This window comes from Castor canadensis, chromosome 16, assembly GCF_047511655.1.
Source record: "Castor canadensis chromosome 16, mCasCan1.hap1v2, whole genome shotgun sequence".
NCBI classification, from domain to species: domain Eukaryota; kingdom Metazoa; phylum Chordata; class Mammalia; order Rodentia; family Castoridae; genus Castor; species Castor canadensis.
In genome coordinates, this window is record NC_133401.1 from 50,804,292 (window position 1) to 50,948,470 (window position 144,179).

At 39.3% G+C, this 144,179-nt stretch overlaps 1 protein-coding gene, 1 non-coding gene and 1 pseudogene across 4 annotated transcripts; 2 read left to right on the forward strand and 1 right to left on the reverse strand.

The window, feature by feature from the left end:
- Positions 1-20,943: 20,943 nt before the first annotated feature.
- On the reverse strand, positions 20,944-109,886 carry Dtwd2 (DTW domain containing 2). 3 transcript variants are annotated; one of them, XM_074057010.1, is made up of 7 exons: positions 109,537-109,886; positions 84,966-85,056; positions 81,717-81,811; positions 81,204-81,396; positions 35,789-35,917; positions 24,089-24,258; positions 22,232-22,364 (listed from the first exon to the last, which is right to left on the reverse strand). In XM_074057010.1, the coding sequence occupies exons 1-6, from the start codon at positions 109,746-109,748 to the stop codon at positions 24,127-24,129; spliced, it is 852 nt and encodes a 283-aa protein (XP_073913111.1). In that variant the 5' UTR covers positions 109,749-109,886; the 3' UTR covers positions 22,232-22,364; positions 24,089-24,126. The 3 variants fall into 3 exon arrangements, with proteins under 3 accessions (XP_073913110.1, XP_073913112.1, XP_073913111.1); XM_074057009.1 differs by lacking the exon at positions 24,089-24,258 and having other exon boundaries at positions 20,944-22,364; positions 109,537-109,881; XM_074057011.1 differs by lacking the exon at positions 24,089-24,258 and having other exon boundaries at positions 20,944-22,364; positions 84,880-85,056; positions 109,537-109,675.
- Positions 71,600-71,731, forward strand: LOC141418366 (small nucleolar RNA SNORA51). The gene has a single exon (XR_012443021.1). It is a non-coding gene; the product is annotated as a small nucleolar RNA SNORA51 (small nucleolar RNA).
- Positions 109,887-124,713: 14,827 nt separating the features above from the next.
- LOC141418402 (small nucleolar RNA SNORD5) lies at positions 124,714-124,778 on the forward strand (annotated as a pseudogene).
- The last annotated feature ends 19,401 nt before the right edge of the window (positions 124,779-144,179 follow it).

Genomic DNA, 144,179 nt, shown 5'->3' on the forward strand with positions numbered 1-144,179 from the left:
AAAGGAAATGCAAATCAAAATTACTTCGAGATTCCACCTCATCCAGTCAGAACGCCTATCATCAATAATACAAACAACAACAAATGCTGGAGAGGATGTGGGGGGAAAGGAACACTTCTACAATATTGGTGGGAATGTAAATTGGTACAGCCACTATGGAAAGCAATATGGAGGTCCCTCAACAAAATAAAAAAAGAACTATCATATGATCCAGTGATGTATTCCAGGATATGATAGAGCCACTTGAACACCATGTTTACTGCAGCACCATCTACAACAGCCAAGCTTTGGAAGCAGCGCAGATGTCCCACAACTGAAAAATGGATTAAGAAAACGTGATATATATATGTATACGTATATATATATACATATGTCTACGTATACATATATACGTATATATATACATATGTATACGTATACATATATACGTATATATATATACATGTATACGTATACCTATATATACATATACACATATATACATATGTATGTATATATACACATATAGACATATATGTATGTATATATACAATGGAGTTTTGTTCAGCCATAAAGGAGAATGGAATTATATTGTTTGCAGGTAAATGGATGGAACTGGGGAACATCATGTTATGCAAAGTAAGCCAAGCTCAAAATATCCTCAGATCTATAAGTTAAATGTATATATAGAAACATATATATGTGTATATATGTATATGTATACACATACACACACACATAGTGACAGACAGAACAAAATTGTATTAATGAGTCTGTCTGAGGGGGCTACAGAAGGCAGGAGAGGGAAAAAATGTTAGAGAATAAAAAATATTAAAACAACTCATCTATACATGAATATAATGTGCACTATACAGTAAGCTGTGAAATATTAGGGGAGCATGATGATAGAGAAAGAGTAAGTAATGGAGGAGAGGGAGTTATTTTGATAAAAACACAATATATACAGACCTGAAATACCAAGGCGAAACCCCTTTGGACTATCAATATACACTTAATTTTTAAAAATGAAGGGGGATGAGGGAAAAATAAATCTTTTCTGGAGATTGGTACCAGTGAGAGGAAGTGGGCACAAGGAAAGGGAGAATAAGGATGTATATGGTGGATGTGTTTTGTATCCATATATGAAAATAGAAGAATGAAACCTGTTGAAATTGTTCTAAGAAGGGGAGGAGGGGGAAGGAGGAAGAATGATGAAGGAGGTAAATCTAACTAATATATATTTTAAACATATATGTAAATATCACAATGTACAACTATTATATGCTAATAAAATCATATATAAAAAATAAGGAGTTTACGCCCTTCTGTTTAAAACTCAATGACTTCATAACTTGCATCAAATGGAATATAGTAGGAATTTTGCTGTGTGAATTCTAGGACCTAGTCTATAAGAAGCCTAGAAGCTTCAGCTTTCACTGTCTTGGTGGCCTGAGACACCATGTTAAATAGTCTGGCCACGCTACTGGAATGGCCATATGGAAAGAGGTCCAGAGACCCTAATTCAGCCATTATGGCTGGAGCAAAAGACATGCCACCTTGGTCCACCGAGCTCTAGTCACATCTCCAAATGACTACAGCTGCATGTGAAATCCCAGGAGACTACCAGAGGAAGTGCCCACTTAAGGCCACTGGAGTTCAGTACAATACAGCTATCTAATCAATGACAAGTAAGTGTTGGCTACTGCAATTCACTAAGTTTGAGGTGGTTTGTTATGTACAGATGATAACTAAATGGGAAGCTCTATGTGACCCATGGGAATAATCACCAAGAGAAACTTCAGTAGAGAAGGGTCTTAGTAATCAGGTAGGCCAGATGACATAATCTGTGGATGTTAATTTTCTTGCCCCCTTCATCACCACTGTTCTTGCTCAACTGGCTCATAAACAATATGATCATGGAGATGAAGATGGAGGTTACATACAGGCTCAGCAACATAGATTTCCATTTTCCAAGACTGATATGACTACAATCACTGTTGAATGACGACAACATCAACTGGAGAAACCATCAGAGTCCAGCACAATGCAATGGCTGGCCCCACCAATACTGAGTGCCAGGTTGATTAGACTGGACTATTTCCCTCAGACAGAAAGTAGTGGTGAGTTCCCAGTGGAACAGACATTTATCATGGACATGGATTTGTCTTTCCTGCCCACAATGCTTCTGCCAAAACTATAATCTGTGGACTTAGATAGAAATCCTAGTTCACTGCCATGATATTCCACACGGCTTTGGTTTTGACCAAGAAATTCATTTCATAGCTAATGAAGTGTAGCAATGGGCTCCTACCAGGAATTCACTGATATTACCATACTTACCATCACCCTGAAACAGCTAGTCAGATAAAATGATGGAATAACCATTTGAAGATTCATTTCTGGCACATTGTGAAATAACTGTAAAGCTAGGGAGAGATTCCCTAGGAGACAGAACATGTTCTGATAAGCACTTAATAAATGGTGGCATTCCCCCAATAGTGAGGATTCACAGTTCCAAGAGTCAAGAAGCAGAAATGGGAATGATTCCTTCAAATGTGATCAACTAGTCTCACCAGTTCTAGAATCAGATAGTACAGATATCTTAGTTTTCAAGGCAGGAATGCTTCCACCAGGGGTACAACTGTGGTCCCCTTAAACTGAAAGCTAAGCCTTCTGCCTTAGCTATTGTGATTCCTCATGTCAGAAAATCAACAGACAAATAGAAGAGTACAGTAATAGATCAAGTAATTGATCCTGAGTACTTAGGGAAACTGGGTTGCTAAACACAAAATAAGGATGAGGAGAAGTATGTCTGGAATGAAGGCGATTTAGTTCTCATGTCCTGTGATAAAAGTCAGTGGAAGACTCAACAGTGGCTCAACAGAAGCCAGCCTGCTAGCCAGCCTTCAAAAATTAAAGTGAAGGTCATCCCATCACACAAGAAACCCTGACTAGGGAAAATTATGCTTGCTGAACAAAGAACAACATAAATAAAACAACATGGCCAATTACAGAAATGAGGGCTATAATATAGTGATAATGTTAGTTTGATATAAATGTGTGTGTAAATTCTCTAATAGAAGTTACCTTAATAGTGGTTAATTACATACTCTTCCATCTCCATATTCAAATTACAGAATATCAAAGGTGAGGTGAGACCCAGCTGGAAGAGAACCACCACCAAAAATAGAAAAAATGATGTGGTATTTTGTATATACTCCCCAGAAAGCAGTTAGCATGTTTTCAATTGTCTCAAAGACAACTACACTATGGTAGATGAAAGCATAATTTTGCTACTGTCCTGATTTGAACACTCAATACAATTAAAAGAGGTGTGCATGAATGCCCAGCAAGAAGTAGACTATGTGGTCACTGTACTGTCAATTTGATTAAAATGGAAGGCATATTTTCCAGAATTCTACTTCCTATTAGAGTCCAGGATAGAAGTAGCCTGAAGAGGAAGGTACTTGAGCTTTGGGAGGTGGAAATAAGGCAGCATCCATTACTCTGTGAAGGTCAGATCAAGTACCAGGCAAATGAAGAGTAGATAGGCAGCCTCTGGCTTGTCCTAACCCAACCTCTCTTCTTCCTGCCTGCTAGCTTGCCTAATCACTGTCCGACACCTGGATGAGAACCCACAGAAAGCAGCAGCTCAGAGGTAATACCCCTTACAACATGCCCATCAGATCCCCAAAGGGCTTATCTTTTCAAATGTTCCCTTCAAGGCCTCCCTTGCCCACGTGTGCTAGGAAAACTAGGTATTCCCCACCCCCAACCCTGATCCTTCTCTTTTTCAGTTGTACTCATAAGCATGTAAGGTTAAACCCCTTTTTATAACACTCATATTGGCTCTGCTTCCTAGGCTAAACCCTAATATAAGCTCAAAGCATAGATCATGTCTCACTCAGTTTCAGTTTTGTGTTGCTGTAACAGAATAGTACAGGCTGGGTATTTTAGAAAAAACATAAATTTATTTCCTTACATATCTGGAAACTAGGAAGTCCATGATCAATGGGCAGGCATCTAGCAAGGGCCTTCTTCCTGAATCATCATCCCATAGTGAAAAGTGGAAGGACAAGGCAGCAAGAAGTGGTTGAACTGGCCCATTTACAATGGAACCAATCCCACCTACCAGGATGGAGCCATTATGGCCCAATCACATAGCAAAGGTCTGAAATCTTAATTCTGCCACAATGGCAGTCGAACTTCAACATGCATCTTGGAGGATTCATTTGAACCATAGCAGGCCATTTCTTTCAAACCAATCTCCTTTTCTAAGGTAAAAATTTAAAGCCACAAGTTTCCTTCTAAAGTCTGCTATAACTGCACCTCACAGATTTTCATTATAACTTATTTCAACATATTTAGTAATTTTCCATGTAATTTTTTTGACCCAAAGTATATTTAGAAGTATTTGTTAATTGCCAACTACCAAGTTCAAATTAGAGTCCACCATGTCAGAAAACATATTCTGTGGGCTTTGAGTCCTCTGTAGTTTACTAAGACTTGTTTTAAGATCCAGAATATGGTCTATCTTGATTGCTTAGGTACACTTTCATCTCTATGTACTAAGCTGTGCAGCATAATGTGCCAAAAATGTCAATGACTGAAGATGAAGATGGTTGAAGAGTATTGTTCAAATCTTCTACACCCTTACTATTTGATTTACACCAAGTACTAAGGGAGAATTGTTTAAAAAAAAAAACACTCAAAAACTGCACCAATTGAGCATAGATTGTGTGTTTCTCCCAGGGTTCTGTCAAGTTTTGTTTCATATACTTAGAAATTGTGATATGAGGTGCATTTAGAATTGCATTAGAATTGCAGTATCTTGATCTGATGATGATGATCTTTGTGAGATTAGTACAGATACAACAGTTTTCTTTTGGCTTACATGGTGTATCTTTTCCATTCTTTTACTTTCAAGCTCATGTTATATATAAGAGTTGGGTGCTTGTTATAAACTGCACACAGTTGGTTCTCACTTTTTTATCCAGTCCAACAAATTCTGTCCTTCAACTGGAAGGTTTGGTCCACTTGTATTTCATGTAATTGCTGATATAGCCGGGTTTCAATCTACCATTTCACTTGTTTTCTAGTTTTCACCTCTGCTCTTTATTCTTTCTTTTACAGATTTCTCAGGGTTGATTACATATTTTTAGTGTTTCATTTTATTTCCTCTATTGACTTTTCACTTTTTCATATTTCTTTAAATTATTGGTTTTTAGTGGTTGCTCTAGGGAACTTATAAATAACAGAACTTCCTCTGGTGAAAAAAATATTATCTGTGTTGTCGAGTAGTGGCCACTAGCCACATATAATAGTGGAACAGGTGAAATACAGCCAGTGCAACCAAAATTATTGAATATTTTAAATTAATTAAAATAGGCACGTGTGGTTAATGCCACTGAGTTAACTCACTGTGATCAGTTAATATTATATCACTTTAAAAGCACAGCTACATTTACATTCTTTTGAATTGTTCATCCTATAATATTGTCATATATATTACTTCTATCTGTAAATCCCACAATACATTTTTACTGTTTTTGTTTTAAACAACTGCTTTGAAAGAATTTTTAAAGAAAGAAAAGTCTTTTAATATTAACCATACTAATATAATGGTATTATACTAGCATTTCCAGTGCTGTTTCTCTCTTTGGCAGTACTGGGGTTTGAACTCAGGGCTTCACGCTTGCTAGGCAGGCACTCTACCACTTAAGCCACTCCACCAGCCCAGTGCTGTTTCTCTATAGTAAAGTGTAATGCCATTCCTGATGTAGAGCAATCTTCTCTCCCTCTCTCTCTCTCTCTCCCTTTTCTTGTACTGGGCCACCCTCAGATCACAATTCTCTTATCCTTGCTTCCCACATACCTAGGATTACAGGTGTGCTGTGCCACCTCCACACCTGGCATCCTCCATTCCTAAAAATGCTCTTCAGAACTTGTGCAGGTCTACTGGACATGAATTCTCTCAGATTTGCCTCATTAAGAATGTCTTTACTTTTCAAAGATGTTTTGTTGGATAGACTCCCAGGCTGATAGCTGTTTTTTCTTTAAGCACTTTAAAATGCCTTCTATTTTCTCTGGCCTCTAATATTATTTATGAGGTTAAAATAATTTTATGGTTATTCCCTGTGTATAACTCATCTTTTGTGTTTGAATGCTTTATTTTTTCATCTCAGTTTGATAATTTTTGGCCATTGTTTCTTTAAATGATTTTTTAAGGAAAAAAATCACTTATAATTAAACATTAGTCACTTAATACTGTTATCTACCCACACTACAGTAAGAGCTGGGGAATGTCCTTAAGATAAAAGCCACTGAAAAGTGAATGCTATTCAAGGTGGGATCTTTTCTTCTAAGAGAAAAATCTTCTCAAGTTTTGGTGTTGATTTTGATCACTTTCCAGTGACTTCAAAGTTTTCATTTATTTGGTTGGTTTTGCTCAGAATTTATAATTGTTATATTTGTGGGAAGATTACTCTGATACGTTACTCTGCAAATCTAAAATTTTGCTATCTATATTTATGACTCACCACCACTCCTTCTGTCCCACAAGAGACTTCCACTATATCTTCCTATCTGCACACTTACCATCATCTGTTCTCCCCAGAACAGTGACTGTCCTAAAATCCATAACAGAGCAGTTGTTCTCCAACTCCTGTTCTTATGATTTGAGACCAGCCAGCTCAGACTGGTGTTTGCTACATCCCCTCAAACCTCCTAATTTGGACTACAATATGCCAAAATGCCTTCCATATACATATTAAAAGCACAACAGTGCAATTAAATAGGACAAGAGAATATAAGCACTTTGAAACATTTAATCCTCTGCTAATAAAACTATCAAAGCCTTTGAAGGTGATTAGAAATAAGATAGTTACATAATCAGACCTCATCCTCTCAAATGAAGACGATTTTTCAACATTCTTGGGACTCATTTGTGTCTGCAATGTGTAAAATCTTCATCAGTTTATACTCCAATGCTGCCCCTTCCCCTTCCTGCATTTTCTGACCTCAGGATGAATTCATATCCTTCACATCAAATAATCGCAACTGAACCAGACAGACAAGCCTCACAGATTAGTTATGTATGGACTCATCAAAGCCTTCGCTATACCCCCCATCTCCTCTTCTTGTCCTTTCAAATCCTTCTACTCTATCATCTAAAACTCCTGGCCAGTAATCAACATGGTGACTGCAGTACTGTTTGTCCCACTTACTTTACTGTTTTTCTAGTATCCAAGCCAACAGACCAGGGTTTCCTCATTTGAATAATAAATTGACCACGCTAATCATCAGTAAACTGCTCTCCCTCTGGATGTTTCCCTCAGACAAAAGAAACTCACACCCCCAGTAGTCCCTCTCATGTTCCGGTAGGTTTCCTCTCTGATGTCCAATGGCATTCCTGACACATGTTCTCTCTTCCACTCCATTAAAACTCTCCAGAATCTTTGAAATGTATTATCAGACTTTATTACTCCTCACCCTTCTTGTTGACATTGCTTGTTTTTTTTTCTTTTATTATTCATATGTGCATACAAGGCTTGGTTAATTTCTCCTCCCTGCCCCCACCCCCTCCCTTACCACCCACTCCACCCCCTCCCTCTCCTCCCCCACCCCCTCAATACCCAGCAGAAACTATTTTGCCCTTATTTCTAATTTTGTTGTAGAGAGAGTATAAGCAATAATAGGAAGGAACAAGGGTTTTTGCTGGTTGAGATAAGGATAGCTATACAGGGCATTGACTCACATTGATTTCCTGTGCGTATGTGTTACCTTCTATGTTAATTCTTTTTGATCTAACCTTTTCTCTAGTTCCTGGTCCCCTTTTCCTATTGGCCTCAGTTGCTTTTAAGGTATCTGCTTTAGTTTCTCTGCGTTAAGGGCAACAAATCCTAGCTAATTTTTTAGGTGTCTTACCTATCTTCACCCCTCCCTTGTGTGCTCTCGCTTTTATCATGTGCTCAAAGTCCAATACCATTGCTTGTTAATTGGTAGTCACCTACTTCACTCACTGAGAACTTGAAAACTACTTTCACCATTGTTGGTGTTATTCTTCAGAACATCCACATCCCCAAAGTGACTCCCTGGATCTAAGCATCTATTCCTCTATCAAACCTCAGCATTATTTCTATGTCCACACACTGGATACTGTCATCAGTAACAACAGTGTCAAGATTGAAATCTTTTTTCAAGCTTTGTGTTATGTGATCCCACTGTCCATCTTATTTACTCTAGAATACCATTCCAGTAATTTTCTAACTTCTTTACAACCTCCAATCAATGACCACACCAACTTTTCATTATCCACAGTCCAGCTGTCTGTCTTCTTTCTCTCCTACGCAACCTATGTTCTTTGGTCCAGCACTACAATACATGTGAACTCCAACCTTCTAGAATGTGGCACAGGCATATGTGTGTGCACATGAATTACAATCTGTTGGCCAGATCAACTTCAAATGCATAATGATATATCTGAAAGGAGCACACAATACCATGTAATGCTACTCCCTCTCCCAGTAAATCCACTCTTCAGATCCATCATCTCATACCTCCTTGTTACACTTAGCTGTAACTTTGTCACTTCACTGAGAAATATGTACTCAGATGAAAAGAACTGCATATTTTTCTTCAATCATCTCTACCAATATACTCACACTGCTGTTTTTAATATCATATACCTTCTTAAGAAAATTCTCTCCTTTGATCTCTGAACTATTACCTCTCTGAAAAGTCATCTTCTTCAGCAAGGCCTTTCCCAACTATTGCGACTAAAATCTCATCACACTCTCTATTATAGAATCCTTTTGTATCAGTTACCAAAATTTTAAATTACTTTATTATGGTTTGTTCTCAGCCACAACTTCAACTTCTTGGACACTGGAATTCTATCTTACAACTTTATTCTCTAATACTGGAAATATTACCTGACATATAGTAAATGCCAAATAAAAACACTGACTGTAAAAATGGTTCATAAGACTGATTACTGAGAAATGCTATGTAACCAATTTATCTAGTAGTATACACAAAAGACAGAATTTACAGAAACTGCTCATATATATACAGAAGCCTGATATTTTTATGGATATTCAAGTCTATTTCACTAGTAATATCATGTCGTCATCCAAAATAATAGTAGATACATGGGGAGATATATATTACTCAATAGACATTACTCTTTGATATTAAATACTAATTTCAGCCATAATTGATGTTTTGAACTAAATATTTAGATAGAGAATTAGCAATAAAATACAATAATGATTATATTTTAAGAAACAATTCCATGTGACACAGGTTACTCCAGAGGCACCTGCACACCCATGTTTATTGCAGCACTATTTACAATAGTCAAGTTACGGAAACAGCCAAGATGCCCCACTACTGACAAATGGATTAAGAAAATATGGTATCTATACACAATGGAATTGTACTCAGCCATGAAGAAGAATGAAATCATATCATTCACAAGTAAATGGATGGAACTGGAGAACTTCATTCTGAGCGAGGTTAGCCAGGATAACCAAAAATTATATGTTGCCCTCATATGCAGACTTCAGAGCTAGGGCAAATACAGCAATGTGGTTGGACTTGGGTCACATGATAAGGGAGAGCACATACAGGAGGTATGGGGATAGGTAAGTAACCCAAAACATTAAAGTGATGTCCCCATTGCAGAGGAACTAATACAGAAACCTTAAAGTGACAGAGGTCAATAAAGGAAGGGGATCAGGAACTAGTGAAAAGGTCAGTTTGAGATGAATCAACTCAGGTTGTAACACATTTGTACATGGAAGCAATGCTAGGAATCTCTCTGTATAGCTACCCTTATCTCAACTAGCAAAAACGCTTCGTCTTTCTTATTATTGCTTATGTTTTCTCTTCAACAAAATTAGAGATAAGGGCAGAACAGGTTCTGCCTGGAAGCGAGAGTAGTGGAGGGAAAGGAGGGGGTGGGGGGGAGGGAGGGGGTTGGGGGGAGAAATGGCCCAAACAATGTATGCACATGTGAATAAGTGAATAATAAAAAAGAAACAATTCAAGCATCTTTTGTTAACAACAAAAAATAATGTCATTATCCAACATAGTTCATGCACTGATTGGCCATTTGTACCTCTTCTTTTGAGGTCTGCCTATTCAATTCATTTGCCCTTCTATTGGATTATTCATTCTTTTTTACTTTAAGACAAAGAAAATTCTTATTCTGTACCAAGAAGCAATAAAAGTATTCAGATGGAAATCCACAAACTATAATTTGTAACTCAAGTCCTTTTTGTGGCACCCTATCAAGACAAATTACAAGTACATATAAAGAACAGTTAATTTTCCATTGATCTGAGATGGCCTCTGCTGGATGATCAGGTGACCTTTTTTGGCTGACAAGAAGAATCCATTTCCTTAATATTTGCGTGATCCAATCACGTTTGAATGTAAGAGCAAAGGGATCCCAAGTAATGAACAATTATGGCTATATTTAAGGAGTTCTATAATAAGAGAACCTGCATCAGGTGTGTGTTCTAGAAATCAGGTTAACTTCTTATGCTTCATCCTTGGAAACAATTATTTTCTACCACATCAGCAACTCAGAGAAAGTGATCATTTTGCTGCTTCTTTTCATTCCCTAGACTTTCCACGCCTGGTCAGTTCTGATTAACTTCTATGTGTTTTCCTCTGCTGTTCCTACTGGCACATCTGTACTTGGTCTGGGAGTTTTTGATGATCTTATTTTAGATCTGACACTTGCAGGTGGGTCTGTCCTCAGAATGCTGCACCAACGCTTTTTCCGTATCTGCTCAAATGCCCCCATTCCCTGAATAAAAAGTGGGCTTTCTCAGATCAGCCAACTTTAAACAGTTACCAGTGCCCACTCACTGCCTGAGACCAGCCAGAACTCAGGATTATTTATTCCTTTGGTGCTTAATTTTTTGAGATCTTTGAATATTCTGGATATTATCTGGGGGGGGCAGAGGGAGGGGGTGGAGTGGGTGGTAAGGGAGGGGGTGGGGGCAGGGGGGAGAAATGAACCAAGCCTTGTATGCACATATGAATAATAAAAGTTAAAAAAAAAAGAAGATGATAAGAAAAAGATGCAAGGAAAAGAAGTAGCTCCCCAAGCACAGTTTTAAAATTAAATATGCTCCATATTTAGTTTTTTCTCTCCCCTTCTATACATCTTGGTACAGGGGGACTGTTGCAACCCCATAAAAAAAATATTCTGGATATAAATCCCTTGTCAGATGAATAGCTGGCAATGATTTTCTCCCATTCTGCAGGATGTCTCCTCATTCTGGTAATTGTATCCTTGAATGTGCAGAGCCTTTTTATTCTGCTCCTGAGCTACTGGAGTCCTATTCAGACAGTCCTTGCCTGTCTCCATATCTGTTTGTACTGTTTTCCTCCAGTAGTTCCAAAGTTACAAGTTTTACACTGAGGTCTTTGACCCATCTTGAATTTTTTTGGTACAGAATGAGAGACAGGGATCTAGTTTTAGTCTTCTACATGTGGATTTCTAGTTTTCCCAACACCATCTGTTGTAGAGGCTTTCTTTTCTCCAGCATATGCTTTTGGTACCTTTGTCAGAATCTGATGACTGCCGTTACCTGAACTTATTTCTTGGTCCTCTGTTCTATTCCTTTGGTGCATGCAGCTGTTATTGTTAATATGACTCTGTAATATAATTTGAAACCAAATATCGTGATACCTATAGCATTGTTCTTTTTGCTTAGGACTTCTTTGGCTATTCTAAGTCTTTTGAAATTCCATATGAATCTTTGAAACTTTTTCTATTTATTTGAAGATTGTCATTAGAATTTTGCTGGGGATGACAGTGAATCTGTAGATCATGTTCAGTAAATATAGCCATTATCACAATACTAGTTCTGCCAATGCATGAACATGGTGGGGGTCTTACCACTTTCCAGGGTAGTTGGATATTGTTTTTTAGTTCAGTCAGCCAATCTGTGTCTTTTAACTGGAGAGTTAACTCCACTTCCATTTAGGGTTATTAACAAGAGGTGTTGGCTGATTTCTGCAATTTCACTGTTTTTTTTAAATTTTGGTTGATTCAAATAGTTTTTGTTCTTTTCCTTCGCCCTATTTCTCTTAGCTACTGGTTTTCTGTGTGAGAATGCTTGATGCTTCCCTTCTACTTGTTTATCTGTTCCTCTCTTGAAACTTACTCTTTTCTACCTTCTCATGTTAGTTGACTATCTTCTCATCTTTGTGAAGGACTCCTTAAGTATTTTCTGCAGTGCTGATTTAGTGGTCACAAACTTTTCTTTATGCTTGCTATCTTGGAAAATCTTTATCATTGATTTTAAAGGATAACCTCCCTGATATAGTTATATTGATTCAGTTATTTACTTGCAGAGTTTGAAATACATCATTCCACACTTTCCTAGCTTTTAGAGATTCTGCTGACAGGTGTGATTAGATGTGATTCTAATGGGTTTGCTTTGTAACCTGGCATTTTTCTCTGGCAGTGTTCAATGTTTTTGTTCTGTAGTGATGGCATTTTAATTATGATGTGATGTCGAGAGGTTCTTTTCTGTTCATGTCTATTTGAGGTTCTGAATGTCTCTTGCACTTTGATGTCCACATCTTTCCCTAGATTTAGAAGGTTGTCTGCTATAATTTCTGTGAAGTTTTTGTACACATTTAGCTCTTATTTCAGCTCCTTCTCCTACCCTATGGATTCTTATGTTGGATTTCTTGATCATGTCCCAGAGTTGTTGAAATTTGTGGTGAAGCTCCTTTCTTTATTTTTTCCTTTATTATTGTCTGAATGCAATATTTCCTCAATTTTATTTTCAGTCCCTGATATTCTTTCTTCTGCTTGGTCTATTGGTGATGGTTTCCCTGTACTTTTTGATTTACTGAGTTTCTGTTCTCAACATTTGTGCTTGCTTATTTCAGAACATCAATATTCTTGCTGACTTTTTCATCCACTCTGCTGACCTTCCATCCAGATCTTGAATTGACTTCCTTACTACGTTCAGCTGTTTGGATTATTATGAGCTCACTAGAAGGTTCCTTTCTTTGTGTACCTGGCGCTGAGCTGACAACAGCAAGCTTTTCCACCTGTGGACTTGGCAGTTTCCCTCTCACTACAGACCTTCCCCCAACTCAGATTGCACACCCAGGGGCAGCAAATGTCCTAGCCTACAGGAAACTAGCGATCTGCCCTGGAGAACTGAGGAAATAACACAGTGCCTGCCAGTCTCAGAGCCTTCTGTGCTCAAATAACACACACACCCTGACCCCCTGACAGTTCATCACCCTATGGGTGGGAGGAAGCTAAGCCTGGGATCAGAGCTCTTGGTCCTGCCCAGCGACATTCACATCCCCAGGGAGGAAGCTACAAGTGCTAAGGCATGGATCTCCTAGTCTGTGTGATAACATGAAGGTGACAGAGCTCTCACCCTGCCAAAGAGAGTGCAGCCACCAACCCCCTCACCCCTCATAGCTTGAGCTCTCCTTGCCCAGACCTCTCAGCAGGTCAGAATCTGATTCTCCCCTACCCCACAACCACCTTCTCCTGGCTGTGTCACACCCAAACACTGGGGTGGGGAGGAGTCCTCAGGGTCCAGGAATTACAATTATTCCTTTCCTTCAGGTCCCTAGAGTAGATCAGCCTCAGACAATAAACTCCATCTCAAGATAGCGCTATGAGATATGGAGAGTGGCAAAATGGCTTTCTTCCCCAATGCTAGCCTGTCATGCAGGAGGTTTCACTGTCAAATTTCTACACCAGCTTTAATATTTGAGAGAACCACCACCTTGTCCTATAGCAAGGACTGCCAGTATGATGCCAGGGATGCCTGCCTTACCTTGGGACTGTGGTATCAGCTTCACTCCTGCCTCTAAAGTAGGTGCTATGAGCTGTTTCCTACTCTTCTCCATCTACATCACCTTTCTGTTTCTCCAAGACTTTTCAGCTATCCACACTCCAGTTTCTCAGCTTCTGGTGCTCTTCTTCTCCTCATCTTTGTGGAACAGTCAGTCCTTTGTTACCTTGACTCTTCTCATAGAGTAAAACAGAGGAAGGTTCTATTCTGCCATCTTATGCTGAAAGTCTAATTCTTCCTATACTCTTTATACTCATGGGTAAAAATCTCCCAAAATAACATTTCTCAAATACACATGATTTTACGCCTACTATAAAAGGGCTAACTCAGAGCACAGTCACCTGTTTATGAGGAAATAATATTGTCTAAATCACATAGTTCAAATAACTCACACCACATTGAAGTACAATCAGAATCTCCAGATGAACCTGTCAACAGCTACAAATCCACAAAAGCTAAAGCAAGTCTAGGATGTGAAACAAATACTACGCACCTGACTTTAAAAGGTTTGGTGCCTGTCCTCCCTCACACCAGATTCTGCCTGATCAATGCAGGAGTCATGCAACTCCACCCCAGCAACCAACACAGGTTGATGAGAAAGGACATGGCACTGCACAGAGCTCAGAACAGAAGAGCCTGTGATGTCCCCTGCCCGGCTCATGGTATGTGTGGTGGGTAGGTTACAGGAGGTTTTGTTTAATTCATGAGATGTCAGTCTCTCAGGGAAAGACACTATGATCTCCAGTTTCGTAAAAAGTAACAATTTATAAAACTCAGATTAAATTTTTGGTCAAAATACAAAATACTACATACTTTGAGACCTTTTAGTAACTAAAAATACCAATAATAATAGTTTGTAAAAGTTACTTAAATTAATAAGTAATTAATTTTATTAAATTAATTAGTAATTAATTTAATAAATTTAATAAATTAATTTAATAAATTAATTAATTTAATAAATTAATTTAATAAATTAATTTTATTAAATTAATAAGTAATTAATTTTATAATTAATTAATAAGAGGGGACTAGAGAAGCACTATAAACCAGAGAGGATAAAATAGAATCAACTGTTTAATAGGTCAGTAAAACATAAGGAAAATAAAGGAGTCATAAAATAATTTAGAAAACCAGATATACAACTTATGTATTCATTTTAATGAGTGCATATTAACTGCACAAAGTAATGAATTTCAGTATGACATTTCCATACCATGCATATACTGTGCTTTGATCACATTCATCCCCTCTATGGCCCTTTCTTACCTTTTCCTCTCCTCTTTTCCCCCTACACATCCCTAAGAGCTCTCCTCCTTTCATTTCTTCCCCTCCCCTAGATTCCACATAAAAGAAGAAAAAAATATAATACTTGTCTTTGCAAGACTGGCTTATTTAACACGATGATGTCCAGTTCCATCCATTTTCCTGCAAATGACATAATTTCATTCCTCTTCATGGCTGAATAATCTTCCACTAGGTGTGTGCCACATTTTATTGTGGCAAAGCGTACAAAATATAAAATTTACCATCTTAAGTGCACATTTTAGTGGCATTAAGTACATTCATGTAGTACTTCACACCATCTATTTCCAGAACCTTTTTTCATCTTCCCAAACTGAAATTCTTTTTTATTAGCTGTAATGGGTCTCGTTATGACATTTTTATACTTGCACAGCATGTACTTCAATCACATTCACACCCTATCAACCTCTCTTGTCCCCTCCCCTTCCTTCCACTGCTTCCCCAATAGTGCCCCTTCCACTTTCACGTCTTTAGTCTTTTTTTTTTTGGTAAGTTTAGATTCTGTATATGAATGAAAATATGTAGTATTTGTCTGAGTCTGGCTTATCTCACTTAACATGATGATTTACAATTCTGTTCATTTTCCTCTCTTTCTTCTTTGTGGTGGAGTAATATTTCATTGTATCCATATGCCATGTTTTCTTTATTCATTTATCTGTTGATGGGCACCTAGGCTGATGCCATAACTTAGCTATTGTGAATAGTGCCGCAACAAACATTTCTGTGCAGGTATCTGTGGTATACTGACTTTGATTCCCTTGGGTATATGCGCAGGACATGTTGCAGAATCATATGGTAGTTCCACTTTCTTATTTCAGAGGAACCTCCATACTGACTTCCATAGTGGCTAGACTAATTCACATTCCCAGCAATACTGAATGAAGGTTCCTTTGCCCCAGAATTTATTTTTTATGATAGCCATGCTGATTGGGGGGAAGTGGAATCTCAATGTCATTTTGATTTGCATGTCCCTTATGGCTCAGGATTATAGGACATTTGTACTTCTTTTGAGACCTGTCTGTTCAATACATTTGGCCATTTATTGATTTGATTATTTGATCTTTTGGTGTTTAATTTTTTGAGTTCTTTGTATATTTTGGGTAGTTATATCCTGGCATATGAATATCAGTAAAGATTTTTCTCCTGTGTTCTGTGGGCTGTCTTTTCATTCTATTGATTTTTTTTCTGCTGTGCCAAAGAAAAAAATTCTGATGAAATCCCATTGTCAGTTCTTACTTTCATTTCCTGAGCTATTGGAGTCCCATTCAGAATGTCCTTGCTGGTGCTTCTACCTTGAAGTGTTAATCCTATGTTTTGCTCTAGTAGTTTCAAAGTCTGACATCTTACATTAAGGGGTGATACACTTTGAATTGATTTTTGTACAGGGTAAGAGGCAGGGATCTAGTTTCACTCCTCCACATGTGGCTTTCCAGTTTTCCCGGCACCAGTTTCTAATGAGTGTGTCTTTTATTCAATGCATGTTTTTGGCACATTTGTGAGGAATCTGACGGCTTATTTCTGTGTCTTCTAATCTATTTCATTGGTCCACCTGTCTGTTTTTTGTGCCAGTACTTAACGCTGATTTTGTAAAGTAGTTCTATAGTATACTTTAAAGTCAGGTGTTTGGGGCTTGGCTTATTCTTGCTTTTCTAAGACCTTGAGGTGAATTATTGTGTTGAAATCACTCTGATTTTCTAATGTAGGTGCTCAGAGTTATAAACTCCCCTCTTACAGCTGCCTTTGCAGCTGCAACCACAAGTTGTTGGAAATTGTTTTCACTTTCATTGGCATCTATGCAGTTTTAAATCTCCTGCCCAACTTCTTCAACGACCCACTGATCATTCAGTAATTTTCCAACTTCCATGTGTTCATTTGCTAGTTTTTCTTGTTGATTTCTACTTTTGTTTCATTATAAGATACAAGAAATTAATTATTTGTATTTATTATCACTTGCTTTATGACCTTGGACTGCTGAGAATAATATCTATTCCATGGCTTATGGACAGAATATTCTGTAGATGTCTATTGAGTCCATTTGATCAGATGTACAGCTTAACTCTGAAGTTTTGCTGTTCATTTTTCACTGGATGATCTTTCTGTTAATGACAGTGGGGAACTGAAGTCTCCCACTATTATTGTATCTGTACCTACTGTCCCTTTCTGTCCAGTCATGTTTGTTTTTGTGAAATGGGTATGTATTCATTAACAACCTTTGTCTCTTCTTAATGGATTATTCCCTTTATTAGTATGTAGCGACCTTCTTTGTGTCTTCTATTTTTGGCCTAATGTCTACTTTGTCAGATATAAGCATGGCTACTCCTGCTTGCTTTTGGTTTCCATTTGCTTGGTATATCATTTTCCATTACTTCACTTTTAATCTGTGTTTTTGCTAGTGACATGTTTCTTGCAGACAACACTAGGATGTGTTTTGAACCAAGCCAGTCTGCATCTTTTAATTGGATAGTTAATGCCATTTATATTTAGGGTTGTAATGGAGAGGTATGTGCCAATTTCTTGTAAAATTATTTTTTCCTGCTTGATCCAAATACCATTTGCTCTTTTTCTTTCTCCCTTATTTATCTTGGGGATCTGCTCATTCACTGAAATGAACATGTGTGATTCCTTCCTAATTCTCTGCTGCCGATTTATTTCTGTCATGATTTTGTCTTTGGTTCTCTCTCATGAAAATTACTATCTCACACATCTATGCAGGATTCTGATAAATTACCTACAGTGCTGGCTTAGGGATCATGAATTGCTTTACTTTGTGCTTATCTTGGAAGGTTCTTATGTCTCCATTGATTTTACAGGACAACTTTGCTAGGTATAGTAATCTTGACTGCCAGTCACTCATGGGAGAATGCAGTTTATCATCCTATGTTTTCCTGGCTTTCAGGGTGTGTGCAGAGATAAAGTAACTCTGTGAAGTCTACCTTTGTACGTAAATTAGCATTTCTACCACTTGAGCCACATCTGAGGCCCTTTTTTGCCTATTTTTGGATAGATCTCACACTTTTTGCCAAGGGTTGGCCTGCGGTCCTCCTACTTACCTCTCCCGTGCAGCTAGGATCACAAACATGCTGCACCATGCCTGGCTTGCTTGTTGAGATGGGGGGGTTCACATTAATTTTTTGCCCAGGATGGCCTCCAACTGCAATTTTCCCAGTCTCTGCCTCCTGAGTAGCTGGTATTACAGGCATGCATCACCATACCTGGCACTCAGCATTTTAACTAAAATGTAAACCAGAGTCCTTTTCTGGTCACATCCAGGTAGGTTTCTAAATTCCTCCTGTACTTTGATATACATACCTATCCCTATTTTCCATACTTTCAATTTATACCTTAGCAACTCCTTCTACCCTTGCATTTTTAGGTTTAGTCTTTTGATTATGTCCCAGAAATCTTAAAAGTTGTGGTCATGATTGTTTTTATTTTTTAATCAGTGTCTGATATAACTCCACAACCTTGTCTTCAACACCTGGTATTCTTTCTTCTGCTTAATCTAGTCTATTGGTGATCTTTCCCTCTGAGCTTTTGATTTGCTGAGCTTTTCATTTCTAATATTTCTGGGTTGTTGTCATTTTTTTTCAAAATCTCAATCTCTGCTGAGTTTCTCATCTAAGTCTTGAATTGACTTCCTCGTTTAATATTTAATTTTTAAAAATATTCTTTGAGGTCATGGATCATTTTAAAACTAGACTTACGAATTATTTGGCACTTGGATCATTTCAGTATCTTTGGATTCAGTTGTTGAGGAGTTATGAACTTGTGGAGGATCACATTGACTTGGTTTTTCATGTTTGTGATTCTGTATTGCAAGCTGTGCATTTGTTAGGATGGCTAACTCTTGCCGTTTTTCTTAGTGGGAAGCCTTCCCTTGTGGTGTGAATCCCCAGTGCAACTCACAGGAGAGAAAGCAGACAGCAGCAACAATTCAAAAACAAGCCAGATATTTATTTGTAGTAAAAACAAGAATTGGAAACATCAGCTGAACCCCCAATAAGGACAGAAATCAGAGCTACGATACCTATAAACTAGAAATTTTTAAATTATTAATGGTAAAAGTATTAATAAGTAAGTCATAAAAAGGAAAGAGATGGAGAGAAGAAAAAAGTGAGAAGCAAGTGGGGGGAAGGAGAGGAAATGGAATTGGGGAGAGAGGAAGGAAGGGGGAGATCAGTCAGTATTTCTCCCTTCCTAAAGATATAGAGGATGGAGAGGCTCAGGTTTTTTGTTTTGTTTTGTTTTGTTTTGTTCCCCAGGTTTGTCATTTTGCAGTTTACGTGGTGAGGGGGACAGGGAGGTATTGAGATGTTTTTCTCTCTGAAGTCTAAACAGGTTAGACCTGAAAGATCTATTTGCAGGACCAGTATGGCCCTGCCTTTCTGCTGCCTGGGTGTGCACTACTGTGGCAGCTACTGGGCTGAATTTCTGCCAGTGTTTTCAATATCTGGGCGAGGCAATGGGGGGAGTAAACTGAGCCTGAGGACCACCAAGTTGGATGACTGCTAGCACCAGATGGGATGCCATGTGCACATGGGCAAGGGAGATGCCCAAGGAGGCTGCATTCCCCCAAGTGTCTCTGGGGCTGAGTGTGCAGAAGTCTCTCAGACCAAGGCAATCTGTGCTGGTAGGGTGAGGCATGGGGCACTGAGTTACCCTGCATGCTGTGGCCACACACTGGTCTACACCTATCCCTCACACCCATATTCACACACAGCAGTCTCCTTCCCAAATGTAATCACCTCTGCACTTGCTGCACTTCCCACCAAGTAGACCTGTCTCCTTGAATCTGCAAAGTCACAACCAGCTTCCTATGCTCACACTGATCTCAGGTTGGCGGCTCACTTACTCAGTGGAGCAGGAAGGCCTTTGCAGCTTGGAGCTATCAAAACACAGGGACTTCTGCTCTCCCCAGCTGAAAGGTTTGACTGCAAGACCTCTCTCAAGACCATCTCCCAGCATGGCACCAGAGAAAGCGGAAAAGTGGAGAGCCCCCACTCCAGTGCCTGTTTGCTGTTGGATCACAGATCTCCTGCCTTGGACTGTATTCTTGCAGAGTACAGTTTGTGACCTGTGAAGCTTGCCTTCCTTTTTGCTTTTGCTTGAAACCTCACTGGGGGGAATTCTCCCCTTCCCTACCATTTTACCTAGCACTCCATGTTATAAGATCCATTGTTTCTTTTACAAACATAAAGCTCAGAATGTCTGGATTCCACCTGGCCGCCAACTGTCTGCTATTCACTGAAGCACTCCTGTGCCTTTTCCAGGCCACAATGATGCCTTGTTTCACATTCACAGAGATGCAGGGAAGTAATGGGTGTCTCTATCTGCCATCTTCTTTCTATCCAAATATACTGCTTAAAGAAAGGCTTATACATTTTTAAAAATAATGAATTTGAAGCATTTAAGTGTTCTAAAATGTATTTAAAGATAAACACAGAAGTTGTTCTAGGGCTGGAGATCTGGCTCAAGTATTAGAGTACTTGCCTAACAAGCATGCAGTTCTGAGAGTACTGCTAAAAATAAGGGAAAAGAAAGAAATTATTCTAAAAAGTCAACACAAACTGAAGTTTTGAAATATAAACAGTATCATATGTAGACTTTTTCTAAAAGAGGACATTAAAGTAAACTTGTAAGGTTTAATTTCAATGTAAAACATTTCTGTAAGACGATTTTAACCCATTGTTAAGAAACCATTATGCATTATGCCTTTCTTAATTATTACACAAAAAATAATTTGGTATTAGGTGTCTTAGATTATAAATGTGCTAACCTGTCTTCAAATGCAAAAATCAGTCAATAATTGAAGCGAGAAATCTAAATTTAATATTTTAAGGCAGGGGACACGGGGGAGAAATGACTCAAACAATGTATGCACATATAAATACATGAGTAAAGAAGCAAAAAACTATATGAAGGAAATTTTAAAATATTTTAAAATACCTGTTGCCTAGTTTCCTAAACACCTGTTTGCATTCTAATTCTAATTGTGATCAGCATCATAGTTCTTAATAAGGGAATGATTTAGGTCAACAATTTAAGACACTCTCTCTCTCTCTCTCTCTCTCTCTCTCTCTCTCTCTCTCACACACACACACACACACACACACACACACACACCAAGCTACCTTTAAATTGTTTAGTTTTTCCTAGCAATCACAAACAAAGACCGAAATGAAAAAATGAAGTCCTCTCTTCTTGGGACAATGTACACCTAACTGCAGTAAATTTAAATTGGATATAAACATTAATTTCTTTTATTCTTTACAAAATCTCAGTAAATATTTTCCCAATGGGGCTGGGGGAATTTGTTCTCTCATACTGAAAGATTCTGCCCATTAAAAAAAAGATTTAAATAAACCCACATACAGAAATGTGTTCTCAAAGTAACAGCTGTATTATACTCTAGTTCAGTTATTTCTATAGGGAAATTTACAGTCAATGAAGCTGTTTAGTGAATATTGAAAAGTCAAAACTTATCCAAAGTAATTAAAATGAAAATATATGCTATTTCAAAATTAGATGCACCCTTTAAGAATGTGGGGAATTAACAGAACATGTAAGTCATATCAGCTAAGCTTAGCCCCTAAGCAACACTTAGTTTCCTTATTCCTTCAAACTATTTTATGAAATAAATAGTTCCATCTAAACTATTGACTATCATTATTTTCTTTTGTACTCATTTCACACTATAAAGTTCATGTGTGCGGTTGCGAACTGACACAAGATATATTCTATTATTGATCCATATCTAGTTATCCATAAACATAGATGAAACAACACTGTTCCAATCAGGCACAATTTTCTTCATTTTATAAACAAGAACTAATCATATTTTTAAACTATGTATTTGAAAAAATGTACTAGAGGCACATTTTAATACAGTATCAGCTTTTGCTTTACACTGAGTCAGTGGCATTTCTGTTGTGTTTATGGCTGTTTGGTTTTCTTCCTCATTCTCAGAGTCCAAACCCCACAGGCCTAACCTGCGTGATAACGTCACCTGATGCTGTCCACTGAGGAGGATGACCCAGCACCAGAAAGGCGGCAGCACTAGATTTTAACGGTGTTCATCAGCAGCTCCATTTTCCTGAGCTTGCGTTTGCTCTGTGGCATTGGCTTAGGATACAGCCCGTTTCTCAGAAGGTGTTCCTTGCTGAGGCGAATTTGAGCACCATGCTGAAGCTGGAAAGAACACAAAGCTTGCAGAGGGCGGAGCAGAGTCTGTTAAGAAAAAAGAACTGCTAAGGACCCAATGAAGCCCACAAGAATAATTTAAAAGAAGACATACTACAGGTACTCAATGAGAATTTTATAGAGATGATACTGGATAGGGTCAACCAAAATGTACAGGAGACACTCAAGAAATTCCAAGACAACAAAAATAGAGAATTTGAAGAGTACCTGACAAATCATGATACACCTTCCACATCTTTCCTTCAAAAGGACAGAATTATGTTTCTTTCATCATTATTGACTTTCACTTGTGATAGCAACAGATTCTAAAAGTCATATAATTATTTATAAATTCACAGTTTTCATATCACTAAGGAACACTAGTAAGACACAAATACTGATTCTCCACATAAGCAGTAAAGTCTGAACTAAGTTTTATACTTTAACTTATTCAAACACTATGAAAATTTATTGCAATTATAGTAATTTAATCTGTTAACAAGCAGACTAAAGAAAACCTTTAGATACTAGGACATCTACAGAAAATTAGTTGATTCAGTTTCACTCACAAGTTGCTAAAAGCTTACTGACACTCGATAACAAACTCATAAACGGCTTAATATTTCTCTCACACTCATCCATGGACCTCATACAGTTAGAGACCCAGGTTCTGGTACATTTGAAGTCATTGTAACTTTATGTACCTATCTAGACTCAAATACCTATAGGGCCAAGATGGTGGCATAAACAAATAAGCTAGGTAGACCTGTAAGTTAAGGAGAATAGTAAAGTCTGTACTACAAGTGGAGTACACACTTACAGAAAGTCACTTAAATTCAAAACCAAAAACAGCCAGACATGGTGGTGCACACCTGTGATCCCAGCTCTCGGGAGGCTGAGGATGAGGATCGAGAGTTCCAGGCCAGATTGAACTTCACAAGGAGACCCTGTCTCAAAAAACCAAAATAATAATAATAATAATAATAATAATAATAAGGACAAAAACAAAAATTTATGCTTGTATGTTAGGACATCTTGCATCAGATTCTTTCCTTGAACTTGAGATTCTTGACATAAACCTTTTAAACAATGATAGCAAGAACTTTCGATGAATGCATCATTAAAGGAGCGTAAGAGAAAGAAAAAAAGTCGAAAGATTTAACTACAGAACTCTGTGTTCTATGTGACAGTTCACTCCCTGTACATACAGCACACATGGTAGAAAAGGCTTGGATTTACTATGAACTGACACAAGCTGTGGTAGCTGCTGGTGGCTGCTTCTCTAGATCCATTATTTTCTTCCTAATTAAAAAAAATCCAAATTTTACTCAGTGTGGCAATGTGTCTGGCTAATGGTATCACACTGACCTGATGAATGCCATGGTTGACCCACAGCCCACAGAGAGGCAAATGGGAGTCTGGCGGGGTGGGCTTCCAAACACTTCCAAGGGGTCATGGACCTTCTTCCTATGTGACTTTGGGAGTTGGGAAAACCGTCACGTGACATTTGTTAAGATTTTTTTCACAGATATAAGAACACTAAAATTCTCACGGACATGGGCCTCCAACTTTTCCTTCCTAAAGACAGGATTCCATCAACTACATGAGGTAATTAGGAGAGTGAATGTGGAGACCAAAACATGTGGATTCAATCCCCTCCACCTCTATGGCAGTCACTGGCTACTGACAACAGGCCAGTCAGTCCTGCTTGCTGAGTGACAGGAATATACCTGTTGTCCTCCTTCAGAGGTAGGTGTGGCCACGCAACTCACCTTGTTAATGAAATATGTGCTACTTTGGGGCAGATGCACTAAAGAGGTGCAGGATAGCTACCCCTCCTTGCCTCTTCCTTAAACTGAGTGCAATGACACACCCCGACAGTTTCTCCTTCACCTGGGTCCCTGAGTGATGGCAATGAGCACAGGCCCTCCAGGCAATCCCACTGCAGGAACAAGACAGAGGCATAAACCCTTGCCATGCTGTACTGTTTTGAGTTACTGCTGTCCCCATAGCCTACCTAAAATGAAGCTTTCACTTAGTAGGTATGTGCTTCAACTTCTCTTTTCCTCATTTTCTTCATCTACAAAATGAAAGCAATGGCCATCTCACAAGGCAGTCATCAAAACACAAAGTGAGATGATGAATTAAGTGTTGACCACAAGCCAGGCAGGGTAGCACCCACTTGTGATTCCAGCTATTTAGGAAGCAGAGACAGGAGGACAGCAAATTCAAGTCTAGCCCAGGCAAAGTGAGTAAGACGCCATCTCAAAAAAAGCAAAACAAAACAACAACAAAAAGAGGTGGCGGCATGGCTCAAGTAGTAGAGCACTTGCCTAGGAAGCACCGACAAAAAAAGCATTGAGCCCTGTATAGCTATCCTTACTCAACCAACAAAAACCCTTGTTCCTTCCTATTATTGCTTATACTCTCTCTACAACAAAATTAGAAATAAGGGCAAAATAGTTTCTGCTGGGTATTGGGAGGGGGAGAGGGAGGGGGCGGAGTGGGTGGTAAGGGAGGGGGTGGGGGCAGGGGGGAGAAATGACCCAAGCCTTGTATACACATATGAATAATAAAAGAAAAATGAAAAAAAAAAAGAATTTAATAAAAATAAAAAAATAAAGCATTGAGCACATTGAGTGATACACAGTAAGTGACAATGTTTCTACACACAGAAAGAACATCTATGTGAGAGAATGGCTTGGGAACAGAGGAAATCCTCTACTTATAAAGCAAGTTCATTTCTAAATCTTATCTGGGGAAAGGTGATGTTTTGAGAATCCTTTTGTCTGCATGTGCTTAGAGACAGTTTTCAACCCACCATCACTAACAACCACTGATGTCCCTGGAGCTAAGGAACTTACACATACATGGCTCAAACCTTTTCCCACAACTCTTTAAAAGTTCCTAAGATCAAACTTTCTAAGTAGAGGGAGACCCTAAATCAAAAAACAATCCACAAGTGCAAGGCTCTCAAGATATGAAAGATCCCGGTTAAGTATTACCGTATCTGAAGAAAGTCATCAAATTTAAGTTCAAAGCTTCCTGTCAATCTACAGGCAAGAATCAGGGGCAAGGTCAATGGCTTAGCTCCTTTTTAGTGCATTTGCAGATAACTGTGGCAATCAACAAACATTGTCTCAGTAAATTCTGGAGATACTATGAAGGAACTATTTTATATATATATAACATATAATATATATAATAACATATATATATATAACAAATTTTAAAAAACAAGGCCAGACTTGGATTCAGGTGCTTCTAAAACCAGCACTCAGGAGGCTGAGGTAGGAGGATCACAAGTTCAAGACCAGACTGGTCTACATGATGAAGTTCAAAGCCAGCCTGAGATACACAGCAAGCTCATCTCAAAACACCATGGGCTGGGGATGTAGTCCAGTGGTACAGCACTTGCCAAGCATGTTCAAGCCCTGTCCCCTCCCCGCAAAAGTGATTCTGTGAAATACCCACTGGACACAAGTGATAGTAATAAGTGATGAGGTCACCATTCAAACCTACCTCACTCTCTATCACACTCCTTCCAGGGAGCAAGGCTTTCACACCGTGCTATTTCCAGGTGCTTAAAAATTGCTCTAGAATGAATAAAGGATGTGGATGGATCAAAAGACTAACAAAGCTGCACTGTGCCAAGTTCTCTATTTTGATAAGCCCTCTGTCTTAGAATGAACCATGAAAATTTACTGCTCTTCTCCATCACCTTAAAGCTGCATAAAAGGTTACTGGGGAACAGGTACATCATAGTTTTCCTCCCCAGGAAGAGAAGAAAACACCTGTTGTTAAAGCAATTGTCTTCTATGGGGAAATACGTTAATTTTTATTATAATTATTTTAATAGGCTGGATGGCGGGTTCACCACTAAGAGCAGTTTTTAATATAAATTGGGGACCAATATTTGTAATCATAAGGGCATTGAGATTTTGAATACACTTTTCTTCTCTTTCTGCTGTCTCAACCCTCTCATCAGCACTTCCCACAACTCAGGTATGATCCTTGGACATTTCTCCACCATGGACACAACAGGCCAAAGCAAGCAGAATGCGGCATCTTGGCCCTCACTAACATTTGGGAGTTCATGTTCAATTTGATCCACAGACAGCAACAATGAAAACCAAAGAGATGATGGGTCCTATCACCATTCTGAGTCTTACACCCTGCTGGTTCTCAGGTCATTATACTCAGGACATAAGAGTTTTTGTGAGTCTCAGGTTGTCATGAGAAATCCTTTTGTTTTAACATATCATATCACAAAGCACATTCAGTCTAGCAAGAGTCAGTGTCAGCTTGAGCCTGTCATCAAGGAATGCTTTGATTACATCAAGCAGTAATAGCAGTGAACAGATTAAAATAATGTGTGCTAAAAGAGAAGAAACTTTAAACAGTATTTAGAAAGTTGTCCAAAATATATAATGCTATGTCATTTTTTAAGAGAACTTCCTTGTCAATTTGAGAAAAATTCATGAATACTTGTAGATATTTGTAAAATAGAACCTGAAATATTCTTGGCTAATGGATTTCCCGTTATGATGTCATATTAATTAATATCATATTATGCACACAAAACTGGGAAGGGAGAAGCAGCAGCATTCATAGTAAAACCCCCATGTGTAACCCTAACCCTATTACTCTACAACTATCACAGTAACCACCACCATTAGCAACACTGAAGCTTCTATTTAGGAATGCAGAAAAAATATAGTTCCTGTGGTGGGGACAGGAGAGGTAAACCCATACAGGTGCTTTCCAGACCCCAAAGTGGAAGAAAGCAAGTTGTTGCATCCACAGCCAAAGAATATTATATTTTTACCTCAAAATTTGAACTTTCAGTAAGTCCTTCATCTGATTCTGTCTTAGACTTTTACATCAACACAAAGAAAAAGAAAGTTTGAACAACAGCACTAGGTTTCATCTGTTAAGATATCTACACAGAGTATTTTTTTGCTGATGGATATAAGGAGATTATGATACATGAACAAAACAGAAAAACAAGCAGGGGGTACATACAGTCCTATCTTTATCAGGGTAGGTGATAAGGGTAAAGGAGAGGAGGGTCTGAGAATACTCTCTGGTCATTGAGGAACTAGGGTACCTGCTGGGTTTTTTTCTCAAAGAAGAGAGAAGAGGGAAAGTGAAATTGCCTAGACCTGAAACAGTCTACTCACACATGAACCCAAAAGAAACCTATGCCTACTTCTCTCAGAAGAGGAAAAGTCTTCCACTCTGATGTTCTCCACAGCTTAGGGCCAGTGAGAAAAGGAAGCAGTTCAATGCTCGCTTCTGGCACTCTTAAACATCCCTAGCTCTGGATGCTCTTGTTCTCTTAGGATTAACATCCTGGTAACTAATCAGTTACTCTGAGCTGAGCCTTTATCCACTGAAATTCCCTTTATGGCTGAGGCAGAGTCTTTTGATACCAACAAAGGGAGGAAGAGAGGAAGGGGCACTGTGTGTGTGTGTGTGTGTGTGTGTGTGTGTGTGTGTGTGTGTATCTGTGTTGTGGGGTACTGTGGGGGGGGTACGGTGTATCTGTGGGGTTTGGTTTGTCCGTTGGAGAGGGTATTGGGTATTATAAACTCAATTTAGCTATGTTTGTTACCTCTGTCTTTTCTTCTTGAGTTGTACTTAACAAAATATGTCAATTACTAAAAAAAACTAACAATTTAGGTTTTATTTAGCTAACTTTTCTTTTACAAAACATAAAAACTCTCTTACATGTTCCAAAAGATTTAGAACATTAGTAAGCTCATTAAAACATTATTTTGTGTTGATAATTATTAATTATATATGTAGTCATCACACTTTCATGAAATTAAATAGTATGATGATTGTAGATTAACCTTTTGATATTCTGTAGGTGTTTCTGTTCAAAAAGAAAAGTATCTATTTTACACTTTAAGCAAGTTTAATTAAGATAAAACAGGATGGGCATTCCAAGACGGTGGCTACAGGGAGGAAGCAGAAAGCGTGTCTCCTAAAGAAAAATCTTGGAGAGACGCTGGAGACACACCTTACAGGAAAAACCATCAAGAAGAGGCAAAACTTTGAATCCTCCACACCTCCAGCCTGCACAGAGCATCTCCACTTCATGTTAAACTGCACAGAGCATCTCCACTTCATGTTAAATGGAGAAACCAGAAAGGCTCCCGGACTGCCACCAGACAGCAGCGTCCAGACCGCTTGGGAAGACACAGACCACAAGGTGAGCTAAACGGCACACGGTACTACCACAGACAGCTCTGGGCCAGATCAGCATAGCCCCTGGACAGACCAACCCCCACCCAGAGAAAAAAGAAAAAGAAAAAAAAACTGAATGATAAGCAATAACAACAAAAAAGACACGTAGCAAAGAGGGTGGGGTGCCCAGAGTGCCGAAGAGGGGGAGGGAAAATCCCTCTCGGAACTGTAAATAAACAAGCCAGCCAGAGAAGGCAGGAGCAGTGACACACGCTCAGCAACCAGAAGCAGAAAAGCTTGTAAAAGTGGCAGTGGGAGGAAAACTCCACAGGACAGGGGGGAAGACCCACCTCCCACATGAGCTGTAAACAAACACGCAGGCCTGAGAAAACGGGTACAGTGTCACCTCTCCAAGTGTGCTTGGAAAGGGGAAAGCTTGTAGAAGCAGCTTGCAACCAGGAGAACTCTGAGTAAACAAAGCCTAAGGGGCCAGGTGAGTGTTAAGCTCACTCCTGAGATCTGCATAAATAACGCCTCCAGCAACAGCAGGCTGACAGCAGAGGGCAGGGGAGCCACAGCCTCAGATAGCCATTCACAGAACTGTCTTCAGACTCTTTTTTTCCTCCCTACCTCTGATGAGACAAGAATGGAACTACACCTGCATACTGAGAAACTTACTGAAACTGTATTGCATTTGAACTTGGGACACTTTGTGGTGTTTTGTTTTGTTTTGTTTCACTTTGTTTTGGTTTTTTGGGGTTTTTTTCCCCATGAGGAGACAAAGACAGAACTACTTTTGAGACACCATCTCCAGGATTGGAGGCTGAGGGACTAACACCAAAATTATTAAGACTAAAACTTTATTGCATTTAAACTTGGAGATTTTTTTATTTTTTATTTATTTTTTTTATTTCTTTTTATTTCATTTTTTTCTCAATCCTCTGTCTCTCTAATGCCTGTTCAGCTTAAAGTTGATTACTATACTATGTCTCCCTGTTAATATCTTTGAAATTTTTTTGTTTGTTTTTTTGTTTTAGTTTTTTTGTTTATTTGTTTTTCCCTCTTTCTTTAACGTCTTTGCTTTCCCTCTCCTCTCACCCTTCCATTCTAAATATCACCAGTGTTATAATTAAATGCTAGAAAAAATTTAATTGCACACAGTACAGAGATAATAACAACACCAAGGGCAATGATGGGTAGACAGAAAAAACAGGTAAATCAGTTTCCCCACAGCAAAAAATTAGTACAGGAACCAGAGGGAAATGAAGAAAACAGATACTCAGATCCAGACTCCAACAAAATGAAGATAAATTCTGCCAAGAACCCAATGAAGCCCACAAGAATAATCTAAAAAAAGAAATACTACAGGTATTCAACAAGAATTTTATAGATATGATACCGGATATGGTCAACCAAAATGTACAGGAGACACTCAAGAAATTCCAAGACAACAAAAATAGAGAATTTGAAAAAGCAAAAGAAGAAATGAAGGAAACCATAGAAGCCAAAGTGAAACAAGGAACACGATTAATAAAGAGATAAATGAACTCAGGACGAAAATACACAACATTAAAGAGGAAACGACCCAGGATATGGAAAACCTCAGAAAAAAGAACGAAACAGAATTGTAAAACAAAACGGAAGGCCAATCCAGAAGAACAGAACAAACAGAAGACAGAATCTCAGAACTCAAAGATGAAATGGTAATTAAAGGAAAAACCGAAGAACTATTAAACAACTCAAGATCTGTGAAAAGAAAATGCAAGAACTCACTGACTCCATCAAAAGACCAAACATGAGAATTGTGGGCATTGAAGAAGGAGAAGAGGTGTAAGCGAAGGGAATGCATAATATACTCAACAAATAATTACAGAAAATTTCCCAAATCTAGAGAAATCTATTCCCATACAGATGCAAGAGACCTCCAGAACACCAACAGACCAGATCAAAATAGAACTACCCCATGGAATATTATCATTAAAACAACAAGTATAGAAACTAGAGAAAGAATATTGAAGGCTGTAAGAGAGAAACAACAAATAACATACAAAGGTAAACCCATCAAAATCACAGCAGACTTCTCAACAGAAACATTAAAGCAAGAAGAGTGTGGGGTGAGATCTTCCAGGCAATGAATGAAAATAACTTCAATCCCAGGATATTATACCCAGCAAAACTATCATTCAAAATAGATGGAGCAATAAAAGTCTTCCATGATAAGCAGAAACTAAAACAGTATGTGACCACAAAGCCACCACTACAAATTCTGCACACAGAAAGTGAAACCTAACACAACCATGAAAGAAAGGGCAGACAGCACCAAACTACAGGAAAAGAAAAAGCAAGAAAGTAGAGAGCAACCTCAACTTAGGTACACACAATCAAACCTTCAAACAACTAAGACAACTAAATGACAGGAATCACCACATAACTATCAGTACTAACACTTAATGTTAATGGCCTACAAAAGGCACCGTTTGACAAACTGGATTAAAAAGGAAGATCCAACAATTTCTTCCTTACAGAGGACCCATCTCACCGACAGAAATAAGCATAGTCTTAGGATAAAAGGCTGGAAGAAGATTTACCAAGCCATTGGCCCCCGAAAACAGGCAGGAGTAGCAATACTCATCTCTGACAAAGTAGACTTCAAACCTACATTGATCAAACGAGATAAAGGACATTCCATACTAATAAAAGGGGAAATAGACCAAAAGGAAATAACAATTATCAACCTATATGCACCCAATGTCAACGCACACAATTTCATCAAATACACCATGAAGGACCTAAAAGCATATATTAACTCCAACACAGTGGTCGTGGGAGACTTTAACACCCCATTATCATCAAGAGATAGGTCATACAAACAAAAAAATCAATAAAGAAATCCTAGATCTAAAATATACCATAGATCAAATGGACCTAGCTGATGTCTAAAGAACATTTCATCCAACTTCTACACAATATACATTCTTCTCAGCAGCCCATAGAACCTTCTCCAAAATAGATCATATCCTAGGGCACAAAGAAAGCCTCAGCAAATATAAGAAAATAGAAATTATACCATGCATTCTATCTCATCACAATGCAATAAAACTAGAACTCAACAACAAAAGTAAAGAAAAAAAAACATGCAAACAGCTGGAAACTGAATAACTCATTGCTTAATGAACAATGGGTCACTGAAGAAATAAAAGATGAAATTACAAAGTTCCTGGAAGTCAATGAAAATGAAAACACAACCTACCAGAACCTATAGGACACAGGAAAGGCAGTCCTGAGAGGAAAGTCTATAGCCATGAGTGCATATATTAAAAAGACTGAAAGATCCCAAATCAATGACCTAATGATACATCTCAAACTCCTAGAAAAACAAGAACAAGCAAATCTCAAAACAAATAGAAGGAGAGAAATAATAAAAATAAGAGCTGAAATCAATGAAATAGAAACCAAAAAAACCATATAAAAAGTTAATGAAACAAAAAGCTGGTTCTTTGAAAAAATAAACAAGATCGACAGATCCCTGGCAAACCTGACTAAAATGCGGAAAGAAAAAACCCAAATTAGTAGAATCAGGAATGCAAAAGGGGAGATAACAACAAACACCATGGAAGTCCAGGAAATCATCAGAGACTACTTCGAGAACCTATATTCAAATAAATTTGAAAATCTTAAAGAAATGGACAGACTTCTAGATACATATGATCATCCAAAACTGAACCAAGAGGATATTAACCACCGGAATAGATCTGTAACACAAAATGAAATTGAAGCAGCAATCAAGAGTTTCCCAAAAAAGAAAAGTCCAGGACCTGATGGATTCTCTGCTGAATTCTATCAGACCTTTAAAGAAGAACTGATACCAACCCTCCTTAAACTGTTCCATGAAATAGAAAGGGAAGGAAAACTGCCTAACACATTTTATGAAGCCACTATTACACTTATCCCAAAACCAGGCAAAGACACCTCCAAAAAGGAGAGCTATAGGCCAATCTCCTTAATGAACATTGATGCAAAAATCCTCAACAAAATAATGGCAAACCAAATTCAACAACACATCAAAAAGATCATTCACCACGACCAACGTGGCTTCATCCCAGGAATGCAGGGGTGATTCAACATACAAAAATCAATAAACATAATAAACCACATTAACAGAAGCAAAGACAAAAACCACCTGATCATCTCAATAGACGCAGAAAAGGCCTTTGATAAGATCCAACACCATTTCATGATAAAAGCTCTAAGAAAACTAGGAATAGAAGGAAAGTAACTCAACATTATAAAAGCTATATATGACAAACCTACAGCCAGCATTATACTTAATGGAGAAAAACTGAAACCATTCCCTCTAAAATCAGGAACTAGACAAGGGTGCCCACTATCTCCACTCCTATTCAACTTCATACTGGATTTCCTATCCAGAGCAATTCGACAAGAAGAAGGAATAAAAGGAATACAAACAGGTAAAGAAACTGTCAAAATATCCCTATTTGCAGACAATATGATCCTATACCTTAAAGACCCAAAAAACTCTACTCAGAAGCTCCTAGACACCATCAATAGCTACAGCAAGGTAGCAGGATATAAAATCAACATAGAAAAATCATTGGCATTTCTATACACTAATAATGAACAAACTGAAAAAGAATATATGAAAACAATTCCATTTACAATAGCCTCAAAAAAAATCAAATACCTAGGTGCAAACCTAACAAAGGATGTGAAAGACCTCTACAAGGAAAACTATAAACTTCTGAAGAAAGAGATTAAGGAAGACTCTAGAAAGTGGAGAGATCTCCCATGCTCATGGATTGGTAGAATCAACATAGTAAAAATGTCTATACTCCCAAAAGTAATCTACGTGTTTAATGCAATTCCCATCAAGATTCCAATGACATTCATTAAAGAGATTGAAAAATCTACTGTGAAATTTATATGGAAACACAAGAGGCCACGAATAGCCAACGCAATACTCAGTCAAAAGAACAATGCAGGAGGTATCATGACCTGACTTCAAACTACATTACAAAGCAATAACAATAAAAACACATGGTACTGGCACAAAAACAGACATGAAGACCAGTGGAACAGAATAGAGGACCTAGATATGAAGTCACACAACTATAACCAACTTGTCTTTGACAAAGGTGCTAAAAATATACAATGGAGAAAAGATAGCCTCTTCAACAAAAACTGCTGGGAAAACTGGTTAGCAGTCTGCAAAAAACTGAAACTAGATCCATGTATATCACCCTATACCAAGATTAACTCAAAATAGATCAAGGATCTTAATATCAGACACCAAACTCTAAAGTTGGTATAGGAAAGAGTAGGAAATACTCTGGAATTAATAGGTATAGGCAAGAACTTTCTCAATGGAACCCCAGCAGCACAGCAACTAAGAGGTAGCATAGATAAATGGGACTTCATAAAACTAAAAAGCTTCTGCTCAACAAAAGAAATTGTCTCTAAACTGAAGAGAACACCCACAGAGTGGGAGAAAATATTTGCCAGCTACACATCAGACAAAGGACCAGAATATATAGGGAACTTAAAAAACTAAATTCTCCCAAAATTAATGAACCAATAAAGAAATGGGCAAGTGAACTAAACAGAACTTTCTCAAAAGATGAAATTCAAATGGCCAAAAAAACACATGAAAAAATGCTCACCATCTCTAGCAATAAAGGAAATGCAAATTAAAACTACATTAAGATTCCACCTCACCCCTGTTAGAATAGCCATCATTAGCAACACCACTAACAACAGGTGTTGGCAAGGATGCAGGAAAAAAGGAACCCTCTTACACTGCTGGTGGGAATGTACGCTAGTACAACCACTCTGGAAAAAAATTTGGAGGCTACTTAAAAAGCCAAACATTGATCTACCATATGATCCAGCAATTCTACTCTTGGGGATATTCCCAAATGAATGTGACACAGGTTACTCCAGAGGCACCTGCACACCCATGTTTATTGCAGCACTACTCACAATAGCCAAGTTATGGAAACAGCCAAGATGCCCCACTACTGACGAATGGATCAAGAAAATGTGGTATCTATACACAATGGAATTTTATGCAGCCATGAAGAAGAACGAAATGTTATCATTCGCTGGTTAATGGATGTAATTGGAGAACATCATTCTGAGTGAGGTTAGCCTGGCCCAAAAGACCAAAAATCGTATGTTCTCCCTCATGTGTGGACATTAGATCAAGGGCAAACACAACAAGGGGATTGGACTTTGAGCACATGATAAAGCGAGAGCACACAAGGGAGGTATGAGGATAGGTAAGACACCTAAAAAATTAGATAGCATTTGTTGCCCTCAACGCAGAGAAACTAAAGCAGACACTTTAAAGCAACTGAGGCCAATAGGAGAAGGGGACCAGGAACTAGAGAAAAGGTTAGATCAAGAAGAATTAACTTAGAAGGTAACACACAAGCACAGGAAATCATTGAGAGTCAACTCCCTGAATAGCTATCCTTATCTCAACCAGCAAAAACCCTTGTTCCTTCCTATTATTGCTTATACTCTCTCTTCAACAAAATTAGAGATAAGAGCAAAATAGTTTCTGCCGGGTAGTGAGGGGGTAGGGGAGAAGAGGGAGGGGGTGGAGGAAGGGGTGGGGGAAGGGGGGAGAAATGACCCAAACATTGTATGCACATATGAATAAAATAAAAATAAAAATAATTTTTAAAAATGATAAAACAGGATGTTAGCACTTCTCCTCAAATACAGGCGCCAATGCAAAACAATGTGCTGCTGTAGAATGTTCTTGTAATTAAACAGAAAAAGTTGAACATAGGAGAATAATACTTCTAAAAAGAAAAGGGAAATTCTGCCCAAACTTCATCTAATGCTGTGCTACTTACATGCGATTTAGCATAATACAAATGCTGTTTGTACAGCACAGTATGAATATTTAAATAATGCAATCTGGAACACTACATTAACACAGAAAAACACCAGAGGGGGAAAGAGGATTACAAAAGTACATAAATTTCTGTGACAGAAACATTGCACTTTTTGCATGATGTAAATTTTACAAGTTAAAGTTGTCTAAATTTTGTAAATGAAATCTAACTGAACTCCTGCCTGCAAAATCTGTGACCACACACGCACCTGCTGTATAACTGGCCTCTACTTCTAGAACCTGTGACCATGCACTACCTCTTGTATGACTGACTCCTACTTCTTGAGCCTGTGACCACACACATACCTCCTGTACGACTGGCGTCTACTTCTAGAATCTGTGATCATGCACGTACCTCTTGTATGCCACTGTTCTTCTCCAGGATGGAAAGAGCAACAGCTGCACACTCCAGGGTGGAGAGGCACCGGTTAGCGGGCTGCATCCGAATCACATACTGACTTGAAAGGCTGGTTTTTAACTGCACCTGAAACCAGAAACAAAATAAGAAATGTAATTTTTATAATTTTAAGCTTAAAGTTATAAGACCTGGGTTTTAGTTGGCTTTCCATTTGGTTTTGAGCGACCAGGTCTTGCTATGTAGCCCAGGCTGGCCTTGAACTTGTGATCCTCCTGTCTCAGCCTCCTGAGTGTAGGGATTACAGGAGTGCACCACCATGCCTGGCTGAAGTCTGCATTTTAAATACTAATCACTTTCTTTCTAAAATTATCAGTAACTTATACATATTAAATGTATCAATATCTTTTATACATGTCCTTTTGCTGTTACTGTTAAATGGAATCAAGAGGACAGTTACAATACATCTGATAAAGAGAATACATCCAGAAAACATCATACTCCTACGTATCCAAAACGAAGACTAGTCTCTCTTCCGGTGAGGAAAAGTGAACACACCCTTCCCAAAAACAGGTATAAGAATGGCCCACGAAAGACTTCAAGAGGGCTGGGGATGTAGCTCCATCGTAGAGTGTGGGCCTAGCGTGCTCGATGCTCTGGGTTCAATCCCCAGCACTGCAAAAGGAACGAAAAAGTGCTTGAATGATCTAATGCAAATTAAAAACACAATAGGATTACGTTTCACACTAGTTACAGTAGCTAAAACAACAAAAAGCTTAATACCACCAAATCTCCCGGACTTGGAAAACTGAACGACTTGTGCACTGCAGTGGAAAGTTAAAACGTCACAGTCATTTCAAATGCTATGGTTCTCCTTTCTTGTGTTCTTAACATGAACTGATACATGTATTTCTGAGTGGACGTGGGCACACACACATAGGTATTTATATTCTTGAATTAGATAAACAGTAGCATGCTACAAGTACTTTTCTCTATGAGATATCTTACCTGAGACCTGATGACAATGATGGTCAGATGTGAGATAGGTGATAGAAACCAAATGGCAACTATTTTGGCCTTTTGATTCTTGTTTTAATTAAATGAGACCCAGGCAATCTTACACTCATACAGTCACATCCCCAACCCACACTCTAATCAGAACCGCATTTACAGATATGCAAGAAGATGAGAATTTCAATTTTTTCTCATAAAAAATGAGAACATGGAGATTGGGGTGGGTGGTACCAACCCTAAAGCAGGGATGCCCTCCCCTGCCTCCCATGCATCCCTCCCCGATATGACGTGAGCTCTTCTGCTCTGCTTTTTGTTAGAGAATTCTTCTCCATAGCTGCATCCTTTATCTGCACTTCAACAGATAAAGGTAAAAGATAAAATGAGCTTCCAGCTCATCACATGTCACTGTGGGATCTTTCCAACAGGGTCCACGCATCCAAATTCTTCTGTAAGGTAAGAACTCTTCCAGGGTGCTGGCCTTGAGCTCTCCTGTGACACAATAGCTGCTCAGTGCCACTGTGGCACAGAAGGCTGCTCAACCATAACCCTTCCTTCCGCCTGTGTTTCCTCATCCCTGACTAGCTGGAATTCTTAGATAAATGAAAACTCTTCCTTATCAATTATTTGGAAATGCCAACATATGGTTTTTAAAGGAAGGGAAGGAGACAGGAAGGGAAAGGTCAGGTATTTACTGACTTCCAGAGTAGCAAGTTGATGACCTGACCAATGACAATAAAGACCAGAAGTGGGTTCCTCATTTGTCTTTTCAATATCACTGTGAATTTGAGGCATCTTTCATGTAATCAATCTTTTCTAAAAATTAGTATTTCAGTGCTCAGATTGCCTCATCTTCTGAGGCCCACATTCAGCTTCCTCAGTCCATTCCATAAGTCAAGAAACATTAGTTACGTGCTGAATGCTTCCTCTGAATCCTTTCTACTGTACTATTCCACTTCTACATTAACTGTGTGCCATCAGGCAGCATCTTAAAATGTCATATTTAACATGAAACCTTTATATTATTCTCAAACAAAACAAAAATATTCATTTTTTGCATATACTTCAGCAGCTGGGAAGTCAAAGGCAGTAGTAAGTAAGCAACAAACCTGCCTTGTAAAGGCTTGTGCAGGCAAGCAGGCAGACAAACCACAGGGAAGACACAGCTTTACTTTTTGCCTTTTGGTGGGGTCGGGTGGGGGGAGGCAGTGCTGCAGTTTGAACTCAGGGCCTCGAACTTGCTAGGCAGGCAGGTGTTCTACCACTTGAGCTATGCCCCCAGCCATTTTTGCTTTAGTTGTTTTTGCCTGGGCTGTCCTGGACCTCAACCCTCCTATTCATGCCTCCTCTATGCTCAAGTAACAGGTGTGGACCACCATTCCCAGATTGTTTTGTTGTGATGGGGTCTTACTATCTTTTTACTTGAGGTGGCCTTAAACTGCAATCTTCCATTTTCTACCTCCTGCATAGCTGGGATTATAGGTGAGCCACCCCACACCCTGCTACTTTTTAATTCTTTGTATTCTTTTCTCCTTACCACAGAGAAAGGTGACCTGCACTAGGATCTCATTTATACTGACAGAACAATTCTAAGATTTATGAAAAAGACATCAGGTACAGAGGTAAACTATGAACTGAGATAATAAATGGTAATTATGAGAAAAGTATAAAGTAACGCACTTTACAGAGTGCTTTTAATCATGAAACAACCCCTGGCTCCAAACACGCATCTGCATATGTTACAGGGTTACTGTAAAGAAAGGAATCTGGCCTCCCAACAACCATCTAGTAAATATCGCAATGCAAGTCCAAAAACGAGATGTATTTAAAACATTTTAGTGTAACAGCAAAACTAATTTCCAGTGAAGATGCTACTCCACAAGTGAAAGGAAGAACAGAGCTGCTTTCCTGACCGACACACCAGTCAACAACACGCTGAAGATTAAACGAGGAACATGGAGAGATTCCCTCATCCTTGAGTGCTGTCACTCCAGGAAATGATGATCTCACCTGAGAATGGCATGAGCCTCTCCCACTTCAGAAAAAAATAACAGGGACAGTTGGAATACCATTCAGACTACTGCCTGAATCTTCACCTTTAAGATTATCAAAATTGGTCTGTATGACATGATGGCCGCCTGGAGACACAATTGAAGAGCCACTCTCACATAGCTTTAAATAAGATTGAGCAGGGCATGGTGGCTTACACCTATAACCCTAGCTACCTGGAGAAGTGGACATGGGAGAATCATGCTTGAAGGACTATCAAGGCATAAGGTGAGACCTTATCTTAACAATAACCAATGCAAAGGAGCTGGGGTGGGGGGTGGCACCATTGGAAGAACACAAGCCTACCAAGTGCAAGGCTCTGAGTTCAAACACAGTAACACCAAAAACAAAAGCATGATACGAAATGATATCTGTGAAGGTGACAAGGAGAACGGAGCAGACCTGAAGAACCTTGGAAAGCAGTACTTTCACTGGATAACAGTAAGCACTAAAGACAAAAGAACTGCACATGTACTAGTACTCTAGCTGGAAAATCTGCTTCATGTGGGCCAGGAGTAAGACTTTTAAAGCTAATTGATATGTGTACTCAGGTTGGATAAATGAATAAACTGCAGACAATGAAAGTCTGGCTCCTCTTGCATAGAGGCAAGGGAGAAATCTGGATGAGGTCTGTGCTGCTGGGTTAGAGCTGAAGATATCATATGAGATCAGCACTAGTAAATATGAATTGAACAATTCATTAAATGTGTATATTAATGTTTACATTTGAAATTTTTTGTAATATGTGTGGACAAGCAGACAAAGAAATAATTACAGGTGTGCTTCTATCTGCATTAGTACACGCAGACGTATTTCTCAGAGCTGTCACCTAGGTGAGCCTAGAGGTCGTGACATCCTAAGTAGCAACAGCACACCTAGACCCATGTGTCCTTCCAAATACAATTCATCCATAAAGAGAAACTGTGTTCATTACAGGCATGGCTGGACTGGAGTTGAGACAGGAAAACACAGATGTCTGAAAGCACCTTGAGTAACGGAGTAAAGAAGCATGTTAGCAAGGTGGGAACGGACAGGAACCTCCTAGAGGTAAAACAAAAGACATATGGGTCTGGATGAACTCCAAGAGACGAGAATAACTGAGCAGTGGGGCAGCAGGAAGACTCCCACCACTATTCCCCCGCGATGGAGAGTCCCAAGTGCAGATTCGCCTCCTCCAGAAGATGCGATTCATTCCCCTCCCTGGAATGTGGTTGGACTGAGCACTTCACCATCAATGAATGGGGACGAGAAGTGCTGAGAACCTCAGAATGGAAAAACCAGCAGACAGCACCTAAACAAGTGACCCCCCAAGTCAGCACCAGGGACGAGTTGCAGGGATACTATGCCTTCTGACACCACATGACGGGACAAAATCCATTAACAACCCCGGCAACCTCACAAGAACACGTCACATAAACCCAAACTGCGCACAAAACAAGTGACCAGGACTCCTTATAAGTGTCAAGTTCATGAAAACAGTGAGTATGAAGCTGTCAAGACAGAGGAGATTAGAGAGACATAACTAAATAAAACATGGTTCACTGAGCCGTCCTAAACAGAAAAGGGATGCTGGTAGGAAAGTTGGTGACATCTGGATAAAGCCTGTAGCTTAGTTAATAACATTGTACAAGTTTTCATTGGTTTTAGGAAATGCATCATGGTTGTTTAAGTTGTTAACTAACACCAGAGAGCTGGGCACAAGGTACAGGAACTCCCTGTACTGTCTCTGCAAGTTGTCTGCAAAGTTATTTCAAAGTAAGTTTTTTATAATTTCATATAAAACAGTCAAAAGAAGATAAAGTCACAAAATTTAAAATAATATGTAATTACATACGTAACTACAAAAACTTTATGTCCAGATGGAAAATGAGCGATTTCAATGTCAAAACTTAAATCTATCCATTCATACTATTTTCTGAAGCCTAAGCATTATTTGCTTCCTATCTTCTCCCTTCAGGTTAATTTCATATTTGCTTTAATTTAATAATACCTTCCAGGGGTGTTTTGTGTGTAAAGTAAGGTCAGAGGCATGGTGTCCCTTTCGTCCTCATGTTTACTGAGTGGTGCATCACACAACCTCTGAAGCACTGGAGCACAGGCATCCCACTTACACTGTGGCCTCCAGACCCTTCCATGATTTTAATACCTGACCACTGCATTAAATGCATATAAGCATACATAAAATTAAAACCTTGCTCCTCTTTTACCTAGTTGAAAAATCCAAGAAAAGTGGAGATAAAAACATTATCTACTAATAAGCTATGTGTGTGCGTGTCTGTGTGCATGCATGTCTGCGTGTGCACGTCTGCATATGCACGTGTCTGTGTTCACATGTCTGTGTGTGTCTGCATGTGTGTGTGTGCGTGTGTCTGTGTGCACACAAGTGTCTGTGTGTGTACATGTCCACGTATACTGTTAATATGGTAAAGAAAACTTGGAAAACAGGAGTACACTGTAGTTCTTTGAAAGCTCACAGCAGCATGATGTAATGTGGAAAGTACTTAACTGAGTCTGGTTAGGCTTTTAAACAGGGTAAGAGTCTATTCATCCTAAGTACATTTTAACCATCCAGCCCTAGTTAGGAAGATTATAGGAAAATGCAAGAGACTGGGATTTTCCTTGATACAGTGGAGAGCCTCTCTTTGTGAGCACTGCACTTGAGGACCAGAATTCCATAAATAAGTTTCAAAAAGTAAAAAGCTACAGTTTCACATTTTCTACCAACAAGCATTTTTTATTTCTTATGTTTCCTGAGCAATCAATCCAAAATTCCAAGTTGACTGCTTGTGTTATTTAGTGCTGCCCACATTCAAAGAACAGTATATTACAAGAAACTTAAAATTATGTTGAAGAAAATGTAAACATGTAGGGAAAAGGACGTGAGCAGGTGTTGACTGGCACTGTATCCTCTGTGAGCACAAGAGGAAGCAGGAAGATGGGAGGAGTGCAGGGAACTTGTAGGATGTCAACAGTGGCAATAGAGGATCTGCTTTTAAAACCAGGGGAATACGTGTTTTTTATTCCTGATTCTGAAATTCTAGCAAGAGGGCTGTGCTTCCAGTGGTCATGATGCTTGCTTACAAAAACTTCCCTCTTAATTGCTGGGTTTCAAAAATGCGCTGCTTCCCTTGATATATTTCTCATAAACACTCAGGAGGAGCCTCCCTCGTGGATGCCAAGTCAGCTCCCTCTTGGCCTATAGAAATTATCACTACACAAGTCTGAAGTACCTATTATTCAGTGACAATCAATCAGTATGATGCCAATGCTGACAGTACATAAAACGTACGCCTTTCTACCCCCATGAGCAGCTCACAGCCTCACTGGACACTCACGTTCAATCACGCAGTTTATGAAGTAGCTGGATTTGCATTTGAGTCTGAGGGTAAACATTCCCTCACAGCCTTCCATCTGGGCTGATTTTCACTACTAGCAGTCACTCACAGTGAAGGTGACACTAAGACTCTCATACTGTGTGTGAGGAAGCAGGGGGCAGTCCTAAGAATCAGGAGTGTAAATGCATGCTCTCTACCTTTGCTTCCCCGTCAGCTTGTTTGTAAACACACCACATAGCAAAATGTTCTTTATGTGAATAAATATGAAACAAAACATCACATAATCATGCATGGATACATACACACTCAGAGAAAACGGGAAACTTAATTCTTCAGACTGATATGGCCACATTTTCTCAAGCTTCCTTTGAAAGTGAATGAAAAACTTTCTAAATAAGTGAACTTCTGTGTGTGTGCATGTGTGTGCAGCACACGTGCATGTTCTGGGACAGAGAACAACCAATGGACCCTAGCATCAAAATGTGCTAGTAAGTCCCACTTAGAACAGCCAAGTGAAAGTCATGAATCTAACAACTGCTCAATTCTGACTTGCCTTAAAAAAATTCCCTCACTTAAAATTAACTTGCTGTCTAACAACAGAAAAGCTGCTTAAATTTCCTGAAATTCAATCTTCTAATATGAAAATATGGGGCAGAACCCAGGTCCTTACATTCATAAAATTTTATGATTCTTTTTTAAAAGACCATCAACATCATCCAAAGTGATCACAGAATCAGAGACGCTCTCCTCCCCGTGAGAAAGCTACCGTCCGTTACACTCATGATAAAGTAGGCAGATTGACAAAGGCATGAGGTAATGATTTATACACCTCTATATACCTCATAGGCAAAATGGATAATCATTCTGTTCAAAATTGAGCAGCAAACATAATCTACTAGTCCTCAAAGTAACTGACCAAAGAGAGTGCAAGACAGAATTATTCTGACATATTTTAAAGAATCTGAGGGGCAATAAAAGTTTCCTCACAACTATACTCAAATCAATGACCTACATTATCTACTTTCTGCTTTCTTGGCAAGAGTCCTTTTCAGGACAGCGCAGTAAATAAGGAGAACAAGAATGAAGGGAGAGAGGGAGGGTGGGAGGGAGGCAACATAACACAGAAAGATATTTACTCTCTTTATGAAATTCAGTATAATAAAGCAGTAGGAGCTAAAATGAAAAAAAAAAAAGATGTTTACTCTCCATAGTGAAATAATCAAGATTCTTCCACACACAGGTTGGTTATATTTTAACCATCAACTCAGTAGATCCTCCAAAATGCTGGCGTAGATAAGTGTTTAATAAAGTTTCTATTATAATTTGTAACAGAAACACTCGTCAACTCATTTTACTTTTCTTTTCAGTACTAGGGTTCAAACCCAGGGCCTTACACATGTGAGGTAAGCACTCTACCACTGAGCCACATTCCAGACAGCATTCTACTTCCAATCATCCATCACAGACTTGTGCTGCTTACTACAGCCCTGTTCACATGACAGCAGGGAGCTGGGGATAAAGAGAACACACACGAGCACGGGAACAGTTGAAAAATCCACATGAACTCAGGGCGCTGCCACAAAACATGTCTAATTCTGTACCTCATAAACCGAATGGGAACAATGCCTGTGCATAAGAACTTTATTTGGTGGTTCAAAGAGCTCAACATTGGAGTGGAACTCCATTCACAACTGGACTGAGATATCTTTATAACCCTACATGAGCTCTTTTACATGTTTCTTCTTGGGAGCTTTAATTTTTAAATTTTTATTTATTTTATTAGCATTTATTAATTGCATAAAAGGGTTTCGTTCTTAATTCCAAATGTGCATAGCGTGTACTTTGATGGAATTCACCGTCTATTACTTTTGTGAACATTAATCTTGAATTTTACTCATTTTTAGGCATGTTTTCTCCCCACATTTTACCATCTCTAAAATTAGGACACATCTCTAGTAAACAAATTTTAAATTCCCAAGTATCAAATACAAACTGTTTAAAAAATTAATGACCTCAAAAACACAATCAAATAGTAACCCTTGGAATTCTCTTTAGAATGTTTTAAAATCTCTTTAAGGCATACTAACTTTTAAGTGAAATGGGCTGTTTCATTATATTCTATGCACAACAGAATGGGTAATAATTTTCCTTATTTCCTTTTAAATGATACACCTAGAGGCTGGCAGTTACAGCTCCATGGTAGAGCACTTACCTAGCATGTGTGAGACCTCAGGATCAATCCTTAGCACTGCAAAATAAATAAATAAAATAACAGGGGTTTTTCCATAATATATTCTCTCAATTCTCATCTATTTTGGGTTTTGGGGTCTCTACATACTCCCACTACAGGCAAGTATCGTACACCCAAATGCAGTCAATGCTGCCCCTCTTCACATAAAGGGTATTTATTCACTCATCATTTCAAAAACAAAACACTAATTAACTAACCAGTTATTTCTGTGTACACATAAAAATAGTTCTAACTTATGCACACTTACAATGTTTTCTAACATGCCTGTCTAAAACTGTTAAATCTGAAATAATCAAAGTCACAACTAAACTTACATCTGAACCAAGATCTTAATCTCCTAGTTTGAATGGCATTTTGTTTTGGGATTTTCTTTAGCAATGAATAAGAACACTCTTCAGTGTTTGACAAGGTCACTGCAACACACTGAAAATCATTTTCAGCACTGTGAAGCTCTAATGCTTTCCACAGAACACATTTCATGGAAATGATGTGATTATCTGATCTGATTAGCAACTTTGTGCACTGGAATTAATTTCATAGTGTTAGTTTAAAAATCACACATTAGCTATTGAATGCATTCTAACATACATCTACCATTTGAGAAAAAAAGCACTGCTGGAACAAAACATTTAACATGCAAACCAAGCTGAGTTTCTTCTATGTTTTAATTCACACAGAAAAGCACTTTAAAAACATGTATTAAGCCACATGAATTTTTACAAGAATATGATTCAAATGCTACCTTTACCTTAATCTTTTGCCATAGATTTATACAACTCTAAATGCCATGACCTAAGATACAGTTTTTTAAATCTTCATCATTTATTTGGAAGAATGAAATTTGAGTATTTGAAAAGTTCATACACCTAAGAAATAATGTAGTTTATAATATTGTTAGTTTGAAAAAACTATTTCTTTCTAATAAGTACAAACATTATTTAAAACATATTTTTCTAGCGCCTCAAGATCTCTTTTATAAAAAGGAAGGAAACTCAAACACTGCTAGTTATAGAGAATAAAATTACTTAAAAATCCTTTTCTAGGAGAAAGATAAATGAAAAAACTAGGGAGCAAAATGGCAGGTACTTACTATATGTCTAAGAAAGGGGTCAGGTATGACTATATTCATAAAATACCTGGAAAATTATACAAGAGTCTAGATGTACCAGTTGCCTCTAGGAAGGGCCCCCAGTGATGGGCAGAGTGGGAGGAAGACCTCATGCCTTCTCACATCTCAACTTTTGGCCATGTAAATGTGTTACTTTTAAAAAATTAAATTCCCAAACAACTGAAATGATAATTATAATCTTTGCAACAATTATTTCATCATTATAATCTCAAAGTGACTAAGTCATTGTTTCCTAAGAGTAAAATACGTCCCTTAAAAATATCTTTTTTTTAAAGAAAGAGGAAAGAACTTTACTCCACTTGCAAAAGGATATTTGCTTCAGAAATGCTGGACTCATTCTCTTATAATTTGGAAATAACGTAACACAAAGTACAGTCTGTTGACTTGATAAACTTAACTGCAATGAGCAAGTCCCATTATCTAACAAGTAATCAAGTGCCATCGTATTTTACATCAATAAACAATACTTGGATTACTCATTTAAACCTCATAACCACTTTTAAGTAAATACAATCACCATAAGCATTTTACAAACAAGGAAATGAAGAGCAGAGGGGTAATTTGCCATGGTGAACCACAGCAAGTTGTGAAGACAATATAAAGGAATGCTGTGTGACATTGGGACCTAGGCTGTGCAGTATTACACTATGTGGTCTATCCTGCACATTTCACAACACATAATCAGACAGTCTCGTATCCCATTCAGCAAATCACATTTCATTAACTCCAGGGCTCTTCAATTTCAAATTAATTCATTTAAATGTCTACATAGCTTTGAAAACAGACAAGCCTTCCTTGTAGACAAAGTGGTAGTGCTAAGGGTATGAATTAAAGCAATAGACAAAAACAATCATCACTCCTTGAGCGCTGTGCCTCAGTAACGTGAACTACCCTCCTTAACTAAGAAGTCAAGAAGTGTCTTCTAAATTGTGTGCAGGCCATTACTACCAGGGAGAAGCAGAATGAGAAAACATGGAGGGCCAAGTGACAAATTCTGCAGAGTAAAATATGCCTGCGTGTTTATATGACAATTGTAACCAATAATGAGATTTCATTAGTAACCTCTAAAAGCAATAAAATAGACTTTTTAATATGTCTCCTTTCTTCAGATTGTTTCTTCCATTTGAATTCAGGTTTTCAAATCTATACAAAAACTTTCCTGATTCTTTTTAAATGTCATAATTAGGATGGCAAGGCCTTAGAAGGTCAGGTGTTTTTAGCCATCTGTTGCCATTACACAATGTCTACCACCTCAGGAGCAGAGGCTGCTTCACCATCAGCCCCTGTATTAGGACACCTAACCACACAGTGCCTGGTGACGTCAAGCGGAGCTGTGCACAGAAAGCCTGTTCTGAACTCCCTGTGTCCCCAGGACCAGTGTAACAGGGACTCCTCCAGCATCACCTCCGCTAGCAGTAACAGAGTCACACAGTTGCTGACAGAGTCAGTGGTGTAAACACTGCTGCTCACAGCCACTCACAATTATGGTTACACAGAACATCTCTCAATAACGTACTCCTCAGTAAAAGCATAAGCAGTTAGAGGCTTAAACGCCATTGGTAGAGAGTACCACTCAGCAGAAGTCATAAAAATGGATGTATACAAACACAGTGAGCTCACATTGCTAGATGCTTGAAATACGACTGCAGCCCAGTAAGATCCCCTGGATCTTACATACCTTACTAACAGATCAATCGAGGTGATCAGCATAACCAAGAAGTGAACAGATTGAATGAAGACCAAACTGTATTTAGCTCAAACTTCCCGTAACCTCAAACACCCAAACAACACCCAAAAATTTTATGCAAGCAGGAAAATAAAAATGATCTAGGTTAGTGCTAAAAAAAACTTGTCAAAATGCAAACTATGGCTCAAGCAGTAGAGTGCCTACCTATCAAAGCGTGAAGCCGTGAGTTCAAACCCCAGTTCTGCCAAAAAATAAAAATATATAAACCACAAAAAATTGATGACCTGGGGCTGGAAGCTTGGCTCAGGTGGTAGAGCACCTGACTAGCAAAGTGTGAAGGCCTGAGTTCAAAGCCCCACTGCTGTCATAGAAAAAAATAACAAGGACATAATGAAATCTTCTGTTCTTTAAAACTGACATTTAATATGCTAAACAAGATAGAGATTAGGATAAAATACTTGCAACACATAAATCTGACAAAAAAATATGTCTGCAGAATAGATTAAAATTCTTACATCTCAATGATAATCTTGTCAAACAGGAAAAGATGCTTTACTAAATAGGAAGGACTATTGGCAAATGAAAAGATGCTCATATCACTAATAGAAGGAAATGCAAACCACTGAGTGAGCACACTGACAATGCTGCCGGCATGCAACGCTGTGACTCACGGTGTGTGTGGGCAGGACAGAAGGACAGCAGTACAACCACTCTGGATAGCTGGTAGTTTCTTATAAAGTTAAATAAAAGACTCCAGGTTCACTCCTGGGTATTCATCCAAAACAAAAGAAAACACAACACAAAAAAGACTTGAAAAGAACATCCATTCTCCTTTCACCCTTCTTGACCTAGCAGAAACACTGCATACCATCAAATAGCCTTTCTCTAAGTTACACTGACCTATCCCTATCCCTCCCAACCAAATCTTTCATATACTGGCTTTGAAACATGCTAACTCTTGCCAATTTGGAAAAAATAAATAAAACCCCTTCTATGTCTAACAATTCCATCCAGTTTCTACCTCATTTCTTTTCTTTCCAAACTACTCAAAACAGTTTTCTACACTGCCTGAATTCACCTCCACTGGTCCCTTTTGCCACCCTGTCTGCTTTCCATCCATAGCTCGCTCCATAAAGACAGTTCTAACTTAAATCAACAATATATCAAAGACCATTGTGCCACTAAAACTAATGCTTCTGTCACTTTAAGTGATCTCACAGTAGCATTCAACCCTAGCAACTCTTTTTCCGTTGTTCCCAAGACACCAGACTCCCTTGGTTCTCCTTCTACTTCTCTGGCCACATGCTCTCAGTCTCCTTATGGTTTTAGCCTTCTTGCCTGGCATCAAACACCAGATTCCTCAAGGCCCAACCTTAAATAGTCTTCTCTGTTCATTTTATATTTCTTTCTAGATAATGTCATGCAGAGCCGTGCTTCCTTTACTACCTGCCAGCAAGTGACCAGCAGGTTCTGAGCACTTATTTTAACCACCTTTCAGCTGGGCACAGGTGGCTCACACCTATAAGCTTAGTACTTGGGAAGCTGAGATCAGGAGGACTGCAGTTCAAGGACAGCCCAGACAAATAGTTTGAGAGCCACTACATCCAAAATAACCAGAGCAAAATAACCTGGAAGTGTGGCTCAAGCAGTAGAGCACCTGCTTTGGAAGGGTGAAGCCGTGAGTTCAAACCCTAGTCCCACCAACAGATCTTTCCCAAGGATGGGTACTAGTAAGAAAGGGATAGGCATAAGGAAAGGGTGAATGAGGGTGAAGATGGTGAATGTATTCTATATTCATATATAAAAATAGAAGAATGAAACCTACTGAAATTGTTCTAAGAAGGGGGGAAAAGGGAAGAGGGAGAATGATAGGGGGGTTAATCTAATTAAGATATAGTGTAAGCACATATGTAAATATCACAATGTATCCCCCTGTACAACTAATATATGCTAATAAAATTAAATTTTAAAAACACCTTATAATTTGTTTAAGGAATGAAATTATCTAATACATACAAAAGTATTTTCTAACAATGCAATACCCCATACTGAAAGCAGACATGATTATTCAATATAAACAAATTAAGATTCAGGAACGCTCACTTAGAGAACTGAGCAAACACAAAGGGAAAACATCAAACTCACCCTACCATGTGTATAGCCACTGGTAAGATTCAAGGATCTTTCATGCTATTCAGAAATGAGGCCCCAAGGGCTCTTGGTAGCTTCACAACAGTGTGTAAACAAGAAATACATTTCTAATCACATGTTGGAAATGTTTCTATATGAAGTGAAAACAATTTCTAGTCATAAACAGTATTTTCTGCAAAGAGAATTTTCAACTATACAAGGCTTTTGAAGAACAAAAATGGTACATCTGAGCTTATAATATGACATGTAGATCAGATTTTTCATTTTCAGATAAAAAATGAACCTGGAAAAGGTTGAGATTAAAAAAAAAAAACATAACCAGAACAGACGGTCTAAGGGATATATTACTAAAAACATTCTCTTAGAAATATAAACAGTATCCGTGAAAGGACATTACATGTTGATAAGATCAACCCAAGGTGTGAATAACACAAACACAGAATTACTGAGAAATGAAAAGAAGCTCCTTAACATTTGGAAAAGATAGTTTTGGGGAAAAGTAAAAGGAATTAACAACTTTATAAAATATGTGGTAATCTTAGTTACTCAGGAGGCTGAGGTCAGGAGGATCATGGCTCCAGGCCACCCCATCTCAACCAATAGCTGGGTGTGGTGGTGCATGCCTATCACCCCAACTACTGTGGGAAGCATGAAGAGGAGGAGCTCTTGGTCAAAAAGCAAGTCCCAATCTCCAAAACAACCAGAACAAGAAGGACTGGAGGTTGGCGCAAATGGTAGAGCACCTTCCTAGCAAGATCCAAACCCTGAGTGCAAACCCCAGAACTGCCAAAAAAAAAAAAAAAGAAAGTAATTCAAAGGAAACAGTATGTAAAACAATCTGTGGTAAATAATACATTCTTTTGAAGTACGTATCACTGCAAATAATCTCAGAGTAAAGGTAATATTTGGAAATTAGCCCTTAATGTCAGTCTTTTACACTGGTACATTTGAGTTCTCCTAGTGTAAACCTGGATACAAATTTATTCTAAAGAAACACTATTCAACTTAAAAGGTAAGTATTTAATAATCAGCTGCTGCTATAGAAAAATTAACATATAATGTTACAAAGAATAACTGAACAGCAAGGAATCAGAAGATAAAATACAAAATCTAGTACGGACTGGCCTCAAAACTGACAGTGGTAGGGCTGGGGCTATAGTTCAGAGGTAGACCACTTGCTGTACAAGGTTCACAAACAATCCCAAGAACTACAAAAAAACTAAAACTAAAAATATTTTAAAATTAAATTACAGCAATAATTTTTTTTTGGCAGGACAGAGGTTTGAACTCAGGACTTTGCACTCACAAAGCAGGCATTCTACTGCTGAGTCACACCTCCAATTCCTTTTGCTCTGGTTATTTTGGAGATGGGGTCTCTTCAACTATTTGCCCAGGTTGGCCTCCAACAGCAATCCTCTCAATCTCAGCCTCCCAAGTGGCTAGAATTATAGGCATGAGCCACCGATGCTTGGCTATGGTAACTTTTGAAAAAAATCACAGACTGGTATAAAAAATTTACAAAACTGGTACTCTAGAACTGCTCTAATTTTCATCACAAAAAAATTATTTTAATGCCATTTTAAAATCTGGTTCAGGAGGAAATGTTATCCTTAGCTCCCTCCTTGTACTCTTGCTTTAGAAAGAAATATCTACTCAGGCACTAAGAGAATAAAAATGTATCATTACTTGAATATCCTGCAATTGCTAAACTTCCTACTCTAACATTACCTATGACACCAAGATGTGATGCACAGAACAGCAAAGTTTTGAGTCCCCAGTGCACTCCCAGCTAAGGAAGAACTTAGCTGTGACCTGCCTGCTTGCTTCCACTCTCACACTAAACAGGAGTCCTTCTTAGTCTCTTTAGTGATGTCTGCATTTTTGTGCTTGTCACTGGTGATCTCGCTATTTGAACCCAGGGGATGATACAGGAATGCTGTCTAGTGTTCTAAAGCTCAGGAAGGCCAGGATGTACCTTACAGAGAAAATCTGTATTAGACAACTTCATGCAAGCCTCATCACAGCCCTGTTGGGCACAGCTCAATGCTAATGAATCAGTGATACACAAGTGAGGTGTACATAACAACCAACCCACAAAACAAGGCAATGGTTCAGTATTCACTAGTTCAGTATTTATGGCAGCTTTGTTGAACCTTGCTATCACAAATAACAAGAATCACTATCGATGTAAACTTTCCTTGAAGACAAACAGACATTTTAATACATGTGTATATACAGGGAAAGTGTGTACACAGCTCCATGAACCTACACAAAGTGAACATACCTGTATAAACAGAACCTCGATCAGGAAAGAGAAAATAACCTGAATCCAGAAACCTCACACTCCCTCATCTGTCATTAGGCCCTGCAAAGAAACTACTGCTCCAACACTAAAACCATTATTTTGCCAGTTTTAAACTTTAAGTGGATTGTATAAGACATACTCCTTTATACTTGGCTTTTTCCATCAAGATTATGTTCATGTAATTCATTTGTGCTGCTATCCGAAGTTTAGTTTCTATCACTATAGAATGTTGCGACTCATCTACCACAATTTATCTATTGTTTTGCTAACGGAAATTTGGGCTGTTTTAGACAGTGTTAATATGAATATTCTTGTACTTCCTATCCTAACATTTTTTAAGGTTTCCACTTAAATTACATTGAATGCAATTACAAATGTAAAAGCAGTTATTTATTGTCACATGAACATCTGTAAATCAGAAGCTGTAAACACCATAATGTTATAAAACTGCAGGCAGTAGTAGTCATGAGGCCCTGGGTTTGACTAACAGACTAGGAAAAGAAAAACAAATCTGCATGAAAGATGTGGAGCTGGGGTAGGAATAAGACAGGAAGTAGCATGAAAACTGTAGTTCTGCAGACAGGAGAAGCTTTTACCCACCTAAAGACTAAAGTCATAATCCTGACATATAAAAAGGAGGAAGTATTTTGCCTTAAGACGACTGGACACAGGATGCAGTGAACAGATTAAAGCAACCTGAAACCAGTGATGGAAAACTATTCAAAATCATGTTTCCTGCTGTACTTACCAGCAGAAATCCCCAGTGGCAATCATTCTCAAAGGCTTATCAATTCCCAGGTATTTATGCATTTATACCATCATACATCACCTTAGGATTTAACTCTATCATTAAATGCAGTATGTGAAAATAATTAAATTTATAATTACTTACAACAAAGTTGGTTAGAAATTCTACTACCGAGTTTATGTGGATCATCTTCTCTGATCAGATTAAAATGACTTTGTTAGGAAGGTTTGCTTTTCACACAGGGTATGCTCAAGCTAAAATCAGATGTGCTACAGTTTGCCTCTGAGTCCCCCAGGGCACACCGGGAGGAGCTGGAGCATTAAGAGGTTCCAGCAGAGGTCCTCATGTGACAGGAGGGATGCAGGGCTCCAGCTCCCTCCTTGCTCTCTTCTGCTTCTCCACATGCTCTGGCCATGATGTGCTAAACACCAGAGATGAGACCTCTAAAAGTGTGACCCAAAAGAAACCTCTCCTCATTATTCTTCTCTTTATAAGCTGATTACATCAAATATTTGTTATAATAACAAAAAGATCTTTATAGTGATTCATACTTAATTCTTTTTATTGTTTATGTTTTCAGCATATTACCATTAAATACTTTCTAATAATGAATCTGTAAGATAATACAATACTATTATAATGTGTATCACTGTACCGAGAGACCATATGAGAAATAATTAAGGAAAATGTAACTGTTGAACTTAATGAACCAATGAATAGTGGAGAGCTGCCAATATGCTACTTGAAGTACCATGTATCTGGCCAGGTATAGTGGCTCACACCTGTACTCCCAGCTACTTAGGAGACAGTGATGAGGAAGACTGCAGTTCAAAGCCAGCCTGAGTAAAATGTCAGTGAGACCCCATCTCAACAAACAAGCCGGGCATGGCTGTGCACATCTGTCTACATGGAAGGAATAAGTAGGAGGATCGTGGTCCAGAACAGCCTGGGCAAAAAGCAAGCTCCGATCTGAAAGATGACCAAAACAAAAAGACACAAGGGGTGGAGCACCTACCTAGCCCGAGCAATCATGGGGCCCTGAGATCAAAACTCCTGGTACCACCAAAAAAAGAAAAAAGAAGGAAAAGAAATATCATTTATCAAATATCCAAAATCACAAAGAAAAGTCTTTTGGTTAAATAGTATCTGAACACAGCCTGAATTCAACGCACAGTTATAGGATAAATGAAATCTAAGCAGTAGGTACAGCAGTGGCAATGTATGGTTTAAATTATAAGGCCCATGAATATTTAACAACTATAGTCCATGTATACTTTTAAAAAGAAAAAACAATAGATCATAAAGTGGCAAGCACACCCAGATTTCTTCAAACGAAATAATTTTATTTTTAGGTTAAACTGCACCTTTACAGTTAAAATTCACAATTACATTCAACATTATCATAATTTTTCTTCAACATAACTACCTTGATGGACTGATTCACATGTAGAGGATATATATAGTTAAAAGGTTTCCGATGATGCAGACTGCGCTAACGAGACACCCTGTTGCACCCACAACCTCCCCTGAGGACATCGGTACAAGCAGAAAGCCTCCTGCTTCTATGGGAACGGACACCCCATCCTGAGGCCCAGTGCCTCTAAAGCATGTCCCCCACTGCCCGGGTCACACATCTTCTACCACGAAGACGCAAACAACTGCCTGGCCGAAGTTATTAATGATATAAAAGATCACACGCTTTAAGCTATGAATCGTCAAAATGTTGTTTGAAACCTTTTATACCACATAAACAGGCTTTGTATTTCTGTATGATCTGTTTTATTTATCTGACATTACTCTTTGTACTCTGAGTATGTCTATACATTCTATCACATCATAATCAATTGCTAAAATTATATTCAAAATTACTATACTGAAAATAATACATGCAAAAAATCCGCATTTTTCACTAAAAACCTGATCATTATTGTTCACTATGCTTAAGAAGTAAAAACTTAAGTCAGTAGTCCCCCAACACATTGACTTCAGAGAAGAAATAACTGAAAGAATAACAGAAAGGATCAATGAAACCAAGACTTGATCCTGTGAAAAGATAAATACTGACAAATCCTCAACTAAACAGAGAGAGGAGAGAAAGCCTAAATAATTAGGTTTAAAACAAAGGAGCCATCACAATGGATACCACTGAAATTCAAAGGGTCATTAGGGAATATTTTAAAAAACCATAAGCCAATACATTGGGAAACCTGGAGAAACTGATAAATTTCTAGACACAAATGACCTACCAAAATTGGATCAAGAGGATATAAAAACCTTGACGATATCAATGACAAGCAATGAGATCGAAGCAGAAACAGAGTCTCCCAACAAAGAATGGGCAGGACTCAAGGGAGTCACTGTGAAGTCTACCAAACCTTAAAAGGAGAGCTAACAGCAATGCTCCTCAAACCACTCCATGAAACAGAAAGAAGGGAATACTATCAAACTCATTCTATGAAGCCAGATGCCAAAACTGGATAAAGACACAACAAAAAAGGAAACTACAGATCAACATCCCTAGTGAACACAGATGCAAAACTCCTCAACAAAATGCTTGCAAAGCTAATTCAACAATGCATTAAAAACATCTTCTACTACAATCAAGTTGGTTTCAATCCAGGGGTGGAAGGATGGTTCACCATTCACAAATCAATAACAATAATACAAGTCAGGCAGGGTGATGCACACCTGTAATCCCAGCAACTGGACAGGCTGAGGCAAGAGGATCACAAATTCAACTAAGTAAGACCCTGTCTCAAAATAAAAATAAAAAGGGCTAGGGATGTAGTTCAGTGGGAGAGCAGTTGCCTAGCATGCATGAAGCCCTGAGTTCAATCCCCAGTACTGCACTTAGATAGATAGACAGATGTACAGATATATATAGAGAGAGATAAGTAGATGTGATACAGCACATAGAATTGCAGATAAAAATCACATGATCATCTCAATAAATGTAAATAAAAAGAAGTCTGGTAAAATTCAACATTCCTTCATGATAAAAGCCCTGAATAAATTAAGTATAACAAAGCCCATATCATACTAAGGGATGAAAACTATCAGCATCTCCTCTATGATCAGGTAAAGGGTGTCTATTCTGACCACCCATACTGAAACTTCACCTAGAGTGATTAGGCAACAGAAAGAAAAAGGCATACAAATAACAACGGGGGGGGGGGGGGCGGTGTCAAAATATCCACATCCACACACAATGTGGTTCTACACATGGAATTCTAGACTCCACCAAAAGACTTTTAGAACTGATAGTTTCAGCAAAGCTGCAGGATACAAAATGAACATAACAAACGCACTGAGAAAGCAGTCCCATTCAAAAATAGCTCCTTACCCACAAAACAAGACACCCAGGAAAAACAACCAGAGGTTTTTCCTTCCTAAAGAAAAACCAAACTACACAAATCAATCCACAGATTCAATGTAATCCCATCAAAGTTCCAATGGCATTCTTAACAGAACTAGAAAAAACCCTAAAATTCACATGGAAGTACGAAAGACCCTCAAGAGACAAAGCAATCCTGATTAAGAAGAATGATGCAGGAAGAATCACAATTGCTGACTTCAAACTATACTTCAGTAGTATACTACAGTAGCATACTACTGCTATACTAAAGTAACAAAAACAGAGAGGTGCTGGCAAAAAAAAAAAGACTTTAAGACCAATGGGGTAAAATAAAAGACCCAAAAATAAATCCATGCACCTTTGTTCAACATATTCTTGAAAAAGGTGTCAAAAGTACACTGTAGAAAGGACAGCCTCTTCAACAACTGGGCTGGAAAAACTGGATATTCATATGTAGAAGACTGAAGCTAGAACCCTCCCTCTACCCTGTACAAAACTCAATTCACTACATATCACAGGCATTAAGGTGAGACGTGAAACTGAAATATAGAAGCAAACACAGGGACATCGTTCAAGGTGTTGGCACAAGCAACTAGAGCTCAGGAGACAACAAGAAGTGACAAATGGCATTATATCAAAATAAAAGGCTTCTGCATAGGGAAGAAAATGGGATGATACCAAATGAAGGCTTCTGCATAGTGAAGGAAACAATCATTAGAATGAAGACAGCCACCCATGCATCTGACAGAGGGTTAAAATCCACAGTACAGAAAGAACTCAAGAGTTAACAACAAAAGAACCAGGCAATCCAATCAACAGAACAGACTTCTCAGAGATAGAAGTACAAATGAATAACAAGTATATGAAAATACATTTAACCATCATGAAGTACAAGTAAAAAGTATACTGAGACTCCATCTCACCCCAGTTAAAAATGGCTATCATCCAAAACCTCAAAATTATCAATGCTGGTAAGGTTGTGGAGGAAAGGAAATAAAGTTGGCACAGAGTAGGGACCTGTTTACTATGGCGCTTTCACAACAGCCTCAGTGTGTGTCACCCGATAAAGGATAAACAAAAAAACTACACATATGCACCATGCACTGCTGTTCAGTCACAAAGAAGAATGAAATCCTGTCATCTGCAGGAAAATGGATGGAAATGGAGGTCATCCCATTATGTGAGATAAGCCAGACACAGAAAAACAAGCATATCACATGGTTCTCTCATATGTGAAAACATAAAACAAAACAAAAATAAGAGCAGAAAAAAGGGGTGAGTAGGGACCAGGAAGGAGGTCGGGGGTGGAGGGAGGGAAGAGGTGAAAGGGGAGACGCGGTGAGAGCACAGTGAACACATGCGGGGCGGTGCCACCGTAAAGCCATTAATTTGTACAATAGTACTAATGATTAAAATTCCTAAAAAGCTCCCTGAGTGTCATAAACATTAGCCACTGTCATGACAATGAAATCCCATAAAATGTTATGATGTACAACAATAGAGAAATAATAAAATTCTTTCATCTTTATTGTCACCATAATTTATCTAATTGTGTATATTTGCAAGTAACCATATGAAATAAAAGACTTAAAGAGAAAATATGAGCCACCTTACAAATACAACATGGCAATTAGAGAACTTTATGTACGTATTAGTGCAAGACGTGTCACAGGAATAGGAGATCCAAAACTCATTTCATTTAGGATCTGACCAGCATCTTGTACTGCATTAACATTGTGCTATAGTATAGTTAGGCATCACAAGTAGGTGATTTAATTAAAAAGTCATTTAAAACACATCATGATATGCACATATGAATAAAATTAAAAAATAAATAAAATACATCATGAGTGGGCATGATGGCTCAAACCTATAATCCTAGCTACATAAGAGGTGGAGATAAGAAGATCACAGTTCAAGATCAGTCTGGGCAAAAAAATTAGCAAGACTATCTCAAAAACCAACCTGAGGATAGCAGTGCATTCCTGTAATCCTAGTTATGCAGTAGGTAGAGATAGGAAGATAGTGGTCTGAGGCCCCAGGCAAAAAGCACAAGACCCTAGCTGAAAAAAATAACTAAAGCAAAAAAAGCTGGGGTGTGGCTCAAGTGGTAGAGCACCTGCCTAGCAAACATAAGGCAATGAGTTCAAACTCCAGTATCATCACATACCACTTTACACCATCACATCAGCAAAATGAAAATTATAATACCCACAACTGTTGAGATTAGTCACCACTGGCACTGTTGTGGAGACTGCCACTAGACTGCCATTGCAAGGATCCAGCAGTATCCTTCAAGATATAAAATATACAATCCTTTAAGTCAAAGCTGGCTTCCAGCAATTTAATAAAAATACTCACATGTCCAAAAAGCTGATATGTTCAAAGATGTTCACTAAACTATAGCAATAATACCCCAAGTGTCTAATAAAAGGAATAGTTAAACAAATTATCCTTCTTATGCACTGCAGTAAGAATAAAAGATACCCACAACATCGCACCCCACACAGCAAGTTCCAGAATGACCTACATAACTACAGTGAGCATATGAATTCTCACATGCTCATAGAAGCAGCAGGGATGGAACAGTTCTGTTTGCTTTTTAGCTGGCTGATATTCAGGTCTTTGCCTGAATTTAGGAAAGTGTCTGCAATAAGGAGACAGTGAATAAAAGAGATAGTTAAATCTGTCCAGAATTTGAAAAGCAAAAGAAAAGAGATGAGAAAGAGACAGAGAGATAGAAAGAGAGAGACAGCAAGAGCCAAGAACTGGGAGCATGGAGAAACAGTGGCTGCCACCTTGTCACAGTCCTCTCCTCACCACCTGAGGTACTAAAGCACTCCCTGCAGTCCAGTTCAGCACACACAGATGCTGAAGGGACAGAGGCGAGGCCACACTGCAGAGGCAGAGAGCACAGCAGAGCACATCAAGTCCCGTCCCTGGGAGGTGGGAGGTAAGAGCTGAGAAGAGGAGGAGCTCTGACCCAAAGGGGTTACAGCACTGTCTCAAAGAACTTGCACAGTGTATATGACAAGGAGCTGGAGAATACTCTATATTTAAACTCAACGTGGAGCAGCCTGCTCACAACCATACCAGAATATGCATGCTGAATGAGAACTGGAGATGTCCACAAGAGCACCACACATCCAGCACAGAGGCAGGGTGGAAGTTGTAGCTGTGATCAACTGTTTCATTTTCTGTGATAGAACCATCACAGTGTTATTACAAATGTTATTTCTAACAAAAGAGTCTCTTACACCATCTGGAATCAAAGAACTCTTACTATGTCCCATGATTCTAACCTCTGTCTTAAACACTCTGTTCTACAATTGGTTGTCTAGCTTGATGTAACTGAATGCCCTGCTAAGGGTATTTTAATTGACATTTCCAGTTCTGAAGATAAAAATACTTGTAGGTTGACTTTGTTAACCTAAAAGGCTTATCAAGCTTTATTTCTTTCCATCCTTCATGCATAAAGTTAAAATAAGGTAATTTGATATATTCTTTATCTTTACATATCACATATACAAATTTAACATGGATCAACTTGATTTCATCAAAATTAAGAAATTCCTGGACTGGACATGGTAGCCACTTGTAATCCCAGCTACACAGAAGGAGAATGGAGGTCCAAGAACAGCCCTAGCAAAAGCAAGACTCTATCTGAAAAATAAACGAAAGCATAAAAGGGTGGGAGGAGTGGAGGAGTGGCTCAAGCAGTAGAGCACCTGCTTTGCAAGCACAAAGCCCTGAGTTCAAACCCCAGTCCCACCAAAAAGAAAAAGGGGATGGAGGCATGGCTCAATTGGTACAGTGCTTGTCTAGCAAGTGCAAGGCCCTGAGTTCAAATATCCTTTCTTTCAAAAAAGAAATTCTTCTCCCATGGTGCCATGACAATAAAAAAAAAGAAAGAAATTCTTCACTTTCAAAGAAATTAATAACCAAATGAAAATATGCACTGGGAGAAAATATTTGCAAATCACATATGTGATAAAGGCCGGAATATGTAAAGAACACTCAACTTCATTAATAAGGAATAGGAGTACTAATAAGAAAAAGTCACTATAAAAATGGGCCAAATATCTGAGTATACACTTTGACACAGAGGACTCCCACATGGAAGATGCCATGTGGCCATTAGTAAATGCAAATTAAAATTCCTAGAGCATCTCAAATGCAGCATTACTATGGTCAGTGCAGATGAGAGGAAGCGAGTCTCACATACACTACCAAGAGGAATGGTGAGCCATCACTTTGGAAAACAGTTTGGCAGTTTCTTAGAAAGCTAAACATATACCTATCATATGCATCCAGGCTTCCACTCACAGGGAATTATCCAAGAAAAAGACAGTTCACATCCACACTAACACTTGCATATGAATACTCAATGGAACCCAGAGCAACCTGAATGGTCACTAACAGACACTCAGACAAAGTGTACCATATCCACACAAAGGAATACTACTGAGCAATAAAAAAGAACCAACTTTGATTACATGCAATAAAAAATGAATTGCAAGCCAGGCATGGAGTTGCATGCCTGTAATCCCCACATTCAGGAGAATGAGGCAAGAGGATGACAAGTTCAAGGCCAGGAAGGCTACACAGAAAGGTCAAGGTGAGCCTGGGCTGCACAGCAAGACCCTACCCCAAACAAAAAAAAAAAGTACAAAATAACTACACTGAAGGAAAAAGAAGGCATACAACAAAAGAGAACAGAATGTATGATTATATACATGCGTCCACACACACACAAATATCTCACATGAATATATATACACATATATACACTCATGATACATTCATGCAAACTGACAGACAGTGACAGAGAAGGAGAAAGGATCACCAAGAGCCTGAGGAGACACGCAGCATCACGGGTATGTTCTCATCTTCACTATGGTAGCGATTTCACAGGACAGACGGACAGCACTTATGAGAAAAAGAATTATGGAGTCTCACAGTAAATGTAAGCAGTTATGTCACATCTGATAGGCTTTACAAGGAGAAGCAAGCACATGAAGGGCATTACACATCAACCAAGGAGTCCAGGTTCCTGGACTGGGAGACCAAGAACTGTGGTGAAAAGTCACATTGACAGCACAGCTCACCTGGTGACAGCACAGCTCCCTGGTGATGCGGCACAGCTCACCTAGAGCACAGCTCACCAGGAGCTTTCCTGCTAACTGCAGTTAACAGCCACAGACCAGCTCCAATGGAAACTGTGCTTACAAGGATTCTTGCCAGCAGACCATGGAGTGCATTATGAGATCAAAGGTGGCTTTGCCCTTGACTAGCTGACACTAATCTGGAAAGGCATTTAGCGGCACTGGGATTAATTTTCTTCAACTTGTTCAGTGGCAAGCTGGGACCTGTACTAGCCAGAATAGTCCAGAGAGAGCCACTGGGAATGGAGGGATGTGTGTGAGAGACACAAAGGGTATACATGCATGTATGTTTATACCACATGCATAGGATTTCTTATATGGAAGTGACTCACATGACATCGGCAAACCCGGGATGCAGTGTGGCTGGACAGGTTTGGCCTGGCAGGTTAAGAGGCAGGATGGCAACAGTACAGATACAGGGGACAGAGGACACTGAATCCTTGTGTTGTGTTCAAGCCTCCAACTAAACGGTTGGAACCATGCACACATATTATGAAGAGTGATGTGCCCTACTACTGAAAATGTTAACGGTATCCAAGTACAGTGTACCAGAAATGCTCAAAAATAAGGCTTAGCCAAACACCAGGCACCCCACACCCACACTTCAGCCAGGCTGACATGCAAGATCAACCTCAAGGGACCACAGGAACTTGAAAATGTCTTCCAGATCTGAAATTCTATTTACTCATAAGAACCAATTCTGTAAGTAAGAATCTACCTACTAGCACGGGCAAGTTGTGCCGACAAGTAAGAATCTACCTACTAGCACGGGCAAGTTGTGCCGACAAGGGCACCTTGCAAACGTCATTCATCTAAAGGGCACCGTTGTTAAGACTCTCATGGAGACATAATGGAAGCTTAGAGGAGGTTTTACTCAAGCCCTGGGATTTCTGTCCATTAAGTGTGACAGCTTTGATTTAGGACACAGATCCATCTGGGAACAAATCCATCATGGTCCAGAGCCCAGAAGTAGCAGGCTCCACCTGAACAATACTAAGCCCACCTTATTCATGACTTATTACACAGTTTTGACCACATGTGCTCATAAATACATAAATTCATTCATTCAAAAGAAATTTCAAGAGATGCTGGCTCAAACCTGCTTGGGAGATGCAAAACAACAGGTGAGCAAATAAGCAGCACAAGGTACCCAACAGCCATCCCTGGGATATATCAGCATACCCCCAGACAGCCTGACCCCTGCCATGCAAAAAAAAAAAAAAACTGAATAATAAACAAGGAACTGAAAAAAAAAAACCTGAATAATAAACAAGGAACTGAGAGGGTGCAGTGCTTTGAGCACACCAGAGAAGGGGGAGAGCAGGGAGCTGCTCTCCACACCAACTTTCAGCAAAGCCTGCAAAAGTAGCCAGCAAGCACTCCATCCACGAGAGAAGGGAAGAGGGTCAGCTCGCCGTGCAAACTTTCACTGAACAAAGCCTGCAAAAGTAGACAGCTGACAGAAGGCAGCAGATGAGCCACTGCCTGAAATAGGACAGGTAGCAGTTCACAAAGCTGTCTCCTGGCCCAACAACCTGGTGAGACTACAACAGAGCTACTGCTTAAATACCAACACCAGGACTTCATGCTGAAGGAGTCAATACCAGAAATACCAAGACTGAACTTTTTTTTTCTTTTTTCTTTTTCTTTTTTTCTCTTTCTCTCTAGATGCTTGCCTGTTCAGTGTTGCTTAGTACACCATCTCTCCCTATTGATATCTTTGGTTCTCTACTTTTTCTTCTCTCTTTTTCTTTCTTGGTTTCATTACTTTCACTATTGCAAGTTAACTAATATTAAATTACACACAGAACAGGGACAGAAACAGCACCAAGTGGAATGACGGGAAAACAAAAAAGGGATGGATACTATTCTCCCCCCAAAATAAATTAGTACACGATTCAGAGGAAAATGAAGAAAATGGATACCCACTTCCAGACCCCAATAAAACAAAGATAGATTATCCCAAGAAACCCAATGAAGCCCACAAGAACATTCAGAAAGAAGAAATCACTGAGAATTTCATGGAGATGTTACTAGACAAGGTCAACCAAACCATACAGGAGGCACTCAAGAAATTCAAAGACAATAAAAATAAAGAATATGAGAAGACACAAAAACAAATAAGTGAACTCATAGGAGCATTAAATAAATATCAAAGTGAAACAGAGAACACCATAAATAGATAAATGAATTAAGGATGAGAATTGACAATATTAAAGAAAAAGTGACCCATGATATGGAAAAGCTCAGAAAAAAAATGAAATAGAAATACAAAACACAATGGAAGGCCACTCCAGCAAAATACAACAAGCAGAAGACAGAATCTCAGAACTTGAAATGAAACAGAAATTAAAGAAAAAACTGAAGAACTATTACTCAACCAACTCAAAACCTGTGAAAGGAATATGCAAGAACTCACTGACTCCATCAAAAGACCAAACCTGAGAATCATGGGTATTGAAGAAGGAGAAGAAGTGCAAGCAAAAGGAATTCGTAATATAAACAACAAAATAATAACTGAAAATTTCCCAAATATAGAGAAAACTATGCCCATTCAAGTATAGGAAGTTTCCAGGACATGAAACTAACTTGACCAAAATAGAACTACCCCATGACATATTATCATTAAAAAAAACAAGCACAGAGAATACAGAAAGAATACTGAAGGGTGTAAGAGAGAAAAAACAATATACAAAGGTAAACCCATAAAAATCACAGCACAATTCTCAATGGAAACCTTAAAACCAAGAAGAGCATGGAGTGAGCTATTCCAGGCACTGAATGAAAATAGCATCAAACCTAGGATACTCTACCCACCAAAACTATCATTCAAAATAGATGGAGCAATAAAAGTCTTCAATGATAAGCAGAAGCTAAAATAATAAATGACCACCAAGCCAAGAATACAAAAGATTCTCCAAGGAATTCTGCACAGAGAAAGAGAAAGCAAACAAAACCATGAAAAGGGCAGGCAATACCAAACCACAGGAGAAGAAAAAGCCAGAAAGTAGAGAGTAACACTGATTTAGCTGTACACAATCAAACCCTTAAACAACAAAGACAACTAAATGACAGGAATCACCATGTACCTATCAATACTAACACTGAATGTTAATGGAAAGAATTCCCCCATCAAAAGACACCTCTTGGCAAAGTGAATTAAAAAGGAAGCTCCAACAATCTGTTGTTTACAGGAGACCCATCTCATTATCAGAAACAAGCACTAGCTTAGGGTAAAAGGCTGGAAGAAGATTTACCAAGCCAATGACCCCCCAAAACAGGCAGGAGTAGCAATACTTATCTTGGACAAAGTAGGCTTCAAACCTACATTGAGCAAATGAGATAAAGAAGGACATTCCATACTAATAAAAGGGGAAATACACCAAAAGGAAGTAACAATTGTCAACCTATATGCACCCAAAAATGTCAATGCACCGAATTTCATCAAAAATACTTTGAAGGACCTAAAAACATATGTAAATTCCAAAACAGTGGTAGTGGGAGAATTTAATACCCCCCTATCACCAATAGATACGTCATTCAAGCAAAAAATCAATAAAGAAAGCCTAGATGTAAATCATACCATAGATCAAATGGACCTAGCCAATGTCTTCAGAATATTTCATCTAACTTCAGCACAATATACATTCTTCTTGGCAGCCCATGGAACCTTCTCCAAAATTGATCATACCTTACTTAGGGCACAAAGCTAGCCTCAGCAAATATAAGAAAATAGAAATAATACCATGCATTCTATCTGATCGCAATGCATTAAAACTAGAACTCAACAACAAAAACAACACTGAAAAACATACAAACACTTGGAAGCTGAACAACACATTATTCAATGATCAATAGGTCACTGATAAAATAGAAAAGGAAATTAAAAGTTCCTGGATGTTAATGAAAATGAAAACATGACCTACCATAACCTATGGGACACAGCTAAGGCTGTTCTAAGAGGAAAGTTTATAGCCATGAGTGCATATATTAAAAGGACAAACAGATCTCAAATCAATGACCTAATGCTACATCTCAAACTCCTAGAAAAACAAGAACAAGCAGATACCAAAACAAACAGAAGGAGAGAAATAATAAAAATAAGGGCTGAAATCAATGAAATAGAAACAAACAAACAAAAAATACAAAGAATAAATGAAACAAAAAGTTGGTTCTTTGAAAAAAATAAATAAGATTGACAGACCCCTGGCAAACCTGACTAAAATAAGGAGAGAAAAAACCCAAATCAGTAAAATCAGAAATGCAAAAGGGGAGATAACAACATAAATCCAGGAAATTGTCAGACACTACTTTGAGAACCTATATTCAAATAAATTTGAAAATCTTGAAGAAATGGACAGATTTCTAGATACTTATGATCATCCAAAACTGAACCCAGAAGACATTAATCACCTGAATAGATCTGTAACACAAAATGAAATTGAAGCAGCAATCAAGAGTCTCCCCAAAAAGAAAAGTCCAGGACCTAATGGATTCTCTGCTGAATTCTATCAGACCTTTAAAGAAGAACTGATACCAACCCTCCTTAAACTGTTCCATGAAATAGAAAGGGAAGAAAAACTGCCTAACACATTTTATGAAGCTAGTATTACACTTATCCCAAAACCAGGCAAAGACACCTCCTAAAAGGAGAACTATAGGCCAATCTCCTTAATGAACATTGATGCAAAAATCCTCAACAAAATAATGGCAAACCAAATTCAATAACACATCAAAAAGATTATTCACCACGACCAAGTAGGCTTCATCCCAGGAATGCAGAGGTGGTTCAACATACAAAAATCAATAAACGTAATAAACCACATTAACAGAAGCAAAGACAAAAACCACTTGATCATCTCAATAGATGCAGAAAAAGCCTTTAATAAGATCCAACACCATTTCATGATAAAAGCTCTAAGAAAACTAGGAATAGAAGGAAAGTACCTCAACATTATAAAAGCTGTATACAACAAACCTACAGCCAATATCATACTTAATGGTGAAAAACTGAAACCAATCCCTCTAAAATCAAGAACTAGACAAGGATGCCCACTATCTCCACTCCTATTCAACACAGTACTGGAATTCCTAGCCAGAGCAATTAGGCAAGAAGAAGGAATAAAAGGAATACAAATAGGTAAAGAAACTATCAAAATATCCCTATTTGCAGATGACGTGATCCTATACCTTAAAGACCAAAAAACTCTACTCAGAAGCTTCTAGACACCATCAATAGCTATAGCAAGGTAGCAGGATATAAAATCAACATAGAAAAATCACTAGCATTTCTATACACTAATAATAAACAAACTTAAAAAGAATATATGAAAACAATTCCATTTACAATAGCCTCAAAAAAAAATCAAATACCTAGGTGTAAACCTAACAAAGAATGTGAACGACCTCTACAAGGAAAACTATACACTTCTAAAGAAAGAGGTTGAGGAAGACTACAGAAAGTGGAGAGATCTCCCATGCTCATGGATTAGTAGAATCAACATAGTAAAAATGTCTATACTCCCAAAAGCAATCCACATGTTTAATGCAATTCCCATCAAAATCCCAATGACATTCATCAAAGAGATTGAAAAATCTACCATTAAATTTATTTGGAAACACAAGAGGCCATGAATAGCCAAGGCAATACTCAGTCAAAAGAACAATGCTGGAGGTATCACAATGCCTGACTTCAAAGCATATTACAAAGCAATAACAATAAAAACAGCATGGTACTGGCACAAAAACAGAAATGAAGACCAGTGGAACAGAACAGAGGACCCGGATATGAATCCACACAACTATGCCCACCTTATTTTTGACAAAGGTGCTAAAAATATACGACGGAGAAAAGACAGCCTCTTCAACAAATGTTGGGAAAAGTGGTTATCCATCTCCATAAACTGAAACTAGATCCATGTTTATCACCTTGTACTAGTATCAACTCAAAATGGATTAAGGACCTTAATATCAGACCCGAAACTCTGAAGCTGGTACAGGAAAGAGCAGGAAACACTCTGGAAATAACAGGTACATGCAAGGACTTCCTCAATAGGACCCCAGCAGCTCAGCAACTAAGAGAAAGGATGGACAAATGGGACTTCATAAAACTAAAAAGCTTCTGCACAACAAAAGAAATGGTTTCTAAACTGAAGAGACCACCCACAGACTGGGAAAAAATATTTGCCAGCTATACATCAGACAAAGGACTGATAACCAGAATATACAGGGAGCTAAAAAAACTAAACCCTCCCAAAATTATTGAACAAAATTAATGGGCAACTGAACTAAACAGAACTTTCTCAAAAGAAGAAATCCAAATGGCCAAAAAACACATGAAAAAATGCTATCTCTAGCATAAAGAAAACGCAAATCAAAACCACACTAAGATTCCTCCTCACCCATTAGAATAGCCATCATTAAAAACATCACTAACAACAGGTGTTGATGAGGATGTGGGGAAAAAGGAACCCTGTACACTGCTGGAGGGAATGCAATGTAGTGCAACCACTCTGGAAAACAATATGGAGGCTTCTTAAAAAAACTAAACCTAGATCTGCCATATGATCCAGCAATACCACTCTTGGGGATATATCCAAAGGAATGCGACACAGGTTACTCCAGAGGCACCTGCACACCCATGTTTATTGCAGCGCTATTCACAATCGCCAAGTTATGGAAACAGCCAAGATGCCCCACTACTGACAAATGGATCAAGAAAATGTGGTATATATACACAATGGAATTTTATGCAGCCATGAAGAAGAATGAAATGTTACCATTCTCTGGTAAATGGATGGAACTGGAGAACATCATTCTAAGCGAGGTTAGCCAGGCTCAGAAGGCCAAAAATCATATGTTCTCCCTCATATGAGGACTTTAGATCTAGGACAAACACAGCAATGTGGCTGAACTTGGGTCACATGATAAGGGGAGAACACATACAGGAGGTATGGGGATAGGTAAGAAACCCAAAACATGATGGTATTTGATACCCCTACTGCAGAAGAACCAATACAGAAACCTTAATAGGACAGAGGTCAATATGAGAAGGGGATCAGGAACTAGAGAAAAGGTCAGTTAGAGATGAAGCAACTTCGGATATAACACATGCGTACATGGAAGCAATGCTAGGAATCTCTCTGTATAGCTATCCTTATCTCAACTAGCAAAAAAGCTTTGTCTTTCTTATGATTGCTTGTACTTTCTCTTCAACAAAATTAGAGATAAGTGGTAGAACAGGTTCTGCCTGGAAGCGAGGGGGGGTGGGAGGGGGTGGGGGGTAGGGGGGAGAAATGGTCCAAACAATGTATGCATATATGAATAAATGAATAAAAATAAATAAATATATAGATACATATAAATAAATAACTTCCTTAATAGGAAACCAAAAAAAGAAATTTCAAAAACAAAAAATTTAAATTCCTGTGCACACTACACAGTTGTGTTTAAATCATTGTGTGATCTTCTGAGTTTCCCTGTCCTTAATTTTGTGAAAATATGCCTCCCAAAAAGCAAGTGGTGCCCTGAAAGCAATGCAAAAATAAATGTGCTTGATTTAAGTGATAAAGTGAAAATCTGAGATTTGCTGAAAGATGACATGTCTACAGAAGTTGGGTGGTGTCATGAGAAAAATTAACCAAGTATTCATAGTATTCAAGATAAAGAGCATGAAATAAGAACTAGTTTTTGGTAAGCAGTACTCATGTGCACACAGTCATTTTTGTGACAGTGACACAGCCACTCCACATGGTTTCAAGCTACAGATGCTCAGACCTACTATACCTGCAGCATAGGTAAATGTGAGTAATTTTACCTGGACTGCATGCATCCTCAGCAATGTGATGTGTTTTCCACAGTGTGCTCCTTGAAACCATACACCCACAGACACAAGGGTCTACTGTCCTGAACTGAAAATGAAGATGATTTCTGTCCAAAGCAAATCAGTGTGGTGCTTCGAAGAAGTGGGGCTGGAGGGAGGGTGTACCCAGACTCCTCACCAGAGCTGCAAGCCCTGCCCCAGCTCACACCTCTCCCCAAGAGTCTGTGCTGATGCATTTGTCCCTTGTCACCACACTCTGGCCACTCTGGTTTTCAGTCAATTTTTCCCACTTCACAGCCTTCCACCACAGTTTTGCTCTCCCAGAATGCATCCCAGTTTTTCCTAGCTACTAACTCATTTTTCAGGACCTGGAATAGTGTCACCTCCTCCAAGAGGTCTCTGCCTGACAAGTTTTCTCCATACCAAGCCCCTGCTGGCCCCTTTAGAAATTCACTCACTCATTTATTCAAAATACTCTGACAGTACTTCTGTTTCATTTTGCCTGTTTTCTTCAGCTTACTATATTGAATTCACTGGTGCCTTATCTCATTAGAAGGATGTAGCTGGAGCTCCAATGAATGGAGCAGATTAATAATAGATGTGGTTAGACCTACAATGAATACAGGAAAAGTGTCCATGGACAGAAATGCATAAAGAAAATGAGGTACAAACATAAAAGGAACATTACAAAACCTTAAGCAGAAAATGCTGTCACATGACTCACCATGACTGAATCTTAAAGACCTTATGCTAAGTGAAATGAGACAGTTACAAAAAGTCAAATACAGTTCCACCAATAACAGGTAAAGTAGATATATCCACAAAGGCAAAAGCATAATGGTGGTGTCCAGGAGTAGAGGGAATGAGGAACAGGGAGCAGCTGCTTAATGGGTATCATGCTTTAGGTATGCAGAATGACAAAGTCCTGGAAATGTGCTATACAGAAATGCAGACACACATACACTGTTGAACTACACACTTCAAAGTGGTGAAGACAGAAAATTTTATGTACTGCAATAAAAATTCGGTAAGACTTATGTTTGATGCACATTTTGTTATTTTCACATGATATTAGTGCTATGTTCCTAAAAGTGTTCTCTACATGACAATGTTCTTTGCAGAAAATCCTTTCAGAGTAATGGCCTTCACTACAACTGAAGGCATTTATGTCTAGGTGAAAAAATGCCTGAGAACTTGCAAAACCACAAAAATACCTTAAAATCAACTGCTTTGAGGGTAAAAATATGACAGTTTTCAAATATAATAAAAAAATTTCAAAGTCAAAAATAACTCAGATACCAAATTTCATGTGTCTTTTATCACAATTAAATTTTTAATGTGATTAGGAAGACTGTAACAAATATTGTAAAAAACACAGATTCAACATGTACATAAATAAAATGCCCAGCAATACAGGGGAAAATCAGAAAAGAAAAACATAATCTGCAAATCAAAAGAAAAGCTATCAGGACACATCTTGATGACAAGATTCCTAAGCAAGTGCAGACAGAAAAGGGACATCTGGGCAGAAGTAATTTTTTAAGTCACTTGGCTGGGCCATTGTACCCAGACCTTCAGTTAAAGATTATCCTTGATGTTCCTGTGAAGGTGTCTTTAGATGCTCCTAACAATTACATCACTAGACTCTGAGTCAAGCAGATTATCCTGCACAACGTGGTTATCCCCATTCAATTAGTCAAAGGCCTTAAAAAACAAAACTGACCTCCCTGAGTAAGAAGGACTTCTGCCAACAGGTTGACTTTGAACTTGAACTGCCATCTGTGTCTCCACCTGCTGGCATAATCTGCAGGTTTTGAATTTACCAAGTCTCCAACCACATGAGCCAACTCCTTACAATCAATCTCCTACCTCCTTCCATTCCTTAGAACTCTTTCCAAAGTGAAAGCTCATTAACTAAGAGTTCCATACAAAGCCAAGTTGTATTTCACTTGTCACAGGAGCAGATATTCTTTTTTCTTTTTTTTTTTTTTTGGCAGTACTGTGTTTGAACTCAGGGCCTTATGCTTCCTCAGCACATGCTCTACCACTTGAGCCACTCCACCAGCCCTTAAATTGGCTTTTTTTTTTTCTTTTTTGGTACTGGGGATCAAACCCAGAGACTTGTGCATGCTAGGCAAAAACTTAACCACTGAGCCACATCCCCAAATATTCATAAGTATGCTGAATTTGTATATATTCCTTAACTTTTTGTTAAAAATTCAGTCTACCTAGATAAGAAAAAAATAACCATTAAAAAGTCATAAAAAATGAGAAACCACACAAAAAAGTACTACCAGTTCTTATAGTTTGAATGTAAATGTCCCCACAGGCTCCTATATTAAATGCGTGGTCCCCCAGCTAGTAGCAATATTTGGGGAGGTGGTAGAAACTTTAGGAGGCAAGCTGAAGGAAGTAGGCCACTGGGAGTGGATTCTCAGAAGCTGTATTCTGTCTTGGGTCTCCCTCCCTCCCTCCCTCTCTCTCTCCCTCCCTCCCTTTCTTTCTCTCTCTCTCTCTCTCTCCCTCCCCATCCTCTCTCTCCCTTCCTCCCCCCATTCTGTTTCCTTTGGCCAAGCTGGAAGAAGTAGGCTACTTGGGGGTGTAACCTTGCAGGCTGAATCTTGTCCTAGCCCCCTCTCTGTCTTTCTCTCTCTCTCAGTTTCCGGTCTGCCTTGAGATGAACAGCCTTCTATTTACACACTCAAGCCGCCTTGAGGTTCAACCTCACATCAGGCCCAAACTAATGGAGCCAGCTGACCAGGGACTAAAGTCCCTGAAGGAGTAAGCCAAAATAAATCCTTCCAACCTCTTGGTGCTCACCACAGGCTGTATTCTTACAATGACTGTACAGAAAGAGAAGGGAAAGAAAACCCACCCCATATACACCTCAGCCCAAGAGCCATGCCTAGTCTATACTGTAAATGGGAAGATATGGGGTGGCAATAAAAATAAAAATTAAAAAATCCTTTCTCCCTTACGTCGCTCATGTCAGGTATTTTGTTAAAAAGTAACTAACAAAGTAGTGAATAATCAATTGATTTAAGCATAATTTAAATAACCATAATAATAATTATAAAACAAAACATAATTGTTGTAATCCTTCAAAGAAAGCTACACAATGTAAAATAATAGTAATTTAATGACTATAAACTTAATGAAAACACAGTAAGACAACCAACATAAACTGCTAATTAGGCTGGTAGCACAGATTTTCTTCTTGTTTTGTAAGAAGGAAAAAAGCAAAAGAGTATTTAAAAACGTAAGTAAAATCAAACATGTATAGGAAATTAAATAAAATAAATTAAGTGCATTATTAAGTATAGTTTTCTTTATTTTTATGCTTATTAACTCTGCCTGCCCTACTGCCATTAGGTATACCTTATTATTAGATAAAAAGGTTCATGACAGTTTTGCATCCTTGGTGGTTTCACCTTGCTGTCATCTGAATCTGTCCCACAGGATTCGTGTGTTAGGAACTTAATCCCCATGTAACAGTGCTGGGAAAGGGGACCTCATGGGAGCTCAGTAGGCAGAACTCTCCTGAAGATTAAAGCCTTTGGTAGAAAAAGGTCTTGAGGGAGTGGAGTGGTTTCTCTCTCTTCCTCTCTTTGCCTTCCCACCTTCTACCTGTGAAGACAAAGTGTTCAAGGTACCATCTTGGATTCAAAATTGTCAAACTTGCTGGCACTTTGATGCTGGACTTCCCAGTCTCCAAAATTTGTAAGTCAATAAATTTCTGTTCGTTATCAATCAGTAGGTATCTGGCATTCTGTTATATCTCCACAAATGAACTACTACCCATTTCTTGAGGGTATGTAGCTTGGTGATGGAACACTTGCCTAGCATGCTAGGCACCCCAAGTTCAACGCCCAGAGCTGCAAATACATATTTACTGAGCGCCTCACAGTACTAAGCACTTCACAAAAATAAGGACAGTCCTGCTCCCATGGAACCTACAATCCGATAGGAAAATATGAATTGAAATATCAACAAGAAGAGACCAGCTAATATATTACAAGTGGGTTACTATCAAAATATACATAAAATAAAATGCTAAAAATTGGGAAAATATCAAAATTTTGGATGCAGAAGACATCAAGCAAAACAGATGCCAGTGGCCATAAAGAAACAGACTGGCTGGGCACCAGGGGCTCATGCCTGTCATCCTACCTACTTGGGAGGCTGAGATGAGAAGGATCAAGGTTCCAGCCCAGTCCAGGAAAAGAGTTCTCCAGATCCCATCTCAACCAATGGCTGAGCACAATAGCAAGCACCTGTAATCCCAAGCTACCTGGGAGGCTGAGATCTCCCACTGAGATCAGGATTGCAGTTCCAGGCTCAGCCAGCAACAAACATTCGTGAGACCTCATTTCAATAGAAAAAACTGGGCACAGAGGTGGGCAACTGTTATCCCTGCAAAAGCTGGAAGCCTAAAATAGAAGGATCACAGTCCAGGCCGGCCTGGGCAAAAAAGCAAGAGCCTATCTCCAAAATGACCAGAGCAAAAACAGCTGGTGGTGTGGCTCAAGCAATAGAAGCCCTGCCTAGCAAGCGTGAAAGCCCTGAGTTCAAACCCCAGTACTGAGAGAAAAAAAGCAGCAAAGTCAGATCTTGCTATAAACTGAGTTAAAGCCCCTCCCAAAAAACATTCATCATTGAAATCATTACTTCCAGAATGCTGCACCTGGAGATTGGAGTTGTGCAGAGGTAATAAAAGTTAAAAGAGTTGACAAGGCAAGGCTCTAATCCCATCCGGCTATTGGCCTTTAAACAAGAAAGACCAGGGCTGGTGGTGTACCCTGTTATCCTAGCACTGCAGAGGCTAAGGCAGGAGGATCACAAATGACTTCAAGGCCTGTTTGATAGTATTCTATCCCCTAGAATCAAACACCAAACAGAAGCAAATGTCTTCAAGTTAACTCCAGCTCTAAATGTAAATAGTACCTGTGGCTCAGAGTCAGCTTCGTGGTCTAGCATGTGAGCCAGAAAGATGGAGTTGTGGATGTATGCTGTCAACAAATGATCAATGATATGCCGAGGTCAAAAAGTAAATGACAATACAGATTTAACACTCAGCTGTGTGTCTGAGCTCCAAAGTCCCAAAGTTTCATGATGAAACGGTATCTCCCTGACGAAAAGCACACTTATTGGAACGCATAGTGCATAAGTCACTGGACAAACAGTAAGTGCAACAGACTATTTGGACCCACCTCTCAATGAAGCCGTGTTGTTCCTGCTCTTGCAGAGCCCTTCCCATTAGTAACTCTGCTGAAGAATCATTGGAAAAGCTTCTTCTGAAAGTCAGTTAATTCTCAATGCTAATGACAGAAATGTTTAAGTTGTAGATAAAATAAAAAGGCTGATGAATCTGGCAGTGAATCAGAAGTGTAACATGAGCTTCTCTGTGACACTCTATGTGGAGGCAAGGCAGCATTCATGGAAGCTGCTCAGCCAGTGGGTGAATGCTCCCAACACCATTGGCTTAGGGAGGGAGCAGCTAAGCTTCAGTGGATGTCTTGAAGGTAGAAAGCAAGGCGAGGCAAAAGCTCCATGGAGCCTCCACAAACACATCCACACTTAACGTGGACTTACTCCTCACATGAGAAGTTCCTCTGAGGGGAGACTCACCACCAAGTGTTGATACATTAGAACTCCAGATAAACGGGGCCAAGTTAGTGGTTTGTAACACTCAGTCTTCCACTATGTAAGTATGAGGTTCATATGTGGTTACTTGCTTTTAGGAAAAAAGTAACTATTTTTTTAATAAAGAAAGAAACACTCTGGACTTTAATTCTGGCTTTTGTCTCTCATGAAATTGGAAGGAATTTTTCTATTACAGAAATTTAATGGATCAACTAAATTATGAGTGACAGCTAAAACAAATCTACACATACACAAAAAAGTGGTGAATTTATGTATATTAAGGGTGTGGTAAGGAAATACAACAAATCACATTTAGAAATAAAAGCTAATTAGCCAGGCATGTTGATACACACTTGTAATCCCAGCTACTCAGGAAGAGGAGACAGAAAGATTGCCAGTCCAGCATAATTAGAGAGACCCAACTCAAAAACAAAAAGCCAAAAGCACTGGGGGTATGGCTCAAGTGGAAGAGCACCTGCCTAACCAGTGTGCAGCCCTGGGTTCAAACCTAGTACCACAAGAAGAAAAAAAGAAAAAGGAAAAGAAATAAAACCTACCTAATTTACAAGTTCTTATAGAGTTGGGGAAACTAAACAAAAATTGCACGGGGGCGATGTGGTTCAAGTAGTAGAACATTTGCCTATCAAGCATGAGGCCCTGGCCATGAGTGCTACAGGAAAAAAAAAAAAACAGACTAAAACTGATTTAATTTTCTTACTACATTTTTACTTCTTACTTTGTAAGCAAGACTGTAAGAGAATTACCAAATAAATTATAGAGAACACTAACCGCAAATGAACCAAGAAATGTATAAGCAAGCACATACATTTACAAAGAAATTTACACAGGTATGTGTAGTAGACTACAGTACCGCCAGACCTGTAGATCACCCTTCTGAGAACATGGCCATGTGCGCTGAGGGACCTCCTAGTTCACACAGTCCTGCCGTTAATAATGGCAATTCTACCCAATTCCCAACTACAGGGCCATTCAGGATTCTACTCTGGGAAGGAGAAGTCACCTTTCTACTAGGATAAATAGACCCAGAATTACTCTACTGCTTCTTACAGACAACTTCCAGTAACATGGAAGAAATCCACTGGGAATAGCAAAAAGCCAGACACCACGAACGGAAGCAACCTCACAGACAGAGCCATGTGGGGACCAGAGCCAGAGAAGCCAGAGACAATGCTACCCACACCCAGCCTCTCGGACACATGATTCTATTCTAATCCTTTTTTGTTTGGGTTAAATTTCTTTCAATTATTCATGAAGGAAACAGGGTAGTTTAAGTTATTTGTATCCCTATTAAAGCAGGCCCAAACAAAGTCCATTATATAATAAACTTATTTTCATCCAAAAAAGCTGGGAAAAAATGTTACGAATTAACTGAATTCTGTGATACACTAAAAAATCATCCTGTATGTGTGGGCAATTGTGCAAGAAGTGAAAACATGTAACAAATGAACTAATGCTTTGATGTCACATGAGGTAGTTCACAACTCACTATAAAGTCACCACAATTACCAACATAATTTTACAATTGTCTAAAAACAAGTCTACATTTCTTTAAAACATCAACACCTTTTTCAACCCAATTTACCTATCAGTCTGTTTATATGTAGATACATGCACTCCTAAGGACAAGGTTTATCTAAGAATTGCATCATTAGGCTACTTTACTGCATGACAAAATGCAAACACCATAGAGTACACATACGCAAACTAAAGCAGTTATGACATCACTATGATGTAACCTATGGGTACCACTGTATATGCAATCTGTCCTTGAATAAAAAGTTATTAAGCAGCACTTGACTAAAAAATATATATATGTACATGTATATATGTATGTATATATGCATGTGTGTATACGTATATATGCATGTGCATGCATGTATATATATGTATATGTGTATGTATGTACTGGACTGGATATGAGACTAAAAAGTCATACATAATATTATTTCTAAGCTGATCTATATTTCAGTATATTAAGATCAATCGATACCAAGAAATATGAATGAGCTTTCATAAACTGAACTGGGTCTTTACTGACTATTTTTAATTTCCTAAAAATATTTAGGAAAAGATAATCCTGCTGGTCTAGAACTAGCATAATTTCTATTTCAAAGAATAAAATCTGGATATGTATTGCTTACTCTCAGATGGTTAAGAAAAACATAACTATGCACACACATGAGAGGAGGAAGAGTCAGAGACAGACACGGAGGAGGAAGACAGCATGCAAACAGGGCACGAGGTTAACATTGAGAAGCCTGGGGAAGAGAGGGGCTTGGGTGCTTTGCATTATTCATGAAACTTTTCTGTAAGTTTGAAGTTATTTTAACCTAAGTCTACAACTTGGTGTCTCACTGCATGACTTCCAGGGTTAATGATGATTTTCATTTTTTCCTATTTCTGGCCCATTTTTATTGAGATCTTTACTTTTACCTGCTCACCTCTAGCAGGTCTAAGCTGGTTCACAGTCCTCCAGAAAACCTTGGCCTTTGCTCTTTAGTTTGTGCTGGTAATTTCCACCACAGGGTCAAATCCACCTGCTGTTTCCTTTGGGTATTTTCGCCTTGTCCTGTGGTTGTGAACCACTGCTTATCTCAAGATTAAATAAATACCGATTTATACTAGCTTCTAGTTTGCAAAAACTACAAAAGGAAAAGCTGACAGAAACGTAAGGCATGGGGGACTGGGAAAATGCTTTAATTCTGCTGCTCAACTTAAAGAAGGAAAACTATTTTAGTGAAATGCATTTTTAAAAGAAGATTTTGATCTTTTGGAAGTGAGTAAGTGTTTCATCTCTGAGAATCATGAAAAAGAAGTGTATACAAGATATATCCATGAAAAACATTCAAGTACATGGGCTAAAAGTTTTACAGATGTAACAGTTGTTACACTTTCTCTCTGTATTATGTGATATCTAAATATAACACAAACATAAAATTTTATCTGGGAGTTTTCCCTTTAGAAGGAGTGCACCATTGTAGCTAAGACCATAAGCTCTGGCTCTAAACTCAATGAGTTCATATTGCATTACGCTATTAAAACAGTTATGTGATGTACAGTAAGTTATTTTCTGGCCTCTGTTTTCTTATCTGCTATCTTATTAATGACACTTGTGAATGAATTCATGTGAAGCACTTGGAATTAGGACTGGCCTGCTGAAGAACTCAATGCATCAGCTACCACATGGACCTGCTTCATGCACTGACGCATGGGAGGCTCATCTAAAACCTGTGACATTTGGGTCAAAGGGAATGAAAAAGAGAAAGTACTTGAAATGAAAGCCTCAGAAGTCAGGGTTTCACTGTTTTCCTCACTAAAGCACATAAAGACTATGAGGCAATAGAGGACAATGCCGTTAAAAATATGTAAGGACAGAAGCTTTTCGTACACTTTTAAAGTATCATACAGCCCCAATACACCAAAAATAAATGCATAAAGAAAACTACAGTCAACAAACTTAAAAAATAACAATGCAAATGCAGACATTCCTGAATAAGGACTGTTCACTTTTATACTACTGGAACATGGACTAAAATCTACCACATATTTAGCCACAAAAAGTCACACACACACAGACTCAAAACACTACAGCTGGCATTCCTTTATCACAATTCAACAAATTGAATAAAAACAAAAGCAGGCAAAATATTATAACAGTTGAGAATTAAGAACTCAGTGACAATCCAAAGATATAAAGAAATCAAATGACAAATCATCTCTATGCCAACAGACAGAAGAGTACAACTCCCAAATGGGTACACTGAAAGTTACACCAAGAGGAATACTGCAGCCTTCCCTGCTCATCTTCTAAGAAGATGCTCAGTACTTGTCTTTGCTCGGGTGGCTTACACAACCAAGTGCCAGCAGGGCTGGCTTCTGGAAGAGCGCTCTTCCTGGAAGTCTTCTTGCTGTGGCCTCTCATGGCAGACAGAACCGGAGAGAGGGGAAGGACGCAAAGAGGTGATGTCTCATGTCTCCTTCTAAGGACACCGATCTCATCATGAGGTCTCCACTGTCATGACCTAACTTCTGCCCAAATGCCCCATCCCCAAATACCATCACACAGGAAGTCTGGGCTACAACACAGGAATGTGGTAGGGAGGGACATGATTCAGTCCACAGAAGTACTCTAAGTACAAACCATAAACAGTACTAGGAAAATCTGATGTTGCATATAGAAAAATGAAAATGGTCTTCTATCTCTCACCATATACAAAAATCAACTCAGAATGCACTGAAGACTTAACTGTAAGACCCAAAACTGTAAAACTATTAGATGAAAACATAGAAGGACTGCTTCACAACATTTGTCTGGGAAAAAAATTTCATGAGTAAGACCTCAAAAGTATAGATGACAAAAGCAAAAGCAGACAAATAAGGGCTGGGGTGTGGCTCAAGTGGATGGAGCTCCTGTCTAACACACACAAAGCCCTGAGTTCAATCCACAGTACTGAAAAAGAAAAAGACAAAATGTTTGTACATCAAACTAAAAAAGCTTCTTTAGCACATCAAAGGAAACAATAAACAGGGTGAACAGACAACGTAAAGAATGGAAAAAAATATTTGCAAGCTATCTGACAAGGGGGTAATACTCAGAATATACAAAGAATTCAACTCCATACCAAAGAAACTAATTCAGCTGGGCACCGATGCCTCACGCCTGTAATTCTAGCAACTTGGGAGGCAGAGATCAGAAGATCACAGTTCAAAGCCAGTGCGGGCAAATAGTTTGTGAGTCCCTATCTTGAAAATATCCATCACAAAAAAGGCGGGTTGGTGGGGGGGGGGCGGCGCTGGTGGAGTGGCTCAAGGTGAAGGCCCTGAGTTCAAGCCCCAGCACCACAAAAAAAAAGAAACTAATTCAATTTAAATACAGACAACAGACTCTAACAGACATTTCTCAGAAGAAGAAATACAAATAGCCATCACTAAGCATTAGGAAAATGCTTAGGTACAACCTCACCCCAATGAGAATGGCTATTATCAAAAAGACAGACAACAAGAACACCGGCATGCATGTGGAGAAAGGGAACCCGCACAACACGTGGGAATCAAGCAGTGCAGAAAACAGCTTGGAAGGACTAGCTGAGTGGCTGAAGTGGTAAAGTGCCTGCCTTGCGAGCAGGCTGAGTTCAAATTCCAGTGCCACCAAAACAAAAAGAAAGAAAACAGCATGAAGGTCCCTCAAGACTATCACTGGAGCTACCAAGTGAACCTGTGATCCTACTAGCAGTTTACAGCCAAAGGAAAGGAAAGCAGTGTAACAGAGAAACATCCACACTCCTATGTTGACTGCAGCACTACTCACAAGAGCCAAGGTGTAGACACAATCTAAGTGTCTATCAACAGCAAATGGAAAAAGAAAATGTGGAATGCGTGTGTGTGTGTGTGTGTGTGTGTGTGTGTGTGTGTGTGTGTAGAAAGAGAGAGAGAGAAAGAGAGAGATTGAATGTGATTCAACCAGAAAAAAAAGGGTGAAATCCTGCCATTTGTGGTAACATGAATGAACCTGGAGGAAATCATAGCATGTGAAATAAGCCAGACACGGAAAGACAGTGCAATATGATGACAACTCACAGCGGAATCTAAAAAAGGTGTCTCATGGAAACAGCATAGGACAGTCTCTGCAGAGACTGGGACAAGGACGGCCAGGGAAGGAGGGAGAGACAGGTCAATGTACACAGTTACAGCAAGGTAGGAGGAACCGACGCTGTTCTACTGCAGACTGGGTGACACGCATCAGCAGTATTGTAGTGTGTATTTCACTATAATAGCTAGAAGAGAGTTGATATGTCCTTGCTACATAGAAATGACAAATCCCTGAGGGGAGAGACATGCTAACTACCCTGACTTGGTCATTACACAATGGACACATGCATCAGAACATCACATGATCCCATAAATAGGTACAATTATTTTGAAGAGAAACATAAGAGTTATTAAAAATGGACCAGACGTAAGTAGAAAGCTTGACTAACATCGTGTAAGACTTTGAAAGGATTTAAGGGATACCAATGCTAACCTCACCAGGGCCACATAGTCTCACCAATGAGTTTCATCTAATTTTAAGGAGCAATTAATTCCAGAATTATTTAAACCATTTCACATCATAGAAAAATATTGAAATCTCCTCAATTCCTCTTGTGAAGTTAACCTTACCTTAGTCCCCAGACCCGATAATTAAAGTAAGAGAAATACATGCAGTGCCATTAAATAAAACATAACTTCAGCTATGTATCAAAATGTTCTGACAGTCAGGCAAGTTCATTGCAAGATACAAGACTTTTAGTACAAATATTATCATGACTAATTATACCAGAAAATTGAAGGACAACCACCAAAACCAAAACAAAATTGAAGGACAAACCATAGGATTATAATCACAAATACCAAAAAAGTACCTTTGAAAATATTAGCCATTTGTAATAAGAACCAGGTTAATTTAGTAACTAAGTGAGTATTTACATATAAAACTGTGTAACAAAAAACACAATACACATAGAAGTAATTAACCCTGAGACTTCTCTGAGTTAATGACTACATGACCTGTAGTGAGGCGTGGTGACAGGAGTGGAAGTTTTGTATACATAGATACATATAAATGCACCCAAACACACATGACATAGACACACCTGTGCACACATACTCAGTGTGAACACATTATACTGACAGTCCTTCGTGAAAGCATAAATAATATACAGCATCACACTTTGTCCTTTCTCTCTTCAAAAGCATTCATTTACCTGTTTGGGAAGCCGGAACAAAGAGTTCTTGTAGAAAATGTCCTTGGCCTGGCTCCACGTACCATCAATGAGGATGAGGGTGGAGGGATAAACAGGAGAGTCCAATAGAAAGTCTTCCAAGTTTGTGGCTTCGGCCCCAGGATACAATATTAATGTACCAGGCTTCCGGCAAACAGTTGAAAGTTCAGTGTCTCTAAAAGAATTTTGCAAATAAATCTTTATTATGTTGAAGGGAAAATGAAAGTCTTACTACACTTTCTGAATTCCCAGTAAAGTCCCCTCTTAGTCCCTAGTCTAATCAGATACACTAACTAGCTCCTACAGCACAAGTCCCAGGTCCTACACTCACTGACTCTTCACTGACTCCCTGGCCCCATTTTGCTGCTCTCCTCCTCCAGGAAGGTACCCACACACACACACACTCACTGCAGTAACAGCTGCAGCATGACTGCAGTGAGGAGACTCCAGCCTGCATGGCAAAGGCCTCTTTCTGCCTGCAGTTAACTGGCTTACCTTTCTTCGCTGAAGCGGCGCCCGATCTTCACTTTGCACTTGTCCTGGGGGAGGCAGGCTGCTAGCAGAGGGACAGTCCTCAGCACCTTGCTTTCCTTTAATGAAAAGTCAGTTAATATGCGGCTTTTACTAACACAAACATTTTAAAACCTCTTACAGTAAGGCTGTGCATGTAGCTCAGTGGTAGACTGCTTGTTTAGCAGGTGCAAGGCCCCAGGTTCCAGTTCAGCAGTGTAAATAAAAACAAAAAAAAAAGCACCTTTTGTGATGATCATTACCTGTATAACTTCCACAAGTCTTTTACTACAGGCAAAGTTCCTCTGATTTGTTAGTATTAAGCATGATCTAAGAGTATCTTTTTTATTCTGTTTGCGTATGCTTATGTTTACTGATCAGATAAAATAGCATCCATCTATATAATGGTTAGGATTTTAAGAACCTAAAAACTCTGTGTGGATGAACTGAATCATGTATTCCAACAAGGTTCTTATTTCAAGAGCAGCTATGTTTTGTACCAGGTCAGCTTGAAGAGAGCCACCCCAGCCTTCATGCCCAGAAAACAAAACAAAGAACATATCCAAGGGGCCAGACGCCACCCTAAAGAGTTCCAATGGACAATGAACTAACATGTACCACAGAGAGTCCAGCATCAGAACCAAGTGACACAAGGATGAAGCAATGAGCAAAGCGGGGAAGGACGCATCTCCTGCAGGACTCCAGGTTTAAGACGTAAGTCCTGCACTCCAAAGGGGAGCCCACTTCCCACTCTCTCTCCCTCCCACTCAAGTGTGGCTGTATGTGGAGCCTTGCAAAGACCACAGAATGTGGACAGAAAAACAAACACTGACTGCAGAGTGGAGGGGTCCCGTGAGCACCCTGAAACCATTAACTAACACACAGGTGGTTTTCTTCAACACTGCATTAACACAGAAATCCACCTTTTGTTCCATTCACCCAGGCAGTTGGCTACTCCTCAGGTAGCATTCAGGACATTTCCCAGGGTCTCACATGTGATGCGTCCACTTCTTAATCACTATGAGACTTTGACAGAGATCTCCTTTTCACTTATTAAAGCAATCGTGTAAAGACGCCAAACTATGGTACCAGAAGTGTTCAATGCACAGCTGTTCCCATTGTGCATCACACCCTTCAAGGCCAATCCCTTAACTCAGTGCTTTCCTCGGACTTTCTCCAGATTCCCTGTAATGGAGCAATGTCTTGTAATGTCTGCATTTATCAACTTTAGACATCACCTATAAATTATAAGTCATCACCATTGCTAACATTAATGTGCACAATTCTAAGAATGCTGTATACTTTTCACAATAAACCAGTAAAGAAGCATATCTGCTATTGTATCCATTTTACTAAGGAAGAAACTGAGCCCAGGTCTTCCCCACACCTCCCTCCACACACACACACAGATGTGCTACATTTGAGCCACACCCTTACCCTTGTTTTTTTTGCTTTTAGTTATTTTTCAGATGGGGTCTCATGCTTTTGGCCCCAGGGCCGGCCTTGGACCACAATCCTCCTACCTATGCCTCCTGCATAGTGGGATTACAGGCATGCAACACCATGTCCAGTTTGTTAGTTCAGATAGGGGTCTCACTAACTTTTTGTCCCAGGCTGGCCTCAAACAGTGATCTTTCCTATCTCCACCTCCTGAGTAGATGAGATTTCAGGTGTGAGCCACCATGCCTACACAAGACTGAAGCCCAGAGAGGTTAATTAATTTGCTGGGGGTTACAGAACTATTAAGTATTTCAACTTCGGTAGTCAGACTCCAGAGCCTTATTTTTAACTACTGCACTGTGTGATTTCCACCTCTCACAACAATGAGGATCCAGCATTCTTACACCACTGCTGGCATCTTACGGTATTTTAGCTAGATCAACAGTGTTCACGTCACTATGGCTAAATACACATTTTCACAAGGCCAAGAGGGCGAACACAACACTTCCTCCTTGTAAAGATTTTGGTTGTTTTGAGGTGGCTCTTGTGGGTTTCCTGCTCCTTCACATCATCACTTTCCCCAGAACCCCTTCCTCGAGCCTGTCCACGTGACTCCATCACTTCTTCTAGGGTCACGATGCACAGAAGCATAGTGCTTCTATGAAGCATTGCTGAGTTAGATCAGGGCCACTCCTCCTTTGCTGACAGGAAACATGATGCCTGTGTAAATGTATATACACAAGACATTTGTGTAGTGCACACTATTTAACTGGATCACCTACACTGTGGATTATCCATGGCAAAAAAAAAAAAAAGTGAGACTTGAAAATGTTAAAATTACCTCAAGTCAATGAAAATGCCTACATTTTAAAAGCATCCATGTCTGGGACCAGGAAAGAAAAGGCACCATACCATGTATAAAATCAAACATCATGTGCCACCAAAACTCAGGTTTTAACCCAAACTACTGTGGCCAATAAACTAACATTTCATGACGTTCGGAATGTTGCAAGTTCATATGGAGTAAAATGATCCCAGGACCACAATGTCAGAATCCTGACGAAGGCATGAGGTTAGGTCTGACTCAACAGTCTGCAATCACAGGAGAAGTGCTTCCACATTTGGAAAAGGGAAAAGACAAATAATTCCCTTTACACTCCATAGTGCAGGCTCCAAAACCTAAGAACTAATACTCCTTCTTCACCAGCCAGTTTGGCTTTGGACATGCTGAGGTCCTGAACGCTGACTCCACCATGCCATGCATCCACGCGTCCACTACAGACCAGCATCCTGTGGACTGCAACTCAGTTTCCAGTGACCCTGTCCCCCAGAGGTACAAACATGCACAGGTACATGTGTCACTCAAACAGAACAGGAAAGGATTCCTAAAAAGGTTTTACAGCAAACAGATACATTACAACATAGATACATTTGTTCTATTCACCTAGAAACAACACCTTACTCTAATCACTTTGTAAGAGTAAATGCCAAAGAAACCTCTACTTCAGCAAGAAAAGCCAACAAGGAACTTGGGCTAGCCAAAACTCGAATAGCAACAACTTCCTCAACACTCTCTTCACAGAGCTGTGTCTCCTCTTCAGACAAATTGTTTGGTTCTAAGTATCTCTATGACTCAGCAACATGATTCTCATGAGCCATGATGTCCCCACATGTGGTCCTGTCATACAACACAAAGCATGCCATTTACCATCCATTTCTCTTCAGAAGAGCTGCAGTGCTTCGTCTTCTGCACTCGGAGCCTGTGTGAGCCGAGTAACCAGGAGCCCAACTCACCTCTGCGGGATGCTGTACGATGTACACGTGGGTGGAGATGGGCAGAGGACATGAAGGCAGAAACGGGCACAGACATACCTTCTGAGGCCGGCTGCAGAGTAACAGAGAAAAGAAACCTGTCATAGCTCTGGAGGTTTGCTAAAACTTTTCAAAATGAAAGATAAAGAATGAATTTAGTCAACCAGACTTTATACATGAAAATTTGCTTGGAGTTTTGAGTAAATTCTTTACCATCCATATAGATTAGGGGATTGGAGGAGTAGCTCAAGATACAGCACTTGCCTCACATGCGCCAAGCCCTGGATTTCCATCCCCCTTGCTAGAAAAAAAATAATAATAAAATAAAGTAGCTCAAAAAATCTTCTTAATAATCTTTCATGGTGGATTACTCATAAATCACCATGATCCCTTCATTCGTGGATCAACACTTCTCACTTTCACTCAAGATCGAGAACAGAACTCACAGCCAGGCATGCTGAAGCATATTTATGATCCCAGTCTCTGGAGGCTGAGGCAGGATAACTGAGAGTTCAAGGCCAGCCTGGGCTACATAGTGAGTTCGAGTCCAGCTTTGGCTACACAACCACAAAAAAAGAACAGAACTCATGTCAAAAAGAAACCTTCCAGGCTGGTGACTGGCTCAGTGGTAAGCACAAGGCCCCAGGTTCCACCTAGCATGGTGAAAAGAAAGACAGGAAGAGAACGGGGAGGGAGGAGGAGAAGAGAGAGAGGTGGGAGAGGGGACCTGGCAACTCCCCTACATCATGTGAAACTGGAACAACACCATGGTAAAAGTATCAGAATATAACTGCCACATGGAGAAGAATTGTAACAAAATTTGGACATCAATCAAGATGCCAGTTGTGAAAAGAAACCCACATTGAGGTCACCAGATCATATTTGCTTGAAATCATATCTGCAATGAACTGCCTTGCCATTTATCTTCCTCTTTGCTATTGTTTACTTTGTGGATTTTGTTTCACTTGTTAATGCTTTACTTTTTTTTTTTTTTAGAGGAAAGGACTCATTATGTAGCCCAGGCTGGCCTCCAACTCATGATCCTCCTACCTCTGCCTCCTGAAAGCTGGGATTCTATAGAATCACACTACCACACCTGACCTTCTTTACTACTGCTTAGGTAACTCTTATACATGGTATAAGATTCAGGTGGAATAATACATCTGCCATCTCAGACCTTCAACCTGGGGCAATCAAGGACCAGTTTCTTGTGTGTCTTCCCAAATGTACTGTATGAACAAATATAGATAAGTTTACCATTAAATCCTATGCTTGATAGTGCGTTTATAATCCGAAATTCATCAGGCAACCATATGCCTGATGTGGTGACTGCACTCTTACAGCAGCTCAGTACTGCAGTACACACCACTCCAGCAGCACGTCCTAGCAAGGGGATCCCAACAGCATACTTACTACACCACAAAGCTGACGGGCCAACATAGCTTTACTAATGTGGCGATACTACTCGAGCTAAGGAAAGCTCATGCCAATAGTACAGTGTGGGTGACATGGGTCAGATACTTCACAGCTGCCAACACGTCTGCAGGAACCCAGCAAGCCTACATAATCCTACTGGACACATTATGCAGATACGTCTTAGCCGGGGTAGAAACACTGTACAACGTGGCTCCATCCCTCCTCTCCCTTGCTGACTCAAGAAAGCTGGATACACCCACTCTTTTGTGCCCTCAAGCTGATTTGGCATGACCTCCCAACCCACACTGGATTTCCTCTCAGGAACACGAATGGATTCACAGAGATGGAAGGAGGCTGTCTGTGGTAGCAAAAGCAAATGCAAGGAGGCAGTGAGCAACAGCAATGAGCAGTAATCTGAGGAGCGGTGATTGAGGCTACTATAAGGAAAGACTCCTCTAACCAGGTGTGGAAACTCACACTGGTAATCCCAGCTACTCAAAAGGATAGAAAGTTCAAGGCCAGCACAGGCAAAGATAGCAAAATCCTATCTCAGAAATAAAATACAAAGAAAAGGCTGGGTAGTAGCTCCAGAGGGAGAGCACTTGGCCACAGTTAACATTTTCACCAAAAGGCTGATTTCAAACCATTCACAGATGAGCCACCTACCATGCTGTTTTTGATAATTATGTAATCATTCATTCAGTGTGTTGTTCAGCATCTGTTACTAAATTGAGTTTAACTTGAATTACTTGATAGATTGTTAGGGTGACATAACACCTCAGTCGTATCAAAAACTCAACTTATACAAACTAACCTTTTTAAATGTTCCGTGAAAATAAATACTTTACTCTTAATGGACTCAGTGAAAATGTCAGTTGAGACTAATTTTGCAAATAATTAATTGAACTGAAACACTGTGGCCTTTAAAGTGCACCTTTGAAAAATCTACATAACTAAAAACAACTCTGTGCAAAACCCAAGTTACCTTCCTATCTAGGAACCACTGGAAACATTAACCACTGTGCACTAAAAGTCTACTAGAGTTGTTTGTCTGGAACTGGCTGGGTTCTCAGTCTACACACCACAGTTGGCTTGACCCCAAGTCTGTGCACCACCCAAAGTACAGTGTCCAGTCAGGACCACACTCATGCTGAGACACTCCTCTCCCTCTTGTCTGCAAGTGTCTCTAGGCTTGCTTGTCTTTTATCACAGTCATTATTTCCAGGTAGGTGCTCCTACCTGTGCTTCTATTTTAACATGTGACTGACTACATCATAACACAGAATTTTGTTTTCACATCTGCCTCTCTCTCCAGACAGCAGAGGCTCTCAGAACAGCTCTTCATTTGACTCTATGCCTCCAGGTCTTGCTTAATCAGTCACCAGAGGGCTCATTAATACTCTGATCCCCACACACCCCCAGATCCCCAATCCAGGAGACCTCAGGCCTGCCCCTGGATGGTGCTGATGGGGTGGGTGAGGAATGAGGGGATGGATCTGGCATGCAAGTCCCTAGAGGAGTCCATTGGTGGGGGGGGGGGGGATTGCAGGGCTTTTTGTTGTTTGTCAGGTGACTTAAATCCATGCATATCTGCAACCTGCTCACTTACCCATCCCTGCACCTGAGGATTAGCAGAGCCTGTCAAACTTCTGTGCAAAGTAGCAATCCAAGAATAATGAAGAACAAAGCTGTAAACCAAAAAGCTACCCAACCACCTTCCTCCTTATGAAAACACAACCTTCACTACCTAACAAGCTCTGTTGCCCTGACAACCTAACAACTTTATTGCTAGGCAACATGGTATGTAATTAAAATGACCCTGCCTGGTACACTGCACATGGCCTGGAGAACTGTAAAGACCTGACATCATACTTTTGGCATCCCTAAACTAGGGACCTAGAAACTCGCTGGAGAGTTGTCAGACATGCTGGCTCCTATGGTGTGGAGCTATCAGATGGGCTATGAAGCTGCCCCTCCACCAGAGCTGGACTGCTCTGCTAGATACCCACAGCACTCCAGCAGAAAAAGAGCAACTGACTTTACACTAAAACCTTGTGTTTGTTACTTAATTTTAATCTTTTTCATATTTGCCTCCTTCACAAGGCTCACATGCAGTACAATGGCGATTTGTTCAGCTGTTAAACCAGCTTTACTAACTAGTAAGTGCAAAGTGGTTGCTTCCACCCCCACAAAAAACCCCAAACATCTAAACGTTTAACTCCTGAAGGTTTACTATTCCAAATGAATAATGGACTATTTATAAATTCAACCAATTTTATTCTAATATGCACTGTACATCTAACTGTGCCAGACATTCAGCACTTGGGACACAACAGCAGACAAGATCCGCCCTTCTGGGGCTAACTTGTGCTCACTTGCCAGAAAGAATTTTTTGATTTTTTGGCAGTACTGGGCTTTGAACAGAGCCTCACATATGCACTCTTACCGCTTGAGCCATTCCACCAGCCCCGTCTTGTGTTGGGTATTTTTGAGATAGGGTCTCATGAACTTTTTTTTTAATCTTTCCAGTGCTTGGGATTGAACCCAGGGCCTCATACATGCTAGGCAAATGCTCTACCACTGAGCTACATATCTCCAGCCTTCCGTTTCTTTCTTTTTTGGTGGAACTTGGTTTTAAACTCAGGCCTTCACGTTGCTCTACCACTTGAACCACACCTCTGGCACCAAAAAATTTTTTAAAGCTCTTTGTTTCCTGTGAACTATTATACTTTACAGAGAAAAAACACATTTACCTATACATCAAAACTGATTATTTGAAAATAATGAACATTCATTTCAAAATAAAAATCAAGCTACTTTAGAATGTATGTAGATCTGAGGAATAAAAGATGTCTAGAGAAATACAGCTGATGGACTGAGTAGAGGTTTGTAGAATAACTACTAAAAGAAGCCACTGTCAATGTCACCGTCTTGTGCATGTCCCAGGGTTTCTACTTCCTCCTTTGATGACCTGGTAACACCAAGCATGAGAAAGTTGTAGAGAATGAAGGCCGAATCACAGCAGCATGAAAACGTACATGCTAGCAGTCATAACTTTGAACTAATTTATAACAGAATGGCTGCAGGCAGTACAACTATAAATTATCCTAAATACTGTTACAACTGAAAATTATCCTAAAAACTGTACAACTGAAAATGCATCATAAATACTGTTTCTCCACTCATAGGGTTTATCTCCCTTAAAATCTATATAGCACAATTAATGATAATTATTTTCTTAAAATGTACTATATATAGAATATATAGAATATATTCTATATATAGAAATAGGAACTCCAAATAATTTCCCTAGGGAAGTATGTGAAATGAGCTTATTCTTCGTTTCTCATTGAAGACGTAGGAATAAATATGTAGGCTTCCAGCTCTGCAAACCTAACACTGTGAGCATGCTACTCTGGCAGCCTATAGTTAATAAAGTCACAGCTGACACATCTGACATATGAGTAGAGATACTAGGACCTACAATCATCTTTCAAAACCTTGATTAAGTTTTTTAAATAATATTCACTGGAAGCATTTTTGCATCATAGTACTGATAATCTCACAAAAGTAAACTTTAAAAATCAGTGACAAGGTCTACAATAATTAATATTTTAAAGGTTTTTTTACTCACTAAATGAAAGCAAATGAAGAACCTAGAAAAATAGTGTACCTCAAATTTTCCAGAACTCAACAAAATGTTCATATTCCAAACAAAGTGAAAAGTGAAAGAGCAAAAAATGTCATAGCTTTTCATGGACTGGTTGAATATCTGAAAATGACAACGACCTTCCAATCTTAAGTCAGGCTTTGGAAAACTAAATACCACAGTGCCCTCTGCTGTCTTTTAAAGAAACCAAAGTGATCTGAAAGATAAACACTACTTTTTAATCAACTTAACCACTGAAAAGTCAAACATCTGCACAAATTGTTAATGAATTTTCATCTGACAAATAAAAGTAGGTAACATCTTTCGTGTTGGACTGCTTCATGTACAACTAACAATGACACTCATATCCCCGAGTTGCTCTTCTTACTAGATTCTTTTATCTTATAACTGGTTTAAAGAGTAGAGGAAGGACAGACTCAGAAAAAAATCATTATTGTGGAAAGACAGCACCTCTACAAAGAGAGTAAGTATCTCTAGATGGAAGCTCCTGAGACCTGATGGCATGCCTAGCGCAGTGAAGAAACAGCAAGCTTAGACCTATGATTTACACCTTGCTATTGCTAACCGTATGAACCTCACTCTAAGTGCATATTATACTTTGAAGAATGGAGGATAATATACTATGCTCCCATTATTTAGAAAACATTTAAATAGTATATTTTATCATTACCTCTTCCTATTAAATACCTACTTTGTGTATGTTTATATGGTATTATTATATTAGCAAGTAATGTATATAATTTTGATAAATAACCTATTAGAAACACATCCAAAGTCTTTTAAAGGATTGTGGTATGTAATTAAAATAACTTACTAGCCTATAGATAAGTTTATTCTTACTTTTAGATCTGTAATTTTAGAAATTTTTTTTGAGTGGTGCTCTAATTAAAGAAGCCTTCAGAGGCAGAAGAACAAGAGTCTGGCATCCAGAGATGGCAACACACAACAGATGTGTAAGTCCACCTTGACCGTGCTCACAGCAGTTGTGCAAAACCCACCTCAACTGTACTAACGGCATGAACAGATCAGCTAAGACTGGGAATCATCAGAATCATCTATACTCACATACCCTATGATTTACTGCCTTTCCTTTACAGAAATATGAAAAAACAGCAAACAGGCCGCAGTACAATTCAGTGGTGAGCTCCTGCCTAGCACACTTGAGGCCCTGAATGTGATCCCCAGGACAAAAAACTAAATAAATAAAGTAAAACAAAAAGGCAAACCACTTTCTTAGAACCAAACTCAGCTCATCAGTCTTTCCTCTGCGAATTCTTGTTCCACACCTCCATAATCTGTCTTAAATGATACTTAGACATATTTTCTCCTGTACTTAACACCTCGTAAATTGTAAAGGACACAGACTCATAATCATTTTGTGTGACCCCACTATGCACTTACTGGGTATTATTTATTGATAAACAATGGGGTGCTGGGGATCAATCCCAAGCCTGGTGCATGCTGGTACATGCCGTGGCTCTGAGCTCTTTCCCAGCCTGTGACGCAGACACAGAGCCTCCACGTCCAGGAGCCGCAGAGTTCTCTGCTCCCCACCTGGCCACCACGAAATTCCACCCATCCACCATCCACCAACCATCCACACACAGGGAGCTCAAGGTTAAAGTAGAGTTCGTACAGAGAGCAGCACAGAGGTGGAGATTGTGCTGCCGGGAACATTTCATGTTGTTTATTCTTTAATCTCCTCTTGTCTAAAAACTGTATTTTAAAATGCAGGTTTTTAATAGCTGGCTTACTGGGGAACTATTCATCCTAATTTTATACAAATGTCTACTTCTTCAAACAAGTATAAAGACAACTGAGAATTTTTCTTGACTTAAAATAGAAAAAAAACTTAAGGCTTAGGTTGATGTCACTTTACTATACAAGAGAATACAACACTACTATGACAAGCCATGGATTTGATACCATCCTCAAAAAGCAGTTTTCTTTTTACTTTGTTTTTTTGGTAGTTTAAATCAATGCAACACTTACACATGGCTGACAAGTGTGAGAGCCCCAGATCACAGAATCTCTGTCATGAGGCGAGTGGTTCAGGTGACCTGCAGTGTCAGCATATGCACACTCATTAGCCACCCTGACAGGAAAGAAGGAAGCTGGGTAATAGCAAAATAGGTTAAATTCATAAGTAATGGTGGCATTTCACAGAAGAAAGGAGAGGGAGAGGGCAAAAGGAGTAAGGAGAAGGCAGGGAGGAGAAAAGAGGGAAAGGCAGAGGAAGAATTTAGCACTTACTGCACAGTTTTAATTTACAGACAGTACACTAAATATATTCATTTAATTCTCACAACCTTGTCAAAGGTGGGTAGCATTAGTATCCTACTTTACACATAAAAAAACTGGGGCTTAGGGAAAGTAATTTACTTTCCCAAGAGAAAACAGAAGTGGAGCTAGAATACAGCTCTGATTCCAAAATGGATGCCATTAATCAGTTAACCAATATTTTACTGATTCCACATCAGCATTTAGCCTTCAATGAAGTTTTAACACAGAACTCTACCTAGCTGCTGCCTTTGGCCCCAGAAGGCCCACCTCTAGAATTAAAACGTGAGGAGAAATAATCCTCAGAGTGAAAGAGGAACTAGAAGAAAAAAGTGAAAGCCAAGCATATGCAAAATTTCCAGCATTTTTAAAATGCTAAAATAACTGATTACGAGGTCAACAGCAGAAGAAATACCCGAGGCCAATCCACAGGAAGCTAATGGCACAGAGGAGAACAGGAGTTAAAGGGAAGAGTCCAGACCCAAAGACATCGGAGGTGGGGGCAGATATGAACATGGTGGATTTCACACAGCCGAGGTGAGGCCAAGCAGAAAAACACCTGCCTATAGGGAGCGAGTCGGTGCAGCTGGAAGGGTGTGTGCAGTAGGGAAGAGGAAGAGGCCTCACCCAGCCAGGAACTGACTGCAGGACTGGAAATCACACAAGAGGCTGACTCCTTTCTTCCCTTAAAACATACACATGGAAGGTCCCCAGGAGAACAAAAGGACTCCACTGTTTTCCTCTCCCTGCTTTCTCCTGATGTGTCTGCTATGAACCCTGTGTGATTTCTGTGTCCTGGGTCTTCTGCTGCCAAGCTTCTAATGGAGGGTGCCACTGCTCCCAATGTATGTTTCTGTCAACAACAGTGTTTTACTCATCTGCCTGGAAAACTGTAAAGTTAATAAAGCAATTAAAAAGGAAAAAAAACTCCACAATCCCTTCTAACTTCTTTGTCCGTTTCCTAGGCATACCACAGGATCTGGCTATTTCTCTCTCATTCTGGCAGATTTACAAGGATAAGCCTCAAAAGGCAGCTATAATGTTCAAATATAAGAACAGGTCTACGTTAGCCAGGCCTGGTGCCACATACCTATGACGGCACTTGGGAGGTGGAAACAGGAAGATTGAAAGTTTGAGGTCACCCTGGGCGACATAGTGAGATGCTGTCTCAAAATAAATAAAGTCCAGCACTGGTGGCTCACACCTGCAATTCTAGTTACACAGGAAGCAGAGATCAGGAGGATCCTGGCTAAAGACCAATCTGGGCAAATAGTTTGTGAGACCCTACCTTGTCAATACCAACACAAAACAGAGCTGGTAGCGTGGTTTGAGTGGTAGAGCACCTGCCCGGCAAGTGTGAAGTCCTGAGTTCAAACCCAGCACTGTCAAAATATAAAATACAATTAGGGCTGCAGGTGTAGCTCAGTAGTAGGACACTTGCCTAGCATGCATGAGACCCAGGAAAAAGAGGGAGGGAGGAAAGGAGGGAGGAAGTAAGGGAAAAATCACTGATCACAAATCACCTGGGATATGTGAGTGGGTAATGGTTCTGACCAGACCATCTGTGGAGAGCTGCAGAAGCCTACAGACAATAGAGCTGTTGTGATTATGCTCAACCACTGTCATGCAGATTCAATGCACTGATTACCAGGGGAGAGGGCCTTATGATCTGGATCTAAAAGTGCTCCCCAAAAGTTCATGTGCTAAAAGTTTGGCTGCCTGATGGTGGGCTTTCCAGATGTGACTGGGTCCTGAGAGCTCTAACTTCATTAATCCAACAATGGCTTCACTAGAATGGACTATCAGGAGGTGTGGCCAAGTTGAGGAAGCAGGACCCTGGGGGTGTGCCTCTAAAGGGTAGATCTTGTCCCCAGGCCTCTCCTCTTGGTCCCATCTCCCATCTTCCATGATGCTCTGCCTCACTATATACGCAGACCCAAAACTACAGAGCATTTGGGCCATGGATGGAAAACTCTGAAAATGTAGGCCAGAACAGACTTTGCTCCTTTAAGTTGCTTTTCTAGGACATTTTGCCATTGTGGAAAAAAAAAAAAAAAGTAACACAGAAGAATCCACCATCATTGTGGTCCACAGGTGAGATGGTTCTGCTACTCAGACTTACAATACAGAGGCTTGTAGGACCCGACAGAACCAGACAGTAAACTCTAGGTCCCCACTCGTAACTAAATTTCCACAAATAATGTCCCATGATGGTCATTCTGCTGCAATACAGTAACACAGGACAATGGAGGCACTAAATAGATGTCAATTTTCAGATCTTTCACCAGAAATGTATTTCTTATGATTATACACAAGCAAATTAATTGATAATTAGCATAATGCCAGTCTTATCTTCTTAGCATATCATATAGGACAAAGTAAAAAAAGTGATTATGGGAAGAAAAGATGATCGGGAGCCACACTACGTTAAGTAAACTGATAACGTCTCCTAACGTTAGAATCCGTTTGTGCTGGATGTCACATCACTCTCCTTAAAACACTCCTGATGGACAGAATACACCAGTAGTCCCATGAGATTTTAACAGAGCTGAAAACAAAACACCATCACCTAGTAATGCATAAAGGATGAAGATGTAAGAGAAAGGGACACTGAAGAACAAAAAGAAGAATCTCCAAGAAAGCTGACAGTGAAGGGTTTACCAAAGCTGTTGCAAACCTCAAAACCCTCCTTAAGCTGGGCAGGGTGTGGCATTCTTGTAATCCCAACACTTGGGAGGCTGAGGCAGGAGGAAAACAAATTCAAGAAAAATCTGACAAAAAAAAATACAGAATATTTCAAAATTTGCAAAGTACATATTCTTCTCAGTAGCTCAAGTAATGTTCTCCAAAACAGATATTTTAGGACATAAATTAAGTCTTTACAAAAACAAGAAAAATGAAATAACCTGCTATGTGTTATCAGACCACAACAGAATAAAACTGGAAATGAACAGCAAAAGACACTATAGAAAATACTCAAACACATGGAAATTGAGCAGTACACTTCTGAGTGACCAGAAGGTCACTAAAGAAATAAGGGGGAAAATCAAAAACTTCCTAGAATTTTTCAAATGAAGATGAAGATGCTGAGACCCTTGGGATACAGCAAAGACAATGTTAACAGGGAGTTCATGGCCAGAGTCCCTATATTAAGAAATCAGAGGGAGCTCAGATGAACAACCTAATAATGCACCTCAAGCCTTTAGAAAACAAAACAAGAACGAGCCAAAACCATACAGGTAGTCAGAAAGAAGCAACACAGACTAGGGCAGGAATTAATGGAATAGGGACTAAAAAACAATACAACGACTAAATGTAACAAAAATATGGTTCTTTGAAAACACAAATAAGACTGATAAACTCTTAGCCAAACTAAGGAAAGATGGAGGAGGACTCAAATAAATAAAATTAGAGATTAAAAAAGGGTATATTACAACAAACATCAATGGGATCCTGAGGATCATTAGGGAACACTTTAAAAACTTATATTCTAATAAACTGGGAAATGAAGAAAAAAATGCTACATTTCTAGATGCACATGACCTACCAAAATTGAACCAAGAGGATATAAACAGATCTACAGCAACCACTGATCCTGAAGCAGAAAGAAAGTCTCCCAACAAAAATAAATCCCATGTCCAGAAGGATTCACTACTGATTTCTCTTCTGCAGGCTTCTAAAGAACTAACACGAAGTCTCCTCAAACTAGTTAATTAAACAGGAAGGGAAAGAAGGCTACATACTCATTCTATGAAGCCAGTATTATCCTGACACTAAAACCAGATAAGGATATGACAAAAAAAGAAAATTATAAACAAATTTCCTTTATGAACACAAACACAAAAATGCTCAATAAAATCCCTGCAAACCAAATGCAGCAACACATTAAAAAGATCATACAAGATGATCAAGTTGATTTCACTGCAGGCATGCAGGGATGATCCAACATTCACAAATCAATAAAGGGAATTCAGAATATGAACAAAGCCAAGTGCAAAACACATGATCATCTCAATCAAAAAAAAAACTTTTTAAAAATTCCATCCCTTCATGATAAAATTTTGAAGAAACTAGGAATCAAGGAAATAAACCTGAATATAATAAAAGCTACAACCTGTGATTTAGTGCTTGAATTCCTAGTCAGATCAATTGTGCAAGAGAAAGAAAATAAAAAGGATATAAATAACACATGAAGAAGTAAAATTATCCCCATGTGCAGATTATATGATCCTATACTTAAAACACCCTCAAGACTCCACTAAAACCCTGGATGTCATAAACACTTTTGGCAAAGTAGCAGGACTTAAAATCAACATACAAAAAAAAACAGTAGTTTTTCAATATACCAAAAATGAACAGAGTGAGAAAAAAGCTGGGAAAACAATACATAAAGACATTTACAGTGAAACGATAAAACTCTGAAGAAATTGAAGACCCTAAAAGATGGAAAGACCACCCACCATGGGCATGCATTGGTGGAATTTATATCGTGAAAACCATTTTACTACACTGAAAGCAATCTACACATTTACTATACTCCCCAGAAAAATCCCAATTTCATTTTTCACAGAAATACAAAAGATCAATTCTAAAATTCATAAGGAAGCACAAAAGAGCCCAAATAGCCAAAGCAATCCTGACCACAAAGATCACTGCTGCAGGTGTCATAATACCTTGACTTCAAATTATCCTACAGAGCCATAGTAACAAAAACAGCATGGTACTGTCACAAAAACAGACACCCAGTCCAATAGAGTAGAACAGAAGATCCAGAAATAAGCTTGCGCGGCTACAGCTTGCTGATTTTTGACAAAGGTGCCAATAGTGCACATTGGCAGAAAGGCAAGTCTCTTCAACAAATGATGCTGGGGAAACTGGACATCCATATGTAAACATGCAGGAGACCGAAATTAAATCCCTGTCTCTTACCCTGTACAAAGTCAATCCAAAATGGATCAAAGATCTTCATGTAAGACATGAAACTTTGAAAGTACTACAGAAAAACACTGGGAGACACAGGAATAGGTAGCAACTTTCTCAGTAGGACCCCAATTGTTAGAAAATAAGTGAGAACTGACAAATGGGACTGCTTCAAATTAAAAAGCCTTTGCACAGCAAAGGAAAAAATCACCAAAATCAATACAACCCATGAATGGGAGAAAATCTTTGCCAAATGTTCATCAGGTGAAGGATTAATATACAGAACATATAAAGAACTCAAAAAATTAAACACCAAAAGAATAAATAATCTAGTTAATAAACAGGTAGATGAAGTTCTCAAAGGAAATACAAATGCCAAATAAATACATCCTTAGCCATAAAGGAGATGCAAAGCAAAACAACACCGAGATTCCACCTCACCCCAGTCAGAATATCTGTCATTAAAAAAACAAACAACAAATGCTGGTGAGGATGCAGGAAAAGGAACCCTCACATAGTGTTGATGGGAATGTAAATTAATGCAGCCACTAGAAAAATCAGTATGGAGGCTCCTCAGAAAACTAAAACAGAACTCCTATATCACCTGCTATACCATGCTTGGGCATATATCCAAAAGAGTATAAGTCAGCATACAATAAGATACCTGCACACACATTTATACCAGCTCTATTCACAACAGCCAAGCTTGGAATCAGTAAAGTGTTATTCAATCATAAAGCAGAATGAAATTGTGTCATTTGCTTGAAAAATGGGTAGAACTGGAAACCACAGTGTTGAGAAAGATACGCCAAGTTCACAAAGACCAAGGTCATGTGTTTTTGCTCATATGCAGAATGCAGATCTAAAACAATACTACTACTAAGACCAGTAATAGGACATGAGTGTAAAGGGGACTGTCTGGTGGATGGGGCCAGCAGGAAGAGGTTGAGTGAAGGAGGAGGGAGCTGGGGGAGAACATGATGGAGTATACTATCTATGTGCATGAAAACAGCACAGTGAGACCCACCAAACACTGTTTAAAAGGAGGGGAGGATCCAGGCATGGCAGTTTGGATCCCAGTTACTTAGAAAGAAAGATTAGGAGGATCTCAGTTCAAGGACAGTCCCCACAAAAACGTTAACACATTAACGAGACCCATTCTCAACAAAAAAGCCTGGTGTGGTGGCAAGCACCTATAATTCCAGCTATGAGAGTGGCCACAGGTAGGAGAATGTTGGTCTGAGGCTAGCCCAGGCAAAAATGCAAGACACTACCTGAAAAATAAAAGCAAAACAGGGTTAGGGCATGGATCAAGGGGCACAGTGCCTGCCTAGCAAGTACAAGTTCAAGCCTAAATAAAAATAAAAAATTAGATAAAAAGAAATGTAAAAGGCAGCAGAAGGGAGGGGTGTTAAGAAAGTATAATAGTGTGGGTGAATCTAATCAAATAGAAATATCACAATGAAACCCTTTTGTGTGATTAATTTACACTAGTGCAGATTAAAAAACTCCTTAAAACACCTGAAAGCCTCGTCCTCAGAACTGAAAAGTTGTCATTACTGGAGAGACGTGCCCAGCATGCACCATCTGCATAAGAAAATTCACAATCAAAGAAGGAAGGAAACCAGGCCAACCACAGGCACACATTTCTGAAGAGCTACCTCCTCCACAGGAGCCCAGGCAGGCCAGGGAAAGACCCAAGGGCACTGCCACGGGGGTGGCTGCCTTGTGCTGCTGCTCCCAAGACCCCAAGGGCAAAGTGGACAACGAAGAGTAATGTGCCTGGACCTGAGTTGCCATGTGTGCTGGCACTAAGTTATAGTTACATAGAGAACAATAATGCACAATACATTTCAAAAAGATACAAGGAAGGATACAATGTTTTCACCATACAAAAATGGTCAAGGCTTGAGCAGACATTTTTTACTCAGATAAACATTACACAAAGTATACATGTATCAAAACTTCTCAGGTACCACATAGGTACAATTCTTATGTTTTTTGGTGTCAGTTAAATTTCCTTTTTAAGTAGAATAGAGGCTACCAGGACCAGGAGACAATGCTTTATGTTGGGTGATGAAAAGGTTTTGGGTAGAGAGGGTGGTAATGGTTACACAAACCTGTATGTCTTATGTCACTGAGCTATAAACTTACAGATGATTAGAATTATAAATACAATGCTATCAATGTTATCCCACGTTAAAAAAAATAAAGATTAGGCTGCCTCGTAAATTAATAGATCAGAGCTATTTCTATGGGGTCAGTCCCTCATCCTTGGCAAGGTTAATGGGTCACTGCATGCCTTTTCTCTTCTTTTCTTTTTTCCTTCAATAATCCTGGAACACTTCTTCCTCTTACTTCATTTCACTTGCCCTTCTTTCCCCATAATCTTTCCACTATGCTTCCAGTAGAAAAAAACAAAAGTTCAGCAGAGTGATAAACCAACCCCTATCAGCAGCATCTTCAAATCTCCTTTCCAAACAGAAAAGTAAGACGCCATCAAGAGAACAAGAATCCAATCCTTGGCAGACAAGCTTCAGGAAATTCAGGCTTGATTCAGAAAGGACAATAACTAAAAATAATGAGAAATAGCATGGCCAAAGGAAAACGGGAACAATGTATGGGTTGGAAGGAGGCAAAGAAACACTTCACTGAAAATACTTATCACACGCAAGAAGAAGAAAGTGCTAGTACTATTCATTTAAGCATAATTCACCACCACGTGCTGTATCAGTACAAATGCACAAGCAGAGCAGCTCTGCCATTTCCAGCCCGCTGACCTTGACACTGCTCAGTCAACACAGCTTGTGTAGTATATGAAAGCGTGCATGGAAAAGCACTTTGTAACTTCCACATCCCTTCAGCATGATCCAAATTTTAGGCAAGACTGTTCCTTGATTATATTCTCTAAATCCATAAGGACTAGTAGAATTATGAATTATTAATTTGGGGCAAATAAACTTAAGGAATTAACATGCTCTGATGTTCTTTGAAAAAAATTTCTATCAGAGGAATATAATTCAACTATTGCCGTTAGAAAGGTCTAATGTGGTTTTTAAAGCTGTTGCTCTTCTTTGGAGACTTAATTAAGACTAAGGGAAATATTCCCTCTTGACAGCTATCACCTTTGCCCAACTTTGAACATATGATCAGCTTGCACAGTAATTTATGTATCAGTTAGCTGTGCACATAACGAACTACTTCAAAGAATAAACTTATTTTGTATACTAACAGGAAAGAAAAATCAATTTAATAACTTTCCCTTGGGAATGTGACACTTTTGATATGTACAAAAAGTTCAACTTTCAGAATCCTTAAATTTTCACTTTAAAAAATCATTTCAATTACCTAGTTGATTTGAAGTTGCAGAAATAGTTTGTTTTCTAATCCTACATGTTGACACCATTTCAACAGTTTTGCTGATTGCAAATTGACTGTGTCCTACCACATGTACAGACTGATGCATGATGTGCTCAGTCAGACCAGCCAACATGACATTTGTGAGACCCAGAATCAAGACCCAGACTCTATGGGGGCTGCAAGTAGAGCAGGAGTGACTGGCAGCTGAGGCCCCTGCACAGACCAGGCCAGCCCAAAGCCCAGCCACACTCAGCCCACTGACTGCTGATCAAGAAGGCGCTTGGTCCTGGACCTTCCCTCTCTCAGCAGTCAGAAATCTGAATTTTTACATAAAAGTGCTGATTCGTGGCTGTCAACTAACTTACAAGCTGGTGAAATACAGCTTAGAAGAAAACGTCTGCATGCTGCCAGCTAGTGGTCCTGCATTCTTTGTCACCACCTGCAGCCTTCACTTCCCCCACCCTTTTCTCCTTTGTTTCCCCTTGAGCTGGGAAGTCAAGTTGACTGGAGGTGGAGACTAACTGTGTAATTCACCTCCTTGTCACTTAAAAGTGAACAGTAAGGAGGGGCCCAGAAGACAAACTGGAGACACTCAACAAATCCCCGCCTTTCCACGAATTTGAAACAAAGCCTCAGGTATATGGCTACAAGTGGCCCACCAGCATCTCTCCACCCACTGCTAGCACAGGTGCCAATCAACTCTGTGGAGTTGGTGCCTGTGTGGTGAGAACTAGCTGTGGCAGCCCTGACACTGCCTTTTCAAAGGATCAATATCCTGGGGCTCTGGAGTGGGGGTCAGGGGTATAGGCAACCCTCCCTGCAGAAAGCCAGGTCCTATCCCCTGAACCCCCATGCAGAAGGCAGGCCACAGTCATAAGGCAAACTTGGCAAAGCTCACTCCTACTTACTATACAGGGAGGCCACTCCACCCTCCACCTCCAGCCATTGCCCCCAGCCCAGAGACCTACCTGATGACTTACCACTGACCACCATACTTAGGATACACAGAGAATTCTAGGCAATCCAGAGCCCAGAGGCTAAAGCCACACACAGAATATGGAGGGCCAGAGGTGGGAGGAGAATACCTGCTGCACTGACACAGCACAGCTGGCACACACTCTTCTTCTCAGCCAGGAAGAGCTAGGCTTATCCACAGTAGAGCAGGGGGTTGGGTCTAGTGTCTTAAGCATGGTAACCAAATGTGTGACCACCACAAAAAGAAAGCTACACCACAACCCACACCACCCTGCCCTGCCTAAGCACTGTGAATATCTCAATTGAAAGAGCACAGAAAGTTAAAACCTCAAACCAAACACCTGGCCTCAGATGTGTAAATCTCAATTCAGAAGCACAAGTATTAGGAACAAAAGGCATATGATCCTCCCAAGAGCCAACAATTCCACAATGATGGGATAGGTAAAATCCCAAAAATAGTGGTTATAAGAATGATTAATAAAAGTAAAGAGGCCATGAATAAATAACTGAGTGAATTCCAAAAAGCATAAACAAACAGCTGAATGAAATAAGGAAGATAATGCAGGATGTGAAAGAAGAATCAAAGATTCAGAAATCCTAAAAGTTCAAATTGAAATTCTAGAAATAAAAAACTCAGTAACTCAAAAACTTAGTTGAAAGTCTTGCTAATAAAATCAATGTGAAGACAGAACATCAGGGTTGAGGATTAAGGCAGATAAGCTAACACATCTAAAGATCAAGGGAAAACATAACATATTAACCGAACATGCAAGACCTCTAGGGTACTTGAGGACCAAACCTACATATCATGAGCATAAAAGAAGAGGTAAAAGATAAAGGCATTAAAAGATGTTTAATAAGATAACAGAATAAATCTTCCTAAATCTTGAGGAAGAGACAGCCACTCAGTTACAGGAGGATTTTAGAACAGACTGGACCAGAAAAGAACCTCAACATGTCATATAATAGCTAAAACATTAAATATAAGCAATGAGGAAAGAATATTGAAAGCTGCAAGTCACATGTAAAGGCAAAGCCATGAGAATAACAGCAGATTTCCCAACAGAAACTCTAAAAGCAAGGGCAGCATGGAAAGATGTATTTCAAGCCTTGAAAGAAAATATCTGTCCACCTAGATTATGTTATCTGGCAAAGCTATCTTTCAAAGGTGAAAGAGAAATAAAAACCTTCCATGATGAGCAAAAACTAAAGGAAGCCACCACTGCAAAAGATACTTAAAGGAATGCTACACACAGAAGAGGAAGATAAAAACAACCATGGAAGTACAGGGAGAGAAGAAATCACACTAGACAAGTAGATAAAAGAGGAAGATTGGGAAAGAATCAAACATTACAAAAAACAACAGGAATTACTACTTATGTTTAAATAATAACTCTGGATGTTAATTGTCTCAGTCCTCCAATCAACAGACACACTGGCAGGCTGGATTTAAAAATGAGACCCAATCATTTCTTTTTTTTTTTTTTCATTTTTCTTTTATTATTCATATGTGCATACAAGGCTTGGTTCATTTCTCCCCCCTGCCCCCACCCTCTCCCTTACCACCCACTCCACCCCCTCCCGCTCCCCCCCCCCCAATACCCAGCAGAAACTATTTTGCCCTTATCTCTAATTTTGTTGTAGAGAGAGTATAAGCAATAATAGGAAGGAACAAGGGGTTTTGCTGGTTGAGATAAGGATAGCTATACAGGGCATTGACTCACATTGATTTCCTGTGCGTGGGTGTTACCTTCTAGGTTAATTCTTTTTGATCTAACCTTTTCTCTAGTTCCTGGTCCCCTTTTCCTATTGGCCTCAGTTGCTTTAGGGTATCTGCTTTAGTTTCTCTGCATTAAGGGCAACAAACGCTAGCTAGTTTTTTAGGTGTCTTACCTATCCTCACCCCTCCCTTGTGTGCTCTCGCTTTTATCATGTGCTCATAGTCCAATCCCCTTGTTGTGTTTGCCCTTGATCTAATGTCCACATATGAGGGAGAACATACGATTTTTGGTCTTTTGGGCCAGGCTAACCTCACTCAGAATGATGTTCTCCAATTCCATCCATTTACCAGCGAATGATAACATTTCGTTCTTCTTCATGGCTGCATAAAATTCCATTGTGTATAGACACCACATTTTCTTAATCCATTCGTCAGTGCTGGGGCATCTTGGCTGTTTCCATAACTTGGCTATTGTGAATAGTGCCGCAATAAACATGGATGTGCAGGTGCCTCTGGAGTAACAGTCTTTTGGGTATATCCCCAAGAGTGGTATTGCTGGATCAAATGGTAGATCGATGTCCAGCTTTTTAAGTAGCCTCCAAATTTTTTTCCAGAGTGGTTGTACTAGTCTACATTCCCACCAACAGTGTAAGAGGGTTCCTTTTTCCCCGCATCCTCGCCAACACCTGTTGGTGGTGGTGTTGGACCCAATCATTTCTTGCCTACAAGAAATGCACCTCACCTACAAAGACAAACACAGGCTTAAAGTGAAAGGATGAGATAATATTTCCAAGCAAATGGAGCCCAAAAGCAAGCACCAATGACTCTTACATGACAAAGTCACCTTAAAACCAAAATTAGTCAGAAGAGACAAATGTCACTTCATTCTGATAAAGGGAACAATTCATCTAATAGAACATAACAATTTCAAATATATCCACACAAATGCTGGCACACCTAATTTAAAAAGCAAACACTGCTGGACATAAAGGAACAGACAGACCCCACACAGTAATTGTGGGTGACTTCAATACCCCACTCTCACCAATCATTCATACCAAAACAAAGTACATTATATGCATGTATAGAAATAGCATAATGAAACCCCACTGCAAAATTAATTTATGCTGGGCTGGTGGAGTGGTTCCAGTGGTAGAGCACCTGCTTAGCAAGCATGAGGCCCTGAGTTCAAACCATGCTACTGTCAAATAAAATTAAATAAATTAATTCATGCTAGTAAAACAAAATACAAGAAAAGGCACAATACAAGTAAAATAAAGTGAACAGTATCTTTAATTCTAAAAAGCTGTTCCTAAGAAACAAATACAGCACATAAAGTGCCTTGGCCTAGTACATCGCCAGCAGATGGCTGAGATTAATAAACAGGTAAATTTCTAACTGTGGTTGATTATGGTCCTTACAACGCTACACTTTTCTGGGAACAGCAGCCTTGGAGAAAGAACAACTTGAGTCAAGTTTGTATTCATGCACTCCTTGCTGTTTCTTCCTTTAATCGGGTTTTTAAGCATGGTTTTTAGACATTATCTGTTACCCGTGTGAACAATGATTTACAAGTGGCCCTGACTCATCTCAAGCTCACAGCAGCGTCCAGAGACATCACGGCACACCTCGCCTCCTCCCGTCTTTCTGATGAGCTCCTAACTCTTCCTAGTTAAGCCTTTACCACTGTATCATCATCTAGTTTGACTTTTTAATAAAGCATAAATTATGAAAGTCAAACCTGCACCACCACCATTCAAATGTAAAAACAACCTCAGTGGCTGGCTCACTGAATTCTAGAGCAGTGAGCCCCAGCTCCCCTGCCCACACAGTTGCCACTGCGCTCTGCAGCCCCATCTCACACTACACTCTCTGACACACCCCAGGTCCACCATGTTCTGTTTGCTATATGACACAACTGCTCATCCATCTGCAGGAGCACACTTTCCATCCTTCACCCCCATCAGTGCTTCCCTATTAACTATAAACATTACAACTCAGATCAAATACTGTTATTCCATCCTCTGTCTCAGCTTAGGTGTCACTTCCAAGATGTCCCTAGCCTTTTGCCACCCCCCACCCCCACATAACTGGGATTATGTGTACACCTCCTTGTGTGTTCCTATAACATCCTGAGAAAGAAGCTAATCTCAAGAACCCAACAAAAAAAAGACAACATAGTTAATACACATACTACACCTGATTTCCCAACTAAGTTACACACAAGTAAAATCTGCAACACTCACCTGGTGAGCGAGTGTCCTTGCACCTTCTGCCTCTAACTCTTATTATGTCCTAATTTCAAAGACTCCCAAAGGATACCAAACACACATTAAAGCATTTAGCCCTTCCCAGTGTGATGTTACATCATTTAAATGAGATTTCAAAGTTAGGGAAGGACTTAACCTGAGCAAAGTTATTCTAAAAAAACCAGAAAAGCCTCTTTCCTATTTTCTAAAGTATTTCTTTATAGTTTTTAAAATGCCTTCATAGACTTGAGTGATCAGTGTGTCACAATTATGTGGCCATTTATTTAACAGCATTCACTTCTTTAAACACATTATTGTAATTGCCACTGCCCTGGGAGCTCAAGACAGGTTTATTCAGGAAGCACAGACTCAGTTTCACTTTCAGCAGAATTCCGCGTGTTAGAAACTCAACATGCCACAAACATGGATGGGATATTCTTTACAAGAGCTCCAGTTTATTGGTTATTGCAGGCTATAGATTCTGCAAACTTACTTTGCCTTCTGTGTCTTTGTTCACAAAACCTGGACATCTTACTTCCCTTTATTGTCCCCATCCCCAAAGGTATCAAATTAATTTTTTCATATAAAGACAAAATCTTGGTTGATTGCCAAAAATATGTATAATTAGCACTATTTGAGATGAAGGTCATGAACCATGCTATGTTTCTTGGTAAAGTTCAGTTACTCAGCAAACATTGTTGGGAAACCCACTCGCAGAATTTGCAGTCAGCAGATAAATACGACATATGAAGGCGAGAAAGGGAAGATGACCCAGGATCTGGTAGCGAATGGCACATCTATTTGAATGGGAGTCCTCAGATGAAAAATCTGATGATTTGGGGATAATTTTTCAAATTACAGGTAACAAATCATAGGGAGGCCCAGAAGCCAGTGCCGGTGGCTCACGCCTGTAATCCTAACTACTCAGGAGGCAAAGATCAGAAGGATTGCGGCTTGTAGCCAGCCCCGGCAAACAGTTTGCAAGACCCTACCTCAAAAAACCCTTCACAAAAATAGGGCTGATGGAGTTGCTCAAGGTGAAGGCCCTGAGTTCAAGCCACAGTACCACCAAAAAAAAAAAAAAAGTTAGCAGAACTCTTAACAGCCTAATGAAATAAAATACAGAACCATCAACTACTTTATATATTACTGAAATCCTTAATATTCTCCATAATTCTACAAGTCTGTGCTCCCAATTAACACAAATAAAATGCAGTGCATACCAAGAACAAGAGCCTTTAAAAGACAGAAATGCATGTGAAATAAGCAAAGTGCAGAAGTGTTGGGATGAATTATAATCTAAAATGTTGACTAAATGTAACAAAAAGCAGACTGAAATTCAGCAAGTCACTCTGATTTTTAAGGAACAATTATAAATATCTGCTGAACACAGCACATGAATTGCTTTTTTTAGACTATGCACAGCATTTACGATTCGTAGTTCTGAACAACTAAAAGCTACATGATAAAGCTAGAAAGAAATGGAGCCTTGGGTTTGTAAGTGCAACACTGTCCTCCAGCTTCCTGTTGAGCCTCTCCCAGAAGCCTTAAATGCCATCCTCACCCCTTTACATCACATCATGCACAAACCCTTTCGTGCAAATGCACCACACCTTCCTTCCAGTCACGAGTTATTCATGCTCCTTACAGGGTTGCTGCCAGTGATCTACAAAGACATTCTGCACTTAGGAGGAGCTATGTCTGAGAAACCTAGAGTAAGCTGGAAATACTTAAGGCAAATGCACTTATGAATGTAACCTAAATGGCATCCTAACTTGGCTACATAATATCATCTGCTAATCACACCACAACTTACTAGCCCAGAGAAAGATCAAAAATTCAAAATCTGAAGTATAGTTTCTATGAATATCATTTTTGCTTTATTGTAAAGTTGGAAAATTATACACAGCATATCTAGAAAGTATCAAAATATCCTTACACTCAAGAGCCATTCTCTAGGCTCTTATAACCAGCCCCCTGAAATGGTCAAGACACACAACATGAAGCCCTCCAAGTGTTCAAACAGGAAAGACTGTCAGCCACATCCTGTCCTCTACTCCTCTCCTGGGAATGTCAATGCAATCTGGGACCTTTCCTGGTACTATGCAAGCTACTTTTGTCAGGGCACCCCAATCCTGCCATCATGGCTTTCCCAGTCTACAAACATATGTATCTGGTCATTTGTTTGCTGGTTTATTATCTGTACGTAGGAAGAGAATGAACACACACACGAGGTGGACTCCACTGTGTTGTTGGTGATTGGCAAAGCACTCAATAAATACAGACTAAAGGAATGCACAGATCTGTGCTCAGGACAAACGTCCAGCTGGAGAAGCTGGGGTATAAGTGATGTCCTGCCATGAACTGGTTGAAAGCACCGGAAGAGTGTATGTAGGGTTAGAAGAGAAGAGAACCTAGAATCGGGGCTGAAGAAGCCCAGCATGCATAAGTAGAATAGGCAAAGGGGACCAGGACAACCATGGAAATCAAAGGGAAGCCAAATAGAGTGCTCCACAAAGTGAGCATCAAGCACTGATTGTGCCAAGCCCTCCTGAAAAACACACATGACAGTTGTGGGATCTGATGGCAAGCCACAGTGTGATTCTGAGGTGAGGAAGTGGAGGCACATTAGTTTCTGAAATGTTTCCAGCTCATGGACCATTGGGAGATGGTAAAACCTTTAAGAGGTGGGGCCTCATTGAAGGAAGTTAGGTCATTAGGGGAATGACCATGGAGGGAATATGGGAACCCAGCCTCTGCCTGTCACCTCCTGTATCTGCCATCATATACTGGCCAATGCTGCTGGCCCAAAGCAACGGGGCCAAGCAACTGACAGCCTGAGCCAAAAGAAACCTTTTCTCCTTTTTAGTGTCTCAGGCAGTCAGTCAAAGCAAGGGAAAGCTGAACCACACAAGGCACTGTGTAGTGACTAACCTGCGAAAGTTAAGGGAGATAGCTGGAGGCCTTCAGTAACCCAGGCAAATGACCTGCATGTGCTGGGATAAGATGGGGTTCAATGTAGGAGGCACATCTCACAAGGCTGAGGTTCACCTGCACACAGGGTGCCATACCAGACTCTTTGGGGGCAATCACATCAGCTGTCACCAGCAGCCTACTAGACTCTCCACCAGGTTGCCAGCCCTGCTAGGGTAGGGGACAAGGTGCAAATTACTTATGGCTGCCTTCCCCAGACCTAGAACCAAGTGGGGCTGCACACTGCAGGAGCTCAGTAAATACACTTTATTTTTCTTTCAGTACTGGCGTTTGAACTCAGAGCCTACACCTTGAGCCACTCCACCAGCCCATTTTGTGATAGGTTTATACAAGATAGGGTCTCACAAACTATTTGCCCGGGCTGGCTTCGAACCACAAAACTCCCAGTCTCTGTCTCCTGAGTAGCTAGGATTACAGCTGTGAGCCATCAGCGCTTTTGGTTTTTCTTTTCTGTTGGTTTTTACAGAGGGTCTCACTATACCCTGAAACTCATGATCCTCCTGCCTCAGCCTCTGGGGTGCAGGGACTGAAAACGTGCACCACCATGCCCGGCTTCAGTAACTTCTAAATAAATCCAGAATCTTGAGTGCATCTTAGCTACTGTATAGCCACCATGCTTGTCTCTGCACGCCAATCATTCTGTGCATTTTTACTGTTACATGACTATGCACTGCAAGTACTACTGTTATTGCACCTCAGAGGTCCCAGCGGACTTCTGCTCAACCCCTGCGCGCCCAACGCCTTGCAGGGAGTCGGGTTAAATACCCATGCACCTGCATAAAGGGTTGCTTACCAGGGGATGTGCCAGGCAATTCAGAGAGATTTCCAGCTCCACCAGACTCCCCGCCGCCCAGAGCCCGCCTCGCCCACAGGGGGCGCTGCAGCCCACGCCGGCCCCACCCGCGCTGTCCCGAGCCCGCCTTGCCGGCAGGGGGCGCTGCAACCCACGCCCGCCCGGCCCGCTCTCACCTGCAGCGGCTGCACTCTGGCCTCCTCTCGGCCGGCTCCACGGGCAGCTCCCACAGCCCGTCGGCGCCCGCGCTGTCCGCCTTCTCACCAGTGGAAGCCGGCGACGCGCTTCCTTCCCGCCGCTCCTCCTCCTCCGGCGCCGGAGACCGCGAAGCTCCAGGCGGCCGCACTACGGCGTCCTGGAGTGTCCGTGCTTCTTTTTGTGGCTCCATGACGAGCGCAGAGGTAGAGCTGCAGCATTTAAGCCGCACTGCCGCCGGGGGGCGCCACGCGCTGGGGAAACCGGTGACACGCAGCACGCACGCACGCCACGTACGGGGGCGTGTCTCCGCAGGCTGAGGTCCCGCCCCTCTGCGGAAAGGAACGAGCTTATTGGTCAGAGGCTCTGCCCCCCCCCCATCCCTCCCCATCCCGTGCGTCTCACCTGAAGACGGAAGGCTTACAGGTAGGGGTGTCTTCTCCGGAAGCACGCAGGTGCCAGGCTCGAATGCAGTGTCCCCATTTACCCCTTTAAAAGTGAAGGCGAAGCGGAATTCCGCACTTCCTGCCCCTGGGCTGCAGGTTGAGGCTTTGCCGGGATCCCGGATGAACGCGAGCACGGCCCTCGCTGCCACCCAGGTTAAGACACGTACGTTTCATCGTGTGGCTGCCTTGCTCTAGAAAACCCCGTCTTCTCCACATCAAGCATGCTAGTTCACAGGACACACCAAATAATGAGTAGTGAAAGGGTTTTCAATTGTTTCAAGTCCCTAGGACAGGTAACCATCTCGCCACTGCGAATCCGAAATATCGCCTGTAGATCAAAAGTGCTACTGGCTCCAAATGGGTGCTGATTTCTTTTCATTGATTAGTAATGCTTTATGTTATTTCTACCAATACCCAACATTTAAGCAATAATTAAGCTTGGTTTTCATCAGTCACGTGGGTGGCTTCACAATCGCAGTTATCTTGGTTTCTCATGTGAGTTAATAAAATACAGAAATATTATACATATAAATCTATTAGTCAGGGTCACCAGAGTGTCCTCAAACCCACTTTGTATCACAGGCTGTCCTTGAAGTCTCCATCCTCCTGCTTCAGCCTCCCCAGTGCTGGGATGACTGCAAGCCCTACCACACCCAGTCCCAGCATTGTGTTTCTTTAAGAAAATGTTCACCTATTAGATTTCCTAGTCATCTTAAAATCAAATTTGTGAAAAATTGTACAGGGCTATTGTTTTTTCAACTACCCTGCATTCTGCCCTCTGGAAACAGTGTCCCTCTTTTTTGTTGGGGTACCCTAGTGAGTGATAGAAAAGTCCACCTGGGAGGATGAGGATGAGAAAAGATCCCACCAGTTGGAACTGGGAGTTAAAAATGACCCAGACAATAGGAAGGAAGATGAGTCAGAAAATAAATCCTGACTGCGAGTTGAGGGTGAAAACCAACAGCTTAATAGCCAACATTAAAGCCTTATGTCAAGGTGAAGTTTGCTCTTGGAAAGGTCTCTGGACTCCCAGCTTTGTGGTGTGCAAGAGCAAATGAGTCTGGGCCCAGTTCTCTGACTTTAACACCCCATGTGAGGTCATGGCTCCACCCTTCAAAGGATTCAAAACCCATCCTTTTATCTCTACTACCCCTTCTGTCTGGATTCAGGTGTCCATCACCTCTTGCACAGAATACTTCCACTGGCACATAGTGGTCTCCTGCTCCCATCAGTGCTTCTCTGTAAAGAAAAATCCCTTCCAGTTCAATTTCCCTGAGGTTGAACAGAAACTTCACAACCAACAAAACACCCCAACAGGAGGGATATAGTGAGAAACAGGGAGAGGGAAATGGGAAATTCACCAAATATTCAGGGTTATGAGCTCTGACCTTGAGTAGTCTGAGGAAATGTGTGAGGTTGCCACACTGGGATAGACCCAGGTATCAGAATAAACACCATCATCCTGGGAAATGCCAACACACCAACATAACCACCAACACACACAAAATACCCTGTAATAGATACAACCAATTTACTTCTGGCAAGATAACTTAGTAAGTGTTGACATGTTTTCTTGGTCTTTCAAGAAGATTACTGCACAGTACCCCCTTCAGGGTTTGGTGGTAAAAACTGAAGATGACTTCAGTCTCATGCCCAGCATTGTGGGAAGAAGAGGAGACCATGTCACTGGTAGGGAAAGGTTATCACTAGTGTTAAGAATTGGATGTCCTGCCTGTCCATGGAGGAATCAAACTGGATTAACTTGGATTTAAATGAAATAAAGAGGGTTACCAGAGTGACCCAAGTGGTAGAGTGCCTGCCTAACAAGCCTGAGGCACTGAGTTCAAACCCCAGTACTACCAAAAATAAATGAGAAAGATACATTTTTACCATATTCATTTTCTGTTGCTTCTATAACAAATTACAAGTTTGGTGGCTTAAAACAACACATTTATTATATATGTCAGAAATCTGATACACATTGCTGGACACGGTGGCACCCATCTGTAATCCCAACACTAGGAAGGCTGAGGCAGCAGGATCATAAGTTTGAGGCCAGCCTGGGCTGCATAGTGAGATCCTGTCATAAACACCAAAAGAAAAGAAACCTGACATCAATTTCACAGGATTGAGACCTGAAGAGAGAATATTTCCCTGCTCCTCTGGGTTGTTTGTTATTTTCTTGCTGGTTTATCAGTTGAGGATTGCACCGAGCTTCTAGAGATCATCCATGTTCATTGGCTCACATCCCCCTTCCTCCATCTTCAAAGCCAGCACTTGTGAGCTGATTCCTGCTCACTTCTCAAATCTTCCGTGCCTCTTCTTCCAGTACTTCTCTCTGACCAATCCTTGGCCTTTCTTTGCCACTGGCATTTCCACCTAAATAACCTGTGGTAATCTGTTTTAAAGTTAAATGATTAGCAAATTTAATTCCCTTTTGCAGTGTAAAGTAACATTCAGAGGCATTACACCACAGGGTTAAGATCATTGGAACCAAAATTCTGTCCATCATAAATTTATTCACCTAAACTTACGGTTGTAAATTCATACAAACACCTGCGGAAAATAAGTAAAAGGGTTAAAGGTCTGTGTGTGTGTTTCCTGTATCTTAAAACATTGTTACAATGACTATTTAAACAGTGTTTGTAGAAGAAAGTGGGACACTAACAATGTAAAAACTAGGGAGGCTGAGATCAGGAGGATCGAGGTTCAAGACCAGCCTTGGAGAACAGGCCGTAATAGTTCGAGAGATCCCATCTCCAAAATAACCAGAGCAAAGTGGATTGAACTGGACGTGTGGCTCAAGCAGTAGAGGGCCTGCTGTGCAAGCATGAAGCCCTGAGTTCAAGCCCCAATCCTACATTATTACTATAAGTGGAAGATGATTCCTGTTCATTCCATTCCTTGATTTCCTTCATATGCTTTCTGTAAGAATATATTTCTGGCCAGGCACCGGTGGTAATCTTAGCTAATCAGGAGGCAGAGATCAGGAGGACTGAGGTTCAAAGCCAGCCCGGGCAAATAGTTTAAGAGAACCTATCTTGAAAATACCTAACGTAAAAAGGGCTGGTGGAGTGACTCCAGGTGTAGGCCCTGAGTTAAGTCCCAGTGCCACAAAAAAAAAAGAATATGTTTCTAACCTTTTCCATGTGTGTGAGGAGTGGGTCCAGTGATGCTTATATTTAATGTAACTTCCTTGAGTATATCTGCCATGATTTTTGTTTTTACATAAATTGCTCTTAAATGACCTGGTTGGTGATAAAAAGGTAATCTTCTCTTTCTCAAACCCCAGGTTCCTTAACACTTCATAGCTCCCTCTATCTCTAGTGAAGAGGATGAAACTGTTTTTCTTGCAATAAGGCTTTCCTTCACAGCTTCGTAGCTGTCGCCCAACTTGTTTCTGAGGTCTGAGACCATTTCTTCATTGGTTAGACCACTTGTGTAATGCTTACCTTTTTCTTCAGGTTCCTGATACTAGCTGTACTTAAAATGTGTTTTCCTGCCGACTTTTCCTAGTACATCTACTCTGATTTTCTGCCTGTGTAGTTTTACTTTACCTGTTTTCTTAAAATTCTGTATTTAATTCACTTGGGAATTCATTATCCCTTATCCACATAATCTACCCATAAGATTATTTTTCAGGCACCTTGTTTGCTTAGATATGATTTTTTTTGCCAATTAGTTTTATAATAGGAGACACATATCTTCATTTTGAATTAAATATCCCTTCTGGAAGTTAAATAATTAAGATTTAAAAATGTAATCGCAATGACTAGAAAATTTTTTAATTTAACTACTTGAATGAAGCAGAACTTAACTGTTAATAAAAAATAGCTGATGTAGAGCTACAACTGAAATGCAGTGCAGCACTGTACTTCCATGGCCTCGATTACACTAGAGCCACCTGAGAAACCTCAGAACCAGTGGGGAGCTCACAGGCTGAGCATGGCAGGAGGTGAAAAACTGCCGCTATGATCTAAGATCCTGAGAGCCGAGGCTCAGAAAGGTAGATGGCCAAGTAGAGAATTCAAGCTCGTTGATTTCGAACCCACAGAGGTTTTTACCCTACAGCTGGTTCTCAGTCTTTAGGGTGATTAGAACCCTCCTTGGAGCATTCACAGTTACCTTAGTTTCTACCTCAAACCTAATTAAACAATCTGTCAACCCTGGGGTGCTCCACATACACAAATTTCAACATAGAAAAAATCAGGCAACGTGACTCGTCCAAAAATTCATAACTCTTCAGTAACTGAATCCAAAGATTTCAAAATAAATGAAATCTGGACAAAGAATTGAAAAGGTTGGTTTTAAAAATGATTGAAGACATCAAAGAGAATACAAATAGCCTGATGAGTTAAGAAAGACATACATGATACTAAAGAGCAATTCAATAAGGACAGGTTCTGGAAAAGAACCAACCAGAAAGCTCCGGAAAGAGCCCCTCAGTAAGTCAGACAGAAAGCTCAGTTGAAAGCCTCACCAGTGGAATAGATCATGCAGAATAAAGACTATTGGAGCTTGAGCACAAGGTTGATGAGTTATCACACTCAGGCAGTAATGAATAAAACTGAATTATTAATAGAACATATCAGACCTGCAGGTCTCAATTAAGAGACCAAACCTCTAAGTAATAGCTTCAGATGACGATGGAGCCAAGGAACGGGCTGAAGCCATAGAAACTTATATAGTGAGATGATGGAAATTTTCCAAATCTTGAAAAACTACAGCTTTCTAGGTCTGAATCCCAAGTAGACATTACTAGAAAAGAACCTTTCCACATCATATTATAGTTAAAATGACAGAAGTACAAAGGATATTCAAAGTTGCAAGAGAAAGTGCCAACTCACTTGACAAAGACAAACCCATCAGAATAACAGCAGTTTCTCGACAGAAACTCTAAAGGCCAGGAAGCATGGAGTGATGTATTTCAAGACCTGAAATAAAATGATTGCAAAGTTATCATTCAGAACAGAAAAGGCCTTCCAAGATAAGCATAAACTAAAGGAATTCATGACCACTAAGCAGCAGAGGAAACCCATGCTTCCTACAAGCTTCAAATCCAATGTGGGGATTGTGTCTGAAAGGGGCTTCTCCTGCATGGCAGGACACAGCATTACAGAAGATAGTTTAAGAAATCCTGCTTGCAGAAGAAGGAAGACAAACATTAGTATGAGAACATGCACAAGAATAAACTTCACTAGAAAAGTAGGCAAGCAAATGAGAATTAGGAAAACATCAAAGCATATTAACTCAATAAAACATCAACACTCTAACATAAATAAGGGGAAAAGAAATGAACATACATCATTCAAAACAACCAGAAGAAAAAAAACCAAAATGACAGGAACTAGTAATACCTTTCAATAATAACCCTGAATGTAAGATGCAGGCTGGCTTACATTTAATTAGAAAAACAAAACCCAACAGTTTGCTTCCTGAAGGAAACTTACTCACTGGCATAGACATGCACAGACTGGAAGCAAAAGGATGCTTGATATTCCAAACAAAGGGAATCTGAAAGCAAACAAGAGTAGCTACATTCATCTGACAAAACAGACTATAAGCCAAAATCAGAAGAGACTGAGAAAGTCACTACATGTTACCAATTTTAGTAGAAGGAATAATGCATCAAGAAAGTGCCACAATTTATATATATATAAACATTAAATTTATTTGTATATATTAGTATTAAATACATATTTATATGTTATATACAGTTTATATATATTATATATATAATATATTATATATATAATATATATAATTATATTTAATATTATATTTATATATTTTAATATTATATTAAATATTTAATTTAATTTTATATATTTATATTATATATATAATATAATCATATTATATATATAATTATATGTATAATATTATATATATATACGGTTGTACTTTCTTGATGCACTGAACGTTGGAGCACCCAATTTTATAAAGCAAAGTGCAGGACTTAAAGGGAGAGATTGTCCCATTACAGTAATAGTGTGGGATTTCAGTTACTCACTATCACCACTGGTTAAATCACCCAGACATCATAGTTAGGGCTGATGAAGTGGCTCAAGCAGTAAGAGTGCCTACCTAGCAAGCATGAGTCCTTGAGTTCCAACCCCAGTGCCACCGAAAGAGAGAGTGACATTACAATTAAATTATACCTTAGGTTAATGGACTTAACAGACATCTACAAAATATCCCATCTAACTACACATTCTTTTCAGCAGCTCATGGACTTTCTCCAAAATAATTGTTTGTTGAACTATTCACAACAGCTATGTGCACGCAGCCTCAGTGTGTGTTGACAGATGAATTGATAATGAGAATATGGTATATGTACACAATGGAGTATTAGTTGGCCATAAAGAACAAAATCATGTCATTTGCAGGAAAATAAATGGAAATAGAGATCATTATGTTAAGCAGAAGAAGTCAGGCTCAGAAAGAAAACTATTGCATATTTTTTCTCTCATGGAAGCTAGAATTTTAAAAAAATAAAAGGTTGACTTGAGAGTAGTAGAGGGACTTGTAGGAAGAGGGAAGGACATTGAGGGAGAGGGGAGAAGAAAAGTGAGGGTAAGAGAAGGCAGATACAACCAAAGCATGAAGTGTGCATGTATGGAAATGTCACATGAAAATCATTAATATATGCTAGAAATATCCATTCACATAATAAAATATGATTAATTGGAACTGAGTGTGGTGGTACACACCTGTAATCCAAGCACTTGGGAAGCTGAGGCAGAAGGATTGCAAGTTTGAGGCCAGCCCAAGCTATATAGCAAGACCCTATCTCAAAAAAGAGATTAATTTTTAAAAAATAAAAAAACTTGCTTCTAGTGTACTATAGGATCAAATGACTACATGTGCAGAATTTCAACCATTCACAAAGTGGAGGTGTGGCTCAAGTGGTGCAGTGCAAAGCCCTGAGTTCAAACCTAGGCCCATAAAAATAAAAAAGAATATATTTGGAGAATTCCAAGATGGCGGCTAGAGGTAGGAAGCAGAAAGCGACCCTCCTATAGTGAAATCTTGGAGAGACGCTGGAGACACACTTTGCAGGCATAATCACCGAGAAAAGGCATAACTTTGACTCCTCCACATCTCCAGCCAGCGCAGAGAATCTCCACTTCACGTTAAACGGAGAACCGAGGAGGCCCCCGGGCCGCCAGTGGCTGGCGACCATACGGCTTGGGAAGACGCGGACCAGGTGAGTTTCGCGGTACCACGGTTCCCCCACAGACAAGCCTGGGCCAGAGCAGCATAGCCCCCGGACAGACTGACCTCCACCCGGGAAAAAAAGAGAAACTGAGTACTAAGCAATAAGAACAGTTAAGACACGCTGGAAAGAGGGTGGGGCGCCCTGAACGCTGAAGATTGGGGGAAGGGAATCCTTCCTGGGACTGTAAATAAACAAGCCGGGCGGGCCGGAGAGGCTCTGGCGGGAGCGGGGCGCGCCCAGCAACCGGGAGCGGGGAAGCTTGTGAGAGGAGGGAAGACCCACTTCCCACGTGAACTGTAAATAAACACGCAGGCCTGACAACGCGGGGCAGTGTCGCCTTTCCCAGTGCTTGGAAAGGGAAAAGCCTGTAGCAGAGGCCCCCCTCCCCCGCACAGGAGAACTCTGAGCAAACAAAGCCTGTGGGACCAGGTGAGTGCTAAGCTCACCCCAGAGATCTGCATAAATAACGCCACCAGCTACAGGCTGAGAGCAGCAGGCAGGCAAGCCACAGTTGCAGATACCACTCTCAGAACTGCCTCCAGACGCTTTTTTTTCTTTTTCTCCCTACCTTTGATGAGAGAACAACTGAATTACACCTGCAAGCCGAAAAACTTACTGAAACTGTATTGCATTTGAACTGGGGACACTTGGTGGGGCTTTTTTTTTTTTTCTTCTGTGTGTGTGTGAGTGTAGTTTTGTTCTACTTTATGCATCCCCTTTGATGAGACAACTACAGAAGAACATCTGAGGCACCAACTCCAGGACTGGAGATTGAGACGGACATCCAAATTATTAAGACTGAAATTGCATTGCATATAAACTTGGAAGTTTTTTGGTTTTTTGGTTTTTTTTTTGTTTTTTTTAATTTTCTATTTTCCATTTTATTTTAATTCATTTTATAAATAGATATTACTTTCATATACTTATTTTTTATTTTTTTTATCTTTGATTTTCAATCCTCTCTCTGTCACTCTATTGTCTGTTCAGCTTACTGTCGATTAGTACACTAACACTCCCTGTTTATACCTTTGAAACTCTCTTGTCTGATACCTTGTTCTGCTTTCTCCCTCTTGTCTGTATATTTGTTTTCCCCTTTTCTTTAACTTCTTGCTTTCCATCTCAGCTCACTCTTCCATTCTCAATATTACACATTGTTATTATTACAAGCTAGAAAATACTTAATTACACACAGTACAGGGACAGTAACAACACCAAGGACAATGACAGGAAGACAGAAAAAACAAGGAAACCAGTTTCCCCACAGCAAAAAATTAGTACAGGAACCAGAGGGGAAGGAAGAGAACAGAAACTCAGAGCCAGACTCCAACAAAATGAAGATAAACTATGCCAAAGGACCCAATGAAGCCCACAAGAATAATTTAAAAGAAGACATACTACAAGTACTCTATGAGAATTTTATAGAGATGATACTGGATAGGGTCAACCAAAATGTACAGGAGACACTCAAGAAATTCCAAGACAATAAAAATAGAGAATTTGAAAAAGCAAAAGAAGAAATAAAGGAAACCATAGAAGCACTGTATAAACACCAAAGTGAAAGAGAGAACACATTGAATAAATGGATAAATGAACTCAGGACAAAAATAGACAACAATAAAGAAGAAAACAGCCAGGATATGGAAAACCTCAGAAAAAAGAACGAAACAGAACTGCAAAACAAAACGGAAGGCCAATCCAGCAGAATAGAACAAACAGAAGACAGAATCTCAGAACTTGAAGATGAAATGGTAATTAAAGGAAAAACTGAAGAACTACTAATTAAACAACTCAAGACCTGTGAAAAGAAAATGCAAGAACTCACTGACTCCATCAAAAGACCAAACTTGAGAATCATGGGCATCGAAGAAGGAGAAGAGGTGCAAGCGAAGGGAATGCGTAATATATTCAACAAAATAATAACGGAAAATTTCCCAAATCTAGAGAAAGATATTCCCATACAAATGCAAGAGGCCTCCAGGACACCAAACAGACCAGATCAAAATAGAACTACTCCACGACATATCATCATTAAAACAACAAGTTCAGAAACTAAGGAAAGAATATTGAAGGCTGCAAGAGAGAAAAAACAAGTAACATACAAAGGTAAACCCATCAAAATCACAGCAGACTTCTCAACAGAAACATTAAAAGCAAGAAGAGCGTGGGGTGAGATCTTCCGGGCACTGAATGAAAATAACTTCAACCCCAGGATACTCTACCCAGCAAAGCTATCATTCAAAATAGATGGAGCAATAAAAGTCTTCCATGATAAGCAGAAACTAAAACAATATGTGACCACAAAGCCACCATTACAAAAGATTCTGCAAGGGATCCTGCACACAGAAAGTGACACCCAACTTAACCATGAAAAGGCAGGCAGCACCAAACCACAGGATAAGAAAAAGCAAGACAGTAGAGAGTAACATCAAGTTAGGTACACACAATCAAACCTTCAAACAACTAAGATAACTAAATGGCAGGAATCACCACATACCTATCAGTACTAACACTTAATGTTAATGGACTTAATTCACCCATCAAAAGACACCGTTTGACAAAATGGATTAAAAAAGAAGATCCAACAATTTGTTGCTTACAGGAGACTCATCTCACCGACAGAAATAAGCATATGCTTAGGATGAAAGGCTGGAAGAAGATTTACCAAGCCAATGGCCCCCGAAAACAAGCAGGAGTAGCAATACTTATCTCTGACAAAGTAGACTTCAAACCTACATTGATCAAACGAGATAAAGAAGGACATTCCATACTAATAAAAGGGGAAATAGACCAAAAGGAAATAATAATCATCAATCTGTACGCACCCAATGTCAACGCACCCAATTTCATCAAACATACCCTGAAAGACCTAAAAGCATATATAAACGCCAACACAGTGGTTGTGGGAGACTTTAACACTCCATTATCATCAATAGATAGGTCATCCAAACAAAAACTCAATAAAGAAATCCAAGATCTAAAATATGCAATAGATCAAGTGGACCTAGTAGATGTCTACAGAACATTTCATCCAACCTCTACACAATATACATTCTTCTCAGCAGCCCATGGAACCTTCTCCAAAATAGATCATATCCTAGGGCACAAAGCAAGCCTCAGCAAATATAAGAAAACAGAAATAATACCATGCATACTATCTGACCACAATGCAGTAAAAGTAGAACTCAACAACAAAAGTAAAGACAAAAAACATGCAAACAGCTGGAAACTAAATAACTCATTACTTAATGAAGAATGGATCATCGATGCAATAAAAGAGGAAATTAAAATGTTCCTGGAAGTCAATGAAAATGAAAACACAACCTACCGGAACCTATGGGACACAGCTAAGGCAGTCTTGAGAGGAAAGTTTATAGCCATGAGTGCATATATTAAAAAGATTGAAAGATCCCAAATCAATGACCTAATGATACATCTCAAACTCCTAGAAAAACAAGAACAAGCAAATCCCAAAACAAATAGAAGGAGAGAAATAATAAAAATAAGAGCTGAAATCAACGAAATAGAAACCAAAAAAACCATACAAAGAATTAATGAAACAAAAAGTTGGTTCTTTGAAAAAATAAACAAGATCAATAGACCCCTGGCAAACCTGACTAAAATGAGGAGAGAAAAAACCCAAATTAGTAGAATCAGGAATGCAAAAGGGGAGATAACAACAAACACCATGGAAGTCCAGGAAATCATCAGAGACTACTTTGAGAACCTATATTCAAATAAATTTGAAAATCTAAAAGAAATGGACAGATTTCTAGATACATATGATCATCCAAAACTGAACCAAGAGGAAATTAATCACCTGAATAGACCTATAACACAAAATGAAATTGAAGCAGCAATCAAGAGTCTCCCCAAAAAGAAAAGTCCAGGACCTGATGGATTCTCTGCTGAATTCTATCAGACCTTTAAAGAAGAACTGATACCAACCCTCCTTAAACTGTTCCATGAAATAGAAAGGGAAGGAAAACTGCCAAACACATTTTATGAAGCCAGTATTACACTTATCCCAAAACCAGGCAAAGACACCTCCAAAAAGGAGAACTATAGGCCAATCTCCTTAATGAACATTGATGCAAAAATCCTCAACAAAATAATGGCAAATCGAATTCAGCAACACATCAAAAAGATTATTCACCACGACCAGGTAGGCTTCATCCCAGGGATGCAGGGGTGATTCAACATACGAAAATCAATAAACGTAATAAATCACATTAACAGAAGCAAAGACAAAAACCACTTGATCATCTCAATAGATGCAGAAAAAGCCTTTGATAAGATCCAACATCATTTCATGATAAAAGCTCTAAGAAAACTAGGAATAGAAGGAAAGTTCCTCAACATTATAAAAGCTATATATGACAAACCTACAGCCAGCATTATACTTAACGGAGAAAAATTAAAACCATTCCCTCTAAAATCAGGAACCAGACAAGGATGCCCACTATCTCCACTCCTATTCAACATAGTACTGGAATTCCTAGCCAGAGCAATTAGGCAAGAAGAAGGAATAAAAGGAATACAAATAGGTAAAGAAACTGTCAAAATATCCCTATTTGCAGACGACATGATCCTATACCTTAAAGACCCAAAAAACTCTACTCAGAAGCTTCTAGACATCATCAATAGCTATAGCAAGGTAGCAGGATATAAAATCAACATAGAAAAATCATTAGCATTTCTATACACTAACAATGAGCAAACGGAAAAAGAATGTATGAAAACAATTCCATTTACAATAGCCTCAAAAAAAATCAAATACCTAGGTGTAAACCTAACAAAAGATGTGAAAGACCTCTACAAGGAAAACTATACACTTCTGAAGAAAGAGATTGAGGAAGACTATAGAAAGTGGAGAGATCTCCCATGCTCATGGATTGGTAGAATCAACATAGTAAAAATGTCTATACTCCCAAAAGTAATCTACATGTTTAATGCAATTCCCATCCAAATTCCAATGACATTCATCAAAGAGATTGAAAAATCTACTGTTAAATTTATATGGAAACACAAGAGGCCACGAATAGCCAATGCAATACTCAGTCAAAAGAACAATGCAGGAGGTATCACAATACCTGACTTCAAACTATATTACAAAGCAATAATAATAAAAACAGCATGGTACTGGCACAAAAACAGACATGAAGACCAGTGGAACAGAATAGAGGATCCAGATATGAAGCCACACAACTATAAGCAACTTATCTTTGACAAAGGAGCTAAAAATATACGATGGAGAAATAGCAGCCTCTTCAACAAAAACTGCTGGGAAAACTGGTTAGCAGTCTGCAAAAAACTGAAACTAGATCCATGTATATCACCCTATACCAAGATTAAGTCAAAATGGATCAAGGATCTTAATATCAGACCCCAAACTCTTAAGTTGATACAAGAAAGAGTAGGAAGTACTCTGGAGTTAGTAGGTATAGGTAAGAACTTTCTCAATGAAACCCCAGCAGCACAGCAACTAAGAGATAGCATAGATAAATGGGACCTCATAAAACTAAAAAGCTTCTGTTCATCAAAAGAAATGGTCTCTAAACTGAAGAGAACACCCACAGAGTGGGAGAAAATATTTGCCAATTATACATCAGACAAAGGACTGATAACCAGAATATACAGGGAACTTAAAAAACTAAATTCTCCCAAAACTAATGAACCAATAAAGAAATGGGCATGTGAACTAAACAGAACTTTCTCAAAAGAAGAAATTCAAATGGCCAGAAAACACATGAAAAAATGCTCACCATCTCTAGCAATAAAGGAAATGCAAATTAAAACCACACTAAGATTCCACCTCACCCCTGTTAGAATAGCCATCATCAGCAACACCACCAACAACAGGTGTTGGCGAGGATTCGGGGAAAAAGGAACCCTCTTACACTGTTGGTGGGAATGTAAACTAGTACAACCACTCTGGAAAAAAATTTGGAGGCTACTTAAAAAGCTGGACATCGATCTACCATTTGATCCAGCAATACCACTCTTGGGGATATACCCAAAAGACTGTTACTCCAGAGGCACCTGCACATCCATGTTTATTGCGGCACTATTCACAATAGCCAAGTTATGGAAACAGCCAAGATGCCCCAGCACTGACGAATGGATTAAGAAAATGTGGTATCTATACACAATGGAATTTTATGCAGCCATGAAGAAGAACAAAATGTTATCATTCGCTGGTAAATGGATGGAATTGGAGAACATCATTCTGAGTGAGGTTAGCCTGGCTCAAAAGACCAAAAATCGTATGTTCTCCCTCATATGTGGACATTAGATCAAGGGCAAACACAACAAGGGGATTGGACTATGAGCACATGATAAAAGCGAGAGCACACAAGGGAGGGGTGAGGATAGGTAAGACACCTAAAAAACTAGCTAGCATTTGTTGCCCTTAATGCAGAGAAACTAAAGCAGATACCTTAAAGCAACTGAGGCCAACAGGAAAAGGGGACCAGGAACTAGAGAAAAGGTTAGATTAAAAAGAATTAACCTAGAAGGTAACACCCACGCACAGGAAATCAATGTGAGTCAATGCCCTGTATAGCTATCCTTATCTCAACCAGCAAAACCCCTTGTTCCTTCCTATTATTGCTTATACTCTCTCCAACAAAATTAGAGATAAGGGCAAAATAGTTTCTGCTGGGTATTGAGGGGGGGAGCGGGAGGGGGTGGAGTGGGTGGTAAGGGAGGGGGTGGGGGCAGGGGGGAGAAATAAACCAAGCCTTGTATGCACATATGAATAATAAAAGAAAAATGAAAAAAAAAAAAGAAAATGTGGTATCTATACACAATGGAATTTTATGCAGCCATGAAGAAGAACGAAATGTTATCATTCGCTGGTAAATGGATGGAATTGGAGAACATCATTCTGAGTGAGGTTAGCCTGGCTCAAAAGACCAAAAATCGTATGTTCTCACTCATATGTGGACATTAGATCAAGGGCAAACACAACAAGGGGATTGGACTATGAGCACATGATAAAAGCGAGAGCACACAAGGGAGGGGTGAGGATAGGTAAGACACCTAAAAAACTAGCTAGCATTTGTTGCCCTTAATGCAGAGAAACTAAAGCAGATACCTTAAAGCAACTGAGGCCAATAGGAAAAGGGGACCAGGAACTAGAGAAAAGGTTAGATTAAAAAGAATTAACCTAGAAGGTAACACCCATGCACAGGAAATCAATGTGAGTCAATGCCCTGTATAGCTATCCTTATCTCAACCAGCAAAACCCCTTGTTTCTTCCTATTATTGCTTATACTCTCTCTACAACAAAATTAGAGATAAGGGCAAAATAGTTTCTGCTGGGTATTGAGGGGGGGAGCGGGAGGGGGCGGAGTGGGTGGTAAGGGAGGGGGTGGGGGCAGGGGGGAGAAATAAACCAAGCCTTGTATGCACATATGAATAATAAAAGAAAAATGAAAAAAAGAATATATTTGAGAATATAATTTACACAATTGTGACACAGCATACATTTTCAGGTGATGATATTCATTGTTCATCTGCTGAATGATACAGCTAAAACTTGATTCTTACAGAGCTAGGAAAACAGATTAGTTCTATGATTAAAATTGGCACAGAGGACAAGGAATATAGCTTAGTGGCAGAGTGCTTGCCTAGCATGCAGAAGGCCCTGGGTTCAATCCTCAGCATCACAAAAAGTAACAAGAAAACATAAATAAAATATATATTTTTAAAAAATAAGTAAAATAGGAGTAAAACCATGGCAAGCATAGAAAGTTACTCAGCTATCCCAGGAGGCTGGCAAAATGTGGGACTCAGGGTAAGAGAGTATGATTAGTGGATGTCTTAGCCTGCGGAGGGGTTACCTGCTGTGCAGGCTGAGGATAGATGGTCAGGACTCAGGGAAGGAGAGAATCTTAAGTAAAGGTTTAATTAGAAAACCTTTTGTTCCTATTGATCTGTGGTAAACACCAGTTCAACTAATCATTTGTGAAGCAAATGATTTCTTAACTTTTGCTCTTCCCAGAAATTGCAGTTCAAAGCCAGCCCCGGGAAATAGTTTTCGAGACCCTATCTCAAAAAAACCCATCACAAAAAAAGGCTGGTGGAGTGGATCAAGGTGTAGACCCTCAGTTCAAACCCCAGTACTATAAAATAAAATGGAATAATAATCTTAGTGATACCATCTTTAATAAACATAGAAAAATGCAGTAATAATTATCTGATCTCTACATAGAGAAGATCTATTTAAAAATAAAGGCAATGAAACAAAAAACATAAAGGGAAATTTTATTTGGTTACATAAAAGTATAAGATATCTGTATGCCAAAACCAGCACAGGCAAAATTTTAAATCTAGTAAATTTTAAACCTAGTAAAATCTACTTCCTTTCCATTGATAAATAGTAGAATACATAGCCAGGCATGGTGGTTCCCATCTATAATCCCAGAACTTAAGAGATAGGAGGATCTCAAGTTCAATACTAGTCTGAACTGTATGTCAAAAATAAGAAATAAAAAGAGAGAGGATACAGTGACTTGCCTCTGACTTGGAAGTGGTTAATATGGAAAAGGAAAAGTTTTTGAAGGGATTGTATCCTGAGACCACTGAGACCATACCTGATAATGAACTGTTGTGTCTATGTGATCATAACCATTATTAAAATGCTGATTTATGGTGTCTCCTGCCTGAAGCACCTCCTTCCCTACTCTTGGCCCAGCCACCTAAGAGGTCATCTTAGCACAAAAGAAGGCCTCTAGAGCCTGATTCATTCACATTGGTCAATTGAGTGCTCTGCAATAGTGTATCAAATATTGCAATATTAGCAGGGCGCTGGTGGCTCCAGCCTGTAATCCTAGATACTCTAGAGGCAGAGATCAGGAAGATCATGGTTCAAAGCCAGCATGGGCAAATAGTTGGAAAGACCCTATCTGAAAAATACTCAGCACAAAAGAGGGCTAGCAGAGTGGCTCAAGTGGTAGAGCACCTGCCTAGCAAGCATGAAGCCCTGAGTTCAAACCCCAGTACTGCCCCCCAAAAAGAAGAAAAAACAATGAAGAGGGACTCCATAAAGAGAGTGTGAAGGACAGACGCCCACCTGTCTGTGGGAACCCCTACTACCCGCACCAGGACTCCCAAACTGATACCAATGATCTGGGCTTGTGGATGTCATTCCATGAGTTAAAAGATCTGAGAAGATAAAGGTCTTAAATACCTCCTCCTGACAGCTTTGAGCCCCCCGGAGCATTTTGATCTAACACTATCTGGCATCTCCCGTTTGAGCCAATAACTGAAAGTATTGAGTCTTGACTCTGCCTCTCCTTTTATTTTATTTTACTTATTTTGAGGTGCTGGGGAGGGAGGGGTGGAACTCAGGGTCTGCACCTTGAGCCGCTCCACAAGCCCTTTTTTGTGATGGCTTTGTTGGAGATAGGGTCTCATGAACTATTTGCCTGATCTGGCTTCAAACCACGATACTTCTGATCTCTGCCTCCTGATTGGCTAGGATTACAGGCGTGAGCCACCAGCGCCCAGCCCTGTGGCCTCTCCTTTTAAATTACTCTGTTTTGTGTTGAAGTGTAAGGGGAAATGTGAACTTGTTTAAAAGTATCCTAACACTCACTGTTTGTTCTTCATCCTTAAATATTTTTGAAGGAGAATGTTACAAAATTAAGTAATTTTTGTTTTGGCCTTTTTTTTCAGTTGTCTGTGGTGTTTTTATTTTTAGATTGGATAATCACCTTGGAAGTGTATCAAAAAGCCATTAGAACTTAGTGCTTCACTTTGTGATCATAGCAAATATAAATGCGTATTGTAAACAAAATGCCCTTTATACTTCAGTAACTTGGGTAGATGAAAGAAAATTAATTAGGGGTACACAGGTGGAATCCTTAAAAAGCAACACACTTTTACTTACCATTTTCATAGTGCTTATCTCCTCCTGTATTACAAACACCATCACATTTAATTCTAACAATTCCTGAGGTAATAACAAAATAATCTTCATTTAAAAGAGAACTAACCCTAGGCACATACAAGTTAAGTAACTTATCTAAGGTAGCACACTTAGTGGGTAGTAACCTTGAATTTGAACCCAGGTAGTGAAACTTTCAAGACTATACTCGTAACATGGTTTTTCATTATTCTCTATTTCTCATAATTTAAATATTTAAAGAATTTAACTGATGTTAACTAACTTATGATCCCTCTGCCTAAGCCTCCCAGATGTAGAGGTTAGCGGTGTGAGCCACCTTGCCTGGCAAAACATCAATTTGTTATCACTCATGATTTCCCTTAGCCTTCACTTCACTACCTTTTCATGTTTCCTCTGCTGTCTATCACTCTGCATTGTGCTCAAACCTTCAAGGTAACTGTAGTACAGGAATAAAATCCACGCAGCAACATCCTACCTTGCTCTGCATGTCGCCCTAGGACACCACCTCATGTCTCCACTGTTTCTCCTGAATTCACTGATTCAACTCACTCTGTAAGTCATGCCATCTTTTGATAATATAAATGAGTTCTACCTCTAATCATTACTTCCTATTTACTCATGACCTTGACCACTTATGAAAATTACTTCAACATTTGCTATTGATGTGGAGGATACCTTGTTCTATTAGATTGTTCTAATCCTGTTTATAGAATTTCCAATAAATAGATGCTAAATTTAACTAAATAGATTTGGGACTCATTTTGATATAATATGTAATTTGTTTCAATTTAATTAATGTAATATAGATGTTAGGCCCACACTAGTCAGTAATGAGAAACCTGTACTTTCAATCTGGAAACCTATAATTTTTTTCACACTATCCTTGGCAGTCAGTATTTTACTTTCATTAGGATAAGTCCAGTGTGGTTCATATATATTCATTAATATCCTGGGGCTCATTGGCCCTATTCCATCTGTAGTTTGAACATTTTACTAAGCCAGATACTTGCTCTGGATTGTTTTAATAGTTGCACCTCTTGCATCTAGACTTCAGGTCCTCAATGTCCTAATGGGCTCTTGTTGGTCTCCTTGCTTCTCCTTCTAGACTATAATCATTTTTGCTTATAAGTTTTTTTTTTTATCGTTTTTACATTTACTCACATGTGTATACATTTTTTGGGCCACCTCCCCCCCACCAAGTTTTTGGTTTTTAGAACTGCAGTTTCATGCATCAGTCTGTACAGAGCAGAGCTAAGTCCATTTCTACTCATCTACTTCTCCCAAAGTAACAAGCCCAAATATGAGCTCATACAGCATCCTGCAAAGACTGGAGTCAAGAACAGTCTTTCATTACTCTGCCTTTGTTACAGTTAATCCAGCTGCCAGCAAGGAGACTCTAAACGGTGCTAAAATTCAACCTGAAACTTAAATACGGGAGTGAAAACTATCCTCAGAGAATTACGGCCTTGCACAACCACAGGGTTTCTCAGAGATATTCTTCTGTAACCTTATAGCTAAGGAAACTAAAGTCTAGACATTCTAAATTACCAATGAAAGATCTGATGAAAGGAGTGCTACCTGGAGCCAGGTCCGCACTTCTTTTCTGTATTTTCATAAAGGTTCCATCTAAATAGTTAGGAGATATAAGACTGCAGTAGTGCTCCCTGTGGACCCTTCATTCTACACTCAGTACCACTCAGTACTTGTGCTTACACTGTAGGTGCAGGAACGTTACAAGTGAGTATCTTTTAGACAGAGGAACCTAAATACAGTTAGTAGATTAGGTAACAGTATTAGATCAATGCTAATTTCTTGTTTTAAGAATAATAGCTATGTAAAAGAATTTGCTTGTGTTTGGGTTTAAACATTGGAGTATTTAGGAAAAATGAAGTATGTACAACTTACCTTTGAGTGGCACAAATAGAATGAGAAAAAGATATGGTTATAATGAGGTGATAACAGAGATGAAAAGAAGTGCACAGATCCAAGATGTGTTCTAAAATTAAATAAAAAGGTTGGCTTATGGTTTAAGGGTGTAGTTTAAAAGGAGAAAGAAAGTCATGGAAAACTCAGATTTTGTTTCTCTGGAATAATGGTGCCTGCCATCTGTTGAGATAAAGAACACCTAGTAATCAACCAAGAATTCTGTTTTGTCCATGCTGCATGTCAAGTAGTAATGTTGAACGGGGTGTGGTGGTGCACGCCTATAATACCAGTACACGGAGGCTGAGGCAGGAGGACTTCGAGTTGGAGGCTAGTATAGGTTACACAGCAAGTTTAATGCCAGCTTGTGCTACATAGCAAGACCCTGTCTCAAAAGATAAAAAAAAAAAAGGAAGGAAAGAAGAAGAGAGGGAGAAGGAGGGAGGGAGGGAGGGAGGGAGGGGGCAAGAGAAAGATGTTGAAATTAAAGGGAGATACCAAATATGCCATTGGATATAAAAGTCTAGAATATTAGGGAAAGATCAGAAATACATATTTGAAATTAATGCTGATATTATTAAACATGCTTTTGATTTAAAAAATAGGAATTCAGTTGAAAGCATAGCTCAAGTGTTAGAGCACTTGCCTAGCATATGTGAGCCCCTGGGTTCAATCCCCAGTACCAAAAAGAAAAAAATGCAAGTGTACCATAAAAATATCTGGTGTTTGCCTGACTTCAGAAATGGCAACAAAAAAGAAAAAAGGTAGAACAGCATCATGAGATCTTTTCAAACCCCTTTGATTGTACTGCAGAGTTCCCAGGGATCTGAAACAGGAAGGTGAACACTGGTTCATCTGTAAATGTCTAGTTTACTTTCGTGGTCAGGGTAAGGGGGGAGTCTGTCCTGAAAGGAATGAAGGAAGATCTGATAAATCTCAAAACAAATATAAATCATTGAAATAGAGTCTATGTGATTTAACAGAATCAGACTTTGAACTGGGCTATAGTGCCAATCTAGAAACCCTGCAAAGATGAACCTGAGGTAGTCCTGCCATGGACACACCCCTTTTGAGCAGTCAGACAAAGAATCATCGTGAATGAACTTCATGCTACTAGATCAAAGCCCAGGTGCCTCTGAAATTATAACTCGCATTTATATAGCACAATGCAATTTACAAAATCCTGTTATCAACAGTATTTTGTTCTTCCCTACTGCCTTCAAAGTAAATAAGGTATATATTAGCAGCTGTGTTTGACAGATGAAGCAAAAAGATGGTCTCTGAAAACATGAAGTGGCTTGTCCAAATTAATGTGGCCTCTTTAAGTGACAAGGCTGTGCTCCTGGCATGTTTCTCTTTCTCAAAAAAGTCTCTTTCATTCTTTCCACATAGTTAAGTAATTGATTATTAATAGTTTTCCCAAATTTATACGGTACAAAATCAAGGTCACTTAGAGTGAAATGAGTGGTTTGACATCATGAAATTGCGTCAGAAAAAGCTAGGATTAGAATTTCTATTTCCTGAGTTGCTATTTCTTAGCTAATCCATTAAACATTGACTAGGGATGTTTTTACCATTGTTCCTTCAAGAAGTTACGATATAAATATCTAGAGCTGAAATCTATGAGAAAAATATGCCTGGCACAGATTCTCTGGAGAATGCTCATAGATCAATTTCTCACCACCTTTACTCTGTTTTTTCAAGTTTCCAAACAGCTGATGGTTGCACTGTAAGCAACATAGATGTCTTTAAAACTTTTTTGCAGAAGAAAGTTTAAAATTCACAAAAATGCTAAAACAGATGTGGCTATTACCCCCCCCCCAAAAAAAGAGGAAGTTTACAGATAAACTACATATTCAGATAATGTTAGAATATCAGGGTGTGTAGGGGTACATGAGTCACACAAGTGAAATTTTAGATTTTACATTCTGGAGACCTGCTATACACAAAAACCATATTCACTGAAAATGCCACAGCATGGTATGTCATAGATGGTTTATATTATTTATTTTTTTATTATTCATATGTGCATACAATGCTTGGCATTTCTCCCCCTGCTCCCACCCCCTCCCTTACCACCCACTCCGCCCCCTCCCTCTCCCCCCCACCCCCTTGATACCCAACAGAAACTATTTTGCCCTTATCTCTAATTTTGTTGAAGAGAGAGTATAAGCAATAATAGGAAGGAACAAGTGTTTTTGCTGGTTGAGATAAGGATAGCTATACAGGGAGTTGACTCACATTAATTTCCTGAGCATGTGTGTTATCTTCTAGGTTAATTCTTTTTGATCTAACCTTTTCTGTACTTCCTGGTCCCCTTCTCCTATTGGCCTCAGTGGCTTTTAAGGTATCTGCTTGTTTCTCTGCGTTGAGGGCAACAAATGCTAGCTAATTTTTTAGGTGTCTTACCTATCCTCACCCCTCCCTTATGTGCTCTCGGTTTTATCATGTGATCAAAGTCCAATCCCCTTGTTGTGTTTACCATCATGTAATGTCCACATATGAGGGAGAACATACGATTTTTGGACTTTTGGGTCAGGCTAACTTCACTCAGGATGATGTTCTCAAATTCCATCCATTTACCAGCAAATGATAACATTTTGTTCTTCTTCATGGCTGCATAAAATTCCATTGTGTATAGATACCACATTTTCTTAATCCATTCATCAGTAGTGGGGCATCTTGGCTGTTTCCATAACTTGGCTATTGTGAGTAGTGCTGCAATAAACATGGGTGTGCAGGTGCCTCTGGAGTAACCTGTGTCACAGTCTTTTGGGTATATCCCCAAGAGTGGTATTGCTGGATCAAATGGTAGATCAATGTCTAGCTTTTTAAGTAGCCTCCAAATTTTTTTCCAGAGTGGTTGTACTAGTTTACATTCCCACCAACAGTGTAAGAGGGTTCCTTTTTCACTGAATCCTCGCCAACACCTGTTGTTGGTGGTGTTGCTGATGATGGCTATTCTAACAGGGGTGAGGTGGAATCTTAGTGTGGTTTTAATTTGCATTTCCTTTATTGCTAGATGGTGAGCATTTTTTCATGTGTTTTTTGGCCATTTGAATTTCTTCTTTTGAGAAAGTTCTGTTTAGTTCACTTGCCCATTTCTTTATTGGTTCATTAGTTTTGGGAGAATTTAGTTTTTTAAGTTCCCTGTATATTCTGGTTATCAGTCCTTTGTCTGATGTATAGTTGGCAAATATTTTCTCCCACTCTGTGGGTGTTCTCTTCAGTTTAGAGACCATTTCTTTTGATGAACAGACGCTTTTTAGTTTTATGAGGTCCCATTTATCTATGCTATCTCTTAGTTGCTGTGCTGCTGTGGTTTCATTGACAAAGTTCTTACCTATACCTACTAACTCCAGAGTATTTCCTACTCTTTCCTGTATCAACTTTAGAGTTTGTGGTCTGATATTAAGATCCTTGATCCATTTTGAGTTAATGTTGGTATAGGGTGATATACATGGATCTAGTTTCAATTTTTTGCAGACTGCTAACCAGTTTTCCCAGCGTTTTTGTTGAAGAGGCTGCTTTTTCTCCATCTTATATTTTTAGCGCCTTTGTCAAAGACAAGTTGGTTATGGTTGTGTGGCTTCATATCTGGGTCCTCTGTTCTGTTCCACTGGTCTTCATGTCTATTTTTGTGCCAGTACCATGCTGTTTTTATTGTTATTACTTTGTAATATAGTTTGAAGTCAGGTATTGTGATACCTCCAGCATTGATCTTTTGACTGAGTATTGCCTTGGCTATTTGTGGCCTCTTGTGTTTCCATATAAATTTAACGGTAGATTTTTCGATCTTTTTAATGAATGTCATTGGAATTTTGATGGGAATTGCATTAAATATGTAGATTACTTTTGGGAGTATAGACATTTTTACTATGTTGATTCTACCAATCCATGAGCATGGGAGATCTCTCCACTCTCTAGAGTCTTCCTCAGTCTCTTTCTTCAGAAGTGTATAGTTTTCCTTGTAGAAGTCGTTCACATCATTTGTTAAGTTTACACCTCGGTATTTTATTTTTTTTGAGGCTATTGTAAATGGAATTGTTTTCATATATTCTTTTTCAGTTTGTTCATTATTAGTATATAGAAATGCTAATGATTTTTCCATGTTGATTTTATATCCTGCTACCTTGCTGTAGCTATTGATGATGTCTAAAAGCTTCTGAGTAGAGTTTTTTGGGTCTTCAAGGTATAGGATCATGTCGTCTGCAAATAGGGATATTTTAACAGTTTCTTTATCTATTTGTATTCCTTTTATTCCTTCTTCTTGCCTAATTGCTCTGGCTAGGAATTCCAATACTATGTTGAATAGGAGTGGAGATAGTGGGCATCCTTGTCTGGTTCCTGATTTTAGAGGGAATGGTTTCAGTTTTTCTCCATTAAGTATAATGCTGGCTGTAGGTTTGTCATATATAGCTTTTATAATGTTGAGGTACTTTCCTTCTATTCCTAGTTTTCTTAGAGCTTTTATCATGAATTGATGTTGGACCTTATCAAAGGCTTTTTCTGCATCTATTGAGATGATCAAGTGGTTTTTGTCTTTGCTCCTGTTAATGTGGTTTATTACGTTTATTGATTTTCATATGTTGAACCACCCCTGCATTCCTGGGATGAAGCCTACTTGGTCATGGTGAATAATCTTTTTGATGTGTTGTTGAATTTGGTTTGCCATTATTTTCTTGAGGATTTTTGCATCAATGTTCATTAAGGAGATTGGCCTATAGTTCTCCTTTTTAGAGGTGTCTTTGCCTGGTTTTGGGATAAGTGTAATACTGGCTTCATAAAATGTGGTGGTCAGTTTTCCTTCCCTTTCTATTTCGTGGAACAGTTTAAGGAGGGTTGGTATCAGTTCTTTAAAAGTCTGATAGAATTCAGCATAGAATCCATCAGGTCCTGGACTTTTCCTTTTGGGGAGACTCTTGATTTCTGCTTCAATTTCATTTTGTGTTATAAATCTATTCAGGTGGCTAATATCCTCTTGGTTCAGTTTTGGATGATCATATGTATCTAGAAATCTGTCCATTTCTTTTAGATTTTCAAATTTATTTGAATATAGGTTCTCAAAGTAGTCTCTGATGATTTCCTGGACTTCCATGGTGTTTGTTGTTATCTCCCCTTTTGCATTCCTGATTCTACTAATTTGGGTTTTTTCTCTCCTCATTTTAGTCAGGTTTGCCAGGGTCAGTCGATCTTCTTTATTTTTTTCAAAGACCAACTTTTTGTTTCATTTATTCTTTGTATGGTTTTTTGGTTTCTAGTTCATTGATTTCAGCTCTTATTTTTATTATTTCTCTTTTTGGGATTTGCTTGTTCTTGTTTTTCTAGGAGTTTGAGATCTATCATTAAGTCATTGATTTGGGATCTTTCAGTCTTTTTAATATATGCTCTCATGGCTATAAACTTTCCTCTCAGGACTGCCTTTGCTGTGTCCCATGGTTCCGGTAGGTTGTGTTTTCATTTTCATTGACTTCCAGGAAATTTTTAACGTCCTCTTTTATTTCATCAATGACCCATTGTTCATTAAGTAATGAGTTACTTAGTTTCCAGCTGTTTGCATGGTTTTTGTCTTTACTTTTGTTGTTGAGTTCTAGTTTTATTGCATTGTGATCAGATAGTATGCATGTTATAATTTCTATTTTCTTATATTTTCTGAGGCTTTCTTTGTGCCCTAGGATATGATCTATTTTGGAGAAGGTTCCATGGGCTGCTGAGAAAAATGTATATTGTGTAGAAGTTGGATGAAATGTTCTGTAGACATTAACTAGGTCCATTTGATCTATTGTATATTTTAGATCTAGGATTTCTTTATTGATTTTTTGTTTGGATGACCTATCTATTAATGATAATGGGGTGTTAAAGTCTCCCACAACCACTGTGTTGGAGTTAATATATGTTTTTAGGTCTTTCAGGGTATGTTTGATGAAATTAGGTGCGTTGACATTGGGTGCATATAGGTTGATAATTATTATTTCCTTTTGGTCTATTTCCCCTTTTATTAGTATAGAATGTCCTTCTTTATCTCATTTGATCAATGTAGGTTTGAAGTCTACTTTGTCAGAGATAAGTATTGCTACTCCTGCCTGTTTTCAGGGGCCATTGGCTTGGTAAATCTTCTTCCAGCCTTTCATCCTAAACCTATGCTTATTTCTGTCAGTGCGATGTAGACCATTTTTTGTCCTACCCCAGTTTCCTGTCCCCATCCACCCAAAACCTCTTCCCAAAGATAGAAGCTCTTGATTCCTACCTGACTCCAAGCTCAGAAGCTGTCCTGGCCTCCCTGGTGACAATCCAAAAGTCCTTTTCTTTTATGCTTATCTTATCTTTTCTGAGTTTTCTATAATAAACAATTAAAACCAGTTTTCATAAACCAAAAGCATGATTTTAAGGAATTTAAGGATCACTAATTCAACATGCAAGTAGCATGTGGTTTTGCCATTTGTTGCCTCCTTGTTCTTTTTTTTTTTTTTTTTTTTTTTTTACTGTACTGGGGATTAAACTCAGGGCCTTGTACTTATGAGGCAGGCACACGCCTCTTGAGCTATGCCCTAGTCCTCAGTCTCTCCTTATTCCAACTCATGGTATGGATTACCAGCCACATACTAGGCCTTCCTGGTTTGGAATTCTGTCCTACTCCCTCTGCAACCAAGGAAGATAGAGCTTTCCAGTTAAAACCTGCCTTTGCTACTGTCATCTATGAACTGGGAGCCTCTTAACTGCTAGCTATTTCTCTGGTGCAGTATGCCATAACTCTCCTTTTCAGGTTACCCTATTGTACCTGTTAGACCTTCCCAGTGGTGAGCACTTTGCTGGCTCATCACTATTCCTACGGCTTTAACCGATGTCTCATAAGGCAAATAGGGTGCACTAACATATTTGGTTTAGCATACGTAGTGTAAGAAATGTTTAAATTCAAATGTATGTAGGCTAGCACACCCTGCTGCATTATATCTGTTCCTTTACTAATTTGTTCATCTGCCTGGGACCCAAGGCTTTTTGAAACGGACTCTTAGGAGGCATCCCCCTCCACCATTCCAATAGAGTTCTCATCTCAGTTGGGTCCACTTATCCAATACCTCAACAGAAGATCTGAATTTCTTCTGTCTTTCTGACTCAGACATCATTAAGCCTATTGTGTGAAATGACAACCCCATCTCAGACACTGAGGAAAAGGTGGCAAGGCCACACATTTGGAGGCTACTCTAGAATTACTGACTCATTTACTCCATCCCTCCCAATTACAGCTACTCTCTGAAGAAATCTGAGAGTGAAATTCTGGTGAGAAGAAACTCACCAGAAGAGGGAAGCAAAGAACAACTCAGATTTGCATGAAGAGGCAAATCTAATGACTACTGATGTGAGTATTACCTGTACGTTTAGATGAATTTGAAACAAACCAAACATGGGTATTCATCGCCCACCCTCTCCATGTGTAATAAGTCCCGGGTCCCTTCAGAAAGTACACCCAGCTCCTTGCCCTTATCCATCAAGGATTTGTTCTTGTATTCCCTGCTGCATTTTAGGAATGTATGAGGTTTTTCTAACTGTTTGGGGGAAGGTTTGGAGTATAGGGAAGAGGCAAATAAGGATTTATTTTAGGTACCAAGTGCACACCTGATCCTTTTAGAGATATAAACTCATTTAATACTCACTCTGTTTCTTAAATCCTGAGAAAATAAAGACTAAACTCGAGATCACCAAAGCACAAAGCAGCAAATCTGGAACATAAAGCCAAATCTGACTCAGGGCCCTTTTCATGACACAGCTCTCTCAAAGGTGATGTATTTTAACCTGTGCAGCAAACATTAAAGTAATAACTAACTCAATAGTGCTTCACAGTTGAGTTGAATGAATAAATTTTAACTTTCAAAACAACCCCATGAGGTAAGTATTTGATTCTTTTCATAGATGAGGAAACTGAGGGTCAAAGTAAAATATGCCATTGCAAGTCAAGGGTGCCCCCAAACATCTACATTTGGGGTCTTCCACAAGCAAAGGATCTCCCAATCTCCAGGCATCTTGCAAAGAGGTGAGTTAGGCAGGGTCAGGTGCATCTGGAAGCACAACTGAACTGCACTGTAAGAGAGAGACTCACCGCTTGATCCTCTCTTCTTTACAGGATACTGAATTGTCTGAGTGTAGGTGCCTGTTCTTTGGCAACACTATGGTTAGCTCGTGTAGAAAGTTGGTTTTAGGCATAGTCTCTTTCCATGGGGAACCACTGGTGCCTACATCACTACAGAGACTACTCCTTCCACAGGCAAGGAAAGAGGAGGCCCCAGCCAGTTAATCCAGACAGTCTAGAGAAAACGCGTAGGGTCATTAGTCAGACAAATCCACCTTGTCTTTAATCATTCACCAAAAATAGTTACAGAGCCAGAATTTGAATCCCTGTCTTTCTTTTTATCTCAGGACCAAGGTCAGAATTAGAAAGCTAGTCCTTGATGAGTGAAGACAATAGCCAAATCCCATGGCTGTAGCAAATTCAGTGTCAATTTACATGACTTATTTGGGGATTCAGTTATTCAAATGGCTGGAAAAACAAGTAGATGGTTCCAAGTGAAGGATCCATTCATAACACCCCAGACCCAGCTAGGGCCTTGAGGAAGAAAATGTCTCCACCTGGGAGGAAAGAGCACCTCAGAGACTGGCAGAAGAAACTTTTTAAATTAAATTCATTCTTTGAATTAAAGCACAGCTTCATAAATAACAGTACTAGCTGCTCTTCACCAAAAAGTCGCTTTATGAAGATAAGTTCTGTAAAATACAAGAGATGAAAGAGCAATTCCATTTCAAGAGTCTCTTACCAATTTATGACATCATTTTTGTTTGTCAAATAAAATTAATTCTGTAAGGAGTCCTATTGAGAATATTTTGTGAATAACTATACCATAAAAATTTTCAATTTTCTAACTAATCTCTAGACTGTAATGCAATTTTTATTTTTTGTTTTGTTTATTTGAGATGGTTGTGATACCTTGCCCAGACTAGTCTCAAACTCATGGGCTCAAGCAATCCTCCTTTCCACGCCTCCAAGTATAATTCATTTTTAATTAAAGATTTCTTTACACCAGGCTCACAGATTTCTCCAGTACTATGTTTGCCTTTTTTCTCTGTAGTAGTTTTAGAGCAAAGACTTGCATTTTTCTTTATTCTTTAAAAGACTGAAGGATGTTTTGTTCTGTAATGTGAAGAAGGAGTTCTTATTAAGCTTATTAATCTGACAATGATCCTATTTTTATTCCTTTCTATCCTAAAACTAAACCAAAGATGTCAGGCAAAAATAACATCCTTTATTTTTAGCTCAAATAGTTCATTTGATGAGATGATATTTCCTCCTTTTTTCCAGAGATCAAAATCAGGGCTTCGAGTTCTCTTATTCCTGTATTTGATCCTTGCTGCATGGGTCTGTGGGTCAAGTGACACATTGTAAAGTACATGATTCACAAAGGCCAAATAAAGGTAAGTCGTTCACCCTGAAGATAGGTTTATTTTTCTCTCCCTCTCTTTATTTCTTTCCTTCTCCCTTTCTTGTTTCTTTCCCCTTTTTTCTTCTCTTAACTGTACATCCTATAATTTAATTTATAAATAAAATCAGTCTTATTAATAAAGTTACATTTTATGATTAAATGTTAAAATATAAGGAAATAAAATTTTTCTTGCTGAATATGTACTGAATTTCATTATCCATATAGCTCATTACAGAATTAGTGTAACATTATGCTTTGAACCTGTGTAATAGTAGTTTTTACAAGACCATTTTTTGGTAGTTGGGTCAGTGGGAAAGGCGAATGGGGTATAACTTCCCCTTGGTTTCCTGAGACATGGATTTAAGAATAGATAGTTTACTTAGGAAATGAGTCCCAGAAGCACCAGTAAAGGAATAAATAAATGATATAGGGAAGGGAAATAAAACCCAAGAAACACAAATCAACTGTGTGCAGTTGCGGCTGAATCTTGCTAAGTCACCCTGGCAAATGGTTAAAATCTGGGTTTGAGCAATCCTACTGAGAGCCAGTACTCCTCAAGAGAGGAAAGAGAGACCCTGTAGCACTTGTTTGGGATTATTGGAATTCAAATGAACTCGTAATTTTTTAAAAGTATATGTGTGTGTATGTTTATGTATAATATATAATAATACATAAGTACACACATGCAGTGATATCTAATGGGAGTATATCTAGTGGAAGATGAAGTTATTGTCCATGATATGAGTTACAAAAGACCATATAAATGGATATTTATTTTCCTTTCTTTTCCTAATTAAAGAGCAATATCAATTGTATGTAAAAACCACAGTATATATAATGGAATATTAATCATCCTTGAAACAAAAGGGAATCCTGCCATCTGCAACAACATAGGTGAACATGGAGGAAATTATGCCAAGTGAGATACACCAGATATAAAAAGAAACATATCACATAATACCACACATGAGATCTAAAAATGTCAAATACATAGAAACAGTGGAATGGTGGTCATTGGGCAAGAGGAAGAAATGCAGAGAGGTAAGTGAAAGAATGTGAATCTGTGTTTATATAGGATGACTGGGTACAAACCTAATGTAAAGCATTATGACTACATTCATAATCCTGAGAACTTGCTAAGAGAGTGAATATCAGATGCTCTTACTTCAAAGAAGAGTTGACAATGTGAGGAGATGGCTATATTAACTTGCTTGACTATAGTACTCATTTCACTCAATATGTATATGAAGATACACATCTTAAATACATACAGTAAAAACTTCAGTATATATGAGCAAGTATATAAGACAATAGGTATATAAGAGATTGTTGAGCCTAGAGCATATAGGAATGTAGTGTATTTACCAATAATAGCAGAAAGGAAGTGGGTAGGAGAAAGCTATATTGGACTAAGGAAATGACTCAAGGTGGTAATTTGAATCCACAGGGACAAATGAAGAAAACCAAGAGTGATAAATAAGGAATTTAACATAATAGCAGCTATAAATGTATACCTGCTCTCCTCTCTTCTCTTGGCTTCCTTAAAAGACATAAAATTACCTAAGGTAATAATTACATCAATGTAAGGTTGGGTTCATAACATTTATAGATGTTATTGATGCAATGTGCTTAATATCACAGAGAGGAGTAGATCTGCATGATGGTAACATTTCAAATCTCGCCAAAACTAAGTGAGTATAAACCTGAAGCTGATGGTGATAAGTTAAGATGCTTATGGTAAATTCTGGAGTGACCACTAAACAAAGAGCAAAAAGAAAAAAAAGGTCATCATGGAAGTTAAAATCCAAATTAGAAAATGTTACAGTTTGTATCCCTTTCAAAGTTCATGTTCAAATTTAATTCCCACTGTGGCGATCTTAAGAGATGGGGTTTGGAATGACTGAGTGCCTTATCAAAGGGCTGGGAGGAGTGATGGTAGGCCTTTTTTTGCCTTTTTGCCCAGGGGCCTTCTGCCATGTGAGGACAAAGGCAGCAACAAGACACTGTAGGAAGCAGAGTGTCTTGATCTTGGACTTTACCATTTCTAGAACTGTGAGAAATAAACTTGTGTAATTTCATGCCAGCTACCTGACCTGTGGTAACACATTATTACAGCACAAAGACAATTATCCACTTAATACAAATGAAAGCAATAAGGAGAAAGGAATAAAAAAGACATGATCTATATAGAAAACAAAACAACCCAACTATATCATTAAATGTAAATGGTGGGGTTGGGGGACAGCTCAATGGAGCCATGCTCACATTATATGTGTAAGGTCTGGAATTGATTTCTCAGGCCAAAAAAATGGATTAAATAATCCAATCAAAGGCAGAGATGGGGACTGGAGGAGTGGCTCAAGCAGTAGAGTGCTTGCCTAGCAAGTATGAGGCCCTAAGTTCAAACCCCAGGACCAGAAATTGTCAAACTTGATTTCTAAAAATATCCAGTTATATGATGTTTACAGGAGAAATACTTCAGATCCAAGTAGACAAATAAGAAAAAAGTAAAAGAATATAAACAGATAAATCATACAAACAGTAAAACTACAAGAAATCTGGAGTGAGTATCCTAACATTAGGCAAAATATGTTGCAACAAAACAAAATAATATCAAGTGTTTATACTGATCCTCAAAACCCAAAGTTTCTCAGTGAACCAATAAAAAAGTGGGCAACTGAACTAAATAGAACTTTTTCAAAGGAAGAAATCCAAATGGCAAAAAAATACATGAAAAAATGCTTACCATCCCTGGCCATAAAGGAAATGCAAATCAAAACCAAACTAAGATTCCACCTCATTCTGGTTAGAATAGCTATCATCATAAACCCCCAAAACAACAAATGTTGGTGAGGATGTGGGGAAAAAGGAACCCTCATACACTGCTGGTGGGAATGTAGGCTAGTACAACCACTCTGGAAAACAATATGTAGGCTTCTGAAAAAACTGAACATAGATCTGCCATATATGATCCAGCAATACCACTCTTGGGGATATACCCAAAGGAAATGTGACTCAGGTTATTCCAAAGGCACCTCCACACCCATGTTTATTGCAGCACTATTCACAATAGCCAAGCTCTGGAAACAGCCAAGATGTCCCCACTACTGATGAATGGATTAAGAAAATGTGGTATTTATACACAATGGAATTTTACTCAGCCACAAAGAAGAATGAAATTTTGTCATTTGCAAGTAAATAGATGGAACTGGAGAATATCACCTCAGAAGGCCAAAAATGATGTGTTCTCCCTCATATGCAGATCATAGACCTAAAACAAATGCAGTAATGCTATTGGACATAGGTCACACACAAAGGGGAGAACACATACAGGAGAAATAGGGAAAAGGAAGGAAACCTAAAACTTGAAAGTATTTGATGTGCCCATTGTAGAGGAGCTAATAACGTAATCTTAAACTGGCAGAGGCCACAATGGGAAGGTGACCAGGAAGTAGTGAAGAGATCTAGCAGAGATTATCAAGCTAGCAAAAAACGCTGTCTCTTATGTTTTCTCTTCAACAAAATTAGAGAAGAGGGCAGAACAGGTTCTGCCTGGAAGTGGGGAAGGGGGGATGGGGGGGCAGTGGGGAGAGATGGCCCAAAAAATGTATACACACATGAATAAATGAATAAACAAAAAAACCCCAAAGTTCCCCTCCAAAAAATTTGGAGCATCTTTCTTTTGCCTCTCTGGAGAAAGGCCTGACTAGTATTTCTTTTTTTTTTTTTTTTTTGCAGTACTAGGTTTTAAACTCAGAGCCTACATCTTGAGCTGCTCCACCAGCCCATTTTTTTGTGTTGCTGTTTTCTAGATAGGATCTTGTGAACTATTTACCCAGGCTGGCTTCGAACTGCAATCCTCCCAATCTCTGCCTCCTGAGTAGCTGGGATCACAGATGTGAGCCACCAACATCCTGCCCTGGCTATTCATTTGCAGTTAAAATTCAACCACATCTGTCAAGATGTCCCCAACCAATCTGACCACCTTCTCCCCTGCTTCTGAACACCTCTAGTCAACTTTGTTTAAACCATTTTTAGTTAGAAAGACTATTTCCAAATCCATGAATTAGAGCCTACAAACAAGCACAATCTGCTGCAGCTTTCTTTTTCTTCCTCTTTTTTCCTGGTGCTCAGTCTAGAACTCCTCAGATGGCTCTTGGCTGTTCTGTGCACCACCCTCTTTTTCCCTGGGACAATGTTTCACCTGCCCAGCACCTGGAGCACTTTTCCCTGAATTTATACTACCCTTTACTGACTTTTCCTTTTCATACATGAGCTGAAAACTATTTCAATTTGGACATTCATAGCATGGCCTAGTAGGCTTTATAAGTACAGCACTACTTTATTCAAAGAGTGACTTGCTGTTTCAAGATATTGTGAACATGTGAGGTAAACAAAGTAATATCGTCTATAGTTTTCTTAATGTAGAATCTTTACTTTGGTCAGAAGAAGGTATCATGCAGTGTGTTGGATACCTCTGCGCCCCTCCCATATCTCCCCTTCAGGGCCAGCTTCCAGGCATGTCCATTACTGTTGGCTTGCAGCTGAGTCCCTTGATGGAAATTGCCCTCACCACCTGCGGTTACAGCCACTTGCCAGGGATGCCTTGCCTCCCCATGACTTGTCTATGCCCAAAGCCATAGCCCGGTTACACCAATTCAGTATGACTTAGAAGAACCATCCTGATCTAGTGTCTCACACATTCTATGGTGGCCTCTGTTGCGACTACACTGAAATCTGCCTTTTACTGCTGGCCCAAGCCTTCTCCTTACTTTCCAGTGGTGTTCCTAAGAGCATACCCACATAAACCTCCTTATATAAACCTATCTGGAGTCTATTTTCCAAAATGACTGACCTATGACAAATGTGCATGGTTAGCAACATATTTCTATTTCCTGGGGCTGCCATGACAAGGTGCCACCAACTGAGTGGCTCACACAACAGGAATGCGTGGCCGCATAGTCTTGGACGTAGGAGTCGGATCCAGATGTCAGAGTGACCGTGCTTTCTCTGGAGGCACTAGGGCAGCTTTTCTCAGGCCTCACTCCTGGCTTCTGGCAGTCCTTGACTTGTGGTACCATAACTCCAATCTCCACGTGCCAGTTGCTGTTCTGCTCTGTATCCAAGCTACCATTTTTTATCAGGACACAGTCATATTGGCTGAGGGCCTGCCATAATGAACTCATCTGAACTTGAATATCTGCAAAGACCTTATTTCCATATAAAACCACATTCACAGGTAGCAGGGGTTAAGGCTTCAATATCTTCTGGAGGGACACAATTCAACCCATAGCAGCATAAGAATTAATTTAAGCATTCTGCTAATACTAGTGTTTTTAAGAAATATACAACAAAATTTTACGTGTCCATGCATTCCTACTCTCAATAACCTGGTATAAAAGAAAGTTGGAGTCCAATAATAGTGTTTATCTGACTTTGTCTCTAACAACCTTGCAAGAACTCCATCTCTGCGAGGTGTTTGGGGCTGTGAAGGAGGGCTCTTCTGCACTCTGTGGACACCCTGTGCTCTTGTCTGCACAGCAGTATCTTCACTTTGCAGTGCAATTGCCTGAGTTAATCGAGACAGTGCTATCTGCCCTAAAGCTGCTGCCACTTTTGCCCTCAAAATGTTACCACTGCCAGCGATACT

What these genes read in the sequence shown, in the direction of transcription:
- Dtwd2 (XM_074057009.1), bottom strand. Translation starts at nt 109,748, where the DNA reads ATGGAGCCACAAAAAGAAGCACGGACACTCCAGGACGCCGTAGTGCGG. An exon ending in CCAGAGTGCAGCCGCTGCAG is followed by an intron (nt 85,057 to 109,536) that starts GTGAGAGCGGGC and finishes GTTACTCTGCAG; the next exon opens with CCGGCCTCAGAAGGTATGTC. An exon ending in AGAACAGTGGCATACAAGAG is followed by an intron (nt 22,365 to 35,788) that starts GTACGTGCATGA and finishes TTTTCTTAACAG; the next exon opens with ACTCTGCTCCGCCCTCTGCA.